Source organism: Cryptomeria japonica, chromosome 7 (assembly GCF_030272615.1).
Source record: "Cryptomeria japonica chromosome 7, Sugi_1.0, whole genome shotgun sequence".
NCBI lineage: Eukaryota > Viridiplantae > Streptophyta > Pinopsida > Cupressales > Cupressaceae > Cryptomeria > Cryptomeria japonica.
In genome coordinates this window covers 558152674-558296852 of record NC_081411.1, presented here as the reverse complement: position 1 = coordinate 558296852, position 144179 = coordinate 558152674, and the positions used below count along the sequence as shown (strand labels likewise).

Genomic DNA, 144179 nt, shown 5'->3' with positions numbered 1-144179 from the left:
TGAATCTCTCTTCCTCAACATACTAAAGAAAACAAGATCATCAAGATGTCTATCCATTATAGCGTCAACACTAACATCTATCGCCAACAAGATCTCTATATATGCTTTGCATTCATCAGACAAGTTTGGGGCAAATTTAGAGCGCAACTCGTTGTTGGTATCATGCACACCATGACAAAATGCACCATTTATGTCTACATGCAACGATTGCTTGTATGACAATATGGCCACGTTTGGTCATCCATAAAACACCTTGACAATGAAGTGGCACGTATAACCTTATTTTTTCTGATATGGATGATCCCACATCTGAGGAGACAACTTATCCCTATTGTCTTCTGGACCATAAGCACACCAATACCTTAAAGATAAAAATTGTTATATTATCAGCGAGAGTTGTAATTTCATTAAACATAGACAAAGCATAGCAAAGAATGTGTCTACTAACTGACTGTACATCTTTCTTGTATGGCTATTTTTCACACTACTATTATTGTCTTTAGTTTACCTCTTTGGAACAAACATGGTTTTAACACCTTCAAGCAATGATTCCCCATTGATGAATTCATCCAATCTAGCAAGTGGAATTGCCACACAAAGATCTTTCGTGAAATCATCTTCGACACAAATTGGGGTCCACCCAATATCCCTAGAAGAGAAATGATGGAGACCTTCATCACCATCTTCAACTTCCAATCCCAACATCTACTACCATTTTCAGTCTTTTCCCATCCTAGTAAAGTACATATCAACCAATATTGCTGAATTAGATACCAGTTTACAAACAATGGAAAGTACAAAGACCATTTTTAACAGAAAGCCAATACATTGTCACAGTCATTGAGACAATAACATCAGTAACGATGAAGAAATTCGGAAGATGGAAACTTACAACAGGGATCCACATACACGGATGCACATACAATCAAGGCTTAAGAATCTCCTCTCAAAATCATATTGTGGTTTGATGTCGAGATCGTCCTGACAGTGACTGAGGCCAAACCATTGATAAAAAAGTTATTGATGCAAAGTGTTTGAGGTGTTGAGATGTTGGGAGGTGTATTCAATATCATTGAGTCCTCCAACACCTAATTAATGTAAAATCATGCTCAATCTCAAATCACAAAGCACTATCTGGATATGAAAATAAGTTCAAGATATGATGAACTCCACTTCAACGAGCAATTTTATACCAAATAATGGAGTCTAGCAAATTTTATGTTTTCACATACAACTTCTCAACACCAAACAGAACTGCCATTTTGGATCCAGTTTAGCCACGAGCTCTATATTCCTAGCCCATTTCTTTTTCCTAGTGCATCTATAATCTCTACTCTCATATTTTATTTACTAGATTATCCACACTTATCTCCTTACAAGATGGATAGAAGTGCGCTAACAATCACATCCGCTTTTTATTTTAAGGAAAATAAACATATGATTTTAGGTTCACCTCTCAAATCTAATTTTATTTTTGGGATATCATAGAAGTTTTGCAATATTTTAATTTCCATGATTAATAACCATTAACAGATAAGTTAATGTGATATTCTCATGCGAATGTTTCTCATTAATGAATTAACATGTCTTGATGCATTGAAATCGAATAGGTCATGTCCTTTTATACATTACCCTAGCATTTAATCTAAAATACTTTTTTCTTTAATAAACTTATAACAACTATTTTGAAACAATAATATGGGACCAATTTCATAATTTACGTTCAAAATTCAAGATATAAATCCTCATGTGCAAAATTGGTAATAATCGCTTCTATATATTGATGAAAACAATCAAACATGATTAATTATTCAAACTTGCACACTAGTCATTATAGAAAAGATAATCTAATCAAATTAGGCCGAAATCACAAAGGAAACAAACATAGATGTACAATTTTCACCATTGCATCATTAAAACATCCAAACACTTAATTAAAAAAAAACTAAATTTAATTTAATTAAGACAATAATGATAATTTTTTAATATTTAAATTTAAATTCAAAAGTGTTCAATAATAAGAATATCCAGGATCACAAAAAAATAGTATAAAATCAAAATAATAATAATTATTAGTTTAATTCAAATTTATATTCAAAGTTGTCCAATAATTTAAATAATATAAAATCGATAATGAAAATACTAAATGTCACATACTTATGAACTTGGCTCCAAAAAGTCAATGTGTTACTGACGACATGTCTGGTTGGACAATGACACTGTCGTACTAAGGAAAGTCAATAACACAAGCATTACACACCGTTTATCGTGCAAGCTACGGTTGTGATTGTTTGTAAATGTTAATAACAAGAGTTTTATAACCCCGTTTTGGAGCCACAATAGATGTGGGCAGTTCAAGGCTGACTCCATAAACACAACTATCATGCTACGGATGTCACTAACACGACGGTTATACCCCGTTCATCATGTAGAGAACGATTGTGATTTTTCGCAAGTGTCAATAACACGCGTTTGGTAACCTCGTTTTGCAACCAGAATAGTTGCATCCGCGGCGGAGCCTAACATGAAGATTAGTCAAAAGTTACCACTAACTTTTGACTAACCTTCATGTTGGGCTCGGACGAGACACAGCTAAACTGGCTCCAAAAAGGGGTTATAAAACTCATGTTATTGACTTCTATGATCTGTAATTTTCAGAAAAGTCAATAACACAAATTTAAAAACCCCTTTTTGTAGCCAATTTAGTTGTGGTCGCCTGGATGGGGCTCCAAAACAACTCACGAGACTTCATTTTATACACAAGAAACTGGCTCCAAAAAGGGGTTATAAAACTCATGTTATTGGCTTCTACGATTTGTAATTTTTGGATAAGTCAATAACACGAATTTTAAAACCCCTTTTTGCAGCCAATTTAGCCACGACCGCCTGGACAGGGCTCCAAAACAACTCACGAGCCTTCATGTTATACATAACAAAAAACAAAGATGTAGCTATCTGTAATTTCTTACTAATCCTCATGTTTGGGAAAATAGTGACGTTTTTGCAGGCAGATTATCTACAGCCATGCGTGGCTGTAGATAATCTGCTTGCAAAAACGTCATGATTTTCCCAAACATGGTAAGTTGAATATTATAGATGGCAAAAAACTATGGGGTTCTGTGTATAACACGACCATACCAAAACGTCTGTGACCAAACCACCACCAAAAACCCCAAAAAAATCAGGAAAAGTATATAACACGAAACAAAAAAAAATACAGTTCCTCAATTGTGATTAGCAGATCTACCTACGGCTCTCATTTTTACAAAAAAATTCAACCTACAACTTTCATGTTTGCTAAATTTTAGAGACGAAAAAGGCCAGAGAAAAAAATTTGTGTTAAGAGTTATCCGAATACTACATACCTTCCCAGTGCCACAACCACGAAACCCTCACCCACGCTTCTACCACCAAACCCTTGTCCACCCTTGTCACTAGGAGATCCCTCTGCCCTTGCCTTTATGTTCCCTCCAAAATAAATGATGAGCCTACATGTTAAAACCCTTGTTGATCGTATAATGTGTGTCTTCCCTTGTTGCTCGTATAATTCACGTCTTCCCTTGTTGCTTGTATAATGTTTGTCTTCCCTTGCCTTTCTGCTCAAAACCAATTGAATAACCTTCCTGTTTGTTCCCTTTGCCTTTTCCTTTCTGGTCGAATAGAACTGACTAACCTTAAACTAGCCTTCCTCTTCTTCCTTCTCTAATTATGTAGCTTATGAAAACTAACTTGTTTCTTGCCTTGGAAGATAAGATACATAGGTTATTAATTATAATTGTCCTATCAACTTTAAGTCTAAAAGTTATTGATCATAGGAACCGCGTTATTGCATGTATACAATGATATTAGTTTTAAATTTAATTTACATTATAAAAATAAAAATAAAAATAAAAATAAAACTGCCTATTATTGTCCACATACAGTGGGAGCCCACTGTACTTTCTCGCTGACCCAACCGTGCTCGCCTTAGTTTTGCAATTGGAGCCCTATAGTCTAGCAGTTGCAAATGATAGCGTGTTATGCACACACATATTTTCGGTGACATGACGTGCGGTCTGGACGTCACCTCCGGTGTGTCCACGTCGTTAGAGGCCTTGTGTACGCCATGTCTATCTTGTCACAGCCCGTGCGTGGGACCACATACAAGTGGGCATGGGTATGCATGTATTCCCATGCCAAACTATGCATGTCATCGATACAACACTACCATTTTGGAGCCAGAATAGCTGTGTCTGACAAGACAGACACCCACCATGTAAGTGGTGAAGGAGAATAAAGTGCACCAAAGGTGGTACCCGACCCTGATGGATAAATAGATAAACCCACGTATCCTATTTAATAGGGAAGAGTATTTTAATTTTCTTTGTAAATTATATTAGACTATGATAAGATTAATTAGCCGAGTTTGTTAATAAATTAATTAAAGGAGGGAATTTGTTTAACATTTTTGGTTATGTTTTTTGTTAATGGGGTAGCCAACTTATGGTTGACAGATAATAATGAGGATTAAATCACCTTCATTTTTTAGGGAAAAGATAACTTTGAATGGAGAAACATCCTCACATGATAGGCTATAAATAGAATAGCCTTGGGCTTTTAAGGGTACTTTTGGGAAATTTTTATCATTGTGCATTTGCTAAAGAATTATTTAATTCATAGAAAGTATTGGAAGGGAGAAGTTTTTCCTCTCACCTTTAGAAGTAAAGTTAGGAAAGAATTTCTTCATGTGTATATTGTGGATTAAGGTGAGGATAAGCTTGGAGGTTGAGATTTAGAGGAAGGACTCGGAGCCTCACATTCTTCTTTCCCTCGTCATTGTCCAAAGCATTCAGGCACATTTTAAGTTTTTGCTAGATAGCTTCTTTATCATGTACTTGTAATGTCCTCGGAAAGGTGAAAATAGACATGTGTTTTTATGTAATGTTCAAGATGTGGAAACTTAATATGGTTTTAAGAAGAAGAAATGGGAAATGAAGAATTCACTATATTATGTTGTGAATCTCTTACTCAATACTTTATAAATTCTCATTCTTGGAATGAAATTGTAATTCATATTTGTATGGGAATAATCAATAGGTAGTCAAAGATTGTGTTATTTGTATTATTATAATACATATGAGTAATTATACTATGACTATGAGTATGTTCTTAGTATTGGCATGGAATGTCAATGCATGAAATTAGGTACTCAAGAAAGACTAGTGGGTCGTAGAATTTCCAATCAAGGATTGTATGTCATCTTTATAGACTTAATATTTCAAGCAAGATAGTGAAAACCTTTAACGAACTTAAGATGGACTAAGGGTAGAGACTCTATACTTCCAAGTTGCAGTTGCAAAGGGAAAAGTCCATAACTATAAAGTGTTCGTGTAAGCAATTTTGTTTTATATTTTTGGTCTTGCTATTTTTATTTACCAAACCATAGGAAGAGAGAGTAGTCTCCAAGTCGAGTAAGAGGTGGGTGAATAATGACTTATTTTTATGAAACGTTGGCCAAACTATCGTATTAGTCACTACATACAACAAGTCAGTTTGCAAGTGTAGCCAAAACATAGATCATCTAGAATGGTCATACTTAGTTGGAAGAAAGTCCATAGTAGTATGGTTGGATTGAGATATGTGGCACATGACAACATTACTTAGATGGCACCACATAGGTCTCTATACTCCTGGTGAAGGGTTTGACCACTTCCAGTAGAAATGTGTGCGAGAGATCGATGATGTGTGGTTGGAGGTGTAGCGCCCAAATGACGTTCTCCCTCCCGTAGTTGACTAGTTGAGGCATGTGAGACAGATACTGAACTCTCCTAGCGCTATAACTGGTATATCTCATTTATGTCATGATTTGTTTTATGATACTCAATGCAATGTGAAATGGAGAAAAGATTTCCTTCATTATGTTTTCTGAAAAGTATTGTTAAAGTATTTTTATTCGAATACATTTTTATGTTTTGAAAAGAAAAAAATGCTTTTACTGTTGTTATGATATTTTATTTTGTGTAAGACTAAAAATATTTATTTTCCTAAGAGTTAAGTTTTGGGGTCGTTACATGTGGTATTAGAACACAAGGTTCAACTTATGGACCTATAAGCTCACTAAAACAACTAATGTTTGCATGACTTCCTATACTAGAATGACAAGGTTTAAGAAAACTGCAAGGAAATTGGTCATTGGGAACCAGATAGTTCTAAAAGCGTTGAAAGAGCAGTCAACTCTTATCAAAAACATCGAAGGAACCAATGTCCTAGGAGAGGAATGGTTGGGAGATGATGATACTTTCAATCAAGCTCTTTCTTGAGTAAGAGAACAAAAGAAGGAGCTAAATGAGGGGAAAACATTTGCTAGATCCTTAGTTGGAACCCTCCTACAAAACTAGAGGAGCCATCCCTCACTAGATATACCCCAGGCTAGTGTAATCACACTAAGTCACCATTGAACTAGTAGGTTCAGGGGAGCACCTACATGTGCAACCACCCCCTAAGGTGATAGTTATTAGTACCAATGAATTTGATGGTTATACCCCTATTAACCATGATGAGTAGTTGCTATGTCAACCTTTCCATGAAATAAGGATGTAAATTTCCAAATTAAAATATAATAAAGAAATGATTTTTCTTTCAATTTATCCTTTTTTTTTTGTCTTTTTGTGGCATTAAGCATGGAAAACATCCAAGGCAACTTGGGGAGCCTTCCAACTATTAGGAGAAGCATCCACGTGGTGGATGAATAAGAAGGTAGAATTGGGAATTAAAACCATGACCTTGAGTTGGATCAATTTGTGGTTATTTTTTATAGAGGTGGCCACCCCAATTATTCTTTGATCAGAAGCTGGCTAACATTTAGAATCTGACTCAAGGGAGTATGTATGTGATTGAATACTAGGAGAAGTTCACACATTTGATTAAATATATGCCTCAATTTCAATCAGATGAGAGACTTAAGGCAGGGAATTTTATCATGGGTTTGAACACCTAGATTGGAGGTCATGTGGTTGTTTTGGGTCCGATGACGATGAACCAAGTATATGAGCAAGACATAAAGCAAGAGATGTTCCTAAATTCTACGGCTTCACAATGAGAGAAGGGTTTCAAGAAATATAACTGGTTCCACTCTAGTCAATTATTTAAGAAAAAGGGGAACATGATTGATTTCAGGAGAAGAGAAGATAAAAAAAATTCAAGAGCAACGAAAGTGAAGATACAAATGGCAAGAGAGTTAACTATAATGGAAAAAAGAATGGTGACAATGGGGGTAATGTTGTTGAGATAATAGGACCTCTAGGAGGATGTTTCTATTGTGGTATTGATCACTATGCTAATCAATGTCTGAACAGGAACTAAGGTGCTCCTTCTCGGGATAAAACACTACCGATTCAACAAGAAGCCTTCTAGCAAAGGATACACACTTCTCTCAACAATCATTAAGTGGAATGCCAAATCACTCCCATTAAGAATTCAATTATGCTTTTCAAAGTCCCTATTTCTATTATATTTGATATTGGTGCAACAAAGAATTTAATATCACACAGAGTTCTTTAAATAAATTCCCTGAGAGAGTTGGATATATAGAAAAACCTTGGATTGTAAAATATGCCAATCAATCCAAGGCCGGGGTAGAGAAATGCCTATTTGAAGCTCCAGTTAACCTTCCAAACTTCTTGACTGAAGTCAACTTTTACGTAGCCCCCTTAGGGTTAGATGATGTGGTGGGCCAACGTAGATTGTTTCACCAAGGAAATAGAATGTCTAGATGATTTTGGGGAATAAGGTGTTTCTCAAGGGAATTCAAATAGAAGTCAAGTTGAGACAAATCTCAGCTATGCAACTAAAAAGAGCAGAACAAAGAGGATGCCAACTCTTCATGGTTAAAATGGAGAAGATTGAGGAGATGTATGAAAATTATCTTAGATTATCTAGTTTTTAGCAGTTCGCCTCAAATTCAAGGGATGGATGTAGAGAAACTTGAAGAACCAAAGAAACCATGCCTAGAAGACTATCCATTCCTACAAGATTATCGGGATGTATTTCCAAAAGAACTTCCAGGAATGCCTTTGAAGAAAATTTTCAATTTTTCTTTAGATCTTGCACTTGGTTCAATATCAATCTCCAAGGTTCCTTATAGAATGACTACTATAGAGTTGATGAAATTGAAGGCATAGTTGCCTGAATTATTAAGGATCTAATTAGACCCAGTGTGTCACCATGGGGAGATCTAGTTATATTTGTCAAGAAGAAGGATGGAACTCTACGATTGTGCATCGATTATCGTATGCTTAATAAGGCAACGATAAAGAAAAAATACCCTTTGCCACATATAGATGATCTTTTTTATCAAATGTGTGAGGCGACAATGTTTTCAAAGATTGATATTATATTTGAATATCACCAACTAAGGATCAAGGAAGAAGATATTCATAAAATAGTCTTTAGAACTAGATACAAGCATTATGAATTTACGGTCTTACCTTTTGGATTGAACAATATCCCAACTGCATTTATGAACTAGATGAACAGTGTGTTTAGGGAATGTTTAGACATGTTCATTTTGGTATTCTTGAATGATAATATTATTTATTCCAAGTGTGAAGAAGAACATGCTCAACATCTTCGGTTTATTCTTCAACGACTTAGAGAGAAAAGACTATATGCAAACCTCTGAAAATGCACCTTCTTTTATAAGGAGGTTTAGTATTTGGGTCATATTATATCCACTCATGGAATTGCAGTGGATCTAGAAAAGATTAAAGAGATCAAGGAATGGCCCGCTTCAAGGAATGTGCATGAGGTTAGGAGCTTTATGGGATTAGCAAGTTATTATAGGAAGTTTGTGGCAAATTTTTCTAGAATTTCATATCCCATTACCTCTATTCAAGGGAAAGCTAATCATTTTGAATGGACTGAGAAGTGCCAAAAAGCATTAGAGCTATTGAAATAGTTGTTGACTATAGCTTTGATTTTAAAAGTTCATGATTCTAAAGGTCATTTTGTAGTAATAACTGATGCATCAAGAGAAGGATTAGGAGTACTCCTACAAGAAGGATGAGTTATATCCTATGAGTATTATAAGCTCAAGATCTATGAGGAAAATTATGCTCCTCATGATCTAGAACTAGTAGTTGTGGTACATGCTTTGTAGATGTGGCGATATTACCTACTAGGGAATTTTTTTGATTTGAAGACCGACCATCATAGTCTTAAGTATTTATTTACCCAACCTCATCTTAATGCTTCATGAAAAAGATGGTTAGAGCCAATTTCGAACTATGACTTTGAGAGATCACTTATTTATGGGTAAGGGAAATAGAATGGTAGATACCCTAATCCGTAGACAACACATCTCATCTATGGTCTCTATTCATTCAAACTTTAGGAATCAAGTTTTGTGCAACTATTTGGGTGATGAGTATTATGAGCAGGTTAAGAAATCACTCTTAAATAATCCTCTAGATCCAAGGTATGATGGATTCAGTTTTGATTTAGATGTACTGCTCAATTATAAGGGGAGAATGTATGTTCCAAACTCAAGAGAGTTAAGGAATATTGTGTTGAGAGAAATTCACACCGCACCGTATTCAGTTAATCCTGGGATGACAAAAAATCTAGTTAATGTCAAACCGCTATATTTCTGGAAGAGAATGAAGCATGATGTTGCAAGATTGTTGCAAGGTGTCTAGAATGCCAGAGGGTGAAGGCAAAAAACCAACACCCATAGGAGTCCTATATATAATGAGATTCTAGAAAGGAAATGGCAAATCATTAGCATGTATTTTGTGCAAGGACTTCCTATGTCAAGAAACAAACATACTGTTATTTTTGTAATGGTGGATAGGCTCACCAAGGTAGAACATTTATACTTGGAAAATTGACTAATAGTGCATTTTTTATAGCACATAAGTTTGTCCAAGAGGTGTTCAGATTACATGGATTTCCTAAGAAGATCATCTCAGATAGAGATTCTCGCATGCCATCGAGGTTTTGGCAAGCCTTATTTACTTCACTAGGAACTCAACTCAATATAAGCTCAACATATCACCTAGAGACCAATGGACACACAGAGATAGTTAATCAAGTCCTAGAGGATTTGTTAAGGTTTTAATGCATAGATCAATAGTGCAAGTGGGAGGATTATCTTCCACTTGTGGAATTTTCTTATAACAATTCTTATCACTTTGCAATAAAAATGTCTCCATTAAAAGCATTATAAAGAAGGAAATGTCGAACTCCTATAGGTTAGGATAAGCTAGAAGATAGGATTAGCATTGGTTTGGACATGCTAGAAGAAATGGAAGAACAAGTGAAATTAATTAAGAAAAGATTAGCATAGGCAAATGACAGGCAAAAGAATTATGTAGATGCCTAGCATATTTTGAGACAGTTTGTGCCTCGCTAAGGAACCCTATAGGACAACACATCAAAATAACTAACCACAAGGAGACAAACTTCTTTTAAAGAGATTCATCAACACATCAAACTATAATAATGATTAACGTACATAAAATGTGAGAACAACTTATCTAAGCACAAACGGAAACAACTTAAAACATTAACACCTACGTCCTCTAAGGTTCCCTAACATCGCTACTAGGTGACACTATCACTTACTAAGGCATAAGAATCAAATATAATCTAACCATTACATAACATAACTCCTTAATATAAATAAATGAATCTTAACATAGAAATGATATTATATAAGAACTAATCTTCATGATTACTCCTAGGAACTAGGTTCAATAAATAATTCCCAAAATCCAAATGTCCCTAAGATCACTTTCCACATTATCATATAACCATAGTAACTAAACCTAAGTAAATGGTGCTAAGCTCGTGAAATATCATTTTATGCATTACAACTAACATCTTATTCATTGAGAATCTAATCATTCATAAATGATAGACATTACCAACATCATGCTATCTAAACTCATTAAACAATCACATATATAACATCATTATATTAAATTTACATTACATCCTCCTCTTAAAGAGAGTGTTATTATCACATAATGAACATAAATGGAAACATATTCTTAATACATGAATGGATCATTACATAAGAGAATACAACTTGCAACTAAAGAAGACATAGTCCATCCATGAAGCTCATGAACATATCACCAAAATCCCAAAAGAAGAAAGCATCTACCACTCGACCATGTGGAACCCAAAGGTCCACCCCCCATGCTCTAGAGAATGACACAAGGCCCCACACACCAAACATACCACTAAACATGATAATAACACATCCACGGGAATACAAATGAGTACATAAATGCAACAAACACAAGGACTAGAACAACACATAACACAGACTACAAGAGGCTATAGCTCAAACATAGGATAAGGTCCTATGATACACTTATGGAAGAGTGTCATCGCATTCCATCAACACGAGTTTCCTTGGCAGCCCCGATGCCCATGTGACACCCATGAGGACAAGGAAGTATGATCTTGCCAACAGGTCTTCCCAAGCTCATCCCAAGCCTATACAAGCATTCTAGGCCATGAGTGGGGCATCATCATAATATTTTTAATGTGAAATCCTCCTTACCCCCTAGTACAATTATTTAGGTTATCACTTATTAAGGAAACTTCCAATGAGATTCCCTACTAGCCACATAGGGCCCCAACACCCCCTTGGAAGCCACTCCCCCTAACATGTACCTAGACACCCCTAGCCTAAGGTTCTTATCATAAATCAAAAAAATACAAGATCTCATGATGCATCATATAAATCATTTCACATTGATTCTCTATCATAATTTGAGCCATAAATTACTTTCTAATCAAAATATTATCCCTTTATTCAATTGCTCGCAAGGCATCAAGATGAATGTAGAATCAATGAGCATATGAAACTAAAAGGAGATACATGAATCCATCTCAAAACAATCATAAAGCCCATAGAAATGTGTAGCAGAAGTTTATAGAACCAAGAACTAGCCTCTGGACTGACATGGGCTCTTAAAACTTGATTCGGTGGTCAAACTAGGGTTTATGGACATTTACCCATGAAACTGCACATATGGTACTTGAAGATGTGATTTTTCAACATCTTTTTGTGCATATATTCCTTAATGGTGCACTTATGCAACCTCAACCTTCACTTTTGTTCTCTATTTCTACGCATCTATTCCAAAAGCAGGACAGAGACCCAAGGTCCAATTTGGGCTCATTTCATGACAACCAAAAATGTAGAATGTGACTCAGACCCATTTGAGATGGGTGATTCCCCTTCCCATAAATATCAACTAATCAAACCCAAGAAGAAAAACAAAACTCCAAGAGGCAAAAATCTAAAAATAGTCCAAAAAAAATGCAACATAGAGAACACCTACTATAATAAGCAATCAAACTAACAACAACAAATGAAAAATCTTTCTAGAATTAAATCATGACATTTAAGATAGAGAATATAATATTTCCAAATAAAATACACATTTAATTCGCAAAAACAAATGGGCTTCAGAATCCAACTTGGAAATTGAAGCAAATTGACAAAAGAAGAAGAAGGAAGAACAATTCTTGCACATACAGACTCCACACAAACAAGAACTCTGAACAATCAAGCAATATTTCCAGCACAAAAAACACTCAAAAATATTCACAATCCTCAGAAAAACCCTCTCCAAATATCCTCCAAATTCAACAGAAATAGAACTGCAATTGCTTCTCACAATCTCACTCCAAAATCAAAGAATTTCTCTAGCAATAATCAACCCCAAAACCATCTCATTTCTTGCACAAATAACATTCCCCCCAAAATGGGAGTTGATGTTTGTATGGGAAACAACTAATTTCCCTCAACCAATCAAACCAAAAAATAAATCACATAATCCAAACTTTTATTATAATAAACATATAACATAATATCCCACTTAGGTTTATTTTATGCTTATAAACATCTAATGCCACCAAGAAAACATAATAATTCATCATATATCTTCCTCCTAGAAAATAGGATGGAAAATAGGAAACACAATTTTGTGTGTGTGTGTACATAAATATATACATACATATACATACATATACATATATATATATGTATATATATATATGTATATGTATATGTATATATATGTATATGTATATATATATGTATATATATATATATGTATATATATATGTATATATACACATATATATATGTATATATATACATGTATATGTATATATATACATGTATATACATACATATATATATACATATACATACATACATATATATATATATATATACATACACATACATACATATACATATACATACATATACACATACATCTATATATACATATATACACATATACATGTATATATACATATATACACATACATATATACACATATACATGTATATATACACATATACATACAAAGCCCCAACACCTGGGGTTGGTATTTGATGTCCTGTTGGGGTTTGTATACTGAGTAAGCATGAGTAGTTTCAGTTGATGACCTTGAGGCAAGGAAGAAGTTATCTAAGGTGAGTTGGTGGATATTACAGATCTCCACTTAGACCTCCCTGAGCACTTTAATAATTTCGATTTGTTTCGATCAATCACTCACAGGTTAGCACAGGTTAGCACCTATCGCTCAGCACAAATCTGCACACACCCCGCAACAAAACAAAAGCGATCACTGCTAAGTTGTGTTCATTCAGTAGTGTCCCCCACCAGCCTATGTGTTCCCTTTAATCAATGCATTCTCTGACCTCTTATGTCCCCAATAATGCTTAGTGCTTTACCAGTGCGCCTTTCCTTTCTTCCCTTTCATATGTATTTTATTACTCTACCTATTCAATGTGTATATATATACATGTATATGTGTATATATGTATATATACATGTATATACATATATACACATATACATGTATATATACATATATACACATACATATATACACATATACATGTATATATACATATATACACATACATATATACACATATACATGTATATATATATACATATATACATATACATACATATACATATATACATACATGTATATATATATATATGTATGTATATATGTATATGTATATATATATATATATATATATATATATATATATATATATATAATTAAACACCACTTAACCAAAGTACACATAATTAATAAAAAGGATATTATTATTATAATTACACCTTATCATATATAATAAACATTTGATTTGTATAATAAATTAATATTAATAATACTTTAACTTTTACCAAATTAAATCTTAAATAAATAAATAAAATAGAATAAAAAGGGATAAAGCACAACTAACTAACATAGCCATCCACAAGACCACACATCTTGAACAAGGATTAGGTCAATGATGATGCAATCAAGACAAAAAGACAAAACCAAAGACACAAACTAGGGGTAGATGTGGTAGGGCCTTAGTGTCACCTTTGATCAACTACCATTGGGAAAGGAGGCATGCTCAAACCTGTGGAACCAGGTGGAGTTGGTGCTTAGTACCTGCACTCTTGCACAACATCAACATTGGACAAAACATGTGCATATATATACATAAAATCATCATAGTCAGGTGAAGGGGAATTATAACATCACATCCTTCTCATGATGAGTGATGTGATATCATCCCTTACACACTTGCAGATAGTAAAATAACCATACTTATAGATATAACATAATCAAATGACACAACCATCATCCATATCCAATGAGATTATCAAATTTAGGGTTAGCACAAGATATAACAACATAAGTAAGAAACATAAACCATATCACCTAGGGAGCATTAATCACAAAGTCCATCAAATAATAAACCCTAATATCATCAAGTGGCCCTAAATATAAAATCATCATCATAAATATCATAATGTATCCACTGATATGAAGAAGTATCTCAAACATGAAAGAGAAAAGCATGAAAACAAGAAGTGTCAAGACATGAAAAGAGTCTACCAATATCTATCATAACCATCATAAAGTATGAATCATGGAAGGGCGCTACATAGTTCCCAGTAGGGGACAAAGTGTTATTGAGAGTTAAACCCCACAAGAGCTCTATCAAATTTATAAAGTCCTCCAAACTAGCACCCCTATATGTAGGCCATTTCGAAGTTCTCGAAGTAGTTAACCCAGTTGCCTAAAATATTTCCTTGCACCAGCTTTAACTCAATTTCATAATGTTTTTCATGTTTCATATTTGAAAAAGTACATTACTAGGTTTAAACACATCTAGGATTGGAACACATTGCAGGTGTAGGATCTAGGAGTGGTAACGATCGAGTCTCTTAGAATTCTCTACATGCATAAGCCTTGTCTACATAATCGAGAGATTTTTCAATGCAAGGTCTAGTGTGACCAATACTTAGAAGATAGTGCTACTTGGGAGGATTTTGATGAGATCCATCAAAAGTTTCCCCATTTGTTTTCTTAATGTTGCTTGTTGAGAAAAGACTGAATTTAATTTTATTTATTTTCATGTTTGTAGCTATACTTTATAAACTTTTTATACTGAAATCATCGAGGACGATGATTCTTAAGGGGGGGAGTATATCACATCCCCAAATTTTACATAGTATTTACTTCCAATTTTGGAGACTTTACTTTTAACTGTAATAGTAAATGGTTAGCAAATTGCTATGTGTATGAACATATGTTTGTTAACGACAAGTTGAGATCTCGATTTATATTCTATTATGTTCTTGAAGTTGCAATGACATAGTTTAGAAATGCTAATTGAATGTATATATGTTTATGTGTGCTGAATTTTTCTTATCTAACCCTAATGACGAATATGGTCTAATCACATGTTTGAATATACCAAGTGCTAACTAGGAGAAGGGTCGTCAAGACAACATCTTTGAAAGTATAGGGAGAGTATGATTCAGGAGAGGAATATAGACGAGTGGGAAATGTGTTGATGCTACCTTGAGTCTTTGGTGTACTGAACTGCTAGGGAGTTTGAGTAGGTACTTTGGTCTTTAGTTTTGGGGTTCTTATCCTTGTTTTGGTATAAGTCATCAGGAAACCCTAATGATGGTTTAGTGTATAGTTAGAATTTATAGACTTGAGATTGTCGTTGTTAGTTTGATCATTTCATCGTTTGGTCATATCTATTATAAGAGTGAATATGTCCATATACATGCGTAAAATAAATATAATAATAGTTATGAGTATATGTATTACGAATGTGCCTTTTTCAATGCAAACAAATATAAAAACATGATACATACATACCTACGTCAGAATACCTAAAAGTATGCATGCATATTTATATACATTTTTATTGCAATCAAGGGTAAGCATTTTATAATATAATGATTGTTCTATTTATTGAAATTTATTATTTATGTTATATGGATATAAATTTGTAAATACATACATCTATGTATGTATGTATGTATGTATGTGCAGACAAGGTAACCACCACTTATTGGTGGGGTGCAATGGGCAATGCCCACACCCACCACATAAGTGGTGAAGGAGAATAAAGCGCTAACCACTTTTAAGTGGGTTTAAATGAAAAACAAGCAAAGTATGGGGGTAGTTCATGGTATAACGAAAGATCGCCAAAGGTGGTGCCCGACCCTCATGGGCAATTAGATAAACCCACGTAGTCACTTACCCTATTTAATAGGGGAATATATTTAATTAATATATTTTAATTTTCTTTATAAAGTATATCAAGGCATGATAAGATTAATTATCCGAGTTTGTTAATAAATTAATTAATGGGGGAAATCTATTTAATATTTTTTATTATGTTTTTTGTTAATGGGGTAACCAACTTATGGTTGGCAGATAATTATGAGGATTAAATCACCTTCATTTTTGAGGAAAAAGATAAATTTGAATGGAGAAATATTCTCACATGATAGGCTATAAATAGAATAGCCTTGGGATTTTAAGGGGACTTTTAGGAAATTTTTATCATTGTACATTTGTGATGCAGGAGCATCACCGGTTCATAGCAATCTTGCATCAACCAAAAATATTTTCCTTTTTGTTTTTCTTTTTGTTTGCAATTTCAGTATTTCTTTTTGTGTGTCCCGATTTTGGCTCACCGGATCTTGTGGAATTGGATTCTACTTGAAGACTAGATCATCTTCCTTATCCCCCAACCGCAAAGCATTTGGATCTTTTTTTGGCAAGTTATCGTTGTCAGTTTCCATGACAGTTTCTTGTTACCGGTTGTCTGGACCTATTTGCATTTGTGATCTACCGGACCCCTTTCGTAGCTTATGGAGTCCTGAGCATTGAATCTGATTTTTCTTAGCGTGTGGCCGAACTTTTCCCATGATCTACACATCATCCTTTGGATTTTCTAGAGGAATCTCTTGGCAGAGGCCGACCTTGTTAGTTTTACATGTTAGGTCTTGTTCTTCGGGTTTCGATCCCTTTTTGGACCGACTGGATCCCTTGGATCGTATAAATCATTGTCTTGAGCATTAGAATGTAACAATCAAATGATCAGATAGTTAGACTGAGCATAGAAGATAGATCTTAAGATTGAAGGTCTCGGTTGTGACCTATTATGTACTTTGCACATGTTTTAGCAAGCCTATGAGTCAGTTTCTGTAACCCGGTTGTTACAAGTTGGTTGTAATCAGTTTTCATGAAATAAAATAATTTGTTATGCATTGTTTCCATCATATCTTTGTGTTTACGTTGTGTTTACTCTTGCTGACCTATTCGGATTGATCTCTTTGAGATCCCTCATAACCAGTGACTGCTTCAAGTGGTATCAGAGCGAGTTTTCATTTCGGAGGTTGAGTGTCCTAATATTTTTGTTGTGGGGTGGCGGACTTTGGATCCGACCTACAGTTGCAGAGGACCGACGTAAACGATGGCGCGAAGAGGAACTAGGAATGGTGGAGCAGGTGGGAATGTAGATCCTATTGTGATGGAAATGTTGCTAGGGATAGCAGCCCAGTTGGAAGCCATGGAAACATCCCAGAGAAGAGGCCGACACATTGAAGATGTAAGTGAAGACGAAGGAGAAGAAGCCCCAACTGAACAAGCAAACCCACCGACGATTGATCCAGATGAGGAAAGGTTTTTGAGGGTTTTGAGTAGGGCGAATAATAAACCTCATTTTACCCCACCAGAATATGATGGAAAGTTGGATTCGGATGAATTGATAGGTTGGATCTTGGAGATGGAGAAATATTTTGATTTTGAAAACACTGCAGAAGAAAGGAAGGTGAAATATGCATGTACCCGGTTGAAAGGTCATGCATCTCTTTGGTGGGAGCATTTGTAGGTTGATAGACAAAGAAGAGGTAAAGAGAAGATCAAGACATGGGATCGGATGATTGCTAAGTTGAAGTCAAAAGTTATGCCAGTTGATTATCAAGTGAATCTATTCCGGAAGTTGCAGAATTTGAGACAGAAGGAATCTAGTGTGAAGGAGTACACTGAAGCATTTTACAAGTTGAATATGATATTCAGACATGTTGATAATGAATTTTAACAAGTTGCAAGATATTTGAATGGATTGTGGGTATCTATACAAGATGAACTTAGTTTGATAAAATTAGAGAGTGTTGAAGAGGCTTGTCAGTTTGCCCTAAAGGAATAAGAGAAGCTAAACAAAAGACATGAGCAAAGGCAGAGAGGCAGAGGTGGAAGGTTTACTGGAGGAAGATTTCAAGGAGGAAGAGGATATACCAAAGGTAGAGGAACCTATACAGATCAGAACAAGGACAAGGAAGTGAACAAAGAAGGTAATTCATACTAGAAGGATGATAGAAATTTCTACCAGAGGAGAGAACTGGATGACTACTAGAATAAGAATTTTGGAAGACAAGAGAAAATTTAGAGGAACATTCTATAAGTGTGGAGGAGAAGGACATCGTTCTTTTGAGTGTAAGAGGATAGAGAATATCGGAAGATGGAGAACTCTTGATGATGAGGAGAGATTTGTGTCATACTGGAAGAGATGAAGAGCCCTTGTAGAGGAAGAATTTGTTCAAGACCAGATGTAAGGTATCCAGTAAGTTTTGTAAAGTTATTGATAGTGGTAGTTCAGATAATCTTGTTTTAGAAGAGATGGTGAATAATTTGAATTGGGAAAGACTGAAACACCCTAAGCCTTATCAGATAGCATGGATTCAGGATGAACATAAGTTGTTAGTAAGTGAGCAATGTTTGGTGAAATTGAAAATTGGGAATTATCATGATGAAGTCTTGTGCGATATTATGCCTATGGATATTTGTCATCTTTTGTTGGGTAGACCTTGGCAGTTTGATAGATAGGAAGTATATGATGGGAGGAAGAATACATACACTATTGTGTCCAATGGGATGAAGCAAACCTTGTTGCCCTTGGAGGAACCTTCGAAGAATGAAGTCTGTACGAATGCTAGAATCTGTTTGGTAGATGGAAGGAAATTTTTGGATGGATTGAGACATGAGAATGTGTGTTTTTTCTTAATTCCTAAGAAGACTGAGAATCCGAAGCATGAAGAGGAACAACCATAAGAGATAAAATATTTGTTGACAGAATATGAAGATATCATTTCAGATAATGTACCTGATGGATTGCCACCTGTGAGAAGTATCAGTCATTGCATGGACCTGGTTCCTGGAGCTAGTTTGTCTAACAAAGTTGCACACCAGATGATACCAATGGAGAATGAAGAACTGAATAGACAAGTGCAGGAGTTGTTGAAGAAAGGCTTAATCAGGGAAAGTCTAAGCCCTTGTGCAATACCAGCAGTATTAGCACCTAAGAAGAATGGAGAGTGGATAATGTGTATTGGTTCTAGAGTAATAAACAAGTTCATAGTGAAATACCGGGTTCCTTTGCCTAGGATGGATGACATAATGGACTGTTTGAGTGGAGCCAAATACTTAACAAAGATAGATTTGAAGAGTGGATATCATAAGATCAAGATCAGAGAAGGAGATGAGTGGAAGACAACACTAAAGATGAATGAAGGACTGTATGAATGGTTGGTGATGCCTTTTGAGTTAACTAATGCATCGAGTACTTTCATGAGGCAGATGAATGAGGTATTGAAGAAATTCTTGGGTAATTTTGTTATTGTATATTTAGATGACATTCTGACTTTCAGTAAGACAAAAGAGGAGAATTTGTTGCATTTGAGACAAGTTTTGTAGAGGTTGAGAGAATAAAAGTTGTTGATAAATATTAAGAAGTTTACTTTCATGAAGGATGAGCTAGTCTATTTGGGATTTGTGATATCTGAGGATGGTTTGAAGATGGACCCTGAGAAAGTAAAAGCAATTGTTGAGTGGCCTACACCGGAAAGCATTGGAGAGGTAAGATCATTTCATGGATTGGATAGTTTTTACCATCTAAGTTCATCAGAAATTTCAGTTCAATTTGTAAACCTATGACTAAGACCATGAGGGAAGATCGAAAGGAATTCAAGTGGACCACCGGAGAAAACAAAAGTTTTCAACTATTCAAGCAGAAAGTGACTGAGCAGCCTATGTTAGCTTTACCAAATTTCAATAAAGTATTTCAAGTGGAGTGTGATGCAAGTGAAATAACAATAGGAGCAGTCTTGAGTCAGGAAGGGAGAGCAGTAGCTTATTTCAGTGAGAAAATGAATGATGCCCGGAGGAGATATTCAGTATATGATCGGGAGTTTTATGCCATAGTTCAAGCCTTGAAGAAGTGGAGACATTACTTGTTTCCTAAGGAGTTTATGTTACATACAAATCAATTAGCTTTGCAGTATTTGAATAGTTAGAGTAAGTTAAATCAAAGACATATGAGATGGGTAGAGTTTTTGCAGAGTTGCACCTTTGTGTTGAAGCATAGAAGTGGGAAATCTAACAAAGTTGTTGATGCATTGAGTAGGAGTAGGAATTTGTTGACAGAGATGAGAGTGACAGTATTAGGATTTGAAGAATTGAAGACTTTGTATACTGATGACCCAGATTTTGCAGAACCTTGGAGAGCATTTAGAGAACCAGTTATGGTAGATAGAAGCAAGTGGTTGGATTACTTCATTCAGGATGGGATGTTATTCAGGGGAGTTCGGTTGTGCATACTTAAGAGTTATATGAGGGAGAATCTGATAAAAGATAAACACAATGGAGGATTAGCTGGACATTTTGGTATTGACAAAACAATAGCATTGGTGAGTGAGCAGTACTTTTGGCCCCAGATTCAAAAGGATGTTAAGAGATATGTGCAAAGTTGTAGAGTTTGTCAAGTTGCAAAGGGTAGTAGTCAGAATGTGGAATTGTATAAACCTTTGATAGTACTGGTAAGACCTTGGGAGGATATAAGCATAGATTTCATACTTGGATTGCCTAAAACATCGAGAGGGAATTATTCTATAGTTGTGGTAGTGGATAGATTCTTGAAGATGACTCATTTCATACCTTGTAAGAAGACATTAGATGCATTACATGTAGCAAACCTATTTTTCAAGGAAGTAGTGAGATTGCATGGATTACCTAAGAGCATAGTTTTAGATAGAGACACTAAGTTTGTTGGATATTTTTGGAGAACAGTTTGGAAGAAGATGAAGACAAATTTGAAGTTCAGTTCTACTTTTCATCCATAGATTGATGGACAGACAAAAGTGGTTAACTGAAGCTTGGGAAATTTGTTGAGATGTTTAATTGGAGATAAAACTGGAAGTTGAGATTTTATCCTTGCACAAGTAGAGTTTGCCTACAACAATTTGGTATATAGGAGTAGCGGAAGAACACATTTTGAGATTGTTACCAGAGTGCATCCTAGAGGTATATCAAAATTAAGAGATATTAGCAGTGAAGACCGAAGGTGTTCAAAAGCATAAGATTTTGCAGATCACATGGCAACTTTGCATATTCAGGTTAAGCAACATTTGGAGGACATGAACAACAAGTATAAGGAGAAGGAAGATGAGAAGATGAGACATAAGGAATTTGAAGTTGGTGATGAAGTGATTGTATATCTGAGAAAAGAAAGATTCCCGGTTGGAACTTATAACAAATTGCAGATGAAAAAGTTTGGACCTTACAGGATTTTGAGGAAGTTCAGTTCTTGAAATGCATATGAAGTGGAGTTATCAGATAATCTAAGTATTTCACCTGTGTTTAACATTGCAGACCTTCATGAGTATCATGAACCATAATTCAGTAAGGACAGTATTGCTGACTTGGAGAAACAGTTGCCCCAGAAGGAACCAGATCAAATTGAAGACATTTTGGACAATACGATTGGGCATAGTACTCAGAGCAGTAAGTATAAGTAGTATCTTGTGAAGTGGAAGGACAGACCAGTTGAAGATTCATCTTAGATTTATCAGGTAGAGGTAGACCGCCTTGGTTTTCCTCTGGCCCCAACAAAGTGAGAGACTCACTTTTTCAATAACCCTGGATGTCTGATGCACGAGCATCCCTGGTTCATAGCAATCTTGCATCAACCAAAAATATTTTCCTTTCTTTTTTTCTTTTTGTTTGCAGTTTCTACATTTCTTTATGTGTGTCCAGGTTTTAGCTTACTGGATCCTATGGAGTTGGATTCTACTTGAAGACTTGATCATCTTCCTTATCCCCAAACCGCAAAGCATTTCAATATTTTTTCCGGCAAGTTATCATTATCGGTTTCCATGACAGTTTCCTGTTACCCGTTGCCTAGACCTATTTGCATTTGTGATCTATCGGACCCCTTCCGTAGCTTCCGGAGCCCAGAGCATTGATTTTGATGTTTCTTGGCGTCTGGCCGACCTTTTCCCATGATCTACACTTTATCCTTTGTATTTTCTAGAGGAATCTCTTGGCGGAGGCCAACCTTGTTGGCTTTACACGTTAGGTCTTGTTCTTTGGGTTTTGATCCCTTTTTGGGTCGATCGGATCCCTTGGATCGTATAAATCATTCTGTTGAGAATTAAAATGTAACAATAGAACAATCAGGTAGTTAGACTGAGAGTAGAAGATAGATCTTAAGATTGAAGGTCCTAGTTGTGACCTATTCTATACTTTGAGCATGTTTTAGTAGGCCTGTGAGCTGGTTTATGTAACCCGGTTGTTACCGGTTGGTTCTAATCAGTTTTCATGAAATAAAACAATATGTTTTGCATTGCCTCCATCATATCTTTGTGTTTTCGTTGTGTTTATTCTTTATGGCCCGTCCGGATTGATCTCTTTGAGGTCCCTCCTAGCTGGTGACTACTTCAATTTGCTAAAGGATTATTTAGTTCATAGGAAGTTTTGGAAGGGAGAATTTTTTCCTCTCACCTTTAGAAGTAAACTTAGGAAAGAATTTATTTGTGTGTATATTGTAAATTAAGGCAAGGATAAGCTTGGAAGTGGAGATTTAGAGCAAGGACTCTGAGCCTCACATTCTCCTTTCCCTCCTCATTCTCCAAAGCATTTAGACACGTTTTAAGTTTTTGCTAGATAGCTTCTTTATCATGTGCTTGTAATTTCCTTCTTGGAAAAGTGAAAATAGATGTGTTTTTATGTAATGTTCAAGATGTGGAAACTTAATATGGTTTTAAGAAGAAATGGGAAATGGAGAATTTTTAAAATTATATTGTGAATCTCTTACTCAATACTTTATGAATTCTCGTCCTTGGAATGGAATTGTAATTTATATTTGTATGAGAATAATTGATAGGTAGTTGAAGATTGTGTTATTTGTATTATTATAATACATATGAGTAATTATACTTTGACTATGAGTACATTCTTAGTATTGGAAATGGAATGTCAATGGATGAAATTAGGTACTCAAGAAAGACTAGTGGGTCATAGAATTTCCAGTCAGGGATTGTATTTCATCTTTATATACTGAATATTTCGAGCAAGATAGTGAAAACCTATAACAACTTAAGATGGACTAAGGGTAGAAACTCTATACTTCCAAGTGGAAATTGCAAAGGAAAAATTCCATAACTATAAAGTGTTCATGTAAGCAAATTCTTTTATGTTTTTGGTATTGCTTTTTTTATTTACCAAACCCTAGGAAGAGAGAGTAGTCTCCAAGTCGACTAAGAGGTTGGTGAACAAAGAATTATTTCTATGAAACTTTGGCCAAAGTGTCGTATTAGTCACTGCAAACGACAAATCAGTTCACAAGTGTAGCCAAAACATAGATCATCTAGAATGACCATACTTAATTAGATGAAATTCTATAGTAGTATGGTCGGATTAAGATATGTGCACATGACACCAGTATTCAGATGGCACCGCATAGGTCCCCTTGTCTATACTCATCATGAAGGGTGGTACCACTTCTAGTAGGAAGTTGTGTGGGAGATTGTTGGTTTGTGGCTAGAGGTGTAGCGCCTAGATGATGCTCTCCCTCCTGCATTTGACTAGCCAAGGCTTGCAACACAAATACAAAACTCTCCTAGTAGTATAATTGGTAGATCTCATGTATGTCATGATTTGATTTATGATACTCAATGCAATGTGAAATGAATAAAAGATTTCCTTCATTATATTTTTTGAAAAGTATTGTTAAAGTATTTTTATTCGAATACATTTTAATGTTTTGAAAAGAAAACAAATATATTATTTTACTGTTGTTATGATATTTTATCTTGTGTAAGAGTAAAAATATTTGTTTTCCTAAGAGTTAAATTTTGGGGTTGTTACAAGTTAAGTCATTTAGATGTTAGAGGAAGTATGCGAGAAATGTACATTCGTTAGTACATCAAGTTGACAAGAGATTGATTTTATGGAAGCCAAGTGGATTGTTATTGTAAACATAAAAAAAAAAAACTATTTTTGAGTTTGCACCCTATGCAGGCGAGCAACATCTATGCAATATAATACATGATGGACCTTTGACTATGATTATTGATTAATTACAAATAAAAGATTCATTATATTCTAATTTTTTATTAATTAATAAATAATGTCAAAGGTGCATCCTATATTCTTGCATAGTATGCAAGTGGGTGGTATAAAGAAATTAACCAAAGTGGGAATTTTGGAGCAACATATCCTATATTAAAAATGCACTTGCATGTGTAGTTGACCACATTCATTGGTCAACTACACATTCACAAGTGAACATGTATTAGTGCATGTGAAAAAATTTACTAAACTTTTTAAAATTTTGTATTGGTTATAATTCAAAATTTATTTGGGGGATTCGATGGGCAAGGGTTGACTAGTTACAATTGGGACCTTTCCACTATATTTCAAATTTGTAACAATTATGGTAGCTTTGTTTTGAATATGCATGATATGTGGTATTCTAAACTTAGTTCCTTTTTTAAGATTACAAACATCTATATATTTATAATTTGTATACATTTTTGTGTGAAAATATACCCATAATATACCCATCCCACAATCTTTTGACATATTGGTGTAATAGACCCATGTACTTCTACCTAATTCAACAAATAATTTTTTTTTAAGAAATTTCTCTGGTTTTGGGTCATCACACATATTAGTGGAAACACATTGTGTGCAAGTATGTTACTTCAATAAGTGTTGTAATGGATTTTTAATAGTGATTTTGATACATTTAAAAGTTGTTTAGTACTTTGTTGTATTGTTCTTGATGAAATACTTTTTGGAGATATGCATTAATTTAGCATTAATAACATCCATTGATGTGAATATAAAGTAAAGGGTTCTAAATAGTTGATAAGCATTTGCAAGATTATTTTAAAATAAGTTCTAAAATAATTCTTCAGACAACATAAAAAAACCTATTCCACCCTTTGTTTGAGGTTGCATAAGATCTACCCTTGATTATGTTTTTGTTGCTTTTGAAACTCCTTTTTAACATCTTTTTGATAAAACTTGTATTATTTTTTCTTTGTCATAATTGTTGTTGCAACATCAACTCATTGTCAATCATACTAAGATGTTCTTACGTTTTACAAATATTTCAATTGTATATCCAATCATTTTGAGATTGTGTCACCTATATCTTTAAGTTTAATAAATCAAATTGCCACTTACAAAATGTTGTTGTGGAGGAGCTAGCTATGCTTTTTTTATTAGGCAAGTCATTATAGAAGTTTGGGAAGTGTAGACAAAACATAAATTTATAATACATCTCGTACCCTTGTGAAATTGAAGGATGTTAGTCCATGGTTCTACTTTAAAGTTATTTCATTCTTGGAGTTTTAAATAAACAATTTTTTAAATAACATTCTTGAAGAGTGATTTTTTTCTTTGTACCTTATGAAATTAAGAATAATTAAATTGGAATAGCCTACAAAACTCCTCACATTGAAAAAATTTGTGGAGGGTTTGAAACATATACCTTTTTGTAGACAGTTTACTATCTAATGTCCACTTGTATATTTTACGAAGGTTGCTTGGAGAATTGCATAAATGAGTTGGAATATTTAAATACTTGATAACCAAAAATAACATATGTTTTTATATTGTTAAAAAAGGTTTTGAGAGTGCTTGGACCCTGGTACAATGAGCCAAAATATAGACATTGTAGCATCATAAGTTATTTTTGTTCATAATTTTACTCTAGGTTTAGCACTTATTTTTGTTGTTGTCCCTGATCTTGTGTAAACATGCCTGTCTCAAGTCTAGATTGGTAATATTGGTCACATCATGCAGTGCCTAGCCCTTTCAATAGCCAAATAGGGTAGGACACTAGCGTTAGGTTCTAGTGTCCCACCAATATGGCTTGAAATTTCAAGGTTTAGATGTTGACTTTGAGCCCTTAATGGTTATGATCTTGTTGTTACCCCTTTCAGAATAGTTGTTTGTATAACATCCTAAATTGTACTCACCTACGATTTTATCCTCACTTAGGCCTCACTTTGACATTTCGTCCTCCAAGGCCTAATTGCAATATTGATTCATGCTCACACTACCCATCTACCTCACACTTTCATCAATTTTCCAACTTAACCACCAATTAGGAGTCTTGATTTGCAAGACCAAGACATACCATGCCTTAGTCCCAAATCAAGACCAGATGTACCACACATTGGTCCTAAAGTAGGACTAAGGCATATACACCCTGGGCCTCTTAATTTGGCCCCGAATTGGCCCCCTCTAATTGTCACCTTTGATGAGTAGGAAATCTAGCCCCATGTCAGCCTGTTGCAGAAATTCAACAAGATTTTCGACAAGCAAGTATAAAAGGAGGTCTACCAATCTCATTTTAACTAAAAAGAATCCAATTCCTAATCAACTGAAGAGAGCAAAATTGATATCCAACATTCAAGTGAACAAGAAATTAGTCTTCTATCAAGCATTAGAGATGACATTCATGTTCTATGTTTTATGAAGACAACCTACATGAAACCCTAATTTCTTTTGGAGACAAACAAAACTTCATTAAGGTATATCATTAGTGTTTCATTCATTTTTATCCTTTCCCTCAAAATGAAATTATTTTAGTGCAATCTTTCATTTATATTTTCAATTCAATTTCATGGTTAATTCCAAAACCAAGGTTTGACCTAAGGTAAACCCCTCTTCCCAACATATTTCTCCTTTCTATTGTGTGCAGGAACAGGTACAAAGATATAATCAAGAGGATCAATATAGAATTCACAAAGATGAACAGGTTCAACTTTCAATGATGAGAAATTTGGAGGACCATGGCGAATTGATACTACCGGGTCCCAAAAAATCAACCCGAACTTCTAGGAACAAATTTGAAACATATTCTTCTGCTCAGATCCAGGTTGGTGGCTCTATACGACATTTATAAATCATTATTTTTGCTAGATTGCTTCAATAGTTCACTCTATTTCCCTAATTTCAACAATAGAATTCAATTCAATTTTAGGAGGAAAAAGCCCTATCCCAAGAGGCTGGAATCTGATCAGAATCTTATTCTATCAAGGCTAGATCTATTATATTTCTCTTCTCCCTAGTGTAATTGGTTAATTAGGACATTTAGTGGTTTTATCATTGTTGGGTGAAAATTTTGTAAACTAGTGAAGAGTGACAAAATTTGAGTTTCACGACAGTACATGAGATAATACTTCTCAGAAGGCAAAATACAACCTCTCCTAATTATAAGGGAAGGCTCCCCCTTTCTACTACAATTTTATTCTCTCTAGTTTACTTGCTAACTTTATACTAATTCAAGATGCCACAACAACTTAGTCCTCTTTTTTCAGAACAAGTTATATCTAATTATCTTTTCAGAACAGATTTCCTCTTTTCTTCACTAAAACAACTTAGATTTTGCAATGATACTTCAAAAAAACTAACTAGGAAGTAAAGTGTTCGTGAAAGAACAAAGTCTGTTGTTACTTCCCCTTTTTTCTGAAAATGACCTGGGATAGGCCTTGTGTACACCAAGAACTCAAAGATTCTTTTGAATACCTAAGATTTATCAACTGTTGTAACCCAAATATCAATATACTACTAGGTCAAAGACTTTCAAATATATTGTAAAATTTTCTACTAGCAAGATAATCACCACAACACAAAGACTTTACTTTTTACCCTCTTAATATAAGCATTGGAGATAACTTGTAAAGGATCAAAGACTTTAAGCAACTGTCTCAACCTATTTCCAATTTTTTAATTTTCTAAGTAGCTCAAAGATTACTTGTAAAAACTCAAACAACCTTTTAATATTTTGCATCAACACATAAACAACATAAGAACATTTACACCACACACAAGATTGATCTCAACACAAAGTTTGAAATCCAAACCTATCTTTTCTTTGATTTAATTGCAAATTACAAAATGAACACCAAGTCTCATTTTTCTCTTCACTTTGGCAGAGTTTTGTTGCATAAACAATGATGGAAAAAATATCCTTATTACAATAAAAATCCTCATATATAGAGAGGAGATGTGCAACATGAAAATAGGAAACCACAACTAGCTTTAAGACTAAGTCAAAAGAAGAGTTTGATTTGACTTAAGACTTGTGCACTCAACATGTGCACATGAGCATATACAAAATGACACCTGAGGTGTCGATTGACATAGCAAAATACCACTAGAAAATCACAAAAATGACTATGTCATTTTCTTCATGCGGACTCATGCTTCTAAAATTCTTCAAATTTTTGCAAGACATCTTTCATCTAAGCTCCATCGGGCCCTTGGGTATGGTTGGTGATGATCTTGAGTTGTGTGATGCAATCTTCTAAATCAATGCAACACTTATTGTGTTTCTTTAGAAGTGAATCCAGAAAGTGTAAGATGAATTGAAGGTCAACCAATCTATCAATTGAGGACAAAGAGAAATCCTCTCTATCAATTTCAATGGTCACAAGCAAGCTAAACTCTCTCATGACCTCATCAACATCAAGAACTTTTTCATTTTCATCAAGGAAAGCACATGGAATTTCAGAGATCTTATCAATTTCTTTCTTCTTGTCAACACATTCTTTCTGAGGTTTCCTCATGTCCTTAACTAGATGCTCTAGGATATTCATCTGATTTTCTAGCTCCACTCATTGCTCAACATACATATGTCATGAAGGAATAACACCATTTTGTATGAGATCATATAGATCAACATCTTCAAATTTTCCTTAATGTTTGATGAAAAACCTACATTCATAAGAAATTAATCATAAATATATTAATGAAATTTAATATATTAAATAATTATACTATTTGGAGAGCTTATAATAAGGATTACATACTTAAAAAACAAAAAAAATTAAATGAATACATTTGACCCCCCAAAAGCTAATGTAAAATCAATTTTTTATCAGCATTTTGATAGGTGCGAAAGAGACTCCATTGCAAGTATGATTCAAGAGTGGAGAGGTTCTATCTAAGGGATCTTGATATAAGAGGATTTGATCTAACTCTCTTCAATCAATTACTTCAAATGGGACCTATCAAGACTTAAATCATTATAATTTCTAAAAAATGTATGATTTGAGCAAAAATTGGGATGTACCAAAAAGTGTAACCCAATATTGTGGGATCACCCATAGAGAGGTGAGATACCTAGAGGGGTAGAGAGAGGTGGGATGCCTATATGGGGAGAAAGAGGGTGAGATAGATAGAGGGGAATAGAAAGAGGTGGGATGCCTATATGGGGAGAAAGAGGGTGAGATAGATAGAGGGGGATAGAAAGAGGTGGGTAATGAGACATTAATAGACAGATAAATATGGGGCTAAGGAGGGGGAGATAAAGAGGGAGAGAGAGAAAGGGAGGAAGAAACCTAGAGACAAGAGGGAGGGAGAAGATGAGAGACAAAAGAACAAAGAGAGATAGAGGACTAAGAAGAGATGGAGGGAGAGGTAGACATGCAGGTAGTGAGAGGTGAAGAGATGTGAGAGACCTAGAGGGGGGAAAGAGGTGAGATGGGGGTTTAAGGAGTGAGGGTGAGATGGAGAGAGAGAGAGGAAGAAAGAAAAGGTACGTCCTATATAGAAGAGAGACAAAAGAACAAAGAGAGAGAGTAGGAAAGGATCGAGGGAGATGTAGACATGGAGGGAGGGAGTGAGAGAACTCTAGGGAAGGAGAAGATAGAGAGGTGAGGGTAGAGAGAGAAGATGAGAGGTAAGGGGGGAGGGAGAGAGGGCAGAAGCTAAACTGGCTCCAAAATAGCGTAGTTGTACATCGTGTTATTGATTGCTTGGAAAATTGCAATCGTAGCTTGCATGATCAATGGTGTATAATGTGTGGCTAAATTTCATGTTATTGACTTTCCATGGTATGTTGGTCCATTTTTATAGCCAAAATAGCTGCATCCAAGAGAGAGAGGCGAAGAGGAAGGGAGAGAACTACAAGGGGGAATAGAGAGGTGAGATACCTAAAGGGGGAGAGAGGTGGGAGACCTAGATGGGGAGAGAGAGGGTTGAGAAAGATAAAGAGGTGGTTAATGAGACATATATGGAGAGGTATAGAGGAAAAGAGGGTGGGAGAGAGAAACCTAGAGAGGGTAAAGAGAGAGGGTGGGAGGGAAAGGTGATGGCCTAAACAATGGAGAAAGAGGATAAGAGAGGGAGAGAGAATATTGGAGGTGGGGGGTGGAGATAGATATGGAGGTAACTAGGGAGAGGTAAATAGAGAGGGAGAGAGGGAGAAAGGTGGGGGAGACCTAGAGAGTGAGGTGGAGGGAGAGTTTGAGATGATGAGAAAGAACTAGAGACGGGAGAGATATAGAGGTGAGAGACCTAGAGCCTTGCGAGTGAGAGGTGAGAGACCTAGAACCTTGGGAGAGGTGTGAGAGACATAGGAGAGAGATAAAGGTGAGAAATAGAGGGGGAAGAAAGGTGGGTAATGAGACAAGGTGGGAGAGGTGGAGAGGTAAAGGCAAAGGGAGGGAGGGAGAGACCTAGAGATGGGGAGAGAGAGAGGGTGAGAGAGACCTAGATAGGAGAGAGAGAGAGAGAGAGAGAGAGAGAGAGAGAGAGAGAGAGAGAGAGAGAGAGAGAGAGAGGTATCAGTAGAGAGGAGGTAGAGAGGGAATGAAAGGTATAACCTCAACTATCCATCATCAATCATAAACCCTAAACTCTAAGCCTTAATTGAGGTGGGGGGAAAGATAGAAAGAGAAAGATGATTGATCAAATACAAAGCACTTGTCTCTAGCATTTTAAAAGTGCATTTATATTTAGCTAGTAGCAAATTTGATACTATCCAAATGTAAATGTACTTTTGCATCTCGCGACAAATGAAAATGTAGAAATTAAAAATTCATTTAGGTTTAGTGCTTGCCAAATGTGGTGAGCACTAAATTTGGCACTTGCCAAATTAACTGCATTGAGAAATTTCAAGCCTTGCCTTGGGCATCCAACACAAAGGGTTGGACAACAATTTCATGCAACAAACGTATTTTTTTAGAAGGTAAAAACATTTAACACATTTTTTGTTGTACTGTCCATCAAGTTTGCACGGTTTTAATGTTGATTTTAAAAAATACCACAATGACATTATGCTTTCTCTTAGCTATCTAACCATAAAATTTCTTTCACATTTTCATTATGTTAAGGTTTTATCTTTAATTTATTTTGTTAGTGTATTTGTTTTTTTGTCAAAAACTAATATGTCATATTTTGGGTATAGTTTTTTATTCATTCATTGAATTTCCAAACAAATTACATTTTTAGAAACTAGACTCCATTCTACACCTATTAAAAAAAAAATTGATTAGTTTTCATAAAAATTAGGGGGGAGTACACTCGATTTTTTGTAAAGAATATAAGAGTTGTAAAGGTAACATGGGCAACAATGGCTCCACAGAAGAGAGGTGTTACACTGTCAACATGTGAGGAGGATGGAGTTAATCCAATCTCAAAACCAATGGACCCTGTTTTCATATCTTTTGTATATGAGTAAATACTGGATATTTTGTAAATTTATTTCTAATGGTGAGCCTAAATGTTGTTTTAATTTTGTTGTAGAGAAAATCTAGTGAAAGAAGGATATAGGTAGACATGCTTGAACTGGAAGATGGCCAACCAGGGATGAGAAGTGAAACCATTATGTTTTTAATATAGTTAAATGTATTTACAAGTCAATAAAATATTTAATCTATTATTGATTAAATGTGAATTGGTCACGTACATGTCAAATTACTATTTGTATACAAGTTATATAATGGAAATATAAATATCTATTTATAGTCGCCCAAATTTGGGAAAGTGGATAGTAATTTCTCTATCTATGATTGGACATAATTGATTTAACATGTACCATTTCTATATGTTATTAAAAATAAATTTAAAAAAATGATTATTTTTATGTTTGTTTGGCCATTGACTTGACATTCAATGGGGCCAAGTTGTCAACTACTATCACAAGTACTAGACCCCACACCATGCTTGTGTCGTCTCCCTTTTGTTTATCCACACCCTCAAAAATCATGTGTCCATTATTTTGAACTCGAGTTTTTAGGTGAATGGACACCAAAAACATGTGTGAGATTAGAGCTTACAAACTAGAGATTAAATCTCCCCACTACAATTTAATCCTTATTTATCATCCTTAGTCAATTTGTGACTTGTGAAGGATAATTGCGCCTAAAGCGAGCTACTTGTGCCAATGGTCTAATTCCCTTCTATTTGTCATTGTGAATGTTTCAACTTATGTCCCTTTACACTATGCTTTATGTACCAATCTATGTTTTTTCCTTGGTCCTTAACAAATCTTACGTGTTATCTTAATTTAAGAAGTGTTAACTTAAATAACACAATAGAATTTAAAAATAAAATTATGGTCCTTCTCCTCCAAGAAGTTATCTAAGTCTTCCTTTTCCCATGTTGCTGGAAAAATTTGGCCTGGTGCTAAGTTCATTATCAGTGATGCTACTGGAGCCTCTGGTGGCTTAGTTACCATGTGGGACCCCTCCCATTTCTCTGGCAGTCTTCTCTCCTCCTCTGCCAACCTTTTGGTCTCTAAACTCTCTTCCCCAATGGACTCTTACCTTCTCATTAATGTATATGCCCCTAATGTCAGATCAGGTAAAGTGAATCTCTAGAATGACATAATTGCTCTAATACAAAATAATTCCAATGCCCACTGGTTGATCGCGGGTGATTTCAACTCTCCTCTAATCCCCTCTAAGAAGTTAGGGAGCCTCTCGGAGTACTCTGATAGCATGACTAATCTTTCTGACTTCATTGGTAGGAACGGGTTTATGGATGTGGAACTAACGGGGCAAAAATTCACTTGGTCCAATCTTAGGAAGGGAAAGGATCTTATTCAAGTCAGACTTGATAGATTTCTCATCTCGGGCAATTGGGGAATTGATCCTTCCTTGAAGCTCACTGCCCTCCCCAGAACAGTCTTTGATCACAACCCCCTGGTCCTTTGGAGCACCACAAATTCTGTAAGGAAAAATCACCCTTTTAGGTATGAAATTATGTGGAATTTTCATGTGGAGTTCAAGGACTGCATCAAAAGATGGTGGAGCACCTGCATCCTTGGCACACCTATGTTATGGATTGCCCAAAAGCTAGATTTGATCAAAAGGAATGTTTGGGGTTGGAATAAATATACCTTCCCGGACATCTTCAGGCAAAAAAAGGATCTCAATAGTAAACTAACAACTATCCAAGAGTGCATTGATCAAGGTGACTTCCTTGAAGCTACTCATATGGAGGAGGTTGCTCTCCGCAGAAAATGGAAGGAGAACTCCCACAAAGAAGAACTCTATTGGAAACAAAAATCTCAGGTACAATGGCTCAAAGAGGGTGATAAGAATATGACTTTCTTTCATAGATCTGCTATTATCCACAGGCGAAGAAACCACATCTCCTCCCTCATGGATGATAACGATCAAGAGGTCAAAGATGAGGATAGGTTGGGCAGACTGACTACTAACTATCTTGCCACTTTGTTTAGGGAAGATGGTGACTCTGGGGCCCCTACTGGGGAGGATCTTCTCAACTGCCTCTCGCCCCCCCTCTTGGTGGAAGACAACAACCTCATTTTGGCCTCTATTTCTGAGGAGGAAGTCAAGTCCGTTGTTTTGGCTATGGGTTCCTTCAAAGCCCTGGGTTCTGATGGTTTCCCCCCAACTTTTTTCCAATATTTATGGGATGTGGTGGGCCCTGATGTTATCCTTGCCACTAGGGATTTTTTCATATCTATAAGGCTCCTCAACAATCTCAATAACACCTTCAATGCCCTTGTCCCTAAAGTGTAGGAGGTGACCAGTCTCAAGGACTTCCACCCTATCAGTCTTTGCAACACTATCTTTAAAATCTTCAGCAAAGTTCTTGTTAATAGGCTCAAACCTTTCCTGTATTTTTTGATTAGCCCTTCCTAGAAAGGTTTTGTCCCTAGTAGATAGATTCTTGATGCGGCCATCTCTACTTGTGAGATAATTGATTCCATGGATAAGTTACATCAGTCGGGGATGGTGTTCAAGCTTGATATCTCTAAGGCATATGATAGAGTCAACTGGAACTTTCTCTTCAAAGTTCTGAAGATAATGGGGTTTGGAGATAAACTCATTAAACTTATTGCAGAATGCATATCTATGGTCACCTACTTTGTGCTTCTCAATGGGAGCCCCTTGGAGAAGTTCAAGGCCTCCAAAGGTTTGAGACAAGGGGATCCTCTCTCCCCTTACCTTTTTATCATCCTTGTTGAAGTGTTGGCTTCTAATTTGAACTCCATGGTTAACAAAGGAGCTCTCATGTGCATCAAACATGCCTCTACGGTGCCTCCTAATGTTCTACAGCAGTTTGTCGATGACAATATTCTCTTTGGTATCTCCTTTGTGTTGGAAACTACTGCTTGGAAATCTTTTCTTAATTCTTATGCTCGGGCCTCTGGTCAACACATTAACTATGAGAAGAGCAACATTTACTTCTTTCACACTCATGTTCAACTCCAAGATAAAGTCTGCAATCCTTGGTTGTCAAAAGGCCTCCCTCCCTGGCACCTACCTTGGTCTCCCTTTGACTGTCAAAGATGTCTCTAATTCCTTCTGGATCTCTATCCTTGAAAGAATGCAAAAGAAGCTTGTTGGTTGGAAAGGTAGATTCCTCAGTAGTGCTGGGAAATTGCAGTTGCTCTCCTCCTCCCTTTAGGGGATCCCCATGTACTTCCTCTCCCTTTTTAAGATTTATGCGGCTATGGCTGCTAGGTTGGAGAATATCCAAAAGACTTTCCTTTGGACGGGGATGGAAGAAAAGAAGAGGCTTTCTTTGGTGGGCTGGGACAGAGTTTGTCTCTCTAAGGCCATGAAGGCCATGGGCGGGTTGGGAACCCACAAGGTCTCCAGGTTCAATAAGGCCCTTATAACCAAAACTGCCTGGAAGCTTTTGAATAAGGATGCGGATTGGAGCAGGATCATCAGGGCTAAATATCCAGGTAATGGGGATTTTTCCTCTGTTTTGAAAGAGGGCCTCCCCAGGGGTTCCAAATTTTGGAACAACACTTTGAGCTGCAAGGACCCTTTATCCCATGGTATGAGGTGGCTTATTGAAAATGGAAGTAATATTCTCTTCTGGGAGGATTGTTGGTTGGGAGAGAAGCCCCTTGCTTCCTCCCCCTCCCTTAGAAAGCTCTAGAATGCTGCCAAACATTTCTTTGGAGAAAGGGTCAGTGATTATTTCATCAACAACACTTGGAGGGCTTTGGAGGACTACTGCATTGATCATCCCTTCCTCCTCCCTACTGTTAGAGAGCTTCAGAAGCTCTTGGTTGACACCTTTCTCCCCCTTTTTCCTAGGGAAGATAGATTCATTTGGAAGTGGGACCCTTCTGAGGACTTCTTTGTCAAAATTGCCTACAACAACTTGCTAAGAGAACCTGATAACACCTCTATCTGGAAAGAGGTTTGGAATCCCCAACTCATCCCCAAGGTCAATTTCTTTTGGTAGACTGCTCTACTCAACAAAATTTTGAACCAAGACAATTTAGTCAAGCGAGGATTCCAATTACCTAATAGATGCATCCTTTGCAAAAACAATGAGGAAAGTCCTGCTCATCTCTTTCTCCATTGTGTCTTTGCTCGGGAGCTCTGGGGGATGGTCTACAACAAGCTCAATATTTGTTGGATTATGAATGACAACTTGTTAAGTTTGTCCTAGGAGTTTCGAGGTCCCTCTTCCAACCCCCTTATCCAACAACTGTGGGAGTAGATTCCCCCTCATGTGAGCTGGGGTATCTGGAGGGAGAGGAATGACAGTATATTCAGGGACAAGGAGGCCTCTATGGAAACTGTGTTTTCTCAATTCCTAAAGTTGATTCTTGAGAATATCTATGTTTCTAAAACTCGGTTGGCCTCCAAACCTCCCTCTACTTGGGGCTGGGAAATTGCTAGATGTTGGAAAATCCCCCCCTCCTTCTCTCTTGTTGACTGCTCTAAGAGACTCCTAAGGCAAAGCACAGTCTGGTACACTCCGGCCACCCATTTCAAACTTAACTTTGATGGGGCTTGTAGGGGGGTCTGGCTTCTGGTGGAGGGGTTATCAGAACCCAATTGGGGGCCATTGTTGCTACTTATGCAGGCAACCTGAATGGGCATTCTTCTAATTAGGCTAAAGCAATGGCCTTAGCCTAGGGAATCTGTCTCGCCCTCACCATGGGAATCAGGATTATGGATATTGAGGGTGACTCTAAGTTCATCATTGATGTTGTCAAAGGGTGGAATAGGCTCAATTGGACCATTGAGGGAACCATCAGGGACACCCTCATGCTCATCTCTGAACTTGATTCGTTCAAAATTATGCATGTCTGCAGGGAAGGCAACAGAGTGGCGGATGCCCTGCCGACCCTTGGCCTAAATCTTTCTAGTTTGAGATGTTGGAGGAGCCATAATTCCCTCCCGGACCATGTTAACATCCTTCTTTAGGAAGAGAAATTTAAAATTCTTATCAATGATCGAGTTGTTGCCAAGTTTTTTCCTTACTCTCCTCTCTTCCCTTGGGGTCGTCTGGAAGTGTTGGTTTCATAATTCAAATTATGAGAATATTCTTTTGATTTATGTCGATGTGGTGGTGACTTGTTCGTCCAGGTTGGCGGTGAAGAAGGTGCTACTTTTTTGGCAAATCCTTTGGGCTTACCGCGTTATGATGAGGTACGATTGGAAAGGTACCGTGTTGGTTTCCATCGGTATTTGCTATCTTTTCATGCCTCGTAACGAAGAAATCATATCCAAAAGTGATTTCAATTTTTCCCATGCACCCAACTTCATGTCTCACATAATGACGTCAGGCTCACACACTTCCCATTGTCTTTTCTCGGCTTGCTTCTCGAAGGATCTCTGCAATTTTCTCTGCGAAAATATTTTCATGTCTAAAGAAGTTCTGTTGGCGGAGGATATGGGGGGTGAAAGAGTCAGATATGAACCGGACAAACCGGATGACTTCAAGAATGACCCCCTGGTCTGGAATTTTTGCATTGAAGGAGGGGTCGCCAATTTTTTGGAATGTCTACAGGGCCATGATGAGCAGCTCTCAGCTGCTTTTACCTCCTCCTAGTCTAGGAGGCGTGTTTCAATGGGCGGCATTTCTTTCGAAGTCTCTAAGGAAACAATTACCTAGGCCATGAAGTTGGCCCTTGACAGACAACGCTGGAAGCACATCAGCCATGTTGCCAACAGCGAAGGCCTGAAAAGCTTCTTTCGCAATCATGAGGACCCTGTCAAACTCCAGGGTGGGTTTGCTTGGGAAGAGCTTAAACACCCGTGGAATATGATCCGCCTTATGATTATGAAATACTTCACTCTCGAGGGTAACCACAAGGTATTTTACTACTATCATTTGCCCCTTCTGAATTATTTTCACAATTACGATTTGCTCTGTCTGCCCTTTTATTTACTGCATTCCATGGAAAGCTCTATTAAAGACACCATGGACCCCAAGCATGGGGATAAGCCGCCCTACCTCCTTCACTAGGACCTCATTTACAGGCTGTACAAATTTCATGAGGCCCTTTGCCCCCCCCCTCGGAACCTCTCACTCTCTCAGCCCCCTATGCCAACTCCCCAGCAGCTTGCCACCCTTTCTATGGCCTTCCCTAGATTTTTCCAATTTTTGCATGAAGTCTTTGCTATGGCCAACTTCTCCATGTCTCTGCCTACTTTTGCCTCCACTGTTTCTTTATCTGCGATCTCTCCCAGCTTGACTCTGTCCGCCTCTCCCAACATTTCCCACTCCCTGTCCAAGGGTAAAGGCAAAACCCCTGTTAAACGCAAATGTATTGTCTTTGAAGACAATTCGTCTTCTGAGGATGCTAAGAATGACAACCCTTCCCCTGATTCTGAGGTAAAAAGGAGATCCTCCAGATTGGCTTTCAAAAGCTTGCATAAAAAGAAGACCCCTGTGATTGAAACTCTTGACTCAGAGGAGGACCCCATTAAGGACAAGGAGGGAGAGGACCCTAAAACCACTATGGGGGCCCTCGATGAGGATGTTGCTGAAGCGGATATGACTAGGGACCCCATGGATTTGGGCACTGTTGGTGCCATTGGCAAGGGCAATTCTAAGATGCAAGCCCAAGACTCTTTTGATTTTAAGGATAGGACCCCTATGAACATGGGCACTGTGGGTGTCACGGGTGAGGAAAATTCTGATACTAAATCTCTGGACTCTAGTGACTTGGACTTGGATATAAAGATGGTGGAACAGATGATGAACTCTATTCCTTTGATGGGCCTGGGCAATGATATCGACTGTTCCCCTGCTGAAGACGTGGTCAAGACGATCGATATGACTATGGATGACAAGGCTATTGTGAACCCCCAGGGTGTCCCTACCCTAGAGAAAATGAAAATGTTGTGCACAGACGTGTTGGACATCATGCAGAAGATTGAGAACCTGGGCCATGTGCTTGAACTGCAGGTTATCATGGATGATGTCAATCGGCTCAAGAGCAAGGTGGAGGCCAAGGACGCCCAAATTGCAGGCCTTAACAAATTTTATCTGTAGATCTTACATAGTTCGGTGTTCACCCTCTCTCTGTTGAGGGAATGAACTGCGAACACGGAGGAGGAGAAGCGGGAGGCTAAGGACCTGTATAAGTTCTTGTTTACTGAATGGAACAGTGTCATTGATGTCACTGGGGTGCAAAAGGCGACCATGTAGTTTGTTTTTTGTGTTTTATGCTTGTTTTTTATTTTCAAAGACTTGGCCTCGTTAATGTTGTTATAGTTTTGTTACTGTTAATGTTGTTATAGTAATGTTATTTGCATTGTGGTTGTGTTAATAGTTCTACTATGTAAAGGGTCAGTGCCCTCGTTCTCACTACTTTTTTAATCAAAAACATACTAGAAGTATAGAAAGGTAATTTTAAATTATGGGTTAAACTTGAACCTGAAATTTGAAATTTAATATATGCTTGAAAATTTTTAATGTTAAAAGATATTAACACATTGAAGGGAAAAAATGTAAAAATTTGTTTTGCCCAATTTGATACAAATTCTTGAGCCAGTTATTTATGGGTGTTACAAGATTTCATTTGTTACTACATAAAAAGTGAACAATAGAATTTTTTCATTTTTTATAATTATTTTGAATTTATATATAAATATCTATAGAGCAAAGCACTTCAAACTTGAGAAAGAAAATGTCAACTGAATTTGGTTAATATAGTTGAATTTATTGAACAAATTTTAATGCAAAAGTTATCTTTCCTATGGAATAAACTAATAGCACAATGTAGAAAACAAACTTTTAAAACCCTAGAGTAATGGAAAACACAATTTTGCAATATTTCAAGCAAATACTTTCAGTGTACTTCCAAAACATTTAAATATGAAAACTATTACTAGAGAAGAATCTTAACCAATGAAGATTTTGATATGAGATAATCCCCATTAGAAAGGCACCATCTAGGGCTTATGCTATAAGACTAACATATAAGCACAAAACAGACCAGAAGAATATACATTACAAAGAGATAAGACAAATATAAAAATATTAATACTAAATATAAATTCCATTAACAAATTTTTCACCACCAAATAAATTAATTAATTAAATTAGACTAGACAAAATTAAAATTCACCAAAGAAATTGAAATAAATCTCATTACTACAAAATTTTCAGTTTTTTTTTAATATTTAATTTTTTTAATAAATTTAATTACAATTTATTTTCATCATTATGACAGAGGCTTTGGGTCGAGTAGTCAAGGATTTTCATAGAACTGGTCTACTTAAGGGCATCAAAATTGCAAGAGACTTTTCAGCTACCCATCAACAGTTTGCAGATGATAACTTATTAATGGGTGAAGCCAATCCAAGAGAAGCGAATCATCTTCACAACATCCTTCTTTCCTATGGTAAGGCCTTGGGTCGGGTTATTAATAGAGAGAAGTCTGAAATTTACTTTTTCTCTACTCCTCCCAAATTAGAAATCAGAATTATGAAGATCCTTAACTAGAAGAAAGGGAATCTCCCTCGTGTTTATCTTGGAATCCCAATTGATAAAGGTTTGAGGAACTCAAAGCTTTGGGACCCGTTGAAGATGAAATTGGAGCATAGCATTAATTCTTGGAAAGGAAAATGACTCTCTTGGGCGGATAGGTTGATTATGCTTCAAATGGTTATTTCAGCCTTCCCTATTTATCTTCTATCTTACCTTCCTCTAACAACAGGCATGAACTCCTTTCTAATACAGAAAATGAGAAAAAAAAAATTGGCAAAGCTCTGAGGAGAGACATAAAATTGCTCTTATATCTTGGGATAAAATTTGCAAAGTGAAGTTCATGGGTGGTTTGGGAATCCGTAACCAGCGCCTTCAGAATCAAGCTTTGGGTGCCAAGCTTGCATGGAAGATGATCAAGGATCCAGCAACAAGATGGGCAAGACTTATGCACGCTAAATATATTGAGGATGGGATCTCAAGTAACTTCATGAGAATCAACAATTTGCCCAAAGGATCAAGGATATGGAACTTCATAATCAAATGCAGACCCTTAGTGGTCGACTATTTATCTTGGGATGTCCATGATGGGTCCTCATGTTTATTTTGGGAGGATTCCTAGGGGGGGCTATCCAAGTATTGATAGTTTGATTTCTATCCAAAGCACAAAAGATGGGCTTAAACTTAATTGGGGAATATATATCAAGGACTATGTTGTTTTCTCTGAGCAATACCCCCTTGGCTGGCATTGGAAAAGCTTTGAGGGGTTATCTCTTCCTCAGAATGAAGTTGATCAACTTTGGCACTCCATCAAAAGAAGGCAATTTTTTTAAAAAAAGGGTCATGACTCCCTGATATGGACTCCATCCAAATATGGTCAATACACGACCAAGGAAGGTTATAATCTTATAGCAAATCAGTATGAGCAAGAAGACCTTGGAATACATCATAAACTCTTTTGGAGTAGCAACCTCATCCCAAAAGGAGTCTTTGCTTGGTTAGCCACGAGAAAGAAAATTCTCACTGCAGAAAGAAGGTCCTTCTAGATGCGTTCTATGTAAGGCTCAAGAGGAAACAATGAACCATCTTCTCCTAAACTGCTCTTTCTCAGCCAGATTTGGAGGTGGCTCTGTGCTAAGTTGGGGTGGATGTCTGCCCTCCCTTATGATATAGTTTCCCTTTTCCAAGGATGGCCAATTAGACCCAAAGATGGTATTCTCGACCCTTTATGGGAAATTGGTCCCTCAAGCCTCATTTGGGAGGTTTGGAAAGAATGAAATAGGAGAATTTTCGACAACAAAGCCAGGAAGGTTGAGTCTATTATTAATTCTATTGAAAGCTCCATAGTTGAGTTTATCAATTGCAAATTGGTTTTCAATCTCAATCCCAACCAAAAATTTACGGACTGGGGTGACAAGATAAATTTAAGATGGAATGGCATTAAAATCCCTCCCCTTTCTAGTAAGAAGGTTGAAGAGAGAAGCTCTATTGCTTGGTTTCCTCCAAAATCGGGTCGGTTAAAGCTAAACTTTGACGACACTTCAATAGGTAATCCAGGTCCTTTAGGCATTGGTTGTGTTATCAGGGACCATTCTGGATCCTTTTTAGGCAAATTAGTTATTCATGTCCCACCGGATACTAATAATATATCAGAGTTCAAAGCTCTTCTTATAGGTCTTATAGAGTGCTTCAAGAGAGGTATCAAGGACATTGAAATTGAAGGGGATTCAACCATTCTGATAAATGTGATTAGATCTAAGGATACCCCCAATTGGCGGCTAAAGGCTTTATTGGAAAATATTTTATCGATACTGGATGAGTTCGATAACGTTTCTATCAGGCATATTTACAGAGAAGCCAACATGGAGGCAGACCTACTTTCCAAATTAGTAGCTGAAGGGTTAGAATTAAGATGGTGGGCGGAGGATCCCAGGTTAATATCATAACTTAAACTAATAACTTGATGAGAAGTGGCAAGTAGAATCAACCATTGCTCTCCATTTTCTTTTCCAACCTTTAGCTTTTCCTGTTTCCTGCCACCTTTTTTGAATTTGAAAAAGTTCGATAATCTAGGTCATTCATGTATAGCAAAACGGTCATATGGTTCAAATGGACTTTGATAGGCTGTTGTTACTCTTTTCAAGGATCAATTGATTTGTTATCGAATGACATGTTCATAAGTAGCAGAAATATACCATTTGTCTTCGATGCTGAGGTGGCAAGATTTCCTTCTAGAAGTGGGTTTAATTACAAGCCGCCTGCAATCCATGAGTGATGATGTTGATGGCTTTTTGGCTAAAGCCGCATTTATGATCTCTTCAGGTGAGGTTGTCCTTGCTAGCTAATATAGCTGAATTCCAAGGTACATGTCGTCCTTTGTCTTCAATCGAGTGTGGCGGTGACCAACCTTCCTCATTCAACTTTAAATTTGGAGAGAAAAAGATGGCATAGTTAAAATTGATGACGCTCCATTTCTTCATATTCTCTCTTGGTTGGTAATTACTATCCTTGGTAGGATTTTTGTGGATTATCCTCCTCCAGATCAGCTAGCCTTTCCTCTTTTTTGCCATGATGATTTGTTGTTGTCCTTAAGATCTTCTGACACAACCAGTATTTTCATTGAATCCCTCTCTCTCAACAGCTCCGACATTTAAGGCTCCCGTCTAGCCCACTTGCATTGACAATTGAAGAAGGTGAAGGTCGAATTAATATTTTCAAGCGGTTGCTCTGTCTTGATGTGTTAATCAATTTTATGTCATGATGGCATCTTTATTTTGAGGTTGTCAAGGCCTATCTAAGGGCAAAGACAAGAAGTTTGCATCTGCTTGTGGGTTGGCTAGGTCCTCTAATATAGCCCAATAATAAAGGCGACAAACTTCTCTCGAGAGAAATAAGTGTCATCTTAATTGAAGGAATTTCACCCTCTTCAAGAATTCGATTCGTCTTTTTTGTTAACCCATTCCTTGTAGACTGCTTGGCTTTCTTGCTTTTTTCACAAGGTTTCTTTGCTTTAGAATTGTCAATGGTGGAGCCTCCTTCCAGGATTGTTATCAAGCTATCTTCAGACCCCATTCTTTGCCTTGGGGTTGATACATCGATTTCTCTTTCCAATCATGTTCGTCAATGTTGCTTCAAGGAAATAAAAGACCTCAGACTCAAGCGCTTGCTCCGCACGGTTAACCCCCTCGTTCTCATCGCAACAAAAATGATTTTGGGTCAAGGTCACCTGGATAGAAAGGAATTTTATAGGGATAACACGTAGATTTCCTCTCGGTTTGTGCCTTTTGTTCTTGATGTAGGGTTCTTTGAAGGTATCACCTTTGCCTTGGCCTTCGATCTCTTTAAGCCTAAAATGTTAGGTGTGTTTGACAAGGTCTTATATTATGCCCTACCTGGTTCGAGCGTTATGAGGCCTGCAGATATTGACACTACCCATGAAGGAGAAAATGTCACCTTCTACCTCTCCTGGGACCTAAAAGGGCTTGCCAGGAGAAAGCACAAGCAAAATGTTTCAGCAACTGTAGACTATTTGAAGTGGAGAATCTCCCTAATCAGCCTAGAGACCATAATAAGGAGGACTTCAAAGAGTATGCAATTCTCAATGGCTTCCTTCAAGAAGAAGAACCTATCGACCCTCCTCTCCCGAGTGGAGAATCTCAGGTTGTCATGTCGAGTGTTTCTGAAAGTGGTGGGAGCAGTGGTCTGGGTCGTAGTAGGGGTCGTCCAAGTGATCGTGGTCATAAAAGGGGTCGGGGTCGTGTGCCAAGAGCATAACCGTTGCAGTTGCCTCCATTCAAGTTTTGAGAGATATGATCCCCCCCTATCTTTTTGTGCTTTTAAGTTCATTAAAGAAAAATCTTGTTAGATCTTAGACTCTGGTAGGAGGTTCTTTTTCTTCTTACTCTAGATGGCGAATACAGTTTCATATTTTGGAGGTTTTTTTTTCTCCTATTATCTACAAGGACTGTTTAAGTTTATTTTTGTAAAAAGTTATCATTTTTATAATATAAAATCTATGACTTTGCCTTTATCGACCAAAAAAACAAATTTAATTAAAATTTTTGGATATTTTAAACATTAAAAAAAATCTATCAAAACAGTTTAGTTCAACCATATAATGATAATTAAAATCCAAATCATAAATTTTAAAATATTGAATTTTTAATATATTAAATTTTATAAAATCCAAACTTGAATTTTTTAATTAGAAAAAGTGATAATTAAATTGAGTATTAATTGAAGAAGTTTCGTATTACTTTCGTACGCATATTATTCAATAGGAAACGTAAATTTTTGTTCATTTATGCAATTGAATAAACTTCTTATGCTCATCAATCGCATGAACTTCTTATTACATAAATGTTTATGTAATAAGAAGTTCATGCAATTGATGGGCATCTTTGAACCTAAGAAAAGTGCAAAATTGATCTAATGTTGTGTTGCGTCTTTTGCTCTACTTGTAACCAAACTCAATGAACTTGTAATACTTCCTTTGAAAACTCAAGTGAGAAATTTGTTTGATTATGAATTGAAGACTGGTATTCATTGTTCCTCAATTCAAGCCCAATATTCCTACAAAATAGAATTATGCATCCACACGTTGACCCAACTCCAATTGTAAACTTTAAAATAAAAATTAAAAATTAAAAATTAAAAAAATACAAACAATTTGAAAGCAAAAGATGGAAATCAAATTGAAATTCTAATCTAACATGCAAGCCTCAAAATTGATTTCAATAGACTAGATTTGCATAAATGTGATTGTATGAAAATATTGAATAATAATCTTATTTGTAGTTTTTTCTAGGGAAAATCAAATGAAAGATGAGGAGATATAGTTGACAACTGAAAAATTGTCATTGATGATAATTATGAAGACATTCTAAAAAAAATTAAAAACTAAAAATTAAAAATAATAATTTAATTCCCCACTATTTCATTTAAATAATATAGTATCAAATTTATAATATTTATTTAATTTATTTTTAAGAACAATATATATATATTAAATTGTCAAATATTTTTTAAATATGAATTTAAAAACTTACTTTAATTACACTAAAATTATATAATTTTAGGGATATTTTTATCTATATCATTCTTATTGATGAAAGTTTTTAATTCATTCTGAGTAATACATCTCTGATGTAATTAAAAAGAAAAATAAAACCCAGAACTACTATGTTAACCTAGAAAAGAAAATCTCAAGCTCCATCTACAACGTTAAAATTTCTTCTAGAGGGAAAAAATAAAACCCACAATTACTGTATTGTCCATCTAGAAAAGAGAATCTCAAGCTCCATATACAACGTTAAAATTTCTTCAAGAGCATTTGTTCCAGCAGAAAAGATGGGAGGATCAAAAACTGATCTGATTTACGCGGGACATAAGATTAATAATAAAACAACATAAATGTGTCATGATGGGCCTCATGGTTTGTGTGTATCGAATGGAAAGTAAAACAGATCACATAGAGAAAAACGAACACATAACTAGCTCACAGTCGACCATTAAAATAGATTTCTAATTTATGTACACTACGAAAATTCCCTTCAACAGCAATTGGTCTAGAAGAAAATGTAGTGAGAACAAAATAGATTTGGTTTATGCAAGGCAGAGATTACTAATACAATGAAGCAACATACCAAAACATTGAACCATTTCACTGCCGAAAACTGAAAAATGGGCTTAGAGAACATGTTCAAACTTAGAGATCATCGGGTTACCTGATCAGCCAGGAGGATATGCGACAATAAAGCAAAGCAGATACACAAAAAAATTGACCAAAAGATGCTATCTCCCATTATATGTCATTAATCAAAAAATCAGCAGCAAAACAGCTGTGTCTATTTGCATGCACGAATGTATAAAAAATCACTATAAAACGATTCAAAAAGAATGACAGTTTCATTTCATAATCTCAAGGACTCCATAACTAATTGGAGGTAATATAAAACTGATAATCATATCATTAAACTCAATGCACATAGTAGCAAAGAATCATTAAAGCCACAGCTAACTGGCTTCTTTTACCAATTACTCACAGTTCTTAAGAGCTTGATACACCATACATAATGGCTTATTTACTGAAGATAAAGAAATTAACTTTCAAAACTGCATATGAAATCATTTCTAAAATTCAACTTCTATTTCACAAAGGACCAAGAGAACATCCCTTGTTGTCCTAACCAATCATGGAATGCCTTCTTATGATAAATTGCACAAGCTAATAGAAGCTCATTAAAGGATGCTTGGTCTCCACCAAGGGTGCTCCATAGTTATACGAGACCTTCAGCAAAATTTCTGGCAATCTCTGCAGCATATATGATCAAGATATGTTTCATGCAAAAAAAATAACAATAACAAATATAAAAGGAATAAATAACTCAAGACTTGTATGATAAAATTATCAAAAGTGATTCATCTTATTTATTTGTTATCGATCTTCAAGGCAAGACGCTAGCAAGTTCAGTCACAATGTCGAGGAAAAGTAACACTGACCAGTCACGACCAAACACAAGATATTTCATCCATGCCATTTGTCAGTCAGATGACTCTGGTTTAGCATTCTTCAGCTGGTTCCCATCAGACAAAAGTAAAAAGGAATAAAAGAGAAGCATTGCAGCACTGTCAAATTCAAGTTCACTTTGTGTCAAAAACAACTTTATTGCAAACAGAAGCAACTAAAGAAGAATGGAAGACTTAATTACTTATTACATGAAGATGGAAGTATGAAATAAAATCCATGATACAGCATTTTTATTGAAGAAATATACAACAAAGTCACTTGAATAGCAAGAACTAGATAATTGAAATAACTTAAAATATCTAATATTGCAGGTAAAACCCAAAACTAATGCAGGAGCACCTTAGGGATCAAACAATCTTACGTCAGCCAAAGAGAGTTTCCTCTCATTTTGCTGTGTTCTGGCTTAAAGTGTAAATTGTGATTTCTACGTGCAATTTTGGTTAATGTTTGGGAGCCTGAGCAAACTACAGTATTACCATGAAGGCCATTGGTTGTGACATTGGTGCCACTTATAGGCACACAAGCTGAATCACACTCTTGTATCAGTATTAACAGAAACAACCTTTTGTAAAACCAACAAGTGAAGCATACAACTGCAGAGGAGTGAAGTATATGGTTGGCAGGAGAGAATGTCAAATGCACTGTAAGTAGGAGAGAGAATGAAATATACAGTCGGCTGGAAAGAGAGTGAAATGTATGGTCAGCTGGTGAGAGAGTAAAGTGTACGGTTGAAGGGAGAGAGTGAAGTGTACAATCAGCTGGAGAAAGAGTGAAGCCTATGGATGATTAGAGAGAATTAATGGTCAGTGAGAAGCTGGAGCATCAGATTTCTAAAAGCTTTGAATACAAACATCAACTCTTCCATTATCTACACATTGTGGGAGGGCAAACAGTCACCTGTGGCTAGTTCTAATGGCAAAATGAAAGAGGAAGCACATAGAGAGGGAGAGTTGAAATTCATGGTGAGAACAAAATGATTCTTATGCATAGTTGGGGTTGTAAAAGGGATTAGATTGAACCATAGAGAGCCTTTGCAAATATGCCAATTATTCTCATTGCACTGGGTAGCATACATTACACTCACTCACTGTTGGGTTCCACGGCCGTCGGGGATGGGGAGACGGGGGGACGCGGGGATGGGCTTTGGGGACGGGGGGACAAAGGCAAAAAGTTTCGGGGACGGATTTTGGGGACGGGGGGACTTGGGCCTGAGGGGGGGAAACGTGTTTTCGTGGAACACTTAATCTTCTAAAACTAATATAGATTGTGTTGTCCTGATTCTTCAATTCTTCCTTGTTTGTGTTGCTTTTGTTCTGTTAGTCTATGCAACTGTTAGCCAGTTGTTAATTCGACACACTTGTAGTTGGCATCAAATGGTATCAAAATAGGAGTCAAGTCCCATGAGCTCCATAAGAAAGTGCATTTGTGTGTGTTTCACATTGCAAGTGGTACAGAAGGAGCAATGGCCCACAAACGAAGAAGAGTAGGAAAAAACCAATTTGGCAGAGCAATGCGTGTAGCAGAACTTGTTAACATGTCAAGACACCTTCAAGCAAGGCTCGATGTGACTGTGTAGAGAAGAGGAGTGATTGTGATGGAGAAAGTTAGCAAGGATAAGAGGGAAATGTTGCCACAAATACGCCCAAAGGGCCTTGACTATGAAGAAGTCACCGGAAAAGAAAGGTTCACAGGAACCATAACAAAGAACAAAATCAAACCGAGGTTTGATCTCCCAACTTATTAAAAAAGCCTAAATCCAAAAAAATGGATAAATTGAATAATAGGGATGGAGAATATATTTTGAGTTTAAATCAATTGAGGACACCCAAAGAGTCAAGTATGTGAGCACAAAGTTGAAGGGACATGTAATATTGTGGTGGGACTTTGTGCAAAGTGATTGCATTAAGAAAGCGAAGAAGATTGCAAACAAAACAAGGCAGCCAAAGAGAATATATAAAGGAATTTTATGGGCCTAGCATTCAAGTTGGTCACATAGATGACAATGAGGGAAAATCTCAAGGTATGTCAATGATTTACATATTTCAAATTTAAGATGAAATGTGTTTGCTAAAGATACATAATGCAGAAGAGACCTACCAAGTAGTGCTCAGAACAAAGAAGTTGTACTGCAGACAACAAACCGTTTTTCTGAGTTTTGGGTGTTGACTTTTGTTTCCTACCCTATGCACCAAATTAATCTTCTGCTCAATGAATTAGTTTTCTGCCCTATGTGTTTGTTCTTTGCTCTGTGAATCAGCTTTCTGCCATTCACAACTGTTGTTTTCTATCCTACTGCTTTTTGTTTTTTGATGTGCACAAAATTGTTTTCTGTTGCATACAACAAAAACCCAATTAAATAATTTTCATCCAAAAATCTTAATTCTCTTTTGTTTGGCAAGTAAAGTTTGAAACCTACTGATCTGCTATCCAAGGATGCACCAAAATATTTTGCAACAATTTTAACGTCAAACAGGGATCCACACACTCAGACATGTCACTTGAAATCTTCTTTTTAATGAAATCTATGTCTACCACCCAAGGCAACATAATGATCAACACTCCATCCCTTGCACATATTGGCTTCTACCGAACTCTTTTCCCACCTTAGTGAACTTTTTGTCATCTCTTTATCTATCGACTTTCATTCTTTGACTTCCTATAAGCATTTGAAAGTTCTTCAACCTGCCTACGTTAAGACATAGAAAAAGATAACAAAAACAACATAGAACAACAGGGCAAATATGATTGTTTGATTGAATGGAGAAACAAGGTTTTCGCTTTGAAACTAGACACAATATGAAAGTTTTGAAAAATTCCTTATAGGGTACAACAGATTAGTTTCATATTTAAACAAAACATATGATCCATAAGGTTTGGCATGCCAATATTTGAGCTTTCTGTTAATTTTAGGATCAGACTGATAACAGAAAACAGAAAATAACAAATGCAACACACATAACACAGCAGTACCCTGAGAAAACCTCCCTCTTGGAGGTGAAAAACCCAGCAACAAATATCTCAGATTGTATTAGATCAAAACACAGTAGCAGACTTACAATATTCCCTTGCTAGGGCATAACCAAAACTAGGGCAAACTTATCTGTCATACAATAATCTGATCAATTATCCTTCAAGGGCAGATTGTTGTCACTGTGAATTAATTCGGCAGCTAACAATGAAGGTGATCGCTGATCTAAATGAAGTTCGCCAATCTGAATACAAGTTCGCTGTCCTTGTCTGATGAATTCGCTGCACTTTGATTAGTCTGCCAGCCCTAGATAATTCGCCAATAAGGAGATAGTTCCTAGGTCTAGGATGATTTACATGCAGAAGTAAATTGCTGATTACAGAGATAGGTAATTTGCTGATTATTTATTGATTGTAGAATGATCATAAATCATCTTGTATATATATGACTTAATGCCTCCAATAGATCATAGTCGGCCTTGTAGTTTTGGCGCCAAGAATAGGATCAGACCTTTAATTACAAGTTACATATAGGTCCGCCCTAATTACAAGTTACACATGATGCCCAATTAGGGCCAGACCAATACATGTTGACAAGTTACATTATTGCACAAGGGGTTCGCCCATTTAGGGCCAGACCTAATTGCTTTACAAGTTACACAAGTTACATGCTGCCGCCCATGATTACATATTAAATTATATCATCATTATGGCTAAGGCTGACAAACCACTTAGACATCAAACGTGCTAGGTCGGCCCCTAGAAGGATCCGACCTAGCTATACATCAACACTCCCTCTTAGCTAGGGAGGAGTCCTTCTCAATAACCGAGTCACATAGTGACAACCATCATGGCTACTCCCATGAATGGAATTACACATGAACACAACCACCATGGCTACTCCCATGGATGACGTCATCTCGACATGACGTTCACCATCGTTGTTCCCAGAGGGTGAACAAACACAAGTGCTAAGTCATGGAATGACACCCACCATACCTACTCACAGAGGGTGGATAAACACAAGTGCTACATCATGGAATTTCTTCCATGACATTCACCATGCCTACTCGCAGAGGGTGGAATGAGGACTTTCACCTCAAACTTCTCCCAGAGAAGAGTGCATTACCACCATGCCTACTTGCAGAGGGTGGTTCCACCATGCCTACTCACAAAAGGCGGAACAAGGGCTTTCACCTCAAACTTCTCTCGCAGAGAAGAATGCATTAACAAGGGATTGCACCTCGAACTTCTCCCTCACAGGGAAGAACTCATTAGCAAGGGACTGCACCTCGAACTTCTCCCTCACAGAGAAGAACTCATTAACAAGGGATTGCACCTCGAACTTTCTCCATCACAGAGAAAAATGCTTTAACCAAATCTTCATGACGATGTAGCTCCCTCTGAAGCTGAAATGTTAGGCTCCCTTTAAAGCTGAAAAATGACAGGCTCCCTCTGAAGCTAAAAATCAGGCTCCCTTTGAAGCTGAAATGACATTTCCTCCTTTTAGAATAAGAAATCTTTTGAGTTGACATTTGACCTTGGCTCCTCCTGAGGTGTCTTTATGCCAACTTCTGCAAAAGAAGCTAGAGGAGTAGACCTGAATTTGCACTCTCAAGCATAGTGACCATACTTATCACACCTGAAGCATTGAATGTGAGATAAGTCCTTCTTCCTTTATGATTAAGAGACAGGATCTGATTCTCTGTCTCTATCCCACTTCCTTCTTTTGCCTCTTTCCATACGTGTAGCAAGGACTTGATTTTCCACATCATAATGATCACACTCGATTCCTCTTGCTATCAATCTTCACTCTTCTTGAATGCAATCCGAACGAAGACGATCAAACTTGTGAAGTTTTGATCTTGCACTGATTCCTTGAATGTAAGATTCCCAGGATGCAGGAAGACCATTAAGAGCCAACATGGTCAAGTCCTTGTTGTCAACAACATGACCAATAGAAGAGAGCTGATCTCTCAACTCAGAGATCCTCATGAAGTAAGCAATAACAAATTCTCCTTTTGCCATCTTGATGTGATGAAGTTGTTGCTTTAAGGCTAGAGCATGGCTTGTGTTGTTGATTTCGTACATCTCCTCCAAAGTTTTAAAAATCTCTCTTGTTGTCTTCAACTTGGAGATGATAGGAACAATGTGGTCCTTCACGGAGTCAACTAACATCTTTTGCGCCTTGATGTCTTTCTTTTTCCATTGAATCTTTTCTTCATCTTCCTTAGGCTCGGAAGCTTCGCTGTCCACAAATTCTGCCAGCTCACTTTCATTCAAAGTGAGCATGATTGTGAATCTCCATGATGTAAAGTTTGATGCTCCATCCAATCTGTCTTCAACCCTGAGGCTGTTCACCATCTTGAATGAAGCGGTAAGTAGCATGAAGTAGGAGAAGTGAAGCAAACTACTATCAATCTAATCACAATCAATTCGAACCAAGCTCTGATACCATGTTAATTTTAGGATTAGACTGATAACAGAAAACAGAAAATAACAAATGCAACACACATAACACAGCAGTACCCTGGGAAACCTCCCTCTTGGAGGTGAAAAACCCAGCAACAAATATCTCAAATTGTATTAGATCAAAACACAGTAGCAAACTTACAATATTCCCTTGCTAGGGCATAACCAAAACTAGGGCAAACTTATCTGTCATACAATAATCTGATCAATTATCCTTCAAGGGCAGATCACTGGCACTGTGAATTAATTCGGCAGCTCACAATGAAGGTGATCGCTGATCTAAATGAAGTTCACCAATCTGAATACAAGTTCGCTGTCCTTGTCTGATGAATTCACTGCACTTTGATCAGTCTGCCAGCCCTAGATAATTCGCCAATAAGGAGATAGTTCCCAGGTCTAGGACGATTGACATGCAGAAGTAAATCGCTCATTGCAGAGTTAGGTAATTTGCTGATTGTTTATTGATTGTAGAATGATCACAAATCATCTCGTATATATATGACTTAATGCCTCCAATAGATCATAGTCGGCCTTGTAAATTTGGCGCCAAGAATAGGATCAGACCTTTAATTACAAGTTACATATAGGTCGGCCCTAATTACAAGTTACACATGATGCCCAATTAGGGCCAGACCAATACATGTTGACAAGTTACATTATTGCGTAAGGGGTTCGCCCATTTAGGGCCAGACCTAATTGCTTTACAAGTTACACAAGTTACATGCTGCCACCCATAATTACATATTAAATTATATCATCATTATGGCTAAGGCCGACAGGGCACTTAGCCATCAAACGTGCTAGGTCGGCCCCTAGAAGGCTCCAACCTAGCTATACATCAACACTTTCTTCTTTGCCATTGCATAATGGTACGTTTCCTTTGTGCTTGTTAGCTACAATCCCATTGATATCAATTCCCTTTCCTTGCCTGGGTAGCAAACGCATGCTTTCTCTTTATCACTGCATAATTTTGAACCGAACATCCTTTAAATTTCATTAGGAATTAATTGTGCCTATGTTGATTTGCAATTGTCTTCTATTTTATTTAAAATTGCTTTGTTTTCAAGTGCATTCTTGATTTGATTGGCCTTCCTAGGTTTATACTGAATGCTGATTGCCTGAAAGTGGTGTAGCATTTTAGGGGTTTTAATAAGAACAGATTTCATTGCTTATTTTGAATTGGGAAGTCCTTGATTTGTTAGGCCTCAAATTTTCTTGATATTAAGCTAGGAGTTCTTTTCTATTTCCTGTTTCATAATTCCATAACCTACTGGTCATGTTATACTTGTTCTCATAGCATGTACTTCCACTATCTCATTTTGTCTCAATTCCAATGTACCAATGAAAAGCCAAGACACGAATGACTTCCTGGGTTCTAATAGTTCTTCCATTAGCAGCTTCCACTAAATTGTTCTTCACTTGTCCAGCAAAGTCCAGCTTCATCCATCAAACACCAAGACATGAGTGCATTGCATATTTTGACTTTTACCAAACTCATTCCCCATCTTAGTGAGCTTTTTGTCATCTCTTTTATCTTTAGATCTTCAGTCTTCACCTTTCTAAAAGTTTTTGAAAGTTCTTTTGATCTCCATGCATTAAGACAGAGAAAAGGACAACAAAAACAACATAGACCAACAAGGCAAATATGACTGTTTGAATGAATGGAGAAACGAGGTTTTAGCTTCAAAAATCAACACAATATGAAAGTTTTCAGAAAAATTCATATCAGGCACAACAGATTAGTTGCATATTTCAACATCTGATCCATAAGGTTTGGCATGCCAACATTTGAACTTCCTTCTTTGCCATTGGTCAGTAATATATTTTCTTTTTGCTTGTTAGCTATGATCCCCTTGATATCAATTCATTTTCCTTGCTCTGGTCGCAAATTCTTTCTCTTTATAATTGCATAGTTTTGAAAAGAGCATCCTTTGAATTTGGTTAGGAATTAATTGTGCCTGTGTTGACTTACAATTGTCTTCTATTTTTATTTTCCTAGGTTTATGCCAAATGCTGACTGCCTGAAAGTGGTGTAGTATTTTAGGGGTTTTGATACAAACGGAATCCATTGCTTATTTTGAATTGGGGAGGCCGTGATTTGTTAAACCTTGAATTTTCTTGACAATTAGCTAGGAGACTCCTATTCTTTTTGTAATTCTGGATTCTACTTCTCGTTTTATGCTTGTTGTCATAGCATGTACTTCCACTATGTCATTTGTCTCAATTCTGATGTACAAATGAAAAGCCAAGACATGAGTGTGTTCTTGGGTTCTAGTAATTCTTCCATTAGCAACTTCAACTAAATTGTTCTTCACTGGTCCATCAAAGTGCAACTTCACCCATCCTCCTTGTGGGGGAATTCATGAGCTATGGTGGGGGTGACTGAAATGGTGACATTTGTCCACGTGCACTAAATACCACTCCTTCGCTATATACCTGTTCTAGTATTATGTGGTTCCACTAATTTGTTTGTCTAGACTCTAATGTATTGTTGGAAAGCCAAGACATGAATGCCATCTTTGTTACTAATAATTCCACTAACAGAAGCATCCAGTGGATTGTTCTTCATTGCTCCAAAAAGTTCAGCTCCATCCATCCTCCTTGTAGGCAAAGCCATTGAATTATGGGGGCAACTATGAAATGGTGATACGTGCCACATTTCCTATAGTATGTGATGTCCAATGTTTTAGCACATTGTAAGGGATTTAAAAACTCTCCTGTTTTAGACCAATTAAATAAAATAATCTAGGTATGTGTTACGAAACACTTAAATTGGCTTCAAAACTAAAAGAAAAAAAACAAATCTAAAGTAACTAAATCTAATCTAAAATTATTGTGACAGAAATTAGAAAAAGGATAATAGTATATAAAACAAGCATCTAATTTGATCTTAGAGAAGTAGAATAAAGCAGAGTTAAAATCATTCGATAATTAAAATATCCAAAATAGAAATACCAAGAGCCTTAACTATTACAAATAGTGCAAGAAATTAGATGAAAATATGGATCATTTAATTAATCATTCATTGAATGACAATATTGTACCCATATGAAATTTTCCAAAACCACAGTTCCGTCATTTCTCATTCATAAGTCAAATCTAAGTCCTTGCTTCTAGTAGTTGTCAATGTTTTGGTCATCAATTGTAGCTTACACCTTTGGAGGGCCTACAAGAAGAGGATTCAAGCGCATCAAACAAGGTGAACATGACAACTTGCATATGAGAAAAGAAAGTGATGTGCCAAGATAGGAAAACGGGTCATCAAGAGTATTGGAACATGTCTCAACAAAGATTTTTTTTTGGAGATTTCATGTTGGGAAAGGGTACACAAATGGCCCAAACTCCAAAGCATGGTGAAGAGGGAGGATATCATACTCGGAAAACTAAACTATTAAAAAACAAAATCCTAGTGCCCAAGCATGTACCAAGGAGGGTAAATGTTATTTTGGGGGTGAAAATCACTTAAGTAGGAAAAGTGTGTGTACTTTTCAATGCCAATGACAAATTAAAAAGTGTGAGTGATTTAGCATGCACCTTTTCACTAAGCGACAAATTAAAAAGTGAGAGTGATTTAGCATGCATCTTTTCACTAAGCGACAAATGTCAAAGTGAAATTAGAAGACAAAGTGCATCCCACCCCTTTTGAGTGTACCTCATACTTAAGTGTCCTAATGTCAATAGTAAAACATAAAAGAAAGTGCACCATAAACCCTAGGCACATGCCAAAGACGCTTGATAGGAAAATGTGAATATGCAAATATGACAAAAGTAAAATGGGATCCCTGGAGAACTTCCAATGACTTAAACATCAAGTTGTCACTTGCAAATTAGACAAAAAGGAGCAATAAATTGTCCTAGCACAACTCTTGGAGGTTAAATGTCAAAATGTCAAAATAAGTTTACACCAAAAAAGTGCACTCAAGTTCCCTAGCATGCCTAACAGCTTAAATGTCAAGTTGCCAATGAGAAAACATAAGCTAAAGTGGTTCTACGTCTTCCAATCACACCCTAGAACGATTGGGTGTCAAACATAACTTGCAAAAAATAATTGAAGTTGCATAGCGAAGCCAAAAGTTGTCCCTAGGAGAAAAATGAGGGAAATGCAACATCAAAATTAGAAAAGCATTCTTCCTCTTGTTGAAAATGTAAGCTAAGTTCGGATACCTGATTATCGAATTTTAATGTTGTCAAATGACAATTAAAATTCATGTGTATTATCTCAATTAATGCTCAATTAATTTGTTATTGGGCTGGACCCAAATGTAACGTGAGAAACAATTAACTATGTTATTGGGCTGGGCTCAAATGTAACGTGGAAAGGACTATTGGGCTGGACCCAAATACCTAACGTGGGAAAATGCATAATGACAACTCAACATTAATTAATTATATTGCAAGCCGACTTGAGGATGTTTAGTGCCAAAAGGATGATGTATAATCCACTTGAAGATGAAGTCATTTACACAATCATTCTTAGCAAATACAATCTGCTCTCCTACATTTAGCGAACTCTTCACTTGTGCGAATTCAGTCAAGGATACTGTTGGGCGAGGTTGTCAAGATCTTCTGCAATTCTGCTCCAGCCAATTGTAGTCATCTGCTGCTGATCTTCTCTTTTGGTCATCTATTGTTGATTAGGGCTGCATCCTTCATTACCTTGCCAACTTGCTGGTTGGACAGCAATCTGAGATAAGTCTGCTATGTTGTAATTGCCTACAATTGAGATAATACATATCATACTTAAGGCTGGGTTTTTCACCTATCTCCAAGAGGGAGGTTTTCCCAGGGTATTGGTGTCTTGTGTCTTGTGTTTTATTGCTGTTACTGTTCTTGTGTATTGTGTTTATTGTTGTTACTGTTTATACACAGTCTGATTATAATCAAATTGGTTACATTAACATCTGATTGCTTAAAATTAACATGGTATCAGAGCTTTAGATTCATTCAAATAATCAGATTATTAGTTGCCCTTCACTTTCAGTTTGTTGTTTTAGTTTTGCAAGATGGTTGCAGGTCTGAAAGTAGAGGATAGACTTGAAGGTGCCCTAAATTTTACATCATGGAAGGTTCGTGTCCTCCTTGCACTTGAAGAATTAGAGCTGTTACAGTTTATGGAAGATATGGTTCTAACTGAACCTTCGGATCCGGAAGAGCTAAACCAATTCAAGAAGAATGCTCTCAAAGCAAAGAAGTTCCTTATTGATTCCGTGAAGGATCATCTTGTTCCAGTCATCTCAAAATTGAAGATAGCCCGACAGATGTTCAAACATCTAGAAGGGATATATGAGATCAACAATATCAGTCGGACACTCACATTGAGGCAGCAACTTCTTCAAGTCAGAATGTGCAAAGGAGATTTAGTCATGTACTTCTTCATGAAGATTTCAGAATTGAAGGACCAACTCAGTGCCATTGGAAGCGAGGTTGTGGACAAGGATATTGTCATGATTGCATTGAATGGTCTTCCTGACTCTTGGGATCCCTTCATTCAATGCATAAGTGGAAGAGCTGAATTCCCTTCTTTCGATCGCCTCCGGTCAAATTGCATTCAAGAGGAGTCTCGCCTAGCTGCCAGAGAAATGCATAAAGGCTCTCATGGAGGAGATCAACATGTGCTTGCATCTCAACATGTTAGAAGGAAGGGAGGCCATTGGAAGAAGAACAACTTCAAAAGAGATAGAGACTTCAGACCTCTAGCTTTCGATTCAAGGAAGAAGCCAAGGGATCTTTCACATGTCCGTTGCTTCAGATGCGACAAGTTTGGACATTATGCCAAAGAATGTCAGAATTCACGCATGCAAGGGGAGGCCAACCAGAATGAAGTTGCAAACTCAAAGGATAATGAAGACTATCTCTTCATTTTTGCTTTGTCCAGCAATGTGCCAACCGATAGCAACACTTGGTTGATCGACAGTGGTGCATCTAGACACATCATGGGATATCGAGAGCATCTCTCAAACTTGATGGAGAAAGAGTCCAATCTTCATGTGGTAATTGGTGATGATGCGCACTATTCGGTAAGAGGCTTTGGTAGTACTTCTTTAAATTTCGAATCTGGTATGTCCTTGCATCTTAGTGATATTTTATTTGTCCTTGGAATTAAGAGGAATTTAATTTATATTTCTGCCCTAGAAGATAAAGGTTAACAAATAGCATTTTCTGAGGGTAAAGTACTTGCATGGCCTAAGAAATCTAGTATTAAATATGCTCCTGTTATTGGAAATAGATATGATAGTTTGTATAAGCTTTCAGCTAACCCCATTTGAGCACTCATTCATGAAGCTCCTGAATCTAGCGAGCTATGGCATAGAAGGCTCGGTCATCTTCACTATCAAACACTTCCTTCACTTGAAAGGATGGTTAAAGGTATGCCTAAACTTAATCAATCTCATGATGATGCTTGCAAAGGTTGTGCATTAGGTAAGAACACTAAAAGTCCATTTCATAAAAGTGAAAGTAGAGCTAAAGAAAAACTAGCACTTGTTCATTCTGATCTATGTGGACCTATGTTTGTTCCTTCACCTAGCGAATTTCTATACTATGTTACATTTATAGATGATTTTTCTAGAAAGAATTGGATTTACTTTCTAAAATCTAAAGAATCTAATGAAGTTTTAAGTAGGTTTAAAGAATTTAAAGCTCTAGTTGAAAATATGTCTGGTAAAAGGATTAAAGTGTTAAGATCTGACAATGGAGGTGAATACACCTCAAGTAGCTTCAATGACCTTTGTGCAGAAACAGGAATTAAGAGGGAGTTCTACGTTCCCTACAATCCTCAGCAAAATGGTGTAGCTGAACGAAAGAATAAAACCATTGTTGAACCTGCCAAAGCTATGATTCATGATCAGGACCTGCAGATCTTCTTATGGGTTGAAGCATCCAAGACTGTTGTGTACATTCAGAATAGATGTCCTCACCGTGTCCTGAAGAACATGACTCCCGAGGAAGCTTTCACAGGAGTCAAACCAGCTTTCAGCCACCTAAGGATCTTTGGAAGTTCTGTCCATGTTCATGTGCCAAAGGAAAAGAGGACTAAGTTAGAGCCTTCCGAGAAGAAGAGTATCCTTGTTGGATATAGTGAATCTTCCAAGGCATTTCGCGTGTCAAAGGTACATCGAGGTAAGTAGGGATGTCACCTTTGAAGAAAATATTGCTTTCAAGAAATCTAAAGGTTCTCTTATTGATAATGATAAAGAAGTTAATGATAATCAAGATATGGATATTGATACTAACCCTGAGATTCAGAGGGAGCCTATTGAGCCTCCTGAACCTATTGAGCATGATGATCCTCCTGAGACTCTAGTTCCAACTGATGGACCTAGAGATATTGCAGTTAGCAAGAAAAGATCCCTTTGGGTTAGAAGCACGATTCAAGATGCAGAAAAGTTTGCAGCTCCTAGTGGCACTTTCAGAGAAAGTAAGAGACCTCAGAAGCTCCCTAACTATGTTGCAATGATGTGCAACATCATTGAGGCTGAACCATCCAGCATAGAAGAAGCTATGAACCAGCAAACATGGAAGTTAGCTATGGACGAAGAGTATCAATCCATCATCAAGAATGATATATGGGATGTTGTGCCTAGACCTAATGGTAAGTCTGTTGTTTCTTCCAAATGGTTGTTTAAATTTAAACATGTTGCTAATGGTAGTATAGAGAAATATAAAGCTAGATTTGTAGCTCGTGGTTTTTCGCAAAAAAAAGGCACAGATTATGAAGAAACATTTGCTCTTGTTGCTAGATATACTTCTATTAGAACTATTATAGCTATTGCTGCAGCCAAAGGTTGGAAATTACATCAAATGGATGTAAAGACTGCCTTCCTTAATGGTGTTATTGAGGAAGAAGTCTATATTGAACAACCTGAAGGTTATGAGATTCATAATAGAGAGACTCATGTGTGCAGATTGAAGAAAGCTCTCTATGGCCTCAAGCAAGCTCCTAGAGCTTGATATGAAAGAATTGATAAGTACTTAGTTAGTTTAGGATTTTATAAGAATGATGCTGACCCTAACATTTACTTTAAAGTATTTAATGGTGAAATGATGTTGGCCCTAACATTTACTTTAAAGTATTTAATGGTGAAATGCTAATTCTGGTTTTATATGTTGCTGATTTATTTCTAACTGGTGAAGATAGTCTCATCATTAGGTGTAAGAAAGAATTAGCTACTGAATTTGAAATGAAGGAATTAGGTCTAATGCATTACTTTCTAGGGTTAGAAGTGTGGCAAAGACCTAATGAAATTATTCTAAGTCAAGGTAAATATACTATTGATATATTGAAAAGATTTGGTATGATGGATTGTAAACCTATGTCTACTCCTATGGAAACTAACTCTGATTTTGCAAATCCCTCAGAGTACAGGCAATTGATTGGATCCTTGATGTATCTAGTTAACACTAAACAGATATTTGCTATGCAGTGAGTGCACTTAGCCAATTCATGAACCAGCCAAAGCATGTTCACTTGGTGGCAGCCAAGCGCATCCTGAAATACTTGCGTGGAACAATTGGCTATGGGCTGAAGTATCCAATCAACACAACAATCAACTTGGAAAGCTACTCTGATTCTGATTGGGTTGGAAGTGTTACTGACAGGAAAAGCACTTCAGGAATCTGTTTCAGCTTGGGTTCCGCTATAATCTCTTGGGCCAGTAGGAAACTGTCCTCAGTTGCATTAAGTACTGCAGAAGCTGAATACATTGCCTCAAGTGTGGCAACTAGAGAAGCAATTTGGCTTCACAGGCTTCTTGCTAGGTTGTTTGGACCATAGATGGCACACTCGCAGAGTACTCGGCAAGCGAGTTTCTTTAAAAAACTTGGCTAGACTAAAAAAAGAGGCCCAAACATGTCAAAAAATTATCATTTTTTGTTTTTTTAGGTCAGTTTCATTCTCTTCATCAAAATATACACATGAAATATAACATTTAAGTATAAGTGGCATTTCAATATGTCTTTTTCCTTTCTTATACTTTATAACACCCAACGCCTTTATAAAATAATAAAAGTATTTTTGGCCTCGCGGGGCGCTGCCCCTTGACCCCAACTTGGGGGCGGTGCCCCCAAACCCCCGTCGAAAAATATAAGGGGAAACTACGCTGATGGAAGTAGGGAAAATTTAACCTCCAAGTCTGATTAGGCTCCATATAACAACATAATTAGCATTGAAGAAATCTTGGTATTATACATTTTAGAGTTGAAAGTTTGAAACTATCAGTATGAATAATGAAATTTCAAATATTGCACGTTTGTAGATCTCCACCAAGATCTAGACCTATCTCTCTACCCCTCTTTTTCTCACCCTCAAAACTGGGAAGATCTCCACTAGGAAGAGGAAGAGGAATAGTAAATAGTTTTAGCTAGAACTGGGAAGAGGAAGTTGTAATTGTAATTTGTAATGATGTATTTACTTTTAGTTTTACAAAAACTATTTACTATTTTGCTTCCAGCCATCAGCATTCCTCATGAGGATGCGATTTTGTAGACACTTTGCATTTAAATATATCTAGAATCAGCTTGTTTCTTTTGTGTTATCATTTATTGACTCATTGGATGCATCTTCTCATTAAATTTTGAAAAACAAATGCATTTTTTATTAAAATTAAGCGTGTTTTTACGTCGTTGAGTTTTTTGCCAAATTTTTCCAAGTTTTTGCCGAGTTTTTTTCTCAGGGGCTTGGCGAGGCGAGTCGAGTCGAGTCGCGAGTAGTCCAACTATGGTTTGGACAACCTTGGTAATCCACTGTTATTTATTGTGATAATCAGAGTTGTATTAAAATGTCTAACAATCCTGTGTTTCATGACAGGTCAAAACATGTGGAAACTCATTATCACTATATTCGTGATATGGCACAATGAGGTGCTATCTAGCTGAAATATATCAGCACTGATGAACAGGTTTCTGATGTTCTCTCACCAAGCCTCTAGCTCGGGTGAAGTTTGAGTACTTCAGAGAGAAGCTTGGAATGGTGGAGAACACAACATTAATTGAGAGGGAGTCTCAATCTTAGTGATGCAATTCAGTTTACATCTTCCACCCTCTACAGGCAATGCAAGGTGACAGTGTGTCCTTCTCTGGGAGAAGGCTGAGGTGTAAGACCTCTTCCACCCTCAGTGGGCAATGCAAGATGGACATCATGAAATGAGTTCATGATATTTATGTGTTTTACTGCAGGTATACTCTATGAAGCTTATACTTTCACTCTTGCGGGCAATGCAAGATGAAAGTCATGAATGGATCATGACATGTGGCAGTTATCCTCCCTAGCTAAGAGGGAGTGTTGAAAATGTTAGCTAAGTTTGGATACCTGATTATCGAATTTTAATGTTGTCAAATGACAATTAAAATTCATGTTTATTATCTCAATTAATGCTCAATTAATTTGTTATTGGGCTGGACCCAAATGTAACGTGGGAAACAATTAACTATTTTATTGGGCTGGGCTCAAATGTAACGTGGAAAGGACTATGGGCTGGACCCAAATACCTAATGTGGGAAAATGCATAATGACAACTCAACATTAATTAATTATATTGCAAGCCGACTTGAGGATGTTTAGCGCCAAAAGGATGATATATAATCCACTTGAAGATGAAGTCATTTACACAATCATTCTTAGGAAATACAATCTGCTCTCCTACATTTAGCGAACTCTTCACTTGTGTGAATTCAGTCAAGGATACTGTTGGGCAAAGTTGTCAAGATCTTTTGCAATTCTACTCCAGCCTATTGTAGTCATCTGCTGCTGATCTTCTCTTTTGGTCATCTACTGTTGATTAGGGCTGCATCCTTCATTACCTTGCCAACTTGCTGGTTGGACAGCAATCTGAGATAAGTCTGCTATGTTGTAATTGCCTACAATTGAGATAATACATATCATACTTAAGGCTGGGTTTTTCACCTCCAAGAGGGAGGTTTTCCCAGGATATTGGTGTCTTGTGTCTTGCGTTTTATTGCTGTTACTGTTCTTGTGTCTTGTGTTTATTGCTGTTACTGTTTATACACAGTCTGATTATAATCAAATTGGTTACATTAACATCTGATTGCTTAAAATTAACACCTCTCCCATAAAAGCACTTGTCTTATTTTGCCATATTTGGAAGCAAGGCTTTGAAGGAGATTGCCATCAAATAAGGATTGTGAGAGTTTGAGCAAGTGTTGAAAATGCATTTCTTGAGTTTTCCTTTGCAGGCATCGATGGGCTTTATCATCTCTTCGTTCTTCAACTTCCAGGACAGGTATTCCTCTCATTTGTATCAATTTCACAAGCGTTTTAGCAGCATATTTACAGCAGTTTTCAACCTATTTCATAGTTATTTCTACTGGTTTGCGAGCATCAATCATCAATCCTACATAGGCCAATAAGATCCACTAAAACACCGGTTTCAAAGATAAATGAGAGGCTTCAGCTTGCAAAACAACAGGTTTAACAGTTCCTTAACAGTATATGACAGCCACATGTTAAGGTTACATTTCATGTTCCCACCAATAAATAGGGTCGCAGCCACCTAAGCCTGGCCAGGGGCTGGGGCCAACAAAAAGGACAATAAAATAAAATATAATAGTATTTCAACAAGGGAGGCCAACCTAGATAACAAAGGGGTATCATTGTAAAAGGGCCAACTAAGGCAAGTAAAATAATTATGGGCCGACCCCTTTTGTATTATGAAATATGCAATAAAATAAAATACAAACCCTATGCTAGCTGACCTCAATATCTTTCCAAGATAAAGGCATATTAAATATAGCCTAATCGCAGATATAAGAAAGAAGACAGGGACTGGGATTATAGAAGAAAAAAGCAGAGATCTCATTATCTCATTAGTCATTAAACAGTGATCTCATTACTTATAAAGCTGCAGTGATTAGGACAGAAACTTCATTAGTTAGCAGCAACGAATTTGTCAAGGGACAAAAGACATTATAAGGAGACACTACTCTTGGAAAGGATGTGACCAAAAGAAAGGACATAACCCTCCGACATAAAGACTACTTATGGAGAGACTCCCATTGAAGAAAGGATTGAATAAGAGAAAAGAAGAAAAAAAAGGAAATTAGATCACAATAGAAATATATATATATACAAACACATACATACATACATATATAAATACAGATATAAATATATACATGTGTGTGTGTGTGTGTGTGTACACATCTATGTATGTATGTATATACAGCAATCAAGAACCAAGCAAGTGGAATCAAATGAGAAGGAAGACAAAGGCAGATTGATAAACTAAGGAAAGAGATCTGCAAATTCAGAATACAGCCATATTTGACCTAGTAGATATTGTGATATGCATGAATATATGATTAATATGTATGCTTGATGTATGCAGCATGAATGGCTTTAATGCATACTCTCTCACGTATTAATATAACCCATAATATGCACGTATAATAAATCTATTGTGATATGCATGAATATATGATTAATATGTATGCTTGATGTATGCAGCATGAATGGCTTTAATGCATACTCTCTCACGTATTAATATAACCCATAATATGCACGTATAATAAATGTATTTGATGCATAACCTTTCATATATTAGATGTAGGCAATGATATGGGTCTAGAGTCCTAATCTGCTCATCCAATTGCTTCAATCAATCCTGACGAGGTTAGTGAGGGAATGCGAGGGAGAAACTGATATGAGGTCCTCTTCTAAGTACACCTCATGGTGGATGGCTGGCAGCCTGCTACATGAGGCCAAGGGGGGCAAGGTGTATCCCACCCTTGGGCTTAGATGGGAAGGATACTCCAGGCACCCTATTGTGGTTTCTCCTACAACCTCTACAATGGTTGATAGTAGGAATGGATTCAAAGAAGTCTCAATCATAGGAGAGCGAATAAGGTAGCACGAATGGGGAGGGCAGGGACAAGCTTCCCCACTAGGTACACCACCTCATGAAGGATGGATGACGGAATGCCATATGGAGCCAAGAAGGATGGTATATCCTCTCTTGGGCTTAGTGTGTGGATTGCTTCAGGCACCCTATCATGTCTCCTTATCTGAGCCTCATTATGGTTGAACCCTAATGATGAATTATAGATATTATATGATTAAAATGGTTGTGAATATATGTTCTTTACCCCTAGTAGTAATAATTGATTTTATGAATTGTATTTTTGATAATTGTCTAACATGATTGCAGGATCTATCTTGATTAAACATTTTTGGGTAAAGGTATATCTCTAACTTATTGCATTTCTTATTTTTATTGAACTTGTGAATCTAGGGCAAAATTTAGGGTAATTCCCAAAAGAGGACATTACATTACAAGGTGCAGGTTTTGCAAGATTGGAAGGCAGTTTCAGTCATTTCCATTTACAATACAGCAGGGATTTCAAGGTGAAACTAGTCAAAACAAATGCCTAGGATTTCAACCTTCGTTTGTACCACTCAAGATTCATAATGCAAGTTTTCAGTCATTTGAAATAAAGAATTTCAGTTACTCAAAACAGAAGTTTATCATTCACTTATAACAGCAGTTTGTGCAGTGTCAAAGCCGTGGGTTTGCAACATACATCAGCAATTTGTGCAGTCAAAAGGCTGAGTTTTCAGTTACATAGCAGTAGAAATTTCAGTCAAAATAACGGTGCTCTCTATCATAGGACAGGGTGTCTTCAATTTCTTGTTTTGAACATTTTATGCTCCTTTCATTATGCTCTCAATATATATGACAACTGTTTTTAGGTTGCATAAAGCAGCAGTTTTGGACAACAGAGCAGTTGGAATTTCAGTGGAAAAATAGCAGTTTTCAGTAATAAAAATATGTTTTTTGATCCTAAAATCAGATGTTAGGTGCAGCAAGTTTTTTAAGTGTAAGATAAGAATTTTGGCGCCTTTCTCAAAAAATAAAAAATTCAGTGTGATTTCCAAATGGTGGAAGCTCCTTCCAAATTAGTGTCTGCATATTATTCGATCAAAGATACCTATTTGGGATGTGTTAATGTCCAAGCACTAGAGTTGGAGGAACACATTTGGAAAGGAATAAGATAGCAAAGAGACTTCAGTATAGCAGTCTCATCAAGGCAGCCTCCTTTCCAATTTTGGTACAAAGCCAACAATTTGTTGTCACTTGTGTCAACCATTACAATCCTAAGGCAAGAGACAGGCTCATTGAACGGGAAAGTCCTTTGCAAGCTCAATGCCAACTCCATTGAGAGCATTTTCAGTTTGTCATTGCATGAAGAAACCCAAGAAATAGATCTGGTTAAATCTGACGAGATATGGAATACAAAAACCCTTGAATGCCAAAAGCATGTCAACAAACATTGGCTAAAAGATACCAAGAAACAAGTCCCAAAAGCATTTAGAAGGAACAAGTTTAAGGAAGAACTTGCTGTTATGCTCAATCTTCTCAATCAAGTGACAAGGCAAGTGGAGGCAAGGATGTCCAAAGTACGAAGAATGGGTGTTTTACATCATGAGTACAATATGCAAAGGGAAAGTCTACTTGTATTGGGCCATCTTGATCACTAACTGTATTCACAGACAAGTGGTAGATTTTAAGCACACTCACGAAGTATAAATGACATCTTGATGTGTCATGTTAGGAAGATAGATGAAGAGCTGCATATCAGGTTAGCAAAGCAAGCCATGGTTACAATTTCAAAGTGTGTCAATTGGTTTAATACCCTAATTTCAATTATATCAGGGCGTTATGCTTCACCTCACTTTCTACATGCTCCCCAAGAATCCCAACAATCAGTTGGTTTTGTTGGAGTTATGTAGGTAGGTGACTAAAGTTCATTTCTTATTGAAGGATAGGCACAAACAAGCAAGTAGTTTCTCTATTCAACTGGATTTCTGTAAGTGTAATAATGTCCTTGATTCAAAAGATGTAGTTGTCAAGAATGCCCTTATTAGTTGTCAAGAATGCCCTTGGGGAGAAAAGGGAGAGAGGTGGCGACCATGGCTGTCACAATTCTCTTCCTCAACAACTGCCATGGCATCTCAACTCATGGTAGGTACTACTGCATAGTTTGCATGCTGTTCTCACGTAGTAAGGGCTCCCAATAATGGATCTAAGCCCATAATAAACATCCCAAAATTCGTTGTAAATGAAGCTGCTCTTATAGGAGTTTTTGTATGCTGAAATTTGCAATATTACAGAGAGTTTGAGGATGAAACTGTGTTGCTCTTTTTCTGTTTTGACTTTAGGCAAGTGTGGACTGAAAGGAAGCAGTTAGGGTGAACATGAAGCATGGTAGAGAGCTGCTATTACCAGGATATTGTTTGGTATTGCTTCCACAACAAGTAATTGTTATTTGCTATCCTTTCTGCTATCTATTTGTATGCTAAATATGGGTTCCAGCATTGGTTATGGCACTGATAAAGTTAAAGATTGCTCCTGGCATTATATAGGGTTCACCATTATGTAGGCTTTCAGTCAAATGGGTTTCAAAGCAAGTTTTAGTTTGCCTAATTTTAGCTACATTGTATTGGGCGGTCATGAAGGCAATTTTGATTTGATTTTAAATTGAAATGATGTTTGGTCTGAGTTTTTAGAATGTAATAGAAAATTATGGGTATGGACTTTGTAAAGGCCAAGCCACAGCCACATCTTGTCTGTAGCTTGGAGTGTGTTGTCCCTTCAAGACCTAAGTTACCAGTTTGGGTTCGGGCTCAGGTTCAGGCAAATTTTTTTTTTGCCCTTTGGGCTTGTGGGTCGGGTTCGTCTGTACATGTGTGTGTGTATACAAAAATTTAAAGAAATATACAAAATTATAAAACTAAATACATTTGATAGTATGATACTTCATTATTGATCAATGCCAAATGCCAATTGATAGTTCAGAATTGAAATGGAAGATGGAACAATGCAAAATGGCAGAAGAAGAACATTAATAGTATGCTACTTCATCATTGATCAATCCACGAGGAAAACCCAATGATAAAAGGGGTGCTTTTAGGTACATTTTAGAGTTTTTGGATGCCAAAAAAGGTCAAAAATGTCTGTTTTGTTGTGTTGGTGCTCAGTGCCTTTGGATACGCCCAGGTTCGTACCTGGGTTCATACATGGCGAACCCAAACCCTTGGGTACGTACCCAAGGCGAACCCAGACAAACCCCCGGGCGGTTCGGGTGGATGGACCAAAACAGGCGAACCCAGTAACTCAGTTCAAGACCCATCCTCTCATATGCCAATACAAGGATATTAAATTGAGTTGAGTGTAGATTCTGAAAGAACACTAAGCAACACACATTCTGTGCTTGAATTCATTAGACAATGCCAAAGTGAGATATGGAACTGTTCGGTTGCATGAATGATAATTTAAATGATTGATTGTGATGAGCAGAAATTTGTCTTCCCTTTTATGATGAAATATCATTTACAGAATGGAGTTATAACAGAAAGCACTTGTTAGTAAATTGGTTGTAGGCATATAAGAGGATTGATATAATGCAGTCTATAAACTGTGGAAACTACTTTTCTTTTTGCAATACTGAAATTCATGTTTGTTGCACTCAAGTTTGAAACAAAAAGAGATTCAATCTATCAATAAAGCAACACTGAAACTTAATGAGAGTTAAGTAGACGCCTGAAACTAGCTGCATGTGACTGGAGAGCTAAATATTTCATGTTGCTTATATTCAGAAAACGGCCATAACCACCTTCAAAAAAGAACCAAAAGAAAAGTTAGTAATAAATTCACATGGGTTGTTGCTTGATCCCAGGGTTATATACAACTAAATCAAAATGCATGGTTCAGCTGATCTGGTTCAGAAATTGTAATCTTAGTTTATTGAAACCTAGATCAAAAAGAGCTTGTAGAACCCCTTATTGGAGTCGATGTGAAATGACATTCAACCCATAGATAGTGTAGACACGAGGACTAGCTGCACTGACAAACAAAATAAACAGAGTGCTTATATTTTGCTTTGATACCTTGTTGTTCTGCAATTGTGTTAAGTTTTTCCTTTATACCTTGTTGTTCTGCAATTGTGTTAAGTATTGAAACTTGCATTTTAATGATGAGTCAAAATTAAACCTGAAGAGAGTTATAAGAGATTAATGTTGAACTCAGAAAGTATAGTAGTTCATTTTGTTGCATACTAGCTTGTGATATGTTATAATCAAGCCTATCTCGTATCAACCTACACGTTGCAGAGGCAAGCACAATCATGTGACTGTGTCAACAATGATGCTTGGCATGGCTTATGGGGATCGGGAAGGGATCTAACTGTTGGCAAGAGACAATGCATAGATGATCAAATGTTATCATTGATGGCAACTGACGTCAGAAATCCCATCCGCTGTTCATGATTTGTTCATACCGGAAGTGTGATTGAGCTTTGCTGAGGTCCGATGAGATAGAACAGGATCTCCGGTAGTATCCAGTATCTTGGTTGGCGTTTCATCTGTGTTAAATATTTTGTGTTGCAGATCTCCGGGAAGCTTTATGGAAGTGTTATTTACCTTATTATAGGTTTGTGGCCTCCGGTGATAATTCTTGAGTGAGTTAGAAGGTCCAGTATACAGGTTTTTGGGTAGAACAGTGTTCATCAGCAGTCTCGTGAATAATCATTGTGCGGATTATGTGGATCGATCTTGGTGATTGTTTTTGTGTTCAAGGATGGTTAGCCGACATATGGTAGCGTGTGGACAATTCTTTTTGGTCCGCATATGCATTGGAATTCGGATTGACCGACTTGGAGAACACGTTTCATTTGTGTGTTATGCATTTTTGGGCCGACATGTAGAAGACCTAATTTGATGTTGCGGATATATAAGAGCGATTGATATTGTCATTTTTGATATCAATGGTTGTGTGGAAAGTATTTGTGAGCAATTGTGCACAATTTCACGTGGGCAAGTAAAGGATTTGTGCTCTGGAATATAGCAGAACAGAGCAGTATAGCAGAGCAGTGTAAGATTGTGTACTTTGTGCTTAACCGGAACTATATTTTGGCATTTGCAGATGTTGTTTATCAGTTCAGACATTCTAATTATCTTTTGTAATCATTTTGTAAGGCAGTGAACCTTCTGGGGTTGTAGCCCTTATTGTAAATTGAGTAGTGAGCTCTAGGCAGTGTGCCTGAATGCATGTGCATTCCCCTTCAGTAATATTTCTATACTTCTGCAGAGTATATTGATATTGTGGGTCTCATCCCCACCATGGTTTTTCCCTTAACCAGGTTTCCACGTAAAAAACCTAGTGTTATGGTGTTGTGGATATTTGCTTTGTGTTTCTGCATCTTTCTTTCATTCATTTGCATTAAGTAGTTAAAAGGACAAGTTAACAAGTTTAAAGATTGCAGAACACTGATTCACCCCCCCTCTCAGTGTTCATTGATTCCAACACTAACCTCATCTGCTCCCATTAATCTTGTGCAGGCAATGATAACCGAACTTTAATGAGTCATGTATGCGAGAGTTTAGTGGTTAAGAGTTGGTCTTCCCAAAGAACTTGGGTATTACGTAAGCCCTATCTTCACCCCAAGTATAGCTGTGTTGTACTAGGCAATGTGTAAGTGAATTGTCCTTGACCTAGATTAGAGATATACAACAATATTGTGTCATCCAAACTGTTGCATCCCTCTTTACATGAAAGTTTTTTTTTTTTTTGGAGATATATATATATATTGCTAACATCTGCAGTTGATATAAACATTAGAGAGATGAAATTATTTAAGAAAATGAATATTGAATTGTCAATAATGTTATTTTATTTATTTAGAGGAATCTTGGAAGGTAAAGATTCGGCCTAGCTACATTCGTATGTCCAAGAGGATGCAGGAATCATAACGCCCTCAGAAGTGAGGGAGAATATCATCAAGGAGAGGGATGCAAACTTTGAAAAAGATCAAACTTGCCATCGAACCATGAACCTAAAGATAAGTAGGCCTTGGGTTAGTCTGTTGTTACCTTATGTCGGGGTAGTAAAGCCATGACCATGCCAGTCAGATAGTCGGTTCTTGGTCTATTCCTTTAATAATCGTAAAACCCAGGGTGGGTTCGACCCGGGTCGAACCCAGTCGAACCCGGGGTCGAACCCAGTCGAACCCGGGCGGACCCAGTCGAACCCGCGTGGCTGGGCGGCCCAATAAGTTAAAAAACAAACCAAATTTTATTTTTTTTTCAATTCCGCCTTTAAAAAAGCGAAAATTATAACCTAAAAAACACTTCTAAAACATCTTATTGACACATTTCACCTCATTTGTGTTGCAAACAAATTTTTTATGAGAGCAGGTTGAAGAGAGGTTGAACAAAATTTGGCTTCCAAGATCAAAGAGGAGGAGTTGAAGACTGATTTTAGAAGCTTCAACAAGTGTTGCAGCATCATTTCCATACATTTTCAAGCTTCCATTGGCAGCAAGAGGTAGGTTTTTAAACATTTTTTTCCAACTATTTTTGTTTCACAAATTGTCAAACATGAAACTTGAATTTTTTTTCATTATTTAGTTTTTGTTTTTGAATATGTTTATTTTATTTCTTGCCATAGGAACTAGAATGGCATCTACATCTTCCTCCATTGGCAATGAACAAGTAATTGCAAAACAAAGAAATGATCCAAATTCTCCCTTATGGAAATATGTGGACATTATAAAACAACTTCCGGGAGGTGGGGGATTCCGTTGGAAATGCCATGGATGTGATATTGAACGTAATAGTTCATATTATCGAGTGGTAGGCCATTTGTGTGGAATAAAAGGAAGAGGCATCAAAAAATGCCCTGGCAAAAATGGTAAACCTATACCAGATGAGATAGTGATGAAATATATTAGGGAGCATGAGGCAGCAGAAGAGAGGGAAGCCCGTAGATTGAACCAAACCGCATCAAAGAAAACAAGGGGAATGCAAGGCCCTTCTAATCCCAGTATTGTAGTAGAAGACCACCCCTTCTTTGCCACAAATGAACCTCAAAGTGAACCACCCTTGACACGTAAAAGAACAAAAGGGCCTTTAGAAACCGCATTCCAAAATGAGAGTAGAGACAATGCTGATCAAGATATAGTAAGGTGCATTTATGCAAATGGTTTGTCATTCAATGTTGTTCGCTCCCCATATTGGAAGCAAATGATAAAAAGTGTTAATGAGGCACCAAGAGGGTATAAGGGCCCCGGTTATGAGAAGGTACATGGAACATTATTGGAGAAAGAGGTGAAGAGGGTTGAAGATGCATTGAAACCCATAAGGGATTCGTGGGTTGAGACAGGTGTAACAATTGTTTCAGATGGGTGGAAAGATGCTAAAAACCGTCCCTTGATCAATGTCATAGCGGTGTCCCCTAAAGGGGCAATGTTTTTGAGAGCTGTGGATTGTGAGGGCCAAATAAAAGATGGCGAATTTATTGCAGAAATTCTCATCTCTGCCATTGAGTCTGTGGGACCCCGCAATGTTGTCCAAGTCATAACGGACAATGCAAAAAATTGTAGAGCTGCTGGTTTGTTGGTTGAGCAACGCTATGATCACATCTTTTGGACACCTTGTTCGGTACATTCGCTCAATCTTATGCTACAAAGGATTGGGCAAAAAATAAAATGGATCAGAGATGTGTATGCAGAGGCTGAGGACATCCAGATGTTCATCACAAACCACCACATGTCTCAAGGGATTTTTAGAACCTATTCGAATTTGGAGCTATTGAAGGTAAGTGAAATAGTAATTTAATTTTACATTTTCTGATTTTTTTGAATTTTCAATGTTAATAATATCATTGTGTAAGCTATATTGTGTATTCTTCTTTAAAGTTTGGCTTTATTTTTTAATAATTTGGCATTAATTTGTGTTATAGGTTGCTGAGACCCGTTTTGCATCAAACACAATCGTCTTAAGACGACTTGTGAAAGTTAGAGTGGCACTATGCAATATGGTGATCAGCACCAATTGGACTGTATGGAAGCAAAGTAGCACTGAGAGGGCAGGAAAAATTAGGGATAGAATATTGGATGAGAAATGGTGGGATCTTGTTACATATCTCCTAAGTATCACTGAGCCCATCATGAGCATGATTCGCTATACAGACATGGATAGGCCTTGCATAGGTGAGATTTATGATGGCATTGATTCAATGCTTGAAAAAATAAAGTTCACTATAAATGAAAAAGAGAATGATCCTCAGGAGAAATTCTTCAAAGAACTGGAATTAATTATTGTAGAGAGGTGGAATAAGATGACCACTCCTTTGCACCTTCTTGCCTATGCCTTGACACCTAAGTACTATAGCAATCAGTTTCTTGATAAACCAGGAAGGATTCCACCATGGAGAGATCTAGAAGTATCTGATGGGTATAAGGCAGCATTTCTTAGACTATATCCCGATGATGATTTGCGAGATGTTGTTACAAATGAGTTCATAGAATTCGCAAATGGGAATGGTCTAAGTGTTGATGCACTTCGTCATAGATCCAAGAAAGATGCTCATAGCTGGTGGTACTTCCATGGCACATGCTTCCAACACCTACAACCCCTCGCTATAAAAGTTTTATCACAAGTAAGTTTAATTAATTAAAATTTTTAATTTACAAGTTTTAGTTTATTTATAGTTTACTTTGTCTTCATAGGTTGCTAGTAATTTTATTTTTATTAATGTATAACTTTAATTGTTTACTTTGTCTTCATAGGTTGCTAGTTCATCTGCTTCAGAAAGAAATTGGAGCACATACTCTTTCATCCACTCAGTAAAGCGCAATAGGCTGCTATCAAAAAGAGCGGAGAATTTAGTATATGTGCATTCCAACCTACGTCTTCTTTCACACAAACAACATGACTACACACAAGGGGAAACAAAGATGTGGGATATAGAGCCAGAGCATACTGATTTGGATGCTCCTGGTTCTCAGCTTCTTGCATTGACACTTGATGACTCGGAAATTGAGCCAACTTATAGTGCAAGTGCAAGTGGCATTGGCTCATGTAATGTCAATGTCAATGAGGATGAGGAGGAGGAGGAGGAGGAGGATGAAGAATTAGATGATCCATTTGATGATTAAACTTTTAAGTTTATATTTTTGAAAGTTGAAACAATGATACTTGAATATTTTGTCATTTTGATATTAAACTTGATGTATATGATGCTATTATCAATTATGGTATGATCATGATGCTATGATTACAAGTTTATGTTTGTTTTGTTGTTCATATGATGCTATGTGACATGCATATTTTAATTCATGCTTATAGGCTTTGATATATATATATATAATATATATATATATATATAAATTTACATGTTTTTGTACTAACGAACCCAAACGAACCCAAACCCCTTTTCAAAATTTTGCCGTACCGGCGTACCGGGTTCTTCGAACCCGAACCGGAACCCGAACCCGAACCGGCAACTTAGTTTAATTATATAAATGCAAGTAAATAAATATATTATTATATACATATATGAGAAGCAACATATATATATAATCATTTTGAACAAGAATTGTGAATTAATAAGCTACAGCTGTTATACCCAAGTATTCATAAGTTACATATTAATCAACTTGGGTTAATAAGCTACGGCTGTTATAGCCGAGTATTCATACATATTAATCAACTTGGGGTGGCAATCTCACCTCTATCAATGTAAAACCCCCAAGAAACGTATGTTACTTGGAGGAAATGCTGATGATCATTAAAAGGCATGTATCATGAGGGGCATCTCTCTCTCGGATATCGTATTTTTGTGAACTGATACGTTAATTTCTTGTGAGGTCAAGATTTCTCAGACCAGGAAAATACATTGTATTTTGGATCGAGTAAGGAGGGGAAAGACAAAGACTGAGGCAGCAGAAGCTGCAGAATCCTCTCAGTGTTTATCAAGCCATTACAGGTATGCTAAGTTAACACTATATCTCTATGAAATACAAATGTGAATCTATTAGCATTATTGATTTGAAAGATAGGAATCATTATTCGCAATGTAATAATAATCGATATGATTAGTAGCTATTTAATAGGCTCGTAAATCTGAATTGCATATCTGAAACATAATCATATATGATCTGAGTATGTAGTTGAATCTGATCTTTCTGGTTTATATAAAAAGAAAAGAGATTAGTCTCTGCTTCTGCACTATAATATAATTCATATGTTGAAATGCTACCAGAGCGTAGATTACCAGTGATTAAAATAAGATCATATCATCATTAGTAATAAAATAGAATCATGGGAATACTTCTTGCTTTGGGGCCAAGTATGGCAATCTTATGATCAGACTTCTTAAAGAAAAGATCCTTAAATGGATCGAACAGAGATATTGTGAAAGAAAATCTCTGTCTCTATGATCAAAAGCACCCAAGAAATACATAAAGCTTAAAAGACATTCAACCAATGGAGAATCATATTCCAAAGATGGTCAGGAAGACCTGGATTGGTTGGGGTTAATAATGCTATCCAATTATGAATCTGTCTTAAATAAGTCAGCAATAGAAGAAAAAATTTTAATACTCGATCAAAGTAACAACCTCTCAATATTTCATGCAAATACAATAGTATGCTTTAGTATTCAAATGTGCAGTGAATCGATGAAATTTGTTTGCATATCTGAACATTAATATGGTATATCTTGTAAGAACCCTAAATGAATAGATTTTCATCAACTATTAAGACTTCTAGTTATAATTTAGCATAAGGGTAGTTGGGAGTCCAAGTTCAGCTGAAAGGGATGGCTACCAAATAACTATTATAACCATAACCAGTCATGAAATGAATACCTCTTATGGAACTAATGTTTGTTATTGTCAGTAGACAAAAATGGTTAGTCGCAAAGTAAAGGAAACCATATTAAATGAATTGAACAAGTCGAGTAAGGGTGGTGAATACTGATAGCGCGTTAATCGTGCTTGCAACTTTTAAACCTTGGCCAAGGTGGCACAGTGCTTTGCATGCGGACATTAGTTCATATGAATCAAATACACTCCCTAGTCAAAAGGTGATGCTAGTTAGGAGGCACCTATAGTGTGTGACCGACTAGAGTTGTGTGGGTTCTAAACACCACACTCTTGGGAAAATGGCAATTAGACCTAGCCCCTTGTCTGCCCCCTCATGAAGGTTAGGACTACTTCCTTATGGAAGGTGTGCGGGGGATCGCCAGGTCTATGGAAGTAAAAGCCTTTGATGATGCTTTCCCTCTCCACAGTGGTGACGATACTTGTATGAATAATTCCAAATGGATAGCATATTTGTTCAGTAATCTTTGATCCTTCCTCTTCCTTATGTATAAATGCTTGATTCTTGTTATTATGCATCTTTATTTAGATTATAAAAGATTTACTTTCTTGTAGTATAGTTATAAGTGAGTCTTCAGTTTATGCTGAAGATTAGTTAGATAGTTAACTAACTTTTCAGCTGAAACAGTTAGCTTCTTTCGAAAAAAATAAAAAAATCCTGTAAACTAGAAAGTAATTTGCTTTCATTTTTAATTGTTTTAAGATTAGCATGTTACACTAACTCTTAGGATTAGTGATACAAAGTAGTAGTTTCTAAACGCCTATGCCTTGGCCAAAGTTGCTCTTTGAAATTATTCATTTTTATGCTATTAAATTTCCGAAAGACTTAGAAACTCCTTGATACTAGACTCCACTAACTTTCTCCTTATGCAATACTCTATCATGACCTCACCCATGAAAGGTAAACTCCCACCTGAAAAAGGTGGAGCATGCAAGAGCACCATAGGGCTCCATGGTTAAAGGAAAAGCACTCACTTGATGCCCTTTCTCCCAAGAACTTGCAAGTGATGCTACTTGATGAACATCACTTCTTTTCTTAAATCTATCAGGTATATTGGAATGCAATTTATTTGGTTGAGATTATTTATCTTGAATAAAAATGAATACTATTTTGATGTAATAAATACAAGATATGTGTAACAAATTATAACACAATTTTGAAACCCAAATACAATTTCTTTGTCAACCCAAACTCACATTTCGAAGCTTTGGCATAAAAAGAATGCTACTCCAAAATGTCCAACACCTCATCCAAGCGTTTCAAAATATCTTTGCAAGTTTTACTATTAATCAAGATATCATCAAAGAAGACCAAAACAAACTTCCTCAACTGTAGAATGAATACCTAGTTCATATATGATTGAAAAGTTGTTGGTGCATTGGTTGGACCAAATGGCATCACAAAAACTCATAATGCCCATAATGACACCTAAATGTTGTCTTGTGCACATTCTCATCTCCAAACTTGATTTGGTGGTATGTTGAACCCAAATCAATCTTAAAGAAATACCTTGCCCCATGTAGCTCATCAATTAACTCATCAACCCTTGGAATAGGGTAACGATTCTTAATGGTTCTTTTGTTTAGTGCTCAGTAATCTATACACATCCTCATTGTTCCATCTTTCTTCTTGACCAGCACTACAGATGATGCAAAAAGGATGGAACTAGGTCTTATATGTCCCATATCCAAGAGTTCTTTAATTGCATTTTCCATTTTCTCCTTATACACATTTGGATGACAATAGGGCATGATCATTGCTGGTTTTGCTCCTTCGAGCTCAATTATATGGTGGAAACCTCTATAAGGGGGTAATCCTAGAGGAATAACTTTGAACACCTTGCCATGCTTATTCAAAATAGACAGGAACTGCACATCATTGACTTCCTTCCTTCTTAGAAGAGTGTGTATTGGTGATGAAACATTCAGTTACCCATGCTACTTGACACTTGCGGAAAACGCATTTCATCCTCTTAGCTAAAACTTCCATAGGTCCTTCACTATATTCTTTCCATTGTGTTGTAAAGAGATATCCATAGTTCAATGGCTGCTTTCATATTTATCAATTGCATACAACCACTAGACCCCCCAAACAACTTCCATATCCATGCTGACCAAATAAAATCATCCTTCAATTTGTATTCCCCCATTTTCAACTCCATTTGGGGCACATTCCATGTGCATGAAAGGATTGTTCCACCAGCAACCTTCACATCGAACCCTTCAATTTCTTTTGTATTCAATCCAAGTCTCCTGACCACTTCCTCATCAACATACTTATAAGTAGCTCCACTATCAACACGAATGGTTACCTTCTACCCATTCCAGACTCCTCTAAGGCGAATGGCATTATATTGTGATGCTCCTAAAAGTGTTGTGAGAGTACCTCCCAAAGGTCCTTCTCCTTGATGTAGAGCTCAACATTTTCTGTTTCTTTTTAAGGTTCGGATTCATCACTTTTTGTATCTTCATCAAAGACCACCTCAATTAATGTATTTGCCCTTTTCCCAAACATCAATGTCCTGGCTTCCAAGGCTCTCAACATGAAAAACATAACTTCTTCCTCGGTAGTTCACTTTTAGAGACATCTATTTGCTTGGACTTGGCTATTGGTTTCTTAGGAAACATTGCATTCCTTTGAAAAGGCCTTTTGGGCAGCATAGGACACGTCGTTCTCTTACTGTTGAATTTGTCCCTAGCCACTGAATCTTCTAAATTGTGAGCTCTTGTGATGGCTTCTTTTAGTTTTATAGGATTGAAAGTCTTAAGTAATCCTTTACGAGGCTCAGCTAATCCTTCAATGAAGAGCACTATGAGACTCTTTTCTATCACATCGGGCACCATTACAGCAAGTTTTTGAAACTCTACTACATAATCCTCCACCTTGCCCTCTTGTTTCAGCTGTGCTAGATCCCTGAAATGGATTTTTGGGTACGTCCTATCAAATCTTTTGATCAATCTTTAACTGAAATCTTCTATAGTGGCGGTAGAGTCATGCCCTTTGGTTACCATAACGTGATACCACCATTCATGAGCTACTCCCTCCAAATGCAAAGTGGCAAATTCAATAGCTTTTCTTCAAGCATTGGATTCCAGGAGAAATATGTATCGAGCTTTTCTAGCCACCATAGTTGAAAACTTGGACTTGGCAAGGACTCGACAAGTCCAGAATTTTAAAAAAACTCGTGGAAAAACTCAGCAATAACTCGACAACTTTATCAAACATTTGAAAATACATTTTTTTTAAATATTCTTCAAAAACATACATTTATATAAAACTAATGTCATTAAATTTATTTTTAAATTATATTTAAATAAACATATAGTAATAGAATATTATTAAAAAATTTAAATCATAATATTTATTTTTAATATATTTAGAAAAATAAATTAATAATTATTTAAGTCTAATTATTATACTTTATAGATAATAATATTTTTAATTATAATTTTTTTTAAAAATCCAATTCTTAATTAATTTAATCTTTTATAATCATGTGATGCTATTCTGATTATAATTTTATAATCATACAATGCAGTTGTGATTGGGTATGAACATCGATCAGCATAAAGGAAATATTATTGAATAAATGCAAGGAATCGTCAGAAATAGGAATCATGCCATCGTCGTGCCCTAGAGTCGCACCTAAGAATCAAATGAAAAACCTCGCGCATGTTGTCTTGCCCTAGAGTTGTGCCATCATTGTGCCCTATAGTCGCACCCAAAAACCATATTAAAAACCTCGCACGTACTTTCTCATGGTAGTGACAGAAAGAAACAATAGTGAAACTTGCCATTTAAATTTGTTTTCTGCATTATCCTTATTTCATTTTTAGCACCCATTTTAACGCCAAGTCTCTAGATTTTTTTACGATTTTATAGGGTTTACCTCGCGGCAAGTTTCTAAAAAACTTGTTCCCGAGGTTTTCCACAAGTGACTCGCAGCCAACTAGGGCTCGCAGGTACTCGCGAGTATGCAAAAAATGCGCAAAGTTTTTCAACACTGCTAGCCACAATCTTGCTCATGTATTACTTGTCCCATCAAAATTGTGGATTGTGATTTTCTCCAAATGATGTTGGATATCCTTCCTTTCATCATACCCCTTCCTCCTATGCCCTTCTTTTGTTTTCAATTTGCAATACTCTATGAAAGTCATGTCATTGGACTGTTGTACTCAAAGAATTGTGTTCAGCATGAAGTCAGTCCATTTCATTAGCTTGATCAAGTTGCCCTTCACCCACATCCTCCTAGTATTTACTGATGCTTTTTCACCTTTTGTAGTAGACTTCTCCCCATTAGAGTTGCTATCTTCACCCCTATCATATGCAAGCTTATCAAAAATTCTGACGTTGATTAACACCTCTCAACAATTGGACCATTTCCCTCATTAATTCAGACACATGTTAATATGGAACTCCTCAAACCTCTTAAAGAAGGCTTCTACATCATCATCTTTGTCCCCCATGGAGGATCCTTTCTTTTTCTCCCGCTACTTATACCAGTGTTCCCTTTCACTCATCATCCTTCCCTAGGCTGGCAAGATCAAAGGCTCTAATACCACTTGTATATAAAGAATAAGAAATAGATTTTTATTTCCAATATTTATTTCGGTTATCCCTTTACAATATTAGGACTGAATAATCAATTCTAGACATAACAAGCAGCAATTCTAAACTCAACCACAGAATATATAGAGCAGCAAAAATAACCAATGATATATAGATTAATCAAGACTAGAAATAGAGTTATATATCCTAGAACTTCCACCCTAGTGCACACTATCTATTGGAAATTGGAAGGAAGCATCAACACCCAAATTGACAAGCTTCTTGCTAGAAGGACTAAAAGGGCACAATCCTCATCTAATGCAATTGATTTATCCCTTAGTTCTAGCCACGAGTTTATCCTCCTTGTTCAAGTGGCTTCCTTTATCAAATTTCGGGACTCTCCTCCTTGAGCCCAGGTTTCCTATGTTCTCCCCACAACACTTGAATCATACATCATTATGGTACTAGTTCTATCGCTCCCACTCAAGCTTTGCCTTGCCGCACACAAAGACAAAGTCTGAAAAATCGTTCCCAGTCGCAAGGAATAAGCCTACACTCATTCCTCCTAAAGTGTCACGGCCTTATCTGAACCTAGGATCCTCTTGCTAGCTTCCACCTACTCAATAGTTCAAAGGTAAAATCGAAATTAGATGAATCGTGATGACTAGAATACTCAAACAAACAAATGCAAGGTTAGGGGCTACCTCCCAACCTGCTAATGGCATGAGTTATCATCCAGAACCAATTCATGCGCAAAGGCAAACATATCTGTCCAAGCATGTCAAAACACCAGCCTCGAACCTCCTTAAATAAGAGATGTGCCGATTTACCCAAGTTCGGTTAATATAGTCGGCTTAGAACAAAGAAAAATAAACTTATTTTATTTATTCTACCAAAGCACAAGTCGGCCTAAATGGGTCATTTATTAAGGAAAGTAGCAATAACTCTATTTATTACTAATTTCAATTTATTAAATCGATAAACCAAAAACAAAAGACAATGGTGTTAACCAACAACAATCGGAATTAGGTTGGCCAACTAGCCTCAACAAAGTAGGCTCATCACAATCCTCCCATCCTTAAACTACTTGACCACAAGCAATTTCACATTGGGATGCTCAAAGATCTCCATCCCTTCCCATGTAGTATCTTGTAGTGGTAACCCTTTCCATTCCACCAAGTATTCTAGAATCACCTTGTTCCTTAGCCTCTTCTCCCTCACGTTCAACATTGTCTCAAAATCAAGGCTTAGTTTGCCTTCGTAATGAAGTGGGGTAACTCTATTGAAGAGGTAATCTATTGTCCAAGGGCCTTCTTAAGGCATGAAACACGGAAGGTATTGTAAATTCTGCACTTATGTGGTAATTCCAGCTCGTAAGCTACCTACGCAACCTTTCTTACAACTTGATAAAGCCCATAGAAACGAGGTTTCAACTTTTTTGCTCCACTTCCTTTAATTGAGGACTGATGATAAAGCTACAAGTTTAGAAACACCAAGTCTCCTACCTCAAATGTCCTTTCGGTACGGTGCCTATCAACATACATTTTTTGTTGATTTTGAGCTTGCTAAAAGTTTTCTTTGAGGGGGCTCCATAATGTCCTTGCTTTGCTGAACCAAATCTTTTGCACTAGGCACTCTACTATCTGTAAAAATCAGATCTACAAATGAAGTAGCATCATAACCAGAATGTGCCTTGAAGACATACCAAATGACATATGCTAAGTTGTGTTGTAGCAATAACTCCCAAATGAAACCATTTAATCCATGTTGTTTGCTGACTTGTAACATAGTTCCTCAAAATCCACTTATTCACTATTCTAGTTTGTCGTCCGTCTGTGGATGATAGTTGGTGCTAGGTGTCAATTTTGTACCTGTCAAACGGACAAGTTCTTGCCAAAACATACTAAGAAACCTGTTGTCCCTGTCACTTACAATTGTTTTTGGCAAGCCATGAAGTCAAAAAGTCTCTATAAAACAAGTTCACCACTTGAGGTGCCCTAAATTCTGAAGATATAGCATAAAAATGAGCATACTTTGTGAGTCTATCAACCACCATATATAACAGTCCTTACCTTGCACTTTTGGCAACCCGGTGATAAAATCCATTGATATACTTTCCCACTTTTGGTTTGGAATGGGCAAAGGCTATAATAACCCAACTTGAAACACATGCTCTACCTTACTCTGTTGGCATTCCTTGCACTCTCTCACATGTGCATTACATCCCCTTTCATTCCTTCCCAAGAAAATCGTTCCCTTACTTGCTTATATGTTTTGTAGAACCCTGAATGGCCGACAAGTGGTGTATTATGGCAAGCTTGCAAAATCTTTCCTTTCATCTTGGATTCGAGCATAATATACGCACATCCCTTATAGAGGATTGGCTTGTTTACCACCTTAAACCTGTCATCTTGCATTTTATCTTCCAAAATATCATTAGCAAAAGAATTCTTGACATACTCAGCTGTAATTAATGACCTCCAATCAGAAAATAAATCAGTAATAGAATGCAAATGAGGTTTTCTAGATAGTGCATCAGCCACTACATTTATTTCCCTTTACATATTCAATATCAAAATCATAAGCCTGAATTTTGCTTACCCATTTTTGCTGCTTATCATTCAATTCTCTTTGTCTAAGGAAGTACTTCAAGCTGTTATGACCAGTTTTATCCAAAAACTTACCACAAACCAAGTATTGCCTAAATTTGGTTAAAGCTCGCATGATGGCCAGCATCTCCTTATCACAAATAGAGAACTTACGCTCAGCCTCCTTAAGCTTTCTACTCCTATATGCTATATGGTGTTTATTTTGCATCAAAAGAGCCCCTATCCCTTCACTTGAGACATCACATTCCAAAACGAAAGGAAGTGAAAAATCTAGAATTGCCAAAATGGGGCATGAACTCATTTCCTCCTTGAGCTTATCAAAAGCTTGTTGCACTGTTGGAGCCCATATGAATGCTCCTTTCTTTGATAGATTTGTTAAGGGGGCAGCAAGTTGTGAGAGACCCCTTACAAATCTTCTATAGTAGCTGCACAGCCCAACAAATCCCCTTAGCTGAGTTAGGTTGTTGGGTCTAGGCCAATCTTGGTAGCTTTGATCTTCTCTTCATCCACATTAACTCCTTGTGCACAAATTTTGAACCCCAAATACAAAATTTGCGTTAACCCAACTCACATTTGGAAGCTTTGGCATAGAAAGAATGCTGCTCCAAAGTACCCAACACCTAATCCAAGGGTTTCAAATGATATTCCCAAGTTTTACTATTAATCAAGATATCATAAAAGAAACCGACCAAAAAAAAAGATATCATAAATGAAGACCAAAACAAACTTCCTCAATTGTAGAATGAATACATGGTTCATACATGATTGAAAAGTTGTTGGTGCATTGGTTAGACCAAATGGCATCACCAAAAACTCATAATGCCCATAATGACACCTGAATGATGTCTTGTGCACATCCTCGTCTCTAACCTTGATTTGGTGGTATCCTGAACGCAAATCAATCTTGGAGAAATACCTTGCCCCATGTAGCTCATCAAATAACTCATCAATCCTTGAAATAGGGTAGCGATTCTTCATGGTTCTTTTGTTTAGTGCTCAATAATCGATACACATCCTCATAGTTCCATCTTTCTTCTTGACCAGCACTACGGATAAAGCAAAAGGGCTGGAGCTAGGCCTTATATGTCCCATATCCAAGAGTTCTTTAATTGCTTTTTCGATTTCCTCCTTATACACCTTTTTATAATGATAGGGTGTGATCATTACAGGTTTTGCTCCTTCGAGCTCAATTATATGTTGAAAACCTCTATCAGGGGGTAAACCTGGGGGAATATCTTTGAGCACCTTACCAAACTTACTCAAAATAGACTAGATCTGCATATTGTTGACTCCTTCCTCCCTAGAAGAGTGTGTATTGGTGATGAAACATTCAGCTGCCCATGCTACTTGACCCTTGTGAAAAACTTGTTCCACCCTCTAAGCTGAAACTTCCATAGGTCCTTTACCAGATGACTCATGAAGGACTATCTTCTTTTCATTGTGTTGGAAAAAGATCTCCATAGTTCAATGGCTGGTTTCATATTTATCAATTGCATAAAGCGACTGGACCCCCAAAACAACTTCCATATCCATACTAATCACATAAAAATCATCCTTCAATTTGTATTCCCCCATTGTCAACTCCATTTGGGGCACCTTCCTTGTGCATGAAAGGATTGTTCACTAGCAACCTTCACATCAAACCCTTCAATTTCTTTTGTATTCAATCCAAGCCTCCTCACCACTTCCTTATCAACATAGATATAAGTGGCTCCACTATCAACAAGAATGGTTACCTTCTACCCTTCAAGAGTCCTCTAAGGCAGAAGACATTATATCGTGGTCCTCCTAAAAGTGTTGTGAGAGTACCTCCCAAAGGTCCTCCTTGATGTAGGGCTCAACATTTTCTGTTTCTTTTTCAGGTTCAGCTTCGTCACTTTCTTTATCTTCACCGGAAACCACCTCAATATAATGTATTTGCCCTTTTCCAAAACATTGGTGTCCTGGCTGCCAAGGCACTCGACATGAAAAGCACAGCTTCCTCCTCTGTAGTTCATTTTTAGAGACATCTACTTGCTTGGACTTGGCTGCTGATGTCTTAACAAACATTGTATTTCTTTGAAAAGTCCTTTTGGGCAGCATAGGACATGCTGTTCTCTTGTTGCTGAAGCTGTCCATAGCCACTAAATCTTCTAAATTGAGAGCTCTTGTGATGGCTTCTTGTAGTGTTATAGGATTGAAGCCTTAAGTAACCCTTTAAGAGGCTTAGCTAATCCTTCAATGAAGAGCACTGTGAGTCTCTTTTCTATCACATCAAGCACCATTACAGCAAATTTTGAAACTCTACTACATAATCCTCCACCTTTCCCTCTTGTTTCAGCTGTGCTAGATCCCTGAAATGAGTTTTTGGGTCTGTCCTATCAAATCTTTCAATCAATCTTTGATTAAAATATTCTATAGTGGTGATAGAGTCATGCCCTTGGATTACCATATTGTGATACCACCATTCATGAGCTACTCCCTCCAAATTCAAAGTGGTAAATTTACTAGCTTCTTCTTCGAACATTGGATTCAAGGAGAACCATAGATCAAGTTTTTGTAGCCACGATCTTGCTAATGTACTACTTGTCCCATCAAAATTGGGGATTGTGATTTACCCAAATGATGCTAGATATCCTTCCTTTCATCATACCCCTTCTTGCTATATGCCCTCCTTTTGTTTTCAATCCACAATATTCAGTGAAAGTCATGTCTTTACAAACTGCTGCACTCAAACCATTGTATTCAGCATGAAGTCGGTCCATTTCATTAGCTTGATCAGGTCGTCCTTCACCCAAATCCTACTTTAACATGAACTTGGCCTTGAATGAGCTGGCATTTACTGATGTTTTTCACCTTTTGCAGTAGATGAAATATACCTGATGGGGACTGATTATTGATAAATATGTAAACTGGAAATTCTTGTCTGACGCTGAGTGTTGGCCATGTGTATGACCAGTTTGTATTGAATTCAATTGTTTGTTTGTGACTTCCTTTTAATGTAAAAAAAAGCCTTGTGTTTCAGAAATTAACCATCAAACTTATTGGCAACAGTGCAGACATTGTTCACATTCAAATTTTAATCATTGCATTAACTCAATATTCAATCTCTGTATTATTGGTACAGACATTTCAAGCATAACATGTATTAAGACTTTCCTGTGTGCGCCTGTTAGTTCACCAATCTGAGGAGTGCTGAACTTGCGATTGTTTTCCCCTGATCCTTCATCAACTCCGCACGATTTGCAATGGTGGCTCTGTCAATTCATCGATGATGCTTATGCGATGACCACGTATTCCATTATTGGACCCTCAGCCCGAACACTCCAGTTGTGAAATTTATCACCACCCAGCAAATGTGAAATGCCTGGGACGTGAGATTCTTCTCTCGACTTTCTTCCCGTCACAGCAATTAGGCATTGCCCAGAGCGAAGGACTTCCGTCAGAATGTACAACCCGAAAACCAACTCCTTTTCGTGGTTTGATCGTATCTGTTCTCGGCACTGAAAATTCCCGTCGCGCCTTCACTTGTTCAAGGTAAACGAACTGACTTGCAATGTTCCCGGTGTATTCTATTGGTGTTAGGCCTGCGTGTGGAGTTTTGCACGTGATTTCCCCCAATAGCCGAAGCTTCCCTCACGATGGCTCTGTAATGTTGAACCGCGATTCCAATAGGCCAGAAAAATGCTCGCGAAAGGAACTCAATTTACCCCTCTCTCCGTTGATTTCCCGTGGAACATCAACCTTCACTGAATACTTTCCATAACTCAAATCTGCCTTCTCTCTATTTGCCAGGCTTATTAATAATATACAAACAGTTAAAAAGTCCCATAAGGAACCACTCCGTAGATTAAAGCATTTAACATTAATCTTTATTGAAAAAGAACTATTATATTATATCATGCCAAAAATGATATAATATTTAGGAAGTTCACTTTATTAAAATCAAACTAGGCTTAATCTGACGGTGACTTTGACGGGGACATTACAGTAGAATTCTCCCCATTAGATTTGCTATCTTCACCCTTGTCATATGTAGGCTTATCAAAAATCTGACACTGATTAAGATCACTCAGCAATTGGACCATTTCCCTCATTGTTTTGGACATGTTAATATGGAACTCCTCAGACCTCTTAAAGAAAACTTCTACATCATCCTCTTTGTCCCCCATGGAGGATCCTTTCTTTTTCTCTCATTGCTTATATCAGTGTTCCCTTTCACTCATCAACCTTCCCTAGTCTAGCAGGATCAGAGGCTCTGTTACCACTAAAAGATACCCACTTGTATATAAAGAATAAGAAACAGATTTTTATTTCCAATATTTGTTTCAGTTATCCTTTTACAGTATTAGGACTGAATAATCAATTCCAGACATAACAACAAGCAATTCTAAACTCGTCCACAGAATATATAGAGCGCCAAAAATAACAAGTGATGTATAGATTAATCAAGACTGGAAACAAAGTTACATATCCTGGAACTTCGACCCCAGTGCACACTGTCTATTGGAAATAGGAAGCATCAACATACAGATTGACAGGCTTCTTGCCAGAAGGACTGAAAGGGCACAATCCTCATCTAATGCAATTGATTTATCCCCTAGTTCTAGCCACAGGTTTATCCTCCTTGTTCGAATGGCTTCCTTTATCAAATTCTGGGGCTCCTCCTTGAGCTCGGGTTTCCTATGTTCTCCCTGCAACGCTTTAATTATACATCATTATGGTACTAGTTCTATTGCTCCCACTCAAGCTTTTCCTTGTCACAGACAAAGGCAAAGTCAAGGAAATTGCTCCCAGTTGCAAGGAACAGGCCTGCGATTTTTCCTCCTGAAGTGTCACGGCCTTATCTCAACCTGGGACCCTCTCGCCAACTTCTACCTGCTCAATAGTTCAAAGGTAGAATTGAAAGTAGATGAATCATGATGACTGGAATACTTGGACAGACAAATGCAACGCTAGGGGCTATGTCCCAGCTTGCTAATGGCCTGGGTTATCATCCAGAACCATTTCATGTGCAAAGGCAAACATATGATTGTTCAAGCATGTCAAAACATCTACCTCTAACCTTAAATAGGAGATGTGCCGATCTACCAAAGGTCGGATAATAGAGTTGGCTTAGAACAAAGAAAAATAAATTTATTCTACCAAGCACAAGTCAGCCTAAATGGGTCATTTATTAAGGAAATTAGCAATGATTCTATTTATTAATAATTTCAATTTATTAAATTAATAAACCAAAAACAAAAGCCAATGGTGCTAACCAACGCCAATTGGAATTAGGCTGGCTGACCAGTCTCAACAAATCAGGCTCATCACAGAATGCGGAAGCACCATAGGGCTCTATGCTTGCTGGAAAAGTACTCACATGATGCCCTTTCTCCCAAGAACTTGCAGGTGATGCTACTTGATGAACTTCGCTTCTTTTCTTCAATCTGTCAGGTATATTGGAATGCAATTTGTTTGGTTGTGATTACTTTATCTTGATAAAAATGCATACTCTTCTGATGTAATAAATGTGGGATATGTGTAACAAATTATAACACAATATGGTTTATCAGGTAATGGAAACAAAACTGGATGCATTAATGATTCTGTTAAATTGTTGGAATCTTTTTAGAGTATTGTAGTCAGATTTATGACTGATTTTATATCAGTAATATTATGTTTTATGTATCATTAAAACATAAGTTTATAGCTGTAAGAAATGTAAACCAGCAATTTACAAGTTTGGTTATCAGATGAGATAGTTGCTTCAGATTGTTAAATTCTCAGATTCGTGTATTATATGTGGATTTAGATTTCTTTAGTTGCTTTGTACTTGAGAACGAAAAGTAATATATGTGAAGATTGCATAAATAGTTATCTGAAAATCTGAGTTTAGTCTAAGTTGACTTCCACTGATGTCATTGGCTGATTTTTAATGTATGATTCTATGTTAAAAGCAATAAGAGATATATGTTGTGTACCTAGTCAATCCATATATCCTAGGGCACCTAACAAACATGTCAGGCATAGGGAACAGAAAATAAAACAAAAATCAAAGAAACTATAGCATTTTGAGTAGAATCTCAAATTGGGCCATGACATAAGTTTCTAAGAAAATGGGTGTGCTGGTGATAACAATATGATCCAAAAGGTTGGAATCTTACTGATTAACTTTTGTGCATAAATTCACCCTGTGCATCTTACTTGATTTGTCACCAATTTTGACTGTTGTTTGCCAACTGCCATTAGAGTTCTTGAAATTTCTTATGTATCTCTCTAACCAAATATACAAGAATGCTAAACCAAGTATAATTTTATGCAGAATCCTCTAGACCAGTAATTTTGTCTTTGACTTTATCGACTTTTAGTCACCCTTCTAGTATGGTTTGTTTTGGTTGGAAGAGAATTAAATTTTCTTGCTAGTGTTCTCCATGTTTGTTGTGTATTGGGACACTGAAAAAATGATGAACTGTTTTCGCATCCCATCTACAATTTGCACAAATAGAAGGGTCAGTCCATCCTCCCTTTAATAGCCAATCCATGGTTAACAACTTTCAATCTATTAGCCAACAAATGCTTTACTTTAAGCCATCCTATCATAGATTATAGGGCAGTCCATTTTGAAGATTTTCATACTGTACAATTTGTTTGAAGAATAATTTTCCATAAAATTTTAGTCCATATCATAATGTTGAAACCTGTCCATTATGTCTAGTGGGTCTAGTCTAGAGCATAGATAAGACCTCGTTCATGAAAATCATGCCTTAGATTTTCCAATACCTCCATACAATGTTGAGTAGACATGCCAAATGCTTTGCCATAATCTGGCTGATTTTCCATTCCTTAGTGTCCATTTCTAATATGCCTGCCTATTATTGCAAGTCCTGTTTTCCAAGGTTGTGTTCATTCAATTGCCGATTTTGTTGCTGATATAACTCTGTTTGTAAATCTGATTACTTAAAACTCAGATAGAAGATAGATGAACCCACATTCTAACATGTTCAACTATTGAAAATGGCTGCCAACATTGAAAAGATACCAACTCTGGCTCTCTTATTTGGATTTTTCTATAAAAGATGTTTAGCATGTGGTAACTAAATGCCTTATAATTGAGGAATAAACACTCAAATAGATACTTTCCAACCAATGAAAGTTATTAAAGTGAAGCTTACACCAAAAACAAAATGATCTTTATGTTGCCTCATATATTCAAACTGTATATGAGAGTGCAGCTAACTTTACAGTGAGAATGATAAGAAGAAAAATATACCTGACAAAAGCCATAAAACCACCAGGAAACAAAGCTGGTCTCTGCAAGAAAAGCACATGTTTACATAAGCATCAAAGGCATTCTAGTTTTTGACACATTTTTTAAGTCTAATAATGAAAATTTTAGAAATACGCATACTGTTATCAAGTTAAAAGCAATGGCACAAGCATACTGCAGTATAAGTAAAACCATAAGTCATTAGAGAGTATATGGCCTTTTACTAGGCAATTCAAATGTGTGCATCTGCCGGTACCATCAAAAGATAGCATTAAAGTAATCTGTATTATAGAAGCTTTGATGTTCTCTTTTGCAAAATAAATCTGTTGTAACAATCTTCTCAAATATGTTTGCCAAAAACTGCTTCACGAGAAGACATGTTATAGCTTATAAGCATAATTATTTTCTTTGAACTTCTAGAGGAGCTAAATAAGGAGAAGAAACTACAAAATGCATGAAACCAACTCTATAAGGGAAATTCTTACCAGTATGTACTTTTTGATATCACTATACTTCTTTTCCTGAAGATGATTATTGTAACTTACACTTAGATTTGGATGTTTTAAGAATTGGCTACACAGCATTCTCTCTCAATATTACTGCTGTAACAAAATTTGTTAATTGAACAATTCTCAAGATGAGGCTACAATTCATGAAAGTATCGAGCATTAAGTTTATATTTCAAGAGTGGATACATCCACCATACCCTTCTCGCAAAAGTCAAATTTCGTGGTTACAAGATCAGACAATTAACAAGGACATTTATTGTCAATTGATGTTCTCTTGAGTCCCGTTGACATACTGTGGTCATCCATGGACATTAATATAATTTCTTTCTTCCACTCTTTCTTCTTCTCAGCAGGTAGGGGTAATCGGTTCTACCACCCACCACTATAATCCCCACCCTACCCCGCTAGGATGGGTAGGAACTATAGGGTTCCCCAATGTGGATGGGATTTCAAAAGATTGCTTTCCCATTGGTCGGTGGATCATGTTTGCAATTTGCAAAAAAATTATTGTATATTATAGTATTTGTGATGACTTCATCTTAAACCATGACTATCTGCAATCTACAGGTCACAAATCTTAGATTCCCACTTAGTTTGAAGAAAATGTGTTCACACCAATTGCTAGTCAAAATAGACATCATATAACTAAAAAGGACAAGGATTGCAAATTGTGCTTGCTTCAAGATGTCAACCCAAAGAACCACATTACTTTGAAATGCTTTGTGTCCTCTCAGATAGAAGAACACAGTTGAACATAAGGCTTTTAATGGTATTCACATACTGCCCACAGTTGAGGAACGCAACAGAGAGATATATGTGGAGTGTAGAAACTCATCCAATCCCTCACATGACAGCAGTGCTTTCTGCCTGTCTCTAATTAGTCCCAAATTCTCAGATCTCTCCCTGATTTTGGTTAAGGCGGCACTGGCTTTTAAGGGTGATCAAAATTTTCAGCAGAGCAAACATAATATTGGAAATGAACCATTTGTGGATGCCAAAAGATCTCATTTTAATAAATCATGTGATGAGCAACATGTTTATTTAGAAACCCTTCTTTTGGAGAATTTGATGGTGGATTGCTCCGTAGAGTTCAACCTTTCAAAAGACAGTTTAGATTAGTCTTCTAAGGATCTGGACTGTAGATCTCTCATTTTTGGATTTTTGAGAAAATAACACTCCACAGAACAGCTCATGGATTGGGATAAATCCACTTGGTGCAATCTTGATCATCCTTCTCTCTCACTGTTGTCTAAATGCTTCTTCCAAATCAGTTTTCAGTCAGAGGACCAAAATTTTGTTTAGTCTAATGGACCCTGGTTCTTTGGCACATTTGGGATCTTCATGCGCCCTTGGAAACCTTTTTTTCAATCCAACAGCTGAACCATTAACAAAGGTTCCTTTGTGGATTTGCCTCTACATACTTCCTATAGTGCTAAATTCTCTGAATTTAATCAAGTTGATATTCGAACAGATTGGTGAATTCATGAGATTCAACCCTCAGCATGATGGTAGTCAGAGCAGTTTCATCAGGGTTTGTGTATACATTGATTTGTCCAAACTATCGCACCATTCTATTCACATTATTTCAAAATAGAGGCTCTTGGACTCAAATTCTGAATTATGGGAGTCTTCCGATCAAAAGTTTCCATTGCAATAAAATCAGACAGAAGATTGTTGAACACAAGTCATCCAAGCTTCCTGGTCCATTTCAGTTCAGTAGCAGGGGAGAGTTTGTAAGGATGGAAATCAGTACAGGGGTTCAGGTCAGCACATAGTAGACCAGGCAGAGATTTTAATTAATCCTCATTCTGAATCTCCAAAGGTGTTTTGCTTTTCTTAGATGAGGGGAACTTGGATACTCAGGAAATTAGGGAAGATAAGTGAAGAATAAATTGAATGAATGATTCAATAATCGGATGATTATATTAAACGATATACACACGTATATATAGAGGTTACAAGACAATGTTCTATAATTAGAACATAACGTTAAAGTAAAAGACTAAAGAGCTAAACGCTAAATTAAGCGTGAAAGCTAAATAAAGCTTAAAAGCTAATTACATAATAAAAAGCTAACTTAACAAGCTAAATAAGTCGACAACTTAAAATAGAAGATGACCACTAAAAATAGAAGATGACCATTATAGAAGATATTAATATTATTTTAACACCCTCCCTAATGGTCATCGTACTCAATACCCTACAGAAAACATTGCAGGTGTTATGATCACAGATGCAAAGAACACTCTGCTGCTACGGAGACCCTCCCAGGATCTATGGAATGTAAATGACCAAGAGTACCAAAAGCCATCCAAGCGAATGTAGCCTTCACACGCGAATTAGATATCTGACACACACAAATTACTGAAGCCTGAAACAATGATTTTGAGGAAAAAATCAGCAAACCCTTTTGTAGAAGAGTACCAACTCCAAAACTGACAGCAAGATACCACGGTTGCAGATGTTCGCCTTGGCAAGTGCGACCCAAACTGACTGCAACAAAGCTCGATTTTTTAGGAGAAAAATCAATCAAAACCAGAGAACTTCGCGAATCACAAATCCCACGGGAACTTCACGTATTACAGATGATTTTTGAGGAAAAAATCGTAAAAACCAGCAAACAATTTTTGAAGAAAAAATTATGAAAACCTAGAAATCTGAGGTTACAAAACATCGTTTTTGTGGAAAAAAGGGTAAAACCCAGATAACCAAAATCTTACGCGACATCGCGGATTACAAATGAGATAATTTTTAAGGGAAAATTATAAACCTGTTGTGACGTTTTCACACATCGCCCCATTGCAAATGGGGACCCCTGTTTTTTGCTTTTTAGGGTTTGTTTTTTTTTAGGTCTTTTAGGGCTCTGTCAGTTGGCTTTTGCATTTTTGAGTGCTGTCGGGGAGATCAATAGGATAGCAAGTCCTGCTGGAGTGAAGTCCTGATCCTGAAAATTTGGCTAAGTCTGGAATGTCCTGATCCTGAAATTTGACTAAGTCTGGAAACTGAAAAACCTCAAAAAACTAGATTTTGCAATATAACTCCTGGAGGTCTGAAACCACTCTCAAACATCCTGAAAGTATATATGGAATATAACTTAAAGTATAAGAAAGAAGAAAGATAGAAGGAAATGTCATTCCATAAAAATTATCCTGATAGAGAGTTCAAAAAGTCAAATTTCGCTCCTGTCCTTCACTGAGGATCCAGAGCGAATTTCGCTCCTGTCCCTCTCCAAGGGACCAAGGCAAAGCGCTCCTGTCCCTCACCAAGGGACCAGGGCGAAAGGGGCTTATTTGAGTCATTCCTGGCCTTGTTTGGTCAGATTGAAACATCAAAGGCATGGTGAAGGACGAAATGAGCATGATAGAGCATCCAGACTTGACAATGAAATGATGGAGTTTCTGTCTACAAAGGTAAAAGCGCTCCTGTCCCTCACCAAGGGACCAGAGCGATTTTCTTTATATACACATTTTTAGACCTTTCTTAGACTTGAACTCTTATTCATGGCGTGTAACAAGATGATATCTTCCTTAGCCAAGACATTTCATGGTGAAAAGTGAAGCATTTTGGCCTAGAAGACAAAATTCGCTCCTGTCCCTCACTGAAGGACCGGAGCTTGAATTTCAAATTTGCACTGTTCTTGTAGGATCAAGACAATTTTATGATTTGAAGAGACCAAGGAAAACATGATTTATCCATTGACTATAATTTGGAAGGTTAACAAAGGACGGATAAGCTTGGATTTGCAAAATCGCTCCTATCCCTCTCCAAGGGACCAGGGCGAAAAACCTAATATCCAGTCCTTCTCGCCAAGTTTGGACAAATCTAAGCCAAGGCGCGAATTTGAAATGATGTTTAAAATGCCTTGAGGTTGATATGATCAAGAATTTGCGCAATGGATGCAAAAGGCGCTCCTGTCCCTCACTAAAGGACCAGGGCGATTTTTATAAAATCAACAATTTCCCTCCGAGATTATGCTAAGGCAAAGTTGAGCAAGATTGGAAAGGTCTTCTAAATCATGATGAACAAAGGTTTGACTCCAAAAACTTGATGATCCTAGGCCAAATGCAAAAGGCGCTCCTGTCCCTCACTGAAGGACCAGGGCGAAAATCTCTAAAACATCAATTTTGCCTTGCAAAAAACGAGTTGAACATGCACTGAAGGGACGAAAGGGATCATTGCTAGCCCCACAACGTGAATTGGCAATTAAAAAATGAAGGATTGAGGACAAAAGTGAAAAGGCGCTCCTATCCCTCTCCAAGGGACCAGAGCGAAGTTATTGGCATTCACTATTTTCTACTTGGGCGTTAATATCCTCCAAATCGCATGAAATGCCAAAATCATCAACTTCGAAATATTTGAAAAAATTAATTAAATTGGCATTTAATAAATTAATTTTAGGCCTCAAAAAATCAAATTTCTATTATAAAGGCATTTAAAATTAATTTTTGTGAAATAAAAAATTAAAAGTTGAGTGCACAAGGCATTATTTTGCCTTTATTTGGCAAGTCGACTTACTCCTTTTGAGGTTTTATTTATTATTTCACCTTTTATTTGCTAGGTCGGCCTCATGGGTAAGTAGAAGGTGAGCGCTCTATATATTGGGGGTGTTTTTTCACAATTTAAATCATTCAATCATCCTTTCAAGTGCGAAATTGGAGAGCTAATTGAAGGTGCGAAATCTAGCTGGAGTGGAGCGAATTTCTACTAAGTGTGGAGACTAAGGAGGGCGAAATTCATATTGAAGGCTATTGGAGAGGCGAATTTCTTGCTAGATTGGAGGATAATTTCCAGATTTTTGAGGACATTTGAAGGCGAATTTCCAGATCTTGAAGAAGCTAGTGGAAGGTGGAGTTCTTTTCCAAGCTAAAGGAGGCGCAATTTGTTCAAGAGAAGGCTTTGATCTACACTTTGCCTAGCGAAATCTATTTTTTTTACATCATTTCTTAGAGTTTAAAACTCAAGAGGAGGTATGGCGAAATCATCTTGACACCCTTGTTCGAGGTTTGATTTTTTAGACATCTGTTTTGGAAAATCTAAGTATTGCGTAGTTAATTAGGAAACGATAATTCAAAGATTTATCATAAAGTTTCCTAATTAAAATCTTGAATCTTCCTTTTAAGTTTAAATTTTAGACTTCAAGATATATTACTAATTGTGAAATGTTGTGTAGGTATCAAGATGGCGACTCCCAAGCTCGAAGGATCTACAAGTCGGAAGGTTCTCCTCAAGGAAAATCAAGCCAGATCAAGGACGGTCTCCTCCAAGAAGATCAAGCAAGGACAAGGGCGACCTCCTCCAGTCTAGCATCGACAAGGATGGCTTTCTTCAATCAAACATCAACAAGGGCGACCTCTTCCAATCCAGCATTCCAAGGCGAGGTACATCATCATCCTGCACATCAAGGACATAAGAAGTCAGAGCAAAGGGTTCGTTGAAGAAGCAGATAGTTCCAGATGAATTAATTAAAGCTAGCTTCTCAACAACATCAAGTTGAATATTTACCAATTTACAAGTGTCAGACGAGGTGGCATCCTAGTCATCACTTCTCTAATCAGTGTGGTCCACCTCAGCATTTCCAGATTCAATGTACCTAACTCATGGAAGGTGGCACAAACTCCGATGTACCTACCCCGGCTATCCATTGGTCGATTTTTCCAGAGAGGACATGTGTCCAAGCAATACAATTATTTCATTGGTCAAGCATTAAATGTTATGTAATGGTTGTAACAAACCCTAATTAGGGTTTTCATTGTAAAATCTTGGCCATTGATCTCGAATTGATCTTAGCCATCGAATTGTATTGAGGGCACTATATAAGCCCTGGCATTTCATTTGTAAAGGCAATAGAATAGAAATAGTTGGAAGCAGTTAGTAGATAGAGAGTAGTTAGAAGGTGATTAGCTAGTTGATAGAATAGCAATTAGAGTAGAGTAGAGAGAGAAGGCAAAGATTGTTGCCAAGATGTTGTTGTAAAAGACTTGTAACTTCATTGAAGAAATGGTGAAATTTATGGGTCGATTCGACAATTTGCATGGTCTTTATACTTCTCATATTTGATTTCATGTTATTAGATGAGTGGAAGAAATGTGCTTGATTGATGGTGAAATTCGTATATCCATACTACTAGCAGTTTGTTGATTGCAGACTTGCCTTGTGTAGTCAACTGGAATCGTTCAGCTTAAGCCTAACTTCAATTATCACTTCTTCATTGATATGCATCAGTGTGATGGTGTCTATGCCTGCAGTGATGATTTGAACATCATAAAGATTTCCTTCGAAGATCGCACTAGCCTTGTGGAGATGGTCCAGCGATGTCAAAACAAGACTTAGTTAGAATTTCATCGAAGATCAATCATTGCTCCTACATTCCTTAGTATTAAGATTAGATCCTCTCCTCGCCCTCGTCTTTTTTCCTTTTTTCAAATCAAAGCTAGCAAGACCCTGTGTTCCAGCAATATTCAAAGCAGATCAGACGTTCAATCATCAAATGTAAGTCCCCTTGTGATTCCAGCAAATCACATCATACCACAAAGAGCTTATCCACACGTAGAGATCCTACAACGAAGAACCTTGGAGTCATCCTGATTGATCCTTTTCCGCGATATCTTCAGCAATCAGAGGCTTTACTCAAGAGAGGATAAGGTACCTTTAGGTATTTTATTTTGTGTTTGATAGTGTACAAAATACACGTCAACAAAACCCTGCGAACAATTTTTGAGGAAAAAGTCGTGAAAACCCACCCATGATTTTTTGTTGGAAAAATAGAAAACCGACATTCAATTTTTCAGGAAAAAATTGTGAAAACCATGGAACCTGTAAGACAAGGTCTAGCCTAAATCAATCTGATAAAGGTAACGATATTCAAATATTGTGAACATGCACTATTTCCAGGTGTTGTGGCAACTGTTGAAATTTTGATTGTGTTCCAACATGATGTTGGTCAAAGATGCCATCACGAAAATGGAGGTTGAACGAGGTCAACCTAGTGAAAGCATGAGACAGAAGAATTTGATTTGATTTTTAAAAAAAAAAAATCAGAATAGAAGCAGCTGCTGAAAAAATTTGAAAACTTGGAGGAAAATTCTGGCACGAATTTCAAGGTTTGGAAGAAACCCCGAAATTAAAATTTTCTGCAAACTTAAAACAGCATAAATGGTGCCCAAAAGACAACAAAATTCCCGACGTCCACAGAATTAGTAGAAATCGCTGACTGTTTTTTAATTCCAAGGCAAATTCGCTGGCACAAAATTCGAGGCATGGAAAACGAGGCACCTAGAACATCTGAGACCAACCCAGAACAGCTCTCGAAAAAACCCAACAAGAATCTGAAATCAAAATGTAGATCCAACAGCTCAAAAATCAAGGAACAGAAAATGATGCACCCAGAAAAATCTGACGACGACCCGGTTGAGGTCTTGAAAAACCCACCAAGAATCTGTAACCAGAATAAAATTTCGACTTGAACTGAAGGTTCAAAACCCTAGTCGAAAATTGCAGAAACCCTAGGTAAATTTTCAATCTACAAAAAAAAACCTCCAGGTTGCAAGCCCGAAAATCTCCAAAACCCTAAAAAAACATGAACTGCTGCCCAGCACAAAGAAATTCACCCACGAACCAAAAACCCTCGAAACCCTAAAAAAACAATAAAAAAAATCTGGAAAATATTCCAAAAAGAAGGTCGTGAATTTTTATTAAAAAATTCGCCAAACTTTAAAGAATCGCATCAACCCGCTCTGATGCCATGAAAAATTAATTGAATGAATGATTCAATAATCGGATGATTACATTAAATGATATACACACGTATATATAGAGGTTACAAGACGATGTTCTATAATTAGAACATAACATTAAAGTAAAGACTAAAGAGCTAAACGCTAAATTAAGCATGAAAGCTAAATAAAGCTTAAAAGCTAATTAACTAAAAAGCTAAAAGCTAAATAAAGCTTAAAAGTTAATTACATAATAAAAAGCTAACTCAACAAGCTAAATAAGTCGACAACTTAAAATAGAAGATGGCCACTAAAAATAGAAGATGACCATTATAGAAGATATTAATATTATTTTAACAATCAGGAAGATCATTTAAGCTCTACAAATATTGTGTTGGTGTAAATTATGTCTCATAATTACATTTTACTTAAGTTGACTTAGGGCAATGCATATCATAATAGTTTGCATATGAGACACTTAGGGAAGTGTGCACATAGGGAAGTTACTTGTAGGAGAAATTCCACCTTTTGTGGTCTTATCTTGTTGGTACATTCCACCTTTGGTGGGTGATCCATCTCTTGTGGAATACTTTATTATTTCTCCTACCTACCTTCACCTACCCTTGCTTCTCATTGAGCCACATGTCATGATTGTGTGCTCACATATCCATATGGCCTTGCCTTTATAAGCAGGCTCATCTTCAATGTATGTAATTTTGTTAATCCAGTTGATGGTAATTTGCATCTTGATTAGAATATAGTTTATTCTTATCAATATTTTGTCTCTCTTATTGTGCTATTCATTGAGCTCTTGATCTTGGATATTTTTGACAAATTCTTACATATTGTAACTATTTCCCAACAGAGAGCCAAAAAGCTAGAGCTAATTGTGAGCAAAAAAAACAGCAGGGGCACAAATCTGCAAATGTGAAGACACTGGAAGAAATTGCAAATGGTAACCAGTTCCCCATTCAAAAGAGAGCTCCAAGGTCTTGTCAATGATTACATATAAGAAAGAGGACCTGGAGCTAAGGACTGAGTGGGTACCATCTCACCACTATTGCTAGAGGAATCTTCCATTAGGCCTCCTACAAAGAAGCAAAAGAGAAGGAAATAAAAAGCAGAAAGGCTAAGTTTGGAAGCTCGAGATTCAATTGGTAATGGTTCTCAACAGAGTATAGAAGCTATTCTTTCCTAAAGGGGAAGGAAACTGATTTCAGGAGGTTTTAGAAGATTTGTTAAGGGGTGCTTTTCTTTTGTTATTTTGTTCCCATTTGAAGGTTGACTTCTTAGATTCTAGTAGATTGTCTCTTGATAAATGTGAGCTATACTTCTGGAGTTACATTCCTCAGTTTAGCAGCTTTAGCTAATTGTGTTTTCTATGTTCATTTTGTTATGCGAGAGGCACCCATTAGATCCCTCTGTTCATGAAACATTTTTTAAAATAACAATTTCATATATGTAATTATGTTGATATTTATCCCCCATTAGTGGATTGAGAAAGGCTGATCTTTCTTGCAACCCACAAGATCGTGTTGTATGGAAGGAACCTGAGATTGGATGGGAGAAGATCAATTTAATGGGGCCTAAAATCCCCGGATTCCGAGCGGATCTGTTAAGCTTAAAATGTGGTTTGGATTCAAAAGCAAAACGCTTGCACTTGGAAGGCGATTCCTTAATCACAATTAATGCTATCCGGCAAAACTCAACCCCAAATTGGAAGCTAGGCAGATGGTTAACAAACAATTTGGGATCTCATAAACAAATTTGCTGAGTTCAGAATAACTCATGTTTATCACAAGGGCAGCATGTTAGCAGACAAAATTGCCAAAAGAGCAGCTAAGTAAGCTTTGTATGCCATGTCAGATACCCTCTCATTAGGCTAGCATCATCTTCTTATGTCGATTGGTGGGCAATGATGGGACTGAGATGCCAGGTGACTATAACTTTTTTTCATCTGCTACAGTGCCTTTCGCCATTGGAAATTGCACTGGCAAATTGGCAGATTTATGCAATGGTCCAATATTTGAGTTGAAGGATATGTGTTGGCTGATCCTCTAGCCAACATGTGTGAACCTTGTATGTGGAGCTCAAATGCATTTAACACACCATCTCCACAGATTCAGGATGATTTGATGTGACAGGACCGGCCTGGTATTGATGGTAAGGAAATGAATCATCAGGAGAGAAGCGTGCATAAGGACATTGACAGATTGGTCTTGCTTATTTATCCTCATTGACGGTTGTTAATGACTCACCTATCTTGAAGAGGGAGTGTTGGTAGTTTAGTGATGGGTATGGATACTCCATTATGCCTAGTTTCCAAGAAGAGGCAGATGTCCTTCTTAGGCGAGGTCTCAAAGAAACACCTGAAGAAGATATTTATCTCAAGTCATATTTTGGTTATTCATGCCATGGAAGTTATTCTGGGCGATGAATTTTTTAGGGCAAGCCATAGACATAGGGTCGATACTAATGTGTCAGCCATGTTTTTGGTAACACTTCTGGAGATGGGGAGCCTAAGGAAATTGGCTGACAAAAAAGGAATTCAATTATAATGTGTCAAAAACTGATCAAAAAATCTTTTCTAGGAGAGCTTGAAAATGTCCTGGAGAATGTCGACTCCCACAAACAAGTCCCACTCCTCAAAGACTACTATGTGGTTCGACGCAAGGACAGAGAGAAGGGGAAGCTTCCACTGATCACCTCAATGGAGCCCTCTCTCTTCCCGAGGAGAAAGGAAGCTATCTCTCGCAACATCCTATTCCTAAAAAAGTTGGTGGGCTTAGCGGACAATGAGGGGGAGGGCTAGATGTAGAATTACATGTGGTCTAAAGGTACATGAGCAACAAGGAGGAGGAAGTGTTTGGGGTTGACATCAAGGAGCAAGGTGGTGATTCTGGAATGGAGATTCTGAAAGATACAAAAGTTGTGGTGCATGCTGATTGCGGCCCAGGATGTCGTAAGTCCAGGGAGAGGTCCCAGTAGCAGGGTCAGAGGGTAAATCAAGTGTTCAATCTTGGTATGATGTGATCTAATGGTCTCTGTCTAGTTTTAGTCAGTATAATGTTTTTGAGTAATATGTTTATAGCCGAGTCTCCATTTTGTTATAAGGAAACGTTTTGGGGTGTTAGCTCTATTAGTATAGATGGTTGCAGATATCCTTTCTGGCCAGATGGTATCAGATAGTGGTTTTAGCTGGGTAGTATAAGGGATTACTAGTTTCCAATATTATGCAAAACAATGTAATGCTATTAATAGATCAAAAAGTACTACTAGTTTCCAATTTTATGCAAAACAATGTAATGCTATTAATAGATCAAAAAGAAATTATGTTGATATTTATTTGAAAGTTTATTTTTATATCATATATCAGGATAGATCTGCAAATGTTATAATGCATCTACAATAAATTGACACATATTGTGCTTTGGATGTCATGGTAGTTATATTTGCACTATGATTCTTATCAGACTTTAAAACATGAAAATAAAAAGTTGCATTTTCTCTTTGTAAACCAAAATCAACCTAATGTTATAAACCTTTTTGGACATCTTTGATTTAAAATGATTTGAATCAGTACACGTTGTACTATGATTTGTCACTTATATTAATGTCTTAAACCCTATTAAGATGAGCTGTAAAACCACATGGCAATAATTTGCATAGTTAATTGTCATGTTTATTTTAGGCCCAAATGTTTAAATACTTAGCATAGACATGAATGTCTTTGGTTGTTGATGCTTGTCATAAGCATAAAAAATTATTATGATATCTTTTGAATCCAGTACTGTATGCATTGATCACAACTCACATGAATATTTGTTTGGTGTATTGTTGAGCAGTGAAGATGCAAATTAAGGTCACTCAAAGGCACCTGAAACTAGAAGCTTGCGATGCTTGTCCATTAAAAACATTAGGTAGATGCAGTACCTGAATTAAGAGAATAAAAATCCAAATGAATCAACTGTAAACGCAATCATCAGAGCCATAAGGATATGACCTGAAAGGCTGAAAATGTATCATAAGGCCATAAGAAGTCAATGAGACCTTTTCGGGAAGCTAAAAAGCATCTACTCAAGAGTCTCTAGCGCTAGCACACTGAGTTAACAAGTAAACATTCCTGCATACCTTTCCATAGACAGAAAGGCAGATAGCCTTGCAAGGATAGGAGGGCATTGGAACTAGTGGTAACTATGAATTTTATGGAACCCATGAAAGAGTAAAGGAACTGGTTATCTACATGATTAAACCAGAGAGATTCCATAAAGACCCATGGGAAGCTGAGAAAACCTAATGGTTGAAAACACTATCTTTTTGTCAGGAGTAACTTGTCTGGGTATTATAACTGACAAACCAATTAGATAACAAGCTGTAAGGTCTAACAGTGAAGAAAATGACATATTATAAATTATAATGAGTATCTATGCTAATATGGTATGCAATTCAACCAACTGAAAACTAGTCAGTCGGCCTGCCTATCTATCCATTGCTTATGTTGCATGGGCACTTATCATACTTTATAAAGGACTATGCACAACCTGTACTCAACAGATTTAATCAATTGATAGAACTTGGGAATTTGTAACACTAGTCCTAACCAATATATGCCAAAAACAGATTTTATTTTATAAACTTTCTTTAGAAAATGAAGGAATGTGCAAAAACATTCTCTGCATCTTAATTACTAATTAGATAAGAGAATAGTAAGTGCAGTCACACCCAAATTACTATAGAAAAGGAAGTCTCTACCTGGAAAAGTACTCGCATCTCCCTTACAAATATAATGAGAGCAACAGCTGCAAACAATGTCCATAGAGAACCTCGAGTTAAATAAAAAACAAAGTACAACAATCCTTGACCAGAACGCATATGTATTATCCCTTTATCAAATGGAATCAAAGTACAAAGTCACACAATCTGAAAAGAAATGAAAAAGCTCAATTCTATATCCACATACAACAAACCATTTTTCCATTTGAAGTCAACCAAAAATATTCACTTGCATCAAGGAATTTTCACAATGTAGAAGATTAGAAGACCAACTCACCTACCTTAAAGAGGAAAGGGAAAACTAAGTTCTAATGTTATTGTAATCAACCTACTATTGTTTGAAAAAACAAAAGAATCCAAAAAGATCAATGATTATAACAGTAACAACATACGCATATGAGAAACTACAATTTGTCTCTGTTAATGATACACGGGTGTATCAGCCAAATTGGATAAAATGCTAAAAGTGTGCTAGTTTAGAATTCACAAACTCCAAAAACATTATGCTGAAATGGGCAGATTTGTTAATTTCTATGTCAAGTTTTGAATACGAATAATCAACTTTACAACACGCTCTGTATAAAATCCTTGAAATTCAACGTCCTAATGCACCACAAAATGACATAAAGGAATAGTCCAACACTGACAATGTTCAATTTGAACATACACTTATCTCTCAGACAACAAGAAGTCAATCTCTTGATACTTGATAAAAAAGCAAAATAAAGACTTCCAAAATTACTTTTTGAGGATAAGCATAGAAACAGAAGCCTTGACAAAACAGGAAAATCATCCTTTGGTGATACAAGATCATATAAAAATAAATCTTGTACTTGGTAGATGTGCAGTGAAAAGACAGCAATTTTTTTTAATATTTTGCATTTCATGTTGGATTTGCAGTCGTTTTTATGCTCCAGTCTTTTAATATTTAATATAAATCGAATTGTGAAATTTTATCAAATACCAAACAAGAGAGAAATAAAAGAAATATCCCTACCAAATTGTACTTTCACATAGGTCACACGCGAATTCCCCTTCTTCCATGCTTTAAGGCTTAAACTGCTCATTGCTAAATGTATCCCACCTAAAATGATCCCAAAACGAATAGCAGGAATGCTACCAGTTATAAGAAATGAGAGCAAACCCCCAACAAAAAGAAGTGCACCTGCATCACGTAATCAGTTAGAACACCTTTATGAATTTCTAGATACCATTCACAACCTCCCGTCATTTGGGTGCTCAGAATGATGCTTCCCAGTTCCACTTGACTGCAACGGAGAGGAATTTTATTGCATGTGCATTGTAATGATCATATCAAATACAGCAAGATTCATAATGACAACTGGAAAATGCAAACCCAAAAACTATGATAAAGAGAATTAGCAGCACTCTTACCATATGGAATACCAAGACAAAAGTCATGAATTCCAGATAGTTTTTGAAGGTCTTCTGGATGAGTATCAAAAGCAACTACCACAATCTCCTTTACGTGCTCAGGAGCATTTTCTACCAAAACTGAAAAATTTTGCTTTCCCTTTATACTTATTTCCTCAGCAGTTGAAACTAAAAGTCCTCTTGTATTTTCTGTTTGTAATTTTAACTGCTCTGTTGCATCCTTCAACGCTATCTTTGCTTTCTCAGCATAGACAATATATGCTTCGTTTGAAATTTCCAGCATTCTTGTAGTTTGCTCCTCCATAGCCTTGATTCTTTGCTTCAATTCTACATCTAACTTCTCTGGATTCCTTACCTTTTCCAGCTTTAACCATAGCTTTTCCAGTTCAACACGAGAATTCTGCATATTTGACGTTTACAAACAATGATGTAAATTGATTAGAATCATTACAGTTTTGCAAAATAATAACAGAAAAATATAGACCACAAACATCACAATAACAAAACACCACCACAGCTTTAAAATTTCTTAATTTTGTTCGAACATTTCACAAGCCTACCACAAGCATCTTTGACAATGCCTTGAAAATTTCCTGTACTGTAGAAGGTTGCTCCTTAATAGCACTCATTGTTTGCTTCATTGCTTCCTCCGTTTCTTCTGCTTGTTTCTCAAACTCATTTCTTACCATTTCCACCTCAATGTCTGATGGAGCCTGCATATTTAAAGCCCATAAACCACAATGTTAATATCTGAACAGAAATATGTAGCCTTCAAATACCAACAATAACAAATCAACATGATATTGAAGTTGCTGAGTTGTGTTTGAACAATTTTGCATGTCTAACCCAGCAAATTATAGTTTAAACATTTTTGTTCACTGGTTATCCATATCTCCACCAGAATGAATCAAGATTTAAAGTATTTACATTCTGCTTCACAAAATGATTGACCAAATGATTATTTAAAATGTTCTGAAATATCCTCTGACGGCTGATCCGTTGAACATATATATTTATTCAAAGACCATAAGGCTGCCAGGGTCTGGAGATTCATTCAGGATAGACAGCCATTCAGGTAAGGGGTTCTAAAAGTCAAGGTTAATCGATGTCCAGGAATCTCTCCAAGACTATAAGATTGCCAGGGTCTGCAAACAGGATAGACAACCATCCAAGTGAGTGGTTCTAAAAGCCAAGGTTGATCTCTCTCTCTCTCTCTCTCTCTCTCTCTCTCTCTCTCTCTCTCTCTCTCTCTCTCTCTCTCACTTATCTTTCTCTTTCTGTCTCGCTTTTTATTCTCCCTCTCTCCCCCTTTCTATATATTTATCTCCTTCGTCTCTATCTATCCTTTGTTCCTCTCCATATCCATCTCCTTCTCCATCTCCATCGCTATCTCTATCTTCCTCTCTATCTATATCCCTTATCTGTATCTCCTCACCCCTCTCCCTCTATCTCGTTCTTCATCCCTCTATCTCTCCTCCACTCTCCCTCTCTCCCCATTGCAAAAATAATAAGAGCCTGTTGGCAATGGAGCCCAATTATCTTCGTGAATCGAAGGCTTGTTCCAATCATGCTTGGATCCTTGTAAGTGGATGCATTGTTACCACCTTTGTTGCACAAACATCATTTGCTAAATGGCCTACCAATTGACCTCATTTAGTACATAAATGTATGCAATATATAGACAAAACATTTCCTAATTGACCTTCCATACCTCTTCGGCGTACCCATTACACACCAAGGTGCAATTGCTAGTATATGTGTATGTGTGTAAAATATGTACATTTTGCACATATATGTGTGTGTGTAAAATATATAAATTTATGTGTGTGTGCGCGTACATACATATGTACATGCGTGTGTGCATCTATGCGTACATACCTACATACATACATAGGTAAGTGCGCACGCACGCGTACATAGGTATGTATGCACACATGCATGCGTGCATGCATATGTACATATGTACATACACACATACAGAAATACGTACATACATACACATACATAAATACATACACACATTTTCACCTATATCCATTTATTTATAATTTCATTAATTCATTTTTTCTTTCTTTTAAATCTGCCATTCATAACCACACAAATGGTTGTGTATGTATGCATATATGTACAGTTATTAATGCATATATCTATAAGTACTTTCTTACACATGTTTGAATATATCCATTTTTTCTCATTTATAGTCCTGGAAATAAGTGTAAATAGAAGTACATTAGTATTTCATATTTCCATAGACTTATATAAATATGAACATACCATGGTAATCTTATGTTTATATATATGTATGTATATGTGGTTTGTCATAGTTGGTTGCTTATTTCATTTTATCTCTTCCCTATACATTTCACTTCTATGGTCATTGATATTTAACTATAATAGTCCAATTTTCTCATCTCCCTCCATAGTTTCTTATTTATTGATTTATTTTAATATTTATTTATCTTATCATTTAATTTGTTCGATCAAGCTTTCTTTCCTTCTATTATCCTCAATTTGGAAAAATTGGGGTAACCTTATTTTTAACCCATTTGTAACTTATATGCTCTATGCACACTTTTCGAGGTAATTTGTGTGTGTTGTAAATTCTAAGTGTCCATGTGCAATTTGGGTTTACAAACACGAATTACACCATTTAGTCTTCCTAGTGCAAATCAGGTTTACAAACCCGAATTGCACCTTCTCCTTGCACTTACCTTACACCTTTTGGTGTTGTTCGGGTTGTGTTGACGTGTATTTTGTACACAATCATACACATAATAAAATACCCAAGGGTACCTTATCCTCTCTTGAATAAAGCCTCTGATTGCTGAAGATGTCGCAAAAAAGGATCAATCAGGGTGACTCCAATGTTCTTTTATGTAGGGTCTCTACGTGTGGATAAGCACCAGTGGTCGTTGTGAATGCTGTTTCATCAAGGGGCCTTACGTCATCCGAGCTGCAGGAACAAGATTTCTCTAAACTAACAAGTTCTCAAAAAGATCAAAAGGTAGAGTTTGCAAGGGGTAAATTCTAATCTAATCCTAAGAATGACCCAATGTAGGCTAGACTTGGTAAGATTCTACCAATTTCAATATTGCCATGAAATAACAACTCAACTGAAATTGATGCGATCTTCTAAGGTAACAAATGATTTTTCAATTCATCAAGGATCATGGACACTACCACAAAGGCACATATCCAAAGCTCAATGACGATTGAAGGTTTAAGTAATTCAAATCTCTCCAGTTGACCACACAAGGCGTTCCTACAATCAGTAAGAAGCTAGTGGTTTGGAATGTGAATCTCACCAAAGATCAAGCCCAACACTTAGTCCTTCAAACTTAAATACTACTTCGACTGAGAATGATTCAAGAAAACAAACAACCATGAAGATAGCCACAAGAATTGCAATAAAACACCATAACTTCAATATTTTATTGATCTCAAAGCCAAAATAGACAACAATTGCTTGAAATTCCTTCTTCAAAGCTCAATCTTGCTACAAATACTTTCTTCTCTCCAAAAGCTCTAAACTTCTAACTATTTCTTATTGCTCTCTATTTTCTAATTTCAAAATGAAAGTGAATGAGGGTATATATAGCATCCTCAATTACAATGAACGGCCCAGATCAAAAGAAGATCAACGGCTGAGATTTTGACACCTAAACCCTAATTAGGGTTTTATTACAAAAGTTCCCTTTTTATTGAACAATATTAAATGCATAGCCAAATATTTAATTTGGCACAAAAATCTAGGAAACATAGACCAATGACAATTAAGGTGCCACGTCATCTATAACAACCTCTCTTCTAGAACCTTGTTCCCTTTCCAATGCTCCTTTTTAGCATATGCAATGAATCTGGACACGATTCCTTCAATCTCAGCCATAGGAATCTCGGGAAGATTCCTCATTCGTTCCTCCAAGTGAATAATCTGATCAAAGGCCTTGAGAAGAGCTGCGTCCCATTCCGGTTCGAGTTCCTTGATTTTCTCAATCAGGAGCATGGTAGTAAACATTTGATCTCTTTGCTCATCTGTAATAACATTCTCATCTTTGCAAAAGATGACCTTGACCCTTTCTTCCAATTCTTGAAGATCCACATCTGTCTCAACTTCGATTCTTCTGCCAAGAATAGTACATAAAACCCCAAACACCTTGTCCTAGATTGGATGGATGACCTCCTCCACTTGATTGCATTTGGCGCTGGTGTCTTCGAAAAGAACTTCCTTCATCTGGAGTAAAGTAGACCACTGGAGTAAATTATGAGCTCCTCCATCCATTATCTTTTCTTGTGCTAAGGTCTTCCTTGGTGTTTGCCTGATTACTTGAAGAACAGGAATGATAACATCTTTAGTATGAGCAAAAGCAGCTACTGTTATCATTAGGTTGTAGATGATCTCAAGGACCTGGATAGCCCGATGAATGGTCTGCATCATTCTTGTTGCAAACTTGACTGCAACTGTATGGGATTTGTCAATCCAAGAGCTCATAAGCTGGACCAAGCTCTTAACTCTCTCTGCCTCACCAACTGATTCTAGGGGAAGTGCTTGCACAGGAGATACTGCTGGATCCTGACGTCCCAAAGGCTGACTGAGATGGCTAAAGTAGCCTCTCCAAGCACCGACCTCTCTCTCAAGTTTTCTACTCTTTTCCATTTCTTCCTTAAGTTTATTTTTAAGTGCCTCAAATGAATCAGTCGCCTCATCCATTGCCTGCTCAGTGGTGAGTGGACCAAGCTCAACGGTTTCTACATCATATTCTTCTGCAAGGATTTCACCCTCGTACTTGTCCACTGCCGGTGTAGCTATCTGCAACTTCCTAGACCCTGTCTCATCTCTGATCATCTTGGACATTTTGGTGGCCTTCTTCCTTTCTGTTACTCCCTAAGAATTTCCAACAAGGCTATCTAAATCAATCGCATTATCTTCGTCTTCGATCACAATCACCCTTGTTAGTCTCTCCTTCAACCAATCTGGAATAGTGGACCTTGTCTCTCTAACTTGTATTTCTTTAGGCAATGGCTCTTCTTTCCGGAGAGGAGATGTTGCTTCATCATCATTCTTGTCTTCATGTAGCTCATTGACCTGGGGAGATTGACTTGATGAACGTTGAGATCCTGTCCTTCTTCATGTTTATCATTCTAAACCATGGATTCCATAGATTCTTCCACTTCAAGTGTCCTCTTCTCTTGTCGAGAAGATGTGCCGGATGAGCGATCTCGATTGGCCTCTTGCTTCTTCTTGGAAGATTCTCTTTTCTCAAGTCTTTCCTTCCTCTTTGCACCTCTAGGATGAGGATTGCCTTCACTTACGCTTCTGGGGTGAGGATTGCTGTCGCTTATGCTTTTAGGATGAGGATGACCTTCACTTGCACTTGCTCCTCCTTCTGTCGATCTTTCCTCCAAAGTAAAAGTCATAGATATATTTTGCTCTCTCAACTTTTGATGTTGCACATCAACCCATCTGCGAGTACAGGACAAAACTGGAGCCATCAAAGTTTTTAAGTCCACAATCTCAGGTTCATTCCAATCTATCTTTACTGCCTTGTCCTCTCTATCATAGGATGACTGGAGGTGCCTGCCACTGTCCTGAGCTTGATCAGCCACTCTGTAAACTTTGCATTTCCTGATGAAATCCAAAGGCAATCTGGAATGCATCTTTCTTTTCACTTCTAAATCATCTGAGAGATTCATCCAAAAGTCCTCTACCTGACATTCATGCTTGTACTTTCTACCAACTGTCTCCTCTATATACCCATAAGGATCGAAATTCTCCCTTAATGAAAAGAATGAAAATGAATATAAGGCCAACTCTCTTTCTGCATCATCTAAAGCTGGAGCATTAGGACATACCTCAACTGAATTTCCTAGTATGATAGGTACAGGAATTCCATTTCCATGCCTGTGTCTGAATGCCTTCGCATAAGCTGCCAACTGCCTAGTCACCTCAAGTAATACTATCCAGTCTGTCGGATATCTTGGCAACATAAATGGAGGTGAAGGACATCCATGAACTCTAATATATGTAAACTTCTGGAATTGGATAAACCAAGCACCGTACCTCTTTACAAGCTCTTGTGCCTCTTGAGATATCCGATTGTGAATCCCGCCTTGCAATGTCCTGGTGATGTTCATCGTGAAAGTATCATTGACTAACTTGTAATTGCTTCCTGGTGGATGATGCAAATGAACATAAGAATCACAAACTCTAACTTCTCCAGGTCCTCTTCCAATCACTCCTCTGTGAGGTAGTCCTGCATATTCAAAACTCCTGATCAAGGCATACATGATGTACGAGCTCATGTGGAAGGATTTAGTAGCCTTCAGTCTTCTCAACTGCACGTCCAAGCAATGGCTAATAATTCTAGCCCAATGAATTGTTCCTTTTCCTTGAACTATCACTTGGACGAAGAAGAACATCCACTTCTCAAAATAGAAGGCTTGAGGAGCCCCTGTAACTCGATTGAGTAAGGTTATCAAATCTCTGTACTCCTCCTGGAAGTCGATCCTATGTGGTGTGTTGGGAATCTTGCTCAGGCGAGGACGACTTTTGAGTAACCAATTCTTGTTGATGATGCTCAAGCAAGTGTCTGGATCATCTTCGTACATGGATCTAGCTCCTTCCAAGCTTTTGTAAATCATATCTTTATGTTCTGGTAGATGAAAAGCTTCACTGATAGCCTCCTCTGAAAGATAAGCCAAAGTGTTTCCTTCCTTGGACACGATTGATCTTGACTGTGGGTCGTAATGGCGGGCACACTCGATCATCAGCTCATGGCACTGGATTGTTGGAGGGAAACCGGCCGCCTTGATAATGCCACTTTCAATTATTCTCCTTGCGACAGGTGATGGCTTTCCAATGTAAGGGACCTCTCGAAACTTCTTCACACTGAAGTTTCCCAAGTTGGTATCTCCAATGTTGCTCCACTTTGACACGATCTTGGTCTCCATTTCTTCATTCCTTTGATCTTCCTTCATGAGGGTCGGACGACTGGTGGATGCTCTTGCCTTTGGGGTCGCCATCTTGACACCTACATAACATTTCATAATGAGCAATATACCTTGGAACGTAGAAATATAGACTGGATTGAAGTTTTTAAAATTTAGGAAACTTCATGATAAGTCTTTGAATTATCATTTCCTAAATATGACTATGCAATTGGAATTTCAAATTTTCAAAAAAAAATTGAACGAAGGAGATCTTGCCATACCTCTCTTTGAGAATTAGCTCTAAAAAACGATGCAAAAATTAAGAAATTTGCTAGGCAAAATGAAGATCGAAGTCCTCTAGCAAATGCGCCTCCTTCATCAACTTCACCACCCTTGGGGTCTTCAACGCCTTAAGGGAAAATTCGCTCCACTTCCAACAAAATTCGCACTCCTTCTTGGATCAAGATTCGCACTTCTCCTTGGATGAGATTTCGCTCCTTCTATTGCTTCTCCAAATCGCATTTAAACAATGATTGAATGATGGATTAAAACACTATAACATACCTCCCTTATATAGGCGCTCATGCATTGCAATCCCCATAGGCCGACTTGGAAAATAAACAAAAATAAACAAAATTTAAATAAAAGAGGAGGCCGACACTTATAAAATATTAAAATAATACCTCAAGCGCACTCCTTTTTTATTTAATTTAATAATAATTAATTTAAATGCCTTTGCAATTAAAGTTTCGATTTTTTAAAAGGCTAAATTAATTATTAAATGCCTTATGCGAACTCATTAAATGCCCATTTAATTAAATATTTCACGTTTTTAGCAAATTTGGCATTTAATGTAATTCAAAAAATTATTGGCGCCTAGGCATGGGAGATATAAGGGACATCTATCAACATCGCTCTGGTCCCTGGGAGAGGGACAGGAGCGCCCATGTATTTTGGTCCTCCATCCTTCATTTTTACGTTTGAAACTTCATTCTTGATGTTCGAAATGGCGTTTCCTCTGGAACTTTAAGTTCTAATCATGTGATCCTTGGAAGGGGCGAACCTTGGAACATTTTCGCCCTGGTCCCTTGGAGAGGGACAGGAGCGATTTTCTACTTTTGCCTTTGATCTTTATCTTCTAGATCGCCAATTCACGTTGCAGGGCAATCAATGATCTTCCTCGTTTGCTCTAACTCGTTTCTTCAATACCAAACAAGCTCCCTCAAGGATATTCGCCCTGGTCCTTCAGTGAAGGACAGGAGCGATCTTTAGTCCATGGCACAAATCCTTAATCATATCAATATCAAATCATCTTCAAGGCGCAAAACATTGTTCCTTAATCCATCTCGAGTCCTTTAAACGAAAGTGGCACTCCAAAATGTTAGGTAATCAGGCAAATATGATGATTTCGCTCTGGTCCCTTGGAGAGGGACAGGAGCGCTCTACCTTTTATTTTTGGACTTCATTTTCCAAATCGCCAATTCATGATGTGAGATAGGCAATGATCATCATCTCTCGTTCTATGCATGTTTTGCTTGTTTTCTCAAGGCAAAATTGACCTTCTTAGGATTTTCGCCCTGGTCCTCCAGTGAAGGACAGGAGCGATTTTGCATTTGTGCTTAAGTTAGTCAATTTTTAGGGTTGGTTCCTTGTTCATTGCCCTTCGAAAGACATTTTGACTTTTGTACAACCTTGCTTTGGCGTGGCTTTGGAAGGGAATGATTGCTTTTATGAAAATCGCCTTGGTCCTTGAGTGAAGGACAAGAGCGCCATTTTAGTTCTTGGTACAAACCCTTGATCGTGTCAACTTCCAATTGCCTTCAAGGTGAAAAAACGTCATTGTTTACTCCATCTTGAATGTTGGAAACAAAATTGGCATTTTAAAATTAGGCATACTTGAATATTTCGCTCTGGTCCCTTGGAGAGGGACAGGAGCGCTTTGGCCACTATTCGTCCAGTTGTGTGGTCCTTGCAACTTTGTTTTCCCTTGAAGCTTTCCAAATATCATTTTCATCATGTGCCTTGGCTTGGATTCGACCACAGTTGGAAGGGAAACTTGATAATGCCTTTTTTCGCCCTGGTCCCTGGGTGAGGGACAGGAGCGCCTTGGCCAAAATAGGCTCCACTTGTGTTTTGCAAACTTTCGAAATTATCTTCAATGGATCGATTATGCCTTCCTTTACTCATCCCAAACATAAAACTTGCTTCACCTTTGCCAAAAACTTGTCTTTTGAGAAAATCGCTCTGGTCCCTGGGAGAGGGACAGGAGCTTCCTTTAAAATCGCCTTGGGCCCTGAGAGAGGGACAGGAGCACCTTAGCCAATTTGGATCGATTTTCTCCATTGTGGTCCATTCAAGTTATATTCAACGAATAGAACACCCTTTCCTTGTTCTTCTCAAATCGCGAAATCATTTAAATCTTGCAAGGATAAGGTGAACTTGGAATTCAAGCTCCGGTCCTTCAGTGAGGGACAGGAGCGATTTTTGTCATCTTAGCATATTTCCTTGCTAGTTGGTCGCTCAAATTATATTCAATGGACAAAACGTGTCCTTCTTGATCTCTTCCAATCATAAAATTGTTTTGGTCCTGCAAGGACAGTGCAAATTTGAAAATCAAGCTCCGGTCCTTCAGTGAGGGACAGGAGCGATTTTTGTCTTAAAGGTCAAATCTTTATAATTTTCATCTCCAATCTCCGTTGCTGGGAAAGATATCATCGTTTCGCAAGCTATGAACAAGAGCCCAAATCCAAAAAAATGTCCAAGAAGATGTGTTTGAAGAAAATCGCTCTAGTCCCTGGGTGAGGGACAGGAGCGAATTTGTCTTGTTAGGCCAAAAGTTCAATCTTTCATTGCCAACGACCAAGTCTGGATACTCCTTTATGCTCATTTCATCCTTCATCGCGTCCTTGATGCTTCAGTTCGATCAAATGAGGTCCAAAATGATCTAGATGAGCCATTTCGCCCTGGTCTTTTAGCAAGGGACAGGAGCGATTTGGCCTTAAACCTTAAAAACTTGTCATTTTTGAGTCTTCAAAATCTTCAATTCACGTTCGATCATATCCCCTGGCGACCCTGCAAAAAGCAAATAAAACAAGTCAATAACCAAAATGCACAAAATATCATTTTCGCCCTGGTCCCTGGGAGAGGGACAGGAGCGATTTTGCCCTTTTGGAGTTAAAATATCAAAATCTAGGTCTTCAGATCACTTCATCATGCAGGGCTAGGTCGTCTCCAAGGCCAGGAATTGGTTACCTCACTTCAAAAATTTGGTCAAAATTCATCCAGACAAAATGCATAATTTAATCATCAAAATGCTATCACTTAGACCTAACTTGAATTTGCCCTCAAAATCTTGACTGGACTCATCCTGAGACATACTTGACTTCCTGGCAGGCTCATCCTATTTCAAAATTGCAATCTACGAGAGGATGCTTAATAATCTTTTCAAAATTGAACTGGACTTAGGCTTGAAAATATCAAAGGAAACCCAAAGGCTTAACCCTAGTCCAGACGACTCACTCACTTACTCAAAACCCTAAAAGCAGAGAGAAGAACAAGCAAAACAAAAAGCAAAAAGAGGGGGTCCCCATTTTAATGGGGCGATGTGTGAAATGGTCACAACAGGTTGGTAGACCCAAACTACACCATGTTATTGGTGTTGTTCGGACCTACAAACCCGACCAACACTGTGTTTCCCTTGTGCATTGAACTCATGGTGAGGTTCAGGTTTGTAAACCCGAACCACACCAGCTAATGGTGGCATTCAAGTTTACAAACCCAAACCTCACCATTCCTAGCTCTTCCCTATTTTGGTGTATGGCGAGCCTGTAGGTCCAACCTGCACCATTTATCTCTTCCTTAGGTGTAGTCTGGACCTATAGGTCTGCCCTACACCTGTTCTTGTCATTCCTTATTTTGGTGTATGTCGGACCTACAGGGTCGACCTACACCAGTTTTACCTTATGCACTATTTAGGTGTAGTTCGGACCTACAGGTCCAACCTACACCAATCACATGTTTCTCCCCAAGGTGCAATTCGGGTCTATAGGCCCAAACTACACCTAGCCTTTATTCTGAGTGTAGTTTGGGTCTACGAACCCAAACTACACCTTTGAGCCACACTTTGCTTTAAGTGTAAATTGGACCTACGAGCCCAAATTACACCAAATGCACACATACAAATAGGGCTCGTAGGCCTGATTTGCACTTGTTCTACCATGATACAATGAGGGTTTTTGTAATCTTGATGGCGCCTAATTCAGCACATGCATGATCCTCTTCACTACAAATGATCAAGATGATTGATGAATTGCTCCTTACAAGTATGGATGATTTCCCTACGCTACAATGTTGTTCTTGTACAGATGTCAGAATCATCTCCGGGGAAAAGACAATTAAGTTCAAGAAGCAAGACTCCTATCCACTCTTCCTCTCATCCTCAGTGGCGTCAAACATTGCGAAAACCAGATGAATTTGAAATAGAGGCTACCTGGCAACAATACGAAGATTTTCTGAAGAAGGATGATCACAATAAAGATGTCTCTGGACACTTAGTCATTTTTATGCATCTCTAGTGCAGTGGCATTTTGTAATATCAATCGACACCTTAGGTGTCATTCTATGTATGCACTAGTACACATGTAGGAGTGCACGTGTCCTAAGTCAAATAGGACTCTACCTTTGACTTAGTCACAATTAGTTGTAACTTTTCCTATTTTTGCTCATTGCACCTCCTCTATATATATATGAGGAAGCTCATTGTAATAAGGATCTTTTTCCATTATTTATTTATGCAACAAAACTTTGCCAAAGTGAAGAGAAAAGTGAGACTTAGTGTTCATATTGTGAATTTGCAGAACTTATCAAAGAGAAGACAAGTTTGGCTTTCAAACTTTGTGTTCAAATCACTTTTGAGTATGATATAAATGTTCTTATGTCATTTATGTTATATGTTCTTGAAAGATCTAAGTTGTGTATTGTTATTGCTACAAAATATTGAGGAACAACTTAAGTTTATAAAGGTAGACTTTGTGTTACTTTGAGAAATCAAGAATAGGAAATTGGTGTGGGTAATATTGGAAAGTCTTTGAGCTTTTGTTTATTATTTTTGAAGTTTATATTAAGTGGATAAAAAGGTAAAAACGTCGTGCTATACTGAGTTATCTTGTTAGAGTAGAAAATCTTACAATATATTTGAAAGTCTTTGAGCTAGCAATATATCAGTATTTTGGGTTACAGTGGTTGATAGGACTTAGGTATTTGAAAGAAACTTTGAGTTCTTTGTATACATAAGGCCCGTCCCTAAGTCATTTTTAGAAAAGGGAAGTAATGGAAGACTTTGTTCTTTCACGGACATTTTACTTCCTAATTAGCACAGTTTTAATGTTACTGCAAGTTTGAATCGTTTCAATTGAAAGAAGAAATATGTTCTAAATAGAGAATTAGATATAACTTGTTCTGAAAAAAGAGAACGAAGTTGTTGTGATATCCTAGATTAGAGTAAAGTTAGCAGGTAGAATAGGGAAAATAGAAATTGCAGAAGAAAGGGGGAGCCTTCCCTTATAAATAGGAGAGATTGTACTTTGCCTTCTGAGAAGTATTATCTCATGTACTGTCGTGAAACTCAAATTTTGTAACTCTTCACCAGTTTACAAATTTTTCACCCAACACCTTCCTTCCCAAGTTCTTGGTTCTCGTACCAGCCTTCCCTTCATCTATTTAGTTATCTTCATCTGCTACCATACCACCATTCTCTTCTCTAGCAATTTCACCCTAATCATGGATCATGGAGTTTGATTTGAAACATTAATGTTAGAAAATTCTATAAAATCAAATCCAGAAGATTACCAAATTGACCTTAAATTGTTGGCAAGTGCACTACTTACAGAAAAGAAAGAAGTATCTATATAGCATCAATAGGGATAACAATCTGATAACAAAGACAATAGTTACATTAGAAGTTTTAGCAATTTAAACCCAATTTGTGTTGCCAATTTGCTAGGATATGCACCCGGATCTAGGTGAACCGGATTTGTGGTTCAATTTAGCATGCATTTGGATTCTATCAAGAAGCAATCAAGAGACTATGCATTTGTTGCAAACGAACCCAAGGGAACCAAAGCAAATCAAACAAAACCATGATAAGCCCATTGGCAAACCCATCTATTTTTTGATGGATTTTTTTCCTTTAATAATTTTTCACATTTCAAAACGAATCCATATCCCTAAAAGTGTTATCTCAACCATTTGAAACACTAAGACACACTCATTTTACCTCATTTTGACTGCAAAAAAATAGCATTAGCATTCAATTTTTGCTGAAATTTCATTCTTGGTTGTCATTACACAAGAAAGTTGAAGACTGATCATTGCAAGATCCAAAGCAATTGCATTGCTATTCCTATGCACGTGCAAGAGTCCATTAGCTGTCAAGAAAATCATAGATGGATATTTTTGAAAAAGATGTAAGGTTTTTTTTCCTCCACTTTTGTTATACAAACAAATTCTCTTGTTTTGATTTCAACTTCTTGTTTTCCTTCCATTTTTCTACAAATGTATCACTATGCTTAAAATATTAAAAGAGTTAGGTTTTTTATATTAATATTTTTTTGTTTTAAATTGTTTTGAATGTTTTGTTTATAAAACTTGTTGTCATAGGAACTACAATGGCAACTAATTCTAGCTCGATGGGCTGCTCCCACTCCAAAACAAACCCAGATACTCCTCTTTCAAAGCATGTTGAAATGATACAACTTGTTCCAAGTGGCAAGGGGTAAATTTGGATTCACGAGGGGTGTAGTGTCAAGTATTCAAATTCATGTAGTCGAGTGAGCTCATTTACGTGGCATTCCTAGACAAGACATTAAATCTTGCCCTTGAAAGAACAGTGTACATGTGCTACTGAACCAAGTGATAGCATATATTAATGAGCAAGAGCAAGAGAAAGCAAATGAAAAAGCAAGCTGTAGACCATATCATCCTTTAGCAAAGAGATCTCAAGGAATGAAGTCCTCTATACTCTCACCTAATCCCAGCATTGTGGTAAAAAGATCCAACCATTTTTTACCACCCCTCAAAAACAACCCTTTACAAATAACAGATCCATTTTTCATGGAGGGAATAACACTAAAAATTGGCTTTTGATCAATGTGACTATGGTATCCTCAAAGGGGGCAATGTTTTTGAGAGCCATGAATTGTAGAGGGAGGTGAATGATGACCAATTTATTCCTAACATCCTCATTACAGCCATTGAGGATGCGGACCTCATAATGTTGTTCAAATTATAAGTAACAATGCAAAGAATTGTAGTGCTAGTGATTTGTTGGTTGAAAAATGTTATTCACCCATATTTAGAATACCTTGTATTGTCCACTAAATATTGACAACAAAATTGATTCAATCAAAAACTTGTCTTCTGAAGCTGCAGAGATCCAAATGTTCATCACCAACTACTACATGCCACAGGGCATATTTATATCATTTTAAAAATTGGAGCTACTAAAAGTGACGCAACATACAATTTGATGTTTCAGTTTCATTTTAGTTACTTTAAACTAAAAAATTCAAACTGAATTTGATTATGTGATCTTCTTTAAAGTTTGTTTTTTATCATTTTTTTAATTTTTGAATAGGTTGTTGAGACCTATTTCGCCTCTGACACAATGATTTTGAGATGTTTCAGTTTCACTTTAGAATTGCTACTAAAGATTGGAAAAAAAATGGATTCAATCAAAAAGTTGTATGTCAAGGCCAAAGAGATCCAAATGTTCATCACCAACTACCACATGTTGCAAGGCATAGTCAGATGATTTTCGAAATTGGAGCTAATTAAAAATTTATTTTTTCAAACTTACTTTGATTATGCTTTCTTCTTTAAAGTTTGTTTTTTATTACTATTTTTTTTATTTTGATCAGCTTGTTGAAATTTGTTTCGCCTCCAACACAATCATCTTAAGATGAATTGTGAAGGCTCAAAAGGCACTTTCTAGAATGGCCATTAGCCAAAATCATTCAATATGGAAGGAAGCCAACACTGAGCAGCCAACAAATATAAAATGGACAATCCTCGATGACTCTTGGTGGGATCATGAGAAATATCTCCTTAGTTTAACCAAACTCACTTTGAGTGTGATTTGTTATACCGATATGAACATGCCTTGCTTGGAAGATATATGATGGCATCGACTCAATGATTGAGATGACGAAGACTATCATAGATTAAAATGAGAAAGAGAAAGATCCTAAATAAACTTTTAGTCAAACAAGTGCACAAAAATATTAAAGAGAGACGGAACACAATGACCACACAACTACATCTTCTTGCCTTCAAATTGTGTCCAAATTACTAGAGTGCTAAGATTCTAGATGTGCCAACAAAGATTACCTGATATAGAGATTTTGAAGTCACTAAAGGATACAAGGCAACATTTTGAAGACTCTTCTAATCCTTATTTGCAACACGTAGTCACAAGTAAGTTCGTCGATTGTATACATTCCAATGGTCATGGTCAAGGTATTGAAGGTCTTCATGATGAATTCAAGGACACTCACAATTGATGGTACTTCTATGGCCAACACCTACAACCTCCATAATGTAATTTTTTTCTTCAATATATGAGATAATAACAAAATTTGGTGTTACAATGTTGTATGCACTTGTCATATCTTCACTATCAAGTAAAATCCATGCACATATAATAGAGAGCAAACGTTTATCCTTCATGTGCTCCATTCTTGTTATTTTCATTTGATTGTAAAAAAGATTATAACACATCAATATATTTATAACATATAAAACTTATCTCAGTGACATGAGTTTGATAATCCCTATTATATTGTATTGATACTCTTAACTTGTTGGTGTCAATAAAGATATTTCCTAACTAGTTATTGGTTAGCACCTATTCACACATGCTTAAGTTTACTTAGGATAGCTTAGTTGTCAAATGACACAATCTTTTAATATTGTTCATGTTGGTTATCTTAGGTGTCATTCTAGATAGAGATGAGTCAGTATCATGCACTTAATTTTGTCACAAGGTAGTTGTAACTACTCCCTCCTCGCTTGCTTATATATGCAAGCTCATTGTAACATATCAATCATCTCAATACAACTCATTTCTTGGTGAACAGTATTTCTTTTTTGTGGAAGTTGTTTGTAGTCGTGGTCCTGGGCTTCAAAGATTGCAAACCCCAACATGGTATCAAAGCTTTTCGATCTACATCTCTTTCCAGTTGAAACCCTTCACCAAGTTGTTGAGGTCTCAGAAGTCTCCAAAATGGTGATATATCTTTCCACCATTTCATTTGGCACAACCCAATTTGTGTCATATTTCACGCTTAGTTAATTGCATCAATATTTCTCCAATCTATTCATGGGAGTTCATTATTATTTCCCAATGATATTCCAAACTGCGTGCATTGCTTCCCATAGGCCTGTTCACAAATCCAGCATCATTTCAACATTGAAAATTCTCGCTTCATTTTTGTACCTACCATTATATCTGTTTGTGGCGACATTATTCAATTTTTTCTTCCTGTTTGTATAATTGGCAGAGACTATCTTATCTCCAGTTGTGCCATTTTGGTGGTTGTGATATTCATTTTTCATAGCATTGGCTAATCTACACTGTCATCACTATTTTCATTGACGGTGTATATTAGTTCAAGGCATTAATCTTCGGGAGTGATCAATGTTTTGATTTGTACGAGGCTCCTGCATCATTCTTCCCAGTGGCGTGTTCGATATTTTGTTGAACCCGATATTACATGGGTTGCGGGTTGGTTTGGTATTTGAAGCAAGGATACATTCAAGCTCTAAAGCCATGTCAAACCACCACAAAATTGTCCATTTGGTTCCCATCGCAAACCATTAAGAGTTGTATATTGCATCGAATATAATTTACAGTCCTGCATCACGTTTCACTTTCGTCAACTGGGAACCTTGTACCAAAAAGATCATATGTCGGGTTTCATATTTCTTACTTCCAAATTGACCAATTCATCATATTTGATTAATTGTTGCAACTTGCATGAATATCAACATTATTGGAGTTGCTTCATTTCTTTGTGGTCGTATTCGTTTTTGCCTTCATTTAATTCTTGGCTAAGGACAGATATTAATGGTACTTAAGATTTATTTATCGTAGGTCAAATCAGCTTGAATTGGCAGTTTGTGGTGATTGTCTTCCGTAGTCTAGCTACAAATTCAATTGTTTTGAAAGGTTTATTTTATAGTTGTGGTTGCACATATTAATTGGTTGGTGGTTTGTTGAGTTTGAGACTCCTCTTAGCAATATCACTAAAGTAGTTGTATTTATTAAGTTCGAAGCCTCTATCATATTTCACGTGGTGGTTTTGGAAGCCGACATATTCATCAGCTTGTGCTTTCATTATCTGCTGCAATATCTACATGGTCTCTTGATCGCGTCACTATTGTATACCACTCTGTTGCTTCCACATCTTCTCACCAGGTTTGCAAGTTGAAGCCATATTTTTTGGAGCAGCGTCTATTTCCTATATTTGTTTTGCATTTCGATCAGCTATCGAGCCAATATCCTTCTATTTGGCTTGCGCATACATTCAAGTGGGCAGCTTTCACTATAGTATACGATCGATGCCATTCCTTCATTGTTGTAGCGTACATTTAATTGTTGATGCTCCATTTTTTTGGTTGTTATTACATCGCCCAAGGAAATCTTTTTTCAAGGCTTCCTTATCTGTATTGCGGGTGGAGCAATTATAATGTTGGTGGTGTATTTGTTTTATCGTGTGGCACGTGCAACCGCCACCATAATGCCCACCTCAATGGCCACTAATCGAGCAATTGTGCCCTCCCTAGGCCTTCTAATTTTTTGCTCACATTTCCTAATGTCCTTGCATTTTTATATGGTTTTATTCCTTCCTAGAGGGAGACAAGTGGTTTGCAAACATTGGATCATGTTTTTCCTTCAGCCACTTACCATTCTTGAAGGCACTTATTTATTATGGGGGGGCTACATAGTCTCTCACTTTCCCTCCTATGGGGGGGTTATCAATTGTATTTTCATGATGGATGTAGTTCTTGGGGGGCATTGATGTTGAGATTGTAATGTCTCCACTTTGAAATAGGATTTAATAATAAAATTAAAATACAAAAGAATAAAAATAAAATTTAAATTAAAATATAAAGGAATAAAATTAAATATAATTAAAATTTAATTAAGTTAATGAATGGTCAAAAGACCTGAAATGAAAAGATGCGACTCCCTCAAACATGAGATATAAAAGGGAGAATGGAACCTCATTTTTTAGGAAGGAGGAGAAGAAAGAATGGAGAATGTGAATCAAGGAAGAATCAATAGAAGAAGGAAGGAATGGAAAGTAAATAAGGAAGTGACTCTTCCAAAGGAGGGCAGAAATTATGAAAGGTTGTGACTCTTTCAATGGGCATAAATGATGAAGGGTCATGACTCTTTTGAAGGGTGGTGATTGTGAAAGGTTGTGATGATTACAAAGGGTAGACATGATGAAGAGGTGTAACCCTCCCTCACATTGGAAGATATAAGTGGAGAAGTTTTCATTTGATGAGGACATGGAAGCATAGCAGGAGTCCTCATTAAGCAATCAGATCAGACCTAAACCGTGATACTCTAATCTCTTGTGGGCAAAATATAAGGTGATTCAAATTGGGGCTATTACAAAGACCTCCACACATCACTCAACCTTCACTTGTATATATTTGCATATTTCTTTTTTGGAGAGAAGTTTTGTCCCATGAGGTTTTCTCCTTTTCTCCGTTTGTAAAAAATTAGTTGCATGATTAGTTGTGCATGGGTACCTATTGGTGTCTGTTTTATCATCTACCAAACATTAGAATAAAAGACCCAAAGATAATTTATCCTCTCTTGAAAAATCACCGCGTATGCGAAGATTGCTAGAAGATCATATAGTGATTCCAAGGTTTCTTTTGTCAGGTCTTGACATGTGGATAAGCTCAATGGGCGTTGTGATTTGTTGGTAATACACAAAGGGACTTGCGCTTGAACGAGTTGTCAACAACTTTAGGAATTAGATAGATTTGTCGATTAAAGCTCTCTCTCTTTCTTTCTTTTTTGGGCATTTTCGGGGTTTAAGACTTTCAAAAAAAAAAGACCAAAGGGATAAGGGTTGAGAATTCTACTCTAATCCTATGAATTTCAGAGACAGTATTGATTCGGTGAACTCAATAAACCACACTTTGTTCCGCCTCACTTAAGACAACTTACACAAAGTGGATGCAATCTTCAAGGGATATGCTTATGATCGGAAGTTTAAGCATACACAAAATGGAAAGCTCAGACTAACTTTGCACAGTGAATGAAAATCATCCATTCACCAAAAGTATGAGCGGAGATACACCATAAACCAATACTTATCAAATTTTTCATTCAATCTAATAACATTAAATAAATTCTAACTAATGTGTTGAAGAAATTGAAAACCTTGCTTAATCACTCAAACAATAGGGATTACAAAGCCTTAAGAGAAAGCACACATGTAATATATTATCTGGAAATGACCACCATGCAACAATATTTCAAAAACCTCACACTCTCCAAATGAGAGGAGGCAACCTTATATAGTAGTCAAGAAATTATGAACGGCCGAGATCGAACAATGATCAAGGGCTCAAATTAAAAGTTCAAAACCCTAATTAGGGTTTCCCCAAACTCTAAAGGTTAAAATGAACAAGGAGACAAGTGGCGCAGTTGCTATTCTCACTAAGGTGAGTGTCCAGTTTCCTTCTTTGTAGATTCAATGTACTTGGACACAAGAAGTCGCATCTCCTCTATGGTGACACTTGGCAAGTTGCTAGTTTGGAAGTCGACCATATCCACATCATCAGTACAAGTGGTGAGAGTGTCTTCCCAGCCAGTTGCTTGTGTCAGGAAATTTTCATCTATGTGTATGAAGCTCGAAACTCTGGAGAGATCCTCCCTAAGAATTGGCCCTGAAACTTTGAAGAAGTTTCCTTGAACTTTGGCCCTCAAATTCTCTGCATGCAGATGCTTCTCTCACACCTCATCCTGTTGCAATTTCTCAGTTGCCACAAAGAAGACCTTGTCTTGAATATCTCTGATGGTCTTTTCAATTTCTGAACACTTAGCCTTGGATTTTCTCAAAGATTCAACCCTTGTAACCAAGGCAAAGTACCAAGTACTAAAATCATATAGGTCACCGGGCTAGATGACTATTTTGTCTATAAGATCCTGCTGAGAAAGTCCTCTGATTGTTTTCAGTCATGGAATGATTCTTCTCTGAATATCCTCAATATCTTCCCAAGCTTCAGCTGTGTCTTGAATTTTGCTCAATAAAGAAGATGTGGAGTCCTGTGCTGATATCAGGTTCTCAATGAGTATGTCAACATGTTCTGAGGCATCAGCAGTCCATTCTTTAGCTTCTCTGAAAGTTGTCTTCATGTACTCATAATCCTTTAATGATTCTTGTGGAAGAGGTATGGGCGGAGCAACAAGTACCTCCTCCCAATCTATAGGTTTTGTCAAATGTTGAACATATCTCTTCCATTGCTCATTTTCATCTTCAACCTTCTTTCTTTTTTCCTTTTCCTTGACTAGTCTTGCCTTGAGGGTGCTACAAGAATCATCAAAATCTTGGATCTCTTGGGCCTGAGTAGGCTTACCCAAATCCACTGTAGTGATCTCATAATCTTCTGGAGCAATATTATCCCGAGTTTTACCTTCTTTGGGTACAACTACTTGCATTGATTTGAATCCTGCACTATCTCTTTGAATTAAAGAGAACCTCTTAGCTAGTTTGGGCGGTCTTATGTCAACTAGTTTACTCACCATAGCCAGGAATGTCGTTGTGTTCTCTTCTAAATGAGCTTCCTCAGGAGCCTTAGCCTTTATTCTTTCCCTCAACCAATCTGGAATGGTTGACTACTCCATGCCACTCTCATCAAACTTATCCTCTATTCTCTTTGGTCCCGTAACTATACCATCTAGGAATTCCCTTGCCGGCTCAAGTTCTTCAACTTCTACATTCCTAGCAGAATTTGGCTCTTGAGTTGGTTCTTCCATTATCTCTTCCACTGAAGGGGAAGGAGCTCTTACTTCATTACCCCCTATATCAGCATTCATCCCCTGTTCATTAGTTGTAGCTCTGACTGGAGCAGTGGATGCAACACTTAAGGTCGAATGACCCTCAACAAATTTATACTTTCTGCTTGCATCTCCAACTATTTTCTTTCCTTTACCCCTCAAAGAATTTTCAGTGGGTTCTTTCCTTTTTCTAGATCCAACACTTGACGAAACACCATGGTTTGAAGACATTGATTCATTGGTTCCCATGAGATCATATCTGAGATTGATACCTTTGGATCTAAGACCCTTTGTCTTCTCCGTTGCCCACCATTTTGAATATTCAATCACTGGTCTCATGAGGTCGCTCAAATCGGACCTCTCAGAATCTGACCAATCGACCAAGGCAAGAAGGGGCTCATTTCTCAGTTTATCAAAGTGAGGCTGCTCAAACTCGAGATCATCTTCAAGCTGATCTGCTACTCGAAACACTTATGTTACTCTAATCAAATTCAGGGGAAGTCTGGACCACAATCTCCTTCTGATTTCAAAACTATCAGTTGCATTAGCCCAATAGTCTTCGAGATCAGGTCTATGCCCGATTATCTCTCCATCAACCTTTTTCATCTAGTGAAAAGGGTCAAAATGCTTTTTGGCCTTATACTAGAAGAATGGGTACCAAGCAAGCTCCTTTTCAACACTAGCGGCAGCCTATGATGATGGACATGTCTCCAATCCATTTCCAATAGTGAGAGAAGATGTTCCTGCCTTCTTTTGCTTCTCTCTCTGAACAATCATATAATTTTCAAGCTGCCTAACAACTTCAAGCAACACTACTCTGTTGGTGGGATACATAGGTAACTTGTAAGGAGGTCCAAAGAATCCTTGAATTCTCAGATAAGTAAATCTAGGGTATTAGATGTACCAATGCCCGAATCTGCTGATAAAATCTTTAGATTCTTGAGAGAGCCTTTGATGAAGACCACCTTGGAGCGCCCTAGTAATGTGCATCAAGAATGTATCGTTGACTCTCTCAAAGTGAAATTTTTCCTCCAAGTGCAGTTGTGGGTAGCAATCATAAACAGCAAACTGATTCTCCTTATTTCCCACTTCTCCTCTACAGGTGAGTCCTCTATATCTGTAGGTTCGAGCAAGAGAGTACACCAAATAGGAACTCATATAAAATGTCATGTTCTCCTCTAAGTTCTTCAGTTGGTCATCAAGATTATTACTTATAATCTTTGCCCAATCAATCATCTTCGCTCCGGTAGTTATCTCATAGATGAAGTAGTACATCCAAGGCTCAAATGGCGTGCCTTGTGGACTACCCATGACTTTGTTTAACAAAACTATCAGGTCTCCAATATCTTCCTTGAAATAGGCTCTCACAAGATCCTTGGGTAACTTGGAAGCACCCTTCCTTGGCTTATCCAACCACGAATGGTTGATATTGGACTCATATTCTTCAATATTATCTTGGTACAGCCGTGTTGCTTCCTCCTTGGTCATGTAAACAAGGTTATGATATTCAGGGATGCGGAAAGCTTCCCTGATAGCAACATCACTAATGCTCGCCAAGACTCCCATCAGGTGCTATGATCTCTCGATTTATAGGATTGTAGTGTTTAAAGCATTCCACCACCAACTCAGTACAGTGCATCGCTGGAAGGAAACCAGCAGCCTGTACGATTCCATTTCTCATCATCTTTCTCGCAGTTGCTGTAGGCATCAAGTTGTCTAGGCCATACATTCGCTTCTTGAATTCCCTAAGGTTGATATGTCCCAAGTTAGTGTCTCCGACCAGCTTCCACTTAAACCTCATCTTGGATTCTGGAGGGGAATCTTTATCCACCTAAAACTTCATCCTGGCTGTGAGATATTCCCAAAAAAAACCTACAAAACAATCAAACCAACTTAAGTTAAATTCTATACTTTTAAGCATAGTTTGTGAGTTTGGTGGCTGAGTAATCTGTGGTTTTTACTTTCTTTTCAACACTTAGTCACAAAATGGGATTTTCCACACTTGACCATTAAGGTTTGATTCACTTCAAAATCAGATTTTGAAACATTGAGTCCAAGAAATTCTATTCAACAGTACTTCAACTCGCTCCGGAGGGCAGAAAATAAGAAAGAGAAGAAGATTAATCTGTGAAATTTACTCTTCTTTTTCAAACAAAACCATGTTAAAACCTTGATGAGCTTTCACCTTCAAAGAATGAAGAAAAAAAGTGAGAGAAGAAGCTGCCACACTCAGAAAATCAGTGGGTTTTGCCTTCCAACCAGTCAGAAATTCTCAAAATCCGAGTATAATTTGATGAACAAAAGGTTCAAAACTCAGGCTTACACTTAAAACTTCTTCAAAAACACCTTCAATCTGTAAAAAGCGCCTCAAAATAACCTTCAACCTGCACAAGAAATCACAAACTTGCTCTCAATATGCTTAGACCTTCGAACTTCATATGTGAGAATGAAGGAATGGACAATGTATTTGTAATGAAGTTTGAATCTGAATTTAGAAACACAAAAGACCTTCGAAATTTGTTTCTAACTTGTCATTTAGTCTTTTGGATCTGCAGGGAAACATTTCTAATTTGGTCTTTACTGAACTTGCCATCACTTAAGCAAGTTCGAACTTCATCTTATCTTCCAAATTCAAGTTTCTAAATTCATTCCCAGTCTATAATTCGAACTTGTTCTTCAAATCCAAGAACTTTCTATTTTGGTCTTAGTTCAAATTCCTCTTCTTGGTTCACCAAGTGCAAGTTTCTAAATTGATTTTTAGTTCATAATTGGGACTAAATCTGCAAAATTCTCCTTTCAAAAACTTTCTAATTCTCTTTCAGTTCGAACTTCATGAAGATCTTGCTGACATCACTTAGCATGTATCCTTCTCTTGGGTGGACTTTCCTTGACTTGTTTCTCCTTGCTAGGGCGGACTTTGTTCAACTTGTGCTCTTTCCCCATCATCTATAGGGCAGACTTGGCCTGATATATGACCCTTTGGGGGGTGGACTTCAATATCTGCCTGCACTTTCAACTTCATGGTAGGGCGGACTTCAGCTTATTGGTGACATTCTTTTGCAAGGCAAGGCGGACTTTCTTAACATTAGGCACCATTCATGTTGATCAAGGGCGAACTTCACTTGACTTCGACATCATCTTCATACCTTGGGCAGACTTGAATTGCTTCTCTCCTTCTTCTCCTTGCACATGGCGGACTTTGTGAGTTTCTTTCTCCATCATGGGGCGGACTTCATCAAATTTAGGAACTGCTGGTTGCAAGGTAGGGCGGACTTGCTTAACATTAGGCACCATGTGCAATGATAGGGCGGACTTCATTAATCTTGGGCACCACTTACCATCTCCTTCAAAGCGGACTTTATTAATCTCATGACCCACCTCACCTTTCCCAAGGCAGACTTTGCTAACTTTGTGCACCAACACCAAGGCAGACTTGGTGGATCTCAGGAACCACAACCTTGACTAAGGGCAGACTTTCTTGATTGTCAGGAACCACATGATCAAAACTCGAAATCTCCATAACTTGTGCATTTTTTACTGGATCACCTTGAAATTTGAAAATTGTGCTTCAATCATTCACTGAATTCCTCAAGATTCCTAAAATTTAGAAGATTAGCTTTTTGGGTCAAAACTTGGATTTTAGGAGGAATTTGTCGATCATTTTGGTGTATCTCTGTGTGAACAGTGCAAACCCTAGATCCATTTTCTAAAAATAGAAAAAGCAAGGTTCCCTAAAAAATAGGAAAAACTTTCTAAAAATATCCATTTCAGGGATCGCGCTCAAAATGCCAAAAACGAAACTTCCTAAAAAATAGGAAAAAGCAAAAAGCAAAACTTTCCAAAAATAGAAAGTTGTCTAAATTAGCTCAAATCAATTGCGATCTTCGTCCTTTGGACTTTCTAGACACAATGACGGCGTCTAGACTCTGTTCTAACCATGGCTTGCACACACTGACTCATAATATTCAAAACTCAGGTCACTCAAAACTGACAAACTTGGCAATACTGATGCAAGAAGGTCACAAGGCTCTAAAAAGACCCTAGAAAGCAGAAAAAAAGGGAGGGTCCCCATTTGCAATGGGGTGATGTGTGAAAAAGGTCACAACAGTACCTAACGTGGCCTAGTTGTCGAGACCCATATATTGCATCTTCATATCAATCTTGCATCATTTGCATAATAATTTCTTCTCCCTAGGTTGCACTTAAGGGTGGGTGTTGGTGTGAATAAAGATGTTTCCTAACTAGTTATTGGTTAGCACCTATTCACACATGCTCAAGTTTACTTAGGATAGCTTAGTTGTCACATGACATGTTAGTTATCTTAGGTGTCATTCTAGATAGAGATGAGTTAGCATCATGCATTTAATTTTGTCACGGGGTAGCTGTAACTACTCCCTCCTCACTTGCCCATATAAGCAAGCTCATTGTAACATATCAATCATCTCAATACAATTCATTTCCTAGTGAACGATATCTCTCTCTTTATATGGAAGTTGTTTGCATTCATGATCCTGGGCTTCGGAAGTTGCAAACTCCAACATCGTAACTTTCTTAGATCCTTGTATAGAATGAACATACACTTAATTATTCATAATTCAATTTGATAATTGTTTCCTTGGACTGATTACTATGGAATCGCAATTAGATCGTCGGGACTGCCTCATCAATAACCCTTGATTTTTCATATGAGGACATGCATCCCGATTTCAGCCTTATCCAACACCTTTTTGAAGGTGTCACGTTGGGGAGATAAGACTTACAAATTGAATTTATATACTTTACTGACCTTCTATAGGTCTAGTAGAAGCTATCAGATATGATACTTTCATATGAGGACATGCTATCCCGATTTCAGCCTTATCCAACACCTTTTTGAAGGTGTCACGTTGGGGAGATAAGACTTACGAATTGAATTTATATACTTTACTGACCTTCTATAGGTCTAGTAGAAGCTATCAGATATGTCCCTATGAAAGTACCCATGTGGTGCTCCCAATATCAAACTATTGCAATCAAGTAGAGTACAAGCAAAATCTACCATGCCCTAAAATATGGGTGGCATCCGTATGGGGTCTTTTCAAGAGTCTAGGAGAAGCAAAGGGAAGAGAAGAGTAAAAGTATGTGATAAAAATCACCCACAATATTTTTTCCTCTTCCCTACAATTTCTCTACAAGTTGATGGTGAGGTAGGTAAGAAAATCAAAGAGAACCTTACAGCGATCCTAAGAGATCAGTGGAAAATAGAGATCAGCTTTAGTAACTACAGATTGAACATTTACAAGCAAAACTTTGAACATTTATAATGCAATTAAAAAAGCAATTTTAAATGTAGTCAAGTACTCACAAGTTTGACTTTACCCTCCACAAAACTGACCAAGCTACCAATTGTCCAAGTGTCAAATTTAGTATTGCTGTTCAACATCTCAAATATTCTTGTGTGTGAATTGGATTAGTGTGCTCCATAGCACAGTTTCTTGCTGGGCAGGAGCCAGCATATACAAAGATGGATTTTGCATTGCTGCATCTGTCATTAGAGAAGGGTCATAAGCCAGAAAGTTACAATTAACATCACCCGTTTTTGTTGTGTACTTTGGATGTAGCATTGGCATTCGCACTCTGGATCCTAGAGAATAAATTATAAACAGCCTTTCAACAATAATTATAAAATTTGAAATGTGGAATATATAAATTGTTGTTTGATGTTTACCTGAAGTTTTCTGCAATATTACTGATAGATGGTATCATTTACCTATTGAAAACATGTTTTTCTAGGTTTGTCTACAAGTCCATAAACTATGAATGCAATGAAACGAATTACCTTTTTTCTAAACCAATTTTAAAATTTTTACTATATTCCACCATTTAAGACTAATATTTTATAAAATCAGCCTTGGCAGAACATTCACTCACAACAAAGCATGATAATTGCATTAATGAACCAAGCGTTGGCTAGAGAAGATCATTATATGGAAAGACACTTAAGAGAAGATGGAAATCATACGACATGACAATAATATTAATAGGTATAGAGTAAGGAAGATTAATAATTCTTGGAGAACTCCCAATATGTAACCTTAACCATAATAATAATTATTAAAAATATTCCATTAATTAGTAATTGGGACCAAAAAGTAAGATTTGTGATTATCACAGGCAAACAGAAGAGATACAACTGTGTAGTGACTTCTGATTCTGATGTTTTACGTCTCCTTCAAGACTGGACTCAACTAAAGGATTAGATCAAATATGCGGTATTTTGGACAGGTCTTACTATAATGCAGTGTATTGCTACCATATCTTATATAAATGGGAATATGATTGTATGAGATTATTTAAGTGTAAATAGGATATCCAGATGAACAAAGAGCCCCATCATCTTTAATTTCTTTCATAAAGCTTGACAATGGAGTTAGTTAACAACTTGCTGACAGAGTCATTATAAACAAATTATAATAGACTTGACTTGCTAGAAACCTTAGTGAGATAATTGTATAGATATGTATCCTAAAGGGTAAGTTATAGAGAAGTAAAGAATTTATGGAATTTCTCTAAAGAGCGGCTATATGTAGGTGGAGTCCATGCAATATTTCATGTTGGCGCGCTCCTGATCGCAATGCAATGGATCAAGAAGTGGAAAGGAGGCCAGGTTAGTCATTACATTTCTGTTTCTTCAGATGACTCTCGTTGCTATAATACAGAATTACACAATGCTTAGTATCTGGTCTCTTCATGCCTGCTAGTTAAATTGGCTTTAAACTTCTGTTATACATAAAAGCTAAAAGTAAAGGTGACTCTTTATGTTCTGGATTTTCCGTCAGGCATATTAGTGAACCAGATCTGTGATCCCCATCTTCCTTTAAAAAATTAAGGGTTTCATACGGTGCAATCCTAACAGGTGCCATGCTTATGGTCGTATTACTCTTCGTATTGTATGACTGTCAGTTATAGTGGAGATATGTTTTAACCTCAATGCTATAGCATTTCCACGGTCTATATTTGTGTGAGAGTATGTTTCTAAATTAAACTGTGTTGCTAATTTAACATCAACATTATTAGAAATATTTTAACCTGCTACTCAAGACCATAAACATCTCCAATTCAGGAAGGATTTTAATTAGTTTGTTCTATAATATTTTTTAACAGTATTAGAAATATTTCAAGAGAGACATCAGGAATGAACTTATTGATGTTCCATTATGACCCATCACCTGGAAAAGATGGATCAAAAATACTGGCCCAGAGTTTCACTTAACTTTCTTTGCCTTCCCAATTTCTCGAAGAATCTTTCAACAACTATCAAAGACTTTAGAAGCTTGACTCTTTCATTTGTTGTCAAGTTATGATTTATAGTAATTGGAGCTTCTCTAGTGTAATGCTATATAGTATGACGTCGACTCACTAACTAGAGTACTTTAATACTAAAGTCATTTGTCATCAGTGATGATCATTTTCCAGGCAAGGGCGCCCACAAAGCACACAATCACCTCTAAACAAAGGGACAGAGGATGCTAACAGACCAAACCTGGAATTTTCAGCTCATAGACAATCTCCGATTCGTACCCAAAGTAATGTTTAAGGATTTGCCATGTCATACATAAGTAAAAGGTCATAGAAGAAATGATTACTGCTGGACAATGATATTCGAGGCAATGACTGTAAAATAGTCAACCCAACAAAAAATTAAAAAGTATTCTAATTTGATGTGTTTTAACCAAACCAAGATTTAAAAAATGAAAAAATAAAAGATTGACAATCATGGAAGATCTTAGTTTGTGACAGAAACAATGAATCTGAGGTGGTGATACTTAAGGAAAGTTACCGATTCTTCCTGTGAAGCGAAAGCCACAAAATCGTTTTTGAGTAGATTAGAGGTCGACCCACGGAGCCTCAGACCTGCTACTCCAGCAAACCCTGAACTGTGGGAAACATTAAGTCCCTTAAACCCCAAATTCAGAACCCTACTAGAACCCAAACAACACTGCAGTACTGCCTTGGAACCATTCCTGTTCCGATGCAAAGCCGGAATCGAAGGAAGTCCCCTCGCAACCACATTCTTCTTTAGACTGCAATCAACTTTACAAAATGCCATCTGTACAGACACTAATATCTGTACAAACTATTCTCAGATGTGTATTGTATTGATCACCTACTGCAAAGTGTCTCCAACTGTTTCAAAACAAACGCAGGGGAAGAGAAGAGATAGAATAAAAATCTGGATTAAAAATTTGTTCTAACGAGGAAGTGCAGCAGAAACTTGTAGCAATGTTGCAGGCACTGCGGAGTGCTACAAACAATACCTTTCCTAGGTGCCCGTTGTTTTCAAGACTGCATTATTTTTCTAATTACCCCAATTCAGGATTAAATTAAGTGCAAAAACTTCCCATCAACACTTTAAAGCCCGTTAAGATTCCTTCTGTCCACGCAATTGAGACCTATATCTGCTCTCGTGGGTTTCAAACAGCCGTTGATATCAAAAGATATGGAGGTATTTTAGTTATGACCAAACTTCCCTGTCAAAACAATTAGGTTCTACGGTTAGCAACCATTCAATCCCTGCATGTTATTTAGCTCTTGTTGAGGGGACAACATTCTGCCTTTTAACAGCCAAGTTCACAAGTTTGGAACTTGATGAATGCCATTGTCAACTTTACGTATGATGGGAGAAAGGAACTAGGGACCAACATTTTCTTTCCCCCACATCCATTCAAGAACAATCTTATAGGTGAAGAGTTAGCCGGATTGTTTGGTTCACATTACTTCCTCTTATTCTACAAGGATTCTAATTTGATTCTTAGCTTAGAAGTTTGGAGATTATTTGATTCTAAGGATTGAATTGGTTTTGATTTTCAGATTAGAATTTGTAATTGAGGTTAAATTTATGAGCGTAAAAATGATTTTTAAATTGAATTTGGAAAATTTTGGATTCGATATAAAATAAGTTTTTGAATTCAATAATATGAAGTATGGAATCTTAATGTTTTTGATTGATCTTTTAAATTTACAATTTTTACAATTAAATAGAGATTCAAGACAACTCTTTCTAATTATTTATTATGTGTTGACTTTAGTGTAGAATTCATTAACTCGTTGGCTAAGATGAGGTATTTAAGAACAAACTTTAACTTGCTTTTACATCATTAGAGAGCACCCACGAAAAACCAAAAGAGCAATCAAGATACAATGGTAATTGAAATGAAATGTATCGCAATAATAACCATTTTCAAATAACTTCAAGATAGAAAAATATGGAGACAAGTATTTAGAATTAACAATGCAAATGAATAGACAAACAAACCATCAAGATGATGCAAGATATACCCTAAGAAAACACTCAAAAAAAAAAACCCAACATCTAAAATCAATCATGAACACACTTGCAAAGTCTCAATTTAGAGATTTTGAAACAACAAGCTCCCTAATTGCACTTCATGTGAACAAGCAAAAGAAAATTATGTAGTTCCAAACATTTTAATCTGTACTTCCTCTCCTCACATATACAACTTACAAGAGATGTTCAATCAACCTTAGCCAACAAGCTAAAGGCTACACAAGCTAACCTTAACAATTATTCATGTGTTTGTTTTTATAGAAACAAGCTTCCAAAAAACCACAAAGTGGTATTATATAAACCAGGAGCTTACAAAACCATGTCCCCCTATTTATTTTTTGGTACTAAGTTTTTCTTTTTGGTTCTAATTTTTTTCAATATTAAATATTTTTCTAATGTGTAACCCACATTAAATGTTTATCTCGATATTACATACACTATACAAAGTGTCCCTAAGAATGTCTAACCCATTTGATACACACATCTCTACATGCACCATAATTAAGTATTAAGTTTTACATTACAGGCATCATGTGAGGTGTACAACACATTTTTTTCTTAGCAACGACATCATAAAGCAATCAAGATTGGATCATCTTCTTACATCAACATCCTAGGGATTGACATATGTTTGTATGATGTCTTTAATCATTTTCACCAAACCATTGAACAAGTAACATTTGTTTTACTGAAGGAGAACTATCCAAATCTAGTATGCTCTTAAATAGTGATAATCAATGCACCCCTTTGTTTAACATCAAGATGAGTGGATAAGCATAATTATTTAAAGATCATTTTCATGGGTAAGGTTCAATTTACGAGCAAGGTTTGGATCCAGTTGCAAAGATTAGTATACACCCATAGAAGTGAACCAAAACATCAATAAAAGGTTTACTAATACAAAGGTGTTTGACTGACATCGCACATGGCTCTAACAAATTAGTGAACCTATTTTTAACATCTAACGTAACAAGATCTTTATTGAGTTTTGAGCTAAGTATTATTGTTTTCTTGTTTACACCAATAGTATTATTAACATCATCTCATTGATAACTAGGGTTGCTTGCTTACTCATGTTGAGTGATTATTTTACCCAAGTTTTTTTGAAAAAAAAAATGAATTTTTATTTCCATTTTAGTGAACTCATTAAATATCCTAACCCCAGGTAGATCTTGAACATGACAGGAAAAGATTGTGCATGCACCTCTAGTATTGTAATATTTTAGAAACATTAGCTTGATAAAGTCAAACAAACTAAGCCCATAAAATGTAAATGAGACACAAAATCATTTCCTCATTAACCTTTCAAAGAGAATATCATACTAACCAAATCATAAAAATAGCAACATTCCAACATGTAAACAATATGTAGAAAAGAACAAGAATGAAAGAGGAAAAAAAGGGAAACAACCACAAGAAGTGAGGTGACACAAATATCCCTTAGGAAAATTATTTTGAGATAAACTAGTCTCCAAAGTACACACAACCAATGTATTTTTCAATAATGTTAATGACTACAATACATTTATAGGATATCCATGTAAGCATGATATTAACATCTTTCTCCTCTAGATGAAAACTAGTAGCATAACCCTACAAAATACCTTCCATACATCTTCTATCTCGTGTCTCTAATATATAGACTTGAGAACACCCATAAAACCACTAAAAATTATTATCATGGATTCAAATTTCCCAAAACATCATGGTATGAATTCTCAAAACCCTCACATGGTGGAGTCATCCCAAAATGTAAAATAATTCTTACACACTTGCATCTTTGACTCACATCGCATGCTCATCTAATAATATAAAATACTCCTACAAGTCCACTATGTAACCCCCTATTCAATGTGTCATAATATTTTTAAGTAATAAAATATTTGCATATGTCCCAGTCCTCACACGAGTATCCCATTTGTCCATTCCATGACTTTTGGAGATGCTACATTATTTATCCATCTATTGATAATTAAATTGCAGATATACTTACAATATGCAAGGTGATAACATACCTAATCCTAATAAACCTTGAGGTTGTTTTTTTCCTAATTTATTTTCTAGATTTAAGAGTTTCTTATTTTCTAGAATTTACATTCATACATTTTCCTTGTTATATCATATTTTATCATTCTAGGGTTTATGTATTGAGTTTTTATTAAATTGTGATTGACATTGTCCCTTCCCTTTAAGACAAATCCTCATCTCAATCCTCTAGTCTCATAAAATTTAGTCGATCATAATACATTCACATTAGTATTATTATTTTGATCAAAATTCATACTTAAAATAAATTGATAGGCAGTCCAAGGGGTTGAGCTTAACTGGTTAAAACATTGGGTTCTCACTGTGGAGACCCAAGTTCAATTCCCAATAGGGACATCTAAAGTGGAATTCTAAGTTGTGACTCTTCGCCTTCCATAGAATGGGGAAGGTCTTGGGTCAATATAATCAAACATAATAATAAATAATATTAATAATTCAAAATATTGCGGCTACGGCCTATTACCTATCAAAAAAAAAAATTGATAGGCATGATTTTACTTTCATTGCACAATAACTTCTTATAAGATTAACAAATTATCTAGTATTATTTTTCATACACAATGGATTGATGTTATTCACAAAGTCTTGATTAATAATCCTTTTAGTGTAAATATTCTTCAAGACATTAGTATCGAGGTTAACTCTTAAATTTCTTTGCATGGTGTCTCTTCCTCCCCTTACTCAAGTATGTTCTCTAATTATCACCCCTCCTACTTTTAATGTATCTGATTAGATCTCCCTAAGTGCCCTGCCTACTTACCACATTCACTTGTCTAGTGTCATACCCTCGTCTTACTCTATTATCACCCTTCCTTGCTCTTGTCTTATTAGTCTCATACCTTTGTGATATGCTACTTGTGTTATACCTTTGTTTGTAATATCTTCCTCTTTTTTCTTATAACATTCCTACCACATTGCTCTTGTCTTATTAGTCTTGTACCTTTGTGATATGCTACTTGTGTTATACCTTTGTTTGTAATATCTTCCTCTTTTTTCTTATAACATTCCTACCATAGAAAAACAAGAAAAAACAAGAAATCCAATGTCCTTCATGGGGGCTTGTTTTTCCTTATCCACAAGCATATCATAACTCTGCCCTCTCCTTCGACTAGGGTTCCTAATGGCTCTGGTGAATCTGAAGAAGATGAGCATTTCATCCTTTCCTCAGATTAAGAAGAGTGGAATATCGACATGGAAGATTCTAAATCTAGGTTGGAGTCTTCTTTGAAGACTGGTTGCCAAGCTAAACGCAGCAAAGCTTCCCCTGCTTCTACTTCTAACTCTGACTCTTAGCCCTCCCACAAGTCCATTGCAAATATGTTTGTCTCAGGCCCTTCCAAGAGTGATAAACCCCCCTTCCCGAAGGATCTCAATGCCAACTCCTCTTTTCTCAATCTGGAAAGGGAGAACCCAAATGATGTTTTGGCCATGGCGCGCAATGGTGTTGTGGACAAATTTAGAATGCACAAATGGGCTTTTCATGAAATTAAGGACATCGATGTGAAACTCTGGGCAATTAGCAGCAAACAAGATTTCCAAGCTACAAAACAATGGACGGTGGACCAGAGAAAGTCAATTGTGGATTTTATGCAGAAAACAGTGGGTACGGTAAGTGATGTGAAGAAAGATTATGATAGTAGGATTTCCCAGATGGAGGATAAACTCAAGAAAGAGTTTGAGGGTAGATTGATTCAGATGGAGAACAAGTTCCAAGTTAATGAGAATTTGATATCTATGGTTACCTACAACAATAAAGTGGTGAAGAATTATGTTGAGAGTATAAACACTATGATCGAAAAGCTTGAATCCCTTCACCAAGAAGGACCTACTGTGGATTTGGATGTATTGGAAAAAAAGCAAGAGGAAATGGTGGGGCCTTGTAAGAGAACCAAAGCTAATTTGAAGAAGAAATTTGCCAACCGAGAATTTCAAGAGCTTAAGAAAATTGCTCTTACCATGACTCAACTAGAAACTGAGGCCACGAAGGCCCTTAAAAATTTGTACTAGCTTCTTCCTTTTTGCTGTCTCTTTGCTAGTTTTTGGTTTGTTTTTTTTGGTTTTTTGTTGTCTTTGGGTGTTGTGTCAATGGTATATCTCAATGCAGCTTTTTGATGTAGTTCTTTGTTGAAGGATTTTGGGTCCCTTCAAAACTTGTTTGTTCCATAATCAAAAACATTCCTACCACTTATCCTTGTAGTATTGCATCTTTACCTCTTATTGCATGTCCTTTATATACCCCTTTCATTATTAATCATGTACCCAATACAACTATCTCTATTACAACCATTAATGTACAATTATAAAAGTTCTAAAAAGTAGAATATAAGATTGATTTCATGCCTATTAGACCAAATACAAATGATATACTCCCATTTATAACACATTCTTCTCAATTTTGAGATAATGACATTTATTACTAGATTTTGTGGCACCTTGCTTTCAGACATGCAATGGAAAAAGGTGACCCAAATACATATGTACAATATTTCTAAGTTGTATGTGTAGATTATCTATGAAGATAAATTATTGAGAAAATTATTTCCACACACACTAAAGGACTATGTTATATAGTGGTTTTGTTCTTTACCTCTTGGATTTGTTCATTATTTTTTCTTGATTTATCTAAAGCTTTTATTAATATTTTTTTTGCAAATGTGGATTTGAAGACTATAGGTTTTTATTTATTTGAATGTGCTCAAGGTCCTAGTGAGAGAATGTAAGGGTTGTGTGATAATCTTTTAGTCCATATGTGCTAAAATAAAGTATCACATTCCTAATCATGAGTAGTAGGCAATCTATTTTTAGGGATTATGACACCAAGGTAGTCTATATTTGAATAGTTATACTTCACTCATGAATTTGTGAGCTAGTGTTAAGAATGTGGAATTGAATTAAATTGACTTCCAATGCATTGAATTGTGTATCTTCTCATATGCAATTTATGTCTTCCTACCCTTCCAAGTTTCAAAGGAAAAGTAAATTTTAAAAGGGTGGCGATAAGAAAGAGGACAATCATATTATCAATCATGTAGTGAGTGATTTTAATAAGATTACTTTTAAAATTCAAAATTTTAGAAATTTATAAATTTGAGTGAGATATTAGAAAACATTCTTCAATTTTTTTTAAGGCTAATATGATTATTCTTCCATTTATTTATCAGTTAGACCCATCTAGTCCTACGAGATACAGTGAGCATGTATTTTCTATTTATCATAGAGTCGACATACATCATACACAAAGTTGCATGGCATTGAGGCATAAGGTACAATATTTTATTGATAGTAACATGATGCATGTGTAGGGTTTTAATGACAGAGTCAACCCTTCTATGACTTCTAATAAAAATTGTGCATTTATATAAATGTTCTTGCATCACATGGTCAATCTAACAATGTGGACTTTCACCATGTATACTAGCATATAAATAGTGATTTGACACATAAGAATATACATAAATGTTTTATGAATAGACACTGTGCAATTCTTCACTCATAGACATGTATACAATTCTTGTGTAGTTATGGCTTGTGGTAGATATAATTCTTCTTCTACCACTCCAATAACTTCATTTTATGGTGAGGAGATAACCCATAAAAATCAATATGGTCCAGTTTATATGTGTTGCTCGTTATGTAATTAATAATTTAGACTTTCATCATGCATACTAACATATAAATAGTGATTTTGCACATAAGAGTAATGCATAAAGATGTTATGGATAAGAATATTATAAGTCTTCATTCATAGTCATGTATATATTATTGTGTGTCTATGGCTTGTGGTAGATATAATTATCCTCCTATCACTCCAATAATTTTTTTTTATGATGAGGAGATAACCCATAAAAAATAGTATGGTCCATTTTATATTTGTGGTTCATTATGTGATTATCCATGTAATGACATTCATATTGATTCTACGAATCAACATAATGTATCTAATAAAGAGTTCTTATATAATCATCATCTTCATCAAATTCGTCATGTGCATTGAAGAGTCTCTTTGAAGATGACTAGTGGTATAATTATTGATAACTTAGTTTGCATCATTTTCTATGTAGTACGGGTTGATCAAGACTAAGGTGGTTTTCCCAAAATCTATTTTATTACACCATATCAATCCAAATAACTCTTTGATCAATCCCAAGTTTTATCAATGAGCACCAACAACCTCTTGTAACCTTGGTAATATGTATTAAATATTATTCTTTTGAGTGAAGAAAAATGGATTCTGATAGTAATAGTGAACACACCTATCCATCTCGACTATAACCAACATTTGATGGGAAAATTGTAATCCTACTTTGATATATTGACCAATGGAGGATTGATAATCAAACACCTTACTATTATAATAAGGTAGAGACTTCATTCAATTAAGCCACATACTTTCTTTACTAAATAGGGTAGTTGAAAGTGATTCTTAGGAGCAAGCTTTTTATCCCAATATGTTGGTTCCCATGATGTTATTCTCAGAGAGTTCACTACATGTGGGTTCAAGGAAGTACAAGTAGCATGTCATTTTATCTCTGCTTCTAATAGGTTTTATATTTTACTTGGGAGGCTTTCACTTGTGTAGATACCTAAATATTATCCTAGCATACCCTTGCTCCAATTGACCAAATAATTGCATCACCTAGTGAAAACCCCTTCACCTAATGTTATCTACCTAATTAAATAATCCTATTATTTATATAATCTCATTTTCATCTCACGTAATTAATATAATTGTTATTATTTACACCTATTTTATACCTCACGTGATGCAAAAATAATTAAATAATGTTGCTATTTAATTATGACTATATTCTCTCCATCAAATCCCAAGAATAATGAGGCCTTGAGTACACTTATCCCCCACATTGCTCGTGATTGCAATATTATCTCCACAAACATCCAAAAATAAAGAGGTCATAAGTACACTTGTCCCCACACCCCTTGTGATTTAAACTATGTAAGTGCATCCTAACACTTCACATTCCAACAACCTCCATCATAACCATATATTCTCTCCTTAATCATTAAGAAGTCCCCTCATTCATCCCCTGCCATTGATCTTTCTATCACATTTCGACCATCCATTGCCTCTCTAAAAAACACTATAAATGAAAGCACAATCTCATCTATTTCAACTATCATCATTAATAACTATATTATATCAAAATAGGTACCTTTTGTACAGGAGAATTCACATTCCAAGTATAATTGGAGAAAATCACACTCAACAATGGAGTTCATGGTAACTTTGCATTTGAAATTTTGTTCTCAACTTTATTTTATGCTTCATTTGAGATTTATAGTAGTTTTGAATAAGGATCTTGAGTTCTGTTTACAATTCCTAGTTGATTTTTACACTACTTCTTACATACTAGTAACTCCACTAGGGAAACTTTCCCATTATCCAACTTGATTGTGTGTTTTGTGCCTTTTAGCAATTTTTGGTTAATGGGGTTTTTCTAGGTTTTTACTTTATTTTGAGTGCTTTCAGAGATCAACTTTTTATAAGAGCTTACAAGGGTGAAATGGAGCTCATGGTTGTGTTCGGAGCAACTAACAAATAAATTTTGGCATGTAACACTTCATAGTTTGCTCAAAAGAGTTTTTGTATTTTTTAACATAGCTCTTAATTTTATTGTATCAAAATTCCATATGATTGTATGATCATACGATCCATGTTGTACAAATGCCATCATAGATCTATGTAGGAACAAGTATGAGTTTAGGATATACACATAAAGTTATAATATATACTATATATTCATTCTCTACCATACATCTTTAGTATATACTCCCTATGTATGGAGTAGATTTTGTTTGGGAGTCACCACCAAAGGTAGATACATAAATAATAGAGGAGTGTAGGTGTAATACACATTTGCAAATCCCTAAAATATCCTAAGCTAATAAAATTGTGGGTTTGAGTGAATGTTGCAAGATTTTTTTACAGAAATCGTGAGTTCTCTAACACATACCATTTGTATTTACTGCATACCATGGGTTCTAAATAGAAAATGTAGATTTTTTTTACGGAAACCACGTAGAAGACATATTACCATGGTAACTATAGTTGAAAATCTCCAAATGACTATAAAGATGTGCACCACCAAACACCTGTGACCCCTGTCTACTCCCCTATGTGAATTAATGATTTTCTAGTTTTGCTCTACAACTTAGATATAATATTGTCCTTAATAAAGAAACCATTCGTTGTTACAGGGTACATATAATTGTCAACCAATGTTATAAACTTAATATGATGCCTATGTTATATGAACACTAAATGGTACTTATATTTTTATGTCCTACTTTCAAATTGTAAAAATCTATTAAAATAATGCTAATCTAATAAATGCCTAGAAAGTAAAGATGGTATTGTTAAACTACAATTCATAGTCACCAGGAATGATAATCACAACTAAGAATAAATGACAACAAGATAAATAACAATTTCAAACTAGAAGCATATAGACTATGCACAATTAACTAGTTGCTACAAGAACAATGAATATATTATTGGCCATTTGGTGGAATTGATTATGTGTTGCATTGATGTCAACACTAGTTGTTTGGATGCTTTACCGACACCCTTCCGGTCTTGGTAGGATGAGTGGTTTTTGGTTAACTTGGATCCGGCATGATCCGGTAGACTTCAGTATAATCTAGTGATGGAATTGGCTTATTTATGATACTTATACTCATATTTGGTCAGTTGGTTTTGGTCTGGTG

The 144179-nt window shown here is 36.7% G+C and overlaps 2 protein-coding genes across 5 annotated transcripts; one reads left to right on the top strand and one right to left on the bottom strand.

The window, feature by feature from the left end:
• Window positions 1–46593: 46593 nt before the first annotated feature.
• On the bottom strand, window positions 46594–134732 carry LOC131031102 (protein FATTY ACID EXPORT 3, chloroplastic). Of its 4 annotated transcripts, none has more exons than XR_009102972.2 (8): window positions 133899–134732; window positions 105630–105782; window positions 105070–105469; window positions 104672–104839; window positions 103654–103700; window positions 90684–90724; window positions 47149–47222; window positions 46594–46960 (listed from the first exon to the last, which is right to left on the bottom strand). XR_009102972.2 is itself a non-coding variant. In XM_057962133.2 (8 exons), exons 1-7 carry the CDS (start codon window positions 134166–134168, stop codon window positions 47190–47192), a joined length of 1164 nt encoding a protein of 387 aa, XP_057818116.1. In that variant the 5' UTR covers window positions 134169–134730; the 3' UTR covers window positions 46594–46950; window positions 47149–47189. The 4 variants fall into 4 exon arrangements, 2 of the variants coding, with proteins under 2 accessions (XP_057818116.1, XP_057818115.1); XR_009102973.2 differs by having other exon boundaries at window positions 46594–46950; XM_057962133.2 differs by having other exon boundaries at window positions 46594–46950; window positions 47149–47274; window positions 133899–134730.
• LOC131857192 (uncharacterized) lies at window positions 73070–74665 on the top strand. The gene is made up of 2 exons (XM_059209403.1): window positions 73070–74064; window positions 74195–74665. The coding sequence occupies exons 1-2, from the start codon at window positions 73441–73443 to the stop codon at window positions 74561–74563; spliced, it is 993 nt and encodes a 330-aa protein (XP_059065386.1). The 5' UTR covers window positions 73070–73440; the 3' UTR covers window positions 74564–74665.
• Window positions 134733–144179: the final 9447 nt, after the last annotated feature.

What these genes read in the sequence shown, in the direction of transcription:
- LOC131031102 (XM_057962133.2), bottom strand. Translation starts at nt 134,168, where the DNA reads ATGGCATTTTGTAAAGTTGATTGCAGTCTAAAGAAGAATGTGGTTGCG. An exon ending in TCGCTTCACAGGAAGAATCG is followed by an intron (nt 105,783 to 133,898) that starts GTAACTTTCCTT and finishes TTAAATATGCAG; the next exon opens with GCTCCATCAGACATTGAGGT. An exon ending in GGTTTTATGGCTTTTGTCAG is followed by an intron (nt 47,275 to 90,683) that starts GTATATTTTTCT and finishes TGAATTTGACAG; the next exon opens with TGCTGCAATGCTTCTCTTTT.
- LOC131857192 (XM_059209403.1), top strand. Translation starts at nt 73,441, where the DNA reads ATGGTGATCAGCACCAATTGGACTGTATGGAAGCAAAGTAGCACTGAG. An exon ending in CTATAAAAGTTTTATCACAA is followed by an intron (nt 74,065 to 74,194) that starts GTAAGTTTAATT and finishes TTGTCTTCATAG; the next exon opens with GTTGCTAGTTCATCTGCTTC.